Source organism: Sturnus vulgaris, chromosome 9 (assembly GCF_052056855.1).
Source record: "Sturnus vulgaris isolate bStuVul1 chromosome 9, bStuVul1.hap1, whole genome shotgun sequence".
In the NCBI taxonomy this organism is placed as follows: Eukaryota; Metazoa; Chordata; class Aves; order Passeriformes; family Sturnidae; genus Sturnus; species Sturnus vulgaris.
Genome location: NC_142251.1, coordinates 28,473,636 through 28,599,070, shown reverse-complemented (window position 1 = coordinate 28,599,070; position 125,435 = coordinate 28,473,636). Strand labels below are relative to the sequence as shown.

General features: G+C 52.1%; 2 protein-coding genes across 2 annotated transcripts; both read right to left on the bottom strand.

The window, feature by feature from the left end:
• Positions 1-35,651: 35,651 nt before the first annotated feature.
• LMX1A (LIM homeobox transcription factor 1 alpha) lies at positions 35,652-76,698 on the bottom strand. Its single transcript, XM_014874816.2, is given in 9 exon segments — positions 35,652-35,812; positions 36,417-36,590; positions 36,724-36,793; positions 36,904-36,981; positions 37,134-37,303; positions 41,741-41,926; positions 41,929-41,972; positions 75,841-76,027; positions 76,623-76,698. Coding segments are annotated over 9 exon segments (1,146 nt in total).
• Positions 76,699-83,349: 6,651 nt separating this feature from the next.
• Positions 83,350-104,247, bottom strand: RXRG (retinoid X receptor gamma). Its single transcript, XM_088170295.1, has 10 exons — positions 103,879-104,247; positions 94,580-94,839; positions 91,478-91,622; positions 90,720-90,899; positions 87,715-87,875; positions 86,479-86,608; positions 85,734-85,866; positions 84,936-85,027; positions 84,556-84,661; positions 83,350-83,815 (listed from the first exon to the last, which is right to left on the bottom strand). The coding sequence occupies exons 1-10, from the start codon at positions 103,925-103,927 to the stop codon at positions 83,668-83,670; spliced, it is 1,404 nt and encodes a 467-aa protein (XP_088026421.1). The 5' UTR covers positions 103,928-104,247; the 3' UTR covers positions 83,350-83,667.
• Positions 104,248-125,435: the final 21,188 nt, after the last annotated feature.

Genomic DNA, 125,435 nt, shown 5'->3' with positions numbered 1-125,435 from the left:
AAAAAAAGCTAGAAAGGAGATTTTTTTTTTTATCACACCAACGTCTGGGGAGTGGGGGAAGGCTTGATAGCCTCTCTTGTTTTCCTGGGGTGGGGAGGTCAGTTTAAAAAAAAAGGGGGGGAAAAAAACCCGAAAACGTTTCTGGGAAGAAAAAAAAGTAATTTTAAATTTAAAAATAATTTGCAATTTAAAAAAGAGCCCGTGCGTAGGACGAAAACCAGGACAGCTCTGCCCGGTCCCTCGAGATTTTAGATGGAATAAGGGGTGGCTGGAGGGGGTGGCCGTGATTCCCAGACTTCCAGGCTGGAGAAAAGCTGGATCTGTGTCTCAGACACCTCTGACACCCCACGGGCGCCCGGATCGGACGGGAAGAATCCCCTGGGGAAGAATCCCCGGGGAAAGGCAGCGCGGGGATGCTGGAGCTGCCGCGCTTCTCCCGCATGGATTTCTTGTCAATGATTATTCCATCTCCAGCCTGACCTTTCTCTTCTAAATAACACGGCAATATCAGCTCGGGCCAGCCTGCAGCTCCGGCTGCAAATTAACTGTATCGCTCTCCGGCAGAGCCCCCCGGAGCTCCCCGGCGCCCGCCCCAGGAATTATCTCCCTCCGCCGCCGCTCTCCTAATTCCAGTTTAAATATCAGCCTGCTCCCAGCTGTTCCCTTCTCATAAACGCTCATCCCGGCTCCAAACACACAAATGTTAAGTCTCCCGCTAAGGGGATGGCCCCAGCCAGGAGGGAGGGGATGCGCCGATGCTTTTGGGGCTGGGGGGGTTCTGTCATAAATCCTTTCGGGGCCGTCAGCACCCGGCTGCTCTCCCAGCTCCTGTGTTTGCCAAAAACGGGCGGATTTAAGGTGGGAAACCTGGAGCCAGGTTGGGTCCCTCTATTCCCCCTCCCTGGCTGCTTGCGGATGAAAGGGCAACCCACAAATACCAAAATTCGCCTCTTCCTTGCCAATTTGCCTCATCAGATGCCATCTCCATCCCCTCTCTGCATCCTCATCTTTTCCCTTCTCCCCCCTGCCACTCATCCGTAGGATTTTATTGTTTTTTCCCCTCTGTTTCCCTCGTTTCGGGCAACCAAGTTCAGCAAACCCCCGAGGTGCAACTCCTGCACTTTTCCATTTCGCACTGCAATATTTTAGACCCAAAATTGCGGGGGGGGGGGGGGGGGGGGGGGGGGGGAAAAAAAAAAAAGGCACGGCACACACCGAGCCGCACGAAATTGGCACAGAAGGAGCTTGAAGAGGCTCCCGGCCAGCAGGCACCGATGGTTTGGTGACAAACAGAGCGGGCTGGCGACCCACACCCACATTATTGATAATCCTTCCCTCCTCACCGAGGGGCTGGAGGTGTTAAAGTTACAGTTCGCAGTAAAGCCCCGTCCGCTGGCAGGAGAATTTAATATACGGCAGAAGTTTCGCCTATAAAAGGCCAGGGTTATGTTTTCCTCCAGTTCACAGGGAGTCTATAACTTACGACCTCCATAAATGTGAGTGGGTCTCACAAGTCAGCCCATCAGTCTTTGGAGTAATTCTGCTTTGTAGTAAAATATTTTATTGTGCCTTGAATGCGGGCAGCCCTCCCTACCCTGCTCGTCCCCACGTCCCTCCTCTGCCAGCGCCGTGGGGATGGGGTGGAGGGCCTGAAAAATAAAATTAAATTTTAAAAGTTTAATAAAATAAAATTAAATTACAGCGCAGTAAAAGAAAAGGATAAAAGATATGATAAGATTAAAAAAATACAGGTAAAAGGAAATGAATATAAGTTTAAATGATAAAATTAGAATAGGATAGAATAAAATAGAATAAAATAAAATAGAATAAAATAAAATAGAAATGAAATAGAAATAGAAATAAAATAGAAATAGAAATAAAATAGAAATAGAAATAAAATAGAAATAGAAAATAGAAATAAAATAAAATAGAAATAAAATAAAATAAAATAGAAATAAAATAAATCCCGCCCCCCGGGCATGAGGTATTGAGAATGTGCGCTGCACCTTTTAATTATTGTTAATGAGGTAGAGTTTTAACAGCTTTACAGGGGAATTGTGCTGGCAGTGCGGAGGGTTGCGTGGGAAGAGGGAAACCAGGGATAGGGGTGTGGGGGGTGTGCTCGATGATGGGAGAGGAGGAGAACGGCGAGGAAGAAACCCAGAGGAGGGGCACAGATGGATGGCACAAAGGCAGGGCTGGACCGAGCTGAAGCAGAAGAAAAATAGATCAAAAAACGGGAAGGAAAGGAGGGAAAAAAAAAAAAAAAAAAAAAAAGAAGAATATCATCACTGCCTTCTCAGCTCTGCCATCCTCTGGGCCACCAAAACCCTTCGCTCAGCCCCAATCCCGTCGCCTGCAGGCACCGCTGACCCCGGGCAGGGCAGCTGAGGGGCGCAGGGAGAGCCCAGCTAATTAAAAATGCAAATGAAGGCTGGGGCTCCTTCCGAAGGTGCAAATTACAAGCGGGGTTTATTGGCTCACTCGGAGCCGAGTCGAGTCCCCGTCCCCCCGTGTGCCCCTGGTCTTTCCTCTGCTTCCAGGAACCTCCAGAGCCGGGAAAAAGCGGCAAGAAAAGAAAAGAAAAGAAAAGAAAAGAAAAGAAAAGAAAAGAAAAGAAAAGAAAAGAAAAGAAAAGAAAAGAAAAGAAAAGAAAAGAAAAGAAAAGAAAAGAAAAGAAAAGAAAAGAAAAGAAAAGAAAAGAAAAGAAAAGAAAAGAAAAAAGAAAAGAAAATTCCCTGATTTTTGTTGTGCTGGTTTTTGGGGGTTTTTTTGTTTTGTTTTTTCCCTTTGTTTTCTTCCCAGCGTTTTGTGGGGGAAATGACTCTTTAGAATGCAAAAGAAAGAGACATAGTCAGAAGCAAATAGTCCCTAAAATAAATTCCACAGGGGCTAAGGCAGCCCAGCCCCCTGGCACAGACCCCTCAGTCCTGCTCCATCCCGGCTCGGTGGCGCTGCCCCCAAATATTCAATGTATGCTTGGAAACACCGCGAAACCCCAGCTGCAAAGCAGAATAAAGCCAGGACGGTGGTTTTGGGGTGACCCACGCGGGTCGTGTCCAAACAAGACCCCAAACTGAAGCTGATCTCCCCCGACCCTCCCAAAACCACGCGGGTTTTGCCAAAATTCTCGTGGTTTTGGGGGCGATTCGGCAAGGACCGCGCCAGCGATTCTCGCACTCGCTGACTCAGCTCCAGCACAGCTCCCTTGTCCTGCTGCTAATTAGGCTCCAGCCTCTCATCTCGTTAATAAGCTTCCAGTTCATTTGCATACAAAAAAAAAAAAAAAAAAAAAAAAGGTGAGGGGGAAGAATGAAAGCAAGCAGCTCCTTTTGCCTTCAACATGTGGCTAATGCTTATTAAAATATTTAACCTTTTATTATGGTGCAGAAGCATCTGTTCCAGCAGATCCCGGGGCTTTTCCTGCCTGCCGGCCTCTCCCGGCGAGCCCCGCTGTAAGGGACACCTTGGGGACCGTCCCCAGCCCTGCAAGCCCCCGGAGCCATGGGGAACTGCGGCAAAACACCGGGAATTTCAGCTCCTCAGGTCGGTGTCCGTGGTTTGCAGCGTTTGCAGAGCCTGGTTGGGGCGTTCAGTGGGTAAATCCCATGGAACAGCCCCAAATCTCATCCTTGGCAGCTGTTTCATGGAACACCTTTCCCAGGTGAACAGGAAGGGCCCCGCTAGTGAGACCCTGCTCCTGCCCAGACCCCTTTCCTATCGAGACCCCCTCTCCAAACCACCTTTCTTATCCAGAATCCCTCTCTGAGATGCCCCCACTGAGATTTTCCTCTCTTCCCGAGACCCTCTCTCCTATCAACACCCACATCTATCAAGACTCTTCCCCTCTTACGGAGACCCCTCTCCTGCTGACCCCTCTTTCCTATTAAACCCCCCCTTCTATCAAGATCTCCCTCTCTCACTGAGATCTCCTCCTTTCCTATAAAGACCCCCCTCCCTCTCCTAGTGAGATCCCCCAGGGCTGGATTTGGGAGCCTGGCACCGCAGGGATGGATGAGCCAGGCTGAAGGTGAAGCTGCTGGCCCAGCTGTGGCCACGCAGATTATTTGATAACAATTAATTAACCCGAGACTGAGATGTTTGTGAGGGCAGCCTGGGCTTGGTGTGGGCTTCCAGCTGCCCAGAGAGGGGGCTCTGATCAATCAACCCCTCTTCCAAAATCTTGCTGTGCTGAAGGGCTGGCAGCTGCACAGCTGTGAGCCCTGGATCCAACAGGAGGCATAAACAGACCCGTCCCTGTGCTGTGTTCACACACATCCCTATGGATCGGGGCAGAGCTGGAACGATGAGCCCGTGGGGATCTCTACTGGTGAGGCCAAGGGATGAGTTTTGTGCTTGGAAATACGGGAGGGAAAACACTGCCACCCTGGATGCTGAGTGTGGCCAGTCCCAGTGTCACCCTCGGGGGCCACACTCCCCCTCGTGCCTGTCACGACAGCCCCGGTGCAGGCTGGGGTGGGACAAGCCCTGCTGCAGCCTCCAGAGGACACGTTTGATGGAAGGGACATAAAGGGCTTGGGAAGGCTGTGGCTGAGCCATTTTGGTCGCACACAGGGGGAAATGAGGGGGGACAGGCACGGTCTGCAGCCTCCTTCACCTCTGGTTCCTCCATCCCTCTCTGCACAGGCAGTGAGAGATGTCCCCAGGAGTCCCAGGGCGGCATCTGACACCTCCCTCTGGATGTCACACCAGAGCCTGGGCTCCACACAGTGCTTCTGCAGCTCCTCCCCACCAGACCAGCAGTGGCAGCCTCTGGGGTCACCCTCAGCTTGGTGGCACTTTCCTGCATGGGACAATCCAGCCATCCTGTCCCTCCCCACGCTCCCACGTTTGTACCCGTGTCTCAAGACACATTTTCCTCCCAGCTGGAGGAAAAGGCATTTAAGGGGCCACCCTGGCTAGATGAAAAACAAAATAATTAAGCTTTTTTTTTTTTTGCTTATTAGTGGAGACAGCCTTATTAGAGATATTTGGCGCTAATGACATGCATGTACTCTGCTCCCATGGAAAACTGCCTTGAAATAAATGGATATACAGCTCAGCTGCTGCCATGCCTTTAACCAGCACTTCCCTCACATTATACAAACTTAATTGGCTCTAAAGTCCTGCTTGTTTTTTGCTTTCTGACATTTACTGACACAAACAGCCCCTCCCCTTCATTTAGTCCTGGCCACTTACTCCTCTCCAACGCTCTGTAGGGAGCTGAGCATGGGGGTGGATGAGGCTTCCCCTGCCCTTGCTGACACCCCCCAACACGTCCCCAAGGTGAGTTTGGGCCAGTTTAAACACAGAGAGTGGAAGTCAAGCTACGAGGTCATTTCTGCTTGTCTGCAGGTGGTTTCTCATGGGGATTCCCTCAAAAAACTTCACTCCCAGGACAAGGCAGCACAAGGACATCACCCTTGGGTCCTGGTGTTCCAGGGCTGCTGCTGCTGCTGGTGCTTCAGGCTCCAGGGATAGCTCTTATCCTTAGTGATAGGAGGCTTTAAACTGACAGAAGGTTTTGATTAGATACGAGGAAAAAATTCTTCCCTGTGATGGTGGTGAGGCCCTGGCACAGGGTGCCCAGAGAAGCTGTGGCTGCCCCTGGATCCCTGGAAGTGTTCAAGGTCAGGCTGGGTGGGAGCTGGAGCCACCTGGTCTAGTGGAAAGTGTCCCTGCTCGTGGCAGGGGTATTGGAGCCAGGTGATCTTTAAGGCCCCTTCCATCCCAAGCCATTCCATGATTCTGTGACACAGCCAGCAGATCCTGAGCCATGGCCTCAGGGTGAGACCCCCAGCTCAGCCCCCTGTGTCTTTAGAGCCATCGCCCCAATCTCCATCCCTAGTTCTTAGAAGCGGGTTCCTTGCTGAGCTCTGGTGGCCAGGCAGGGCCGGGAAAGCGATGCTTTGCAGGGATATATCCAAACTCCAACACCAGCCTGGGCACTGGCACCTCACAGCAGCTCAGCGCCGGCAGCAGCAGCGCCTTTGTCTCCTTTCACAGACCTGAAAGCTTGACACGTGCTGGGAGGATAAAAAACCCACCCGGGCCAGGGGCTGCCGAGGAGACTTTGAAGCTGATAGCGGCTGAAGGCTTGTGGGGAGCATCCCGGGAGGCTCCTGCTGTGCTGGGCCAGGTGCAGGGGCGCCTGCAGGCGCACCTGTCTGGGGAGATCAGGGCTCTGGCCTGTCTGCTGCACGTCCTGTGAAGGTCAGCAGGGCTGTCCCTGTCCTCGGGCTCTCTCCCGGCTGTGCAGACGCTGCCTTTTGTTGGGAGGTAATAGCTGCTGTGTGACTGCAGCAATAACTCTTCCTCCCCTCGCCGTGCTTCCCGGCGGGATGGCTGCGGCCGGCTGTGCTGATCCCTGTGCTCCAGCAGCCTGACCACCTCACTCGGCCTTCTCCACCCTTCCTGATGCTGGAGGGCAGGGGGGTGATGCCCCATCCCGCCGGGAAAGTTGCTGTGCCCAGCAGCAATGCGCTGGGAAGCAGCTGGAAATTGGAGCACGAAGCCAAACGCAAACCAGGACCAGGCTGGCACTGCTGCAAAGCAGAGGAACAGCCTGTGTCCTGCTGTGGCCCCTGGGGACAGGAGCAGCAGGAAAGGGCACCTTGCACTGTGCCACTCTTGGTGTGGTGCAGTCAGCAAAGCACCCCGCTGGGGCCTGAGCTGTTGGCAGCACCCAAAAATCAACCCCACCGTGCCAAACCACTTCACTTCTTGGACTGGTGAGGTTGGGGTCTCATTCCGGTCTTCCTTTCCCTTTCCCTTTCCCTTTCCCTTTCCCTTTCCCTTTCCCTTTCCCTTTCCCTTTCCCTTTCCCTTTCCTTTCCCTTTCTCTTTCCACCCAGCAGCATCCTGGCCAGGGCACAGGATGATACAGACACACAAAGGGACAGGTTGGTACCCCCATGGCTGCCAAGATCCAAGATCACCCTCACATCCTGGTTTGTCACACCTGGCTGCCTCCCTTTGGCACAGGGGACTGCAGAGCTGGCACCGCTCTGATGACACCCAACCCATGCCAGAGCAAAGCTTCAGAGCCAAAGAAAATCCTCTCCAGGGCTTCTGAGATGGACCAGCACCCTCAGCTCAGCCGTGCCTGTGCTGCCCCTTCTGTGGCAGGACGATTTGGTGGCCACAAAGCCCCAGGAGCGCTGCCACCACCCCTGTGCCGGGCACCTGCCTCTCCAACCCTCGGCCGCTCCCCCTGCCCTTTGATCCTCGCCATCAGTGACAGCTTCCCCGAGGATGTTTTGTTGGTGGTGTCACCCTTGACCATTAGCTCTTCACGCATGACTATAACGTGACATCTCTGCTGCGGTGCCGCCAGCAGCCCGCGACTTCAGGGAGCAATTAAAGCCGAATGAGTCACTGCGGGCGGGAGCAGCTTTGACCACACATCTCCATCGCCCTGCCAGCCCCAGCCCCACACCACCCCCTCCGCCCAAACCCCCCCGGAATGCCCTCTGCCCACCTCTTGGGTCGAGGTAGCCAGAGGGAAGGGCTGTAGGATGGGCCAGATGGATTCGGGAGCCGAGTCCAGCAGCAGCAGGAGGTGACCCATCCCTGGCTGCGGGGTTTTCAGGGGCATCCCGAATGCTCTGTCCTTGGGAGCATCCCATCCTGGTGGGCTCCATCAAGATATTCCCTGCTCCTGTGCCGTTATTATTTTAAGACCAGGGAGGCCCAGGCAGTGGGGCTTTTATGCGATTAGCTGCTGAGATGAACGTTAATTAGTTTTCAATTTCCATAAAGTACCCCACTGACAGAAAGATTAGTTAAACCTGCTCACGACTGCAGAGGATCACTCAGAAATTGGGAAGGGGTGGAGGAGGGGAGAGGGGGCAGGTAGAGGGGGGGAGGATGGAAAAGAGGATGTGAGCTGCATCACTGAGCCTTGCAGGGGTCGAGAAGGCAGCTGGACTCTGCTGGCTGCCCACGAGAAATATGAGGGATATAGATACGTGGTAAAGAAAAATAAAATCCGGGGATATTTCCAGGGCCAGACCCCACAGGAAAGGTGTGTTCCTCTGCCAGGTCTCTGCTGAGCCACCTCACCTGGCCATAGCACCCATGGCAAACACAGCCCCCGAGCTCTGGGGAAGGGCCAGTGGTGTTTTGATGTTTTCTGTGCGTGTCCCCCCTTCCCAAAACCCCCTCCAAAGCAGCACCCCCCTGTGTGAGCCGGTGCAACCCGGGGGTGCTGCAGATCCGCCACGTGACAGCGATGGAAGCGAATTGCAAATGACATTTCATTAACGGCTCGAATAAAGCTGTTTTCCCTCTTTTCTGCTATGCCCAAAAGCGACCGTGTAATCTTTTGCACAAAGTGCTCTTCAAACCCCAGCCCGAGCCAGCCAAGATGGGGGCTCTTACGGGAGGGGGTTTGTCCCTCCTTCGGTTTCCAGCTTTTGGGATGGAGCGATGCAAAAGGAGAGGCAAACAGTGGCTGCAGAGGCGCGGATGCCCCGGGCTGTGCTCTGGAGCGAGGCAGGAGGATGCCTAAGTGCTTTTGGGGCAGGTTTGGGCTCCTAAAAGAGAGGGAGAGAAGGTGTTTAAACACCTGGGAGAAGGTGCTTAGTGCTTGGGGCAGGTCGGCAAAGCAGCCATGTGCTGCCGGGGCCGCTCAGCACGTGGAGCGGGGACAGTGCGGGGACAGTGCGGGGACACCGAGCCCGGCGGGACCGCAGCATCCCGCTGCCCGCCGCTGCAGAGGAGGGGACGGAGCGGGTCCCAGGCTGCGTGGCCCTTCGCGGGGCCGTGCCCAGCTGCCGGGGGTGGCCGGGGGTGGCCGGGGGTGGCCGGGGCCGCGGTGCCCTTGGAGAGCGCAGCTGTGCCCCTTCCCACGCCAGCTGAGACCGCGGGCTCGGCGCTCCGCGGCGGGGGGAGCATCCCAGAGCTGAGCTGCCCGGCCCGCATCCCACCCAAAACACGCCACAAACAGCCGCGGTGGGGCCCCTCCGGCCACCAGCGAGGCTTTTCCCCCGCGCAGGGACCCCAGCCCGAGCCCCACCCTGCCGGGCCGAGCGGCTCCCGGTCCCCGCTGCCGCCTTTGATGTTATTCGGCTGGACAGAGCGATGTCTGCGCGAATCATTTTCAACGCTCTTCCATATTCATAATGGGCTAAATATAGGGGAGCAAAGTGGGACCTGGCGGGCAAAGCCCTCCCCGTGGTCAGAGCCGATGACTTCTCCGCCGAGATGAAATGCTGGCGTCAGCCCCGCCGCGGCCCCGGGGCCAGGGGAGCCGCGCCCCGCCAGCCCCCCGACCACGGCGCAGTTGTTCAGGTTTTTTTGGTTGGTTTGTTGGGGTTTTTTTGTTGGTTTTTTTTTTCTTTCTTTCTTTTAGCTCCCGGTGGCTAAAATTCAAAATCACGCTTTTTGAGTCGGCCGAGGGAGTCGGAGGAGCAGCCCGGGAGGGGGTCTGGCAGCCCTGGCACCCCCGGTCCTCCCCTTCATTAAGCGAGAAGGTTAATGATTTCAATTAGGGAGGAGGCAAGCAGCTAAATGAGTATAAATAAAGCTTTTTCTGAGCCGTAGCAGGGAATGTGGTGGGGGGAAGAGAGGCTTATGGGGCCAGAGTGGGGCTCCCACAGGAAAATACCCGCAGCAGGAGAAAGTGCTGCCTATCCCACTGTGCTGGGCACAAAAATATCAACAGGGTGGTGACTCTTGCCTCCCCTCCTCACATTCCCCAAGGAATAAAGTCTCCATGGGTGGAAATCCTGGCTTTCCTTCAGCCCCACTTGCTCGCTGGCTCCAGCAGTCCTCAGCCATGCCTGTGGCCAAAGCTGTCCTCAGCTTGGTTTGCACCAGGAAAAAAAAAAACAACGTGTAGAAAGTTAGAACTAGCCCCATATTATGGGAAAAGGTACAGGTCTCCTGAAGTTTCACAGGGCCTTGGTAGCTGTAGTGAAACTGGCACTCACTGTACACAGAAAAGACCGTGGATGTCATCAAGTCTGGCAAACAGAATTTGCAATATTATGGGTAACTTCTAATAAAGTTTATTCCAGAGAAAAGCTGCTGGTGAGGGCTGGGAGGTTGAGCCCGGGCAGAGCATCCCAGGGAACACCCATAGAAGGAACGTGGGGGGCTGCCCCTCCCTGTTCCCACCACGCTGAACACTGCCAGGTTTCCTGGTTCAGCTCCCAGGATGGGTTTTTTCGGCAGGTGCCTGTGACATCTGCTGGGTGTGATGGCTCCTGGGGACAGTGGGAAAGCCCAGGCTGCAGCAGAGGTGTGTGGCTAAGTCCTGGGTAAAGTCACATTCAGGGGTATGACCATGGGAAGCAGGTTCAATCTCCTCCCCTGCTGTGAGTTTGCAATTCAGTGTGAGACAAGGCGAGAAAAGGAATGGAGGGGGTTGGTGTTCTGGGGCTTGAATTAACATATTTTGGGGCACCTGGTGTTCAAACAGCAGAGTGTGTCCCTTCCAGCACAAACAGATCAGCTGCTGCATTGATCAGGGCTGGTCTAGCAAAAACTCGGAGTTTGTGCTTAATGAGAGCAGTTCCACTGAATGCAAAGCAGGAAAGGTGCAGGAGGTTGTGTGTGTGTGTCTCCCATGTGCCACAGCACACAAACACAGGCACAGATGTCCAAACCTAGAACCAGCCCATCAGCCCACGCAGAGATGTGGTGCAGACACATCTGTTGATGTCTCGGGGACCCCAGAGCGTCTCCACCTTCTCTAACCCAACCTGAGCTCACCAGCAGTGGGTGACTCCTGGTCTAGGGGTGAGGAAAACCCTGGGTTCATCTCAGCAGCAGGGATGGGAGTGGTCCATGAGGCTGGGGGATACCAGTGTCAGGAGGATGATGCTCAGTGCTGCAATGACAAGTCGTGCCCTTGGCATCCTCCAGGACATTTTCCCTTTGTGAGAAGCTCAGCAGTATCTTTTCCCTGAAAAAAAAATAAAATTATTCCGTGACTCATGGAAAAGGTAAGATAAAGTACAGCCCCCGCACTTGAATAGATATGTGGCTATTTTAATAGATGAGGCAATAAATAAAACCTGGTAGAGATTTTTCAAGTTTTCATTCATTTTTGATAGAAAGAAATTACTCCTTTTCCTCCATAAATATATAAAAAAAGTTCTCACTGGGGAGTTGGGAGCTCCCAGCACAATTTTCAGGTTGCCCAGTTTCACCCTAGGGCACCTGAAATGCCTTTTAAATCCCCAGCTCTGGGAACTGAGAGCTTAGGTGTCAGATAGCAACCACGACAAAGTTTCCAGGTGCCTTGGAGGGAAGCCAAGCACCCTAAAAGCCCCAGCCCTGGGAGGATTTATTTTAATTAGCTCGATTCACTTATGCCGTGCAGTGTTTAAAAATAAGCATTTTAGGCTGATCCCCTGATCTCAGAAAGGCTGAGCTCGGCAGCACGGGGTGGCCGTGCCTGTCTCCTCTGTTAAGTGTCAAACACGGGGACATCTCCAGAGGCTCAGGCAAGGCAGCTTCTCCTCTCTGCCAGCAAGAACCTTCTCAGGGCCAGCCACAGCACGGCAGAGTCCCAAAAGCCAGCCCTGGACCTCCCAAACGCCTTTGAGTTCACCTCTGAGACACATTTAGTAACTCGCCTTAATATTGATGCCCTCCACACACACGGAAGGACTCTCGGCCTTGGCCAGCATAATTATGTGTTCAATATTAACAGTCTCCATCTGTCAAAGCTCCCTGGCGCCTGCCCGTCCTCCAGCGCTCCCACACGGTGCCCGCCTGCCCCTGGAGAAGGAGCCAAGGTGGGTTTGGAGACCATCTCTGTTGGATCCCAGAAATCTGGGAGTTTTTCTGTGCTTTCTGGCACTGACCCCCTGGAGAACACTGCTTTTGACTTGAGGCCTTGGAGAAGGCTTCCAAAATTTGAGTGATGGAGTTAAAGTCACGAATGTGTAATAAAATAGAAGTGTGTGATTTCACATGGTGAAGGGGTTTGAATTTTGGGTTTTTATAATGTAGTAATAGGTATAGGATAAGATGGAGGATTTTGGGTGTTGTCTCTTTCTTCTTCCTTCTTCATGATTTCTGGCTGGACACTTAGTGCTGCACTGCGGGTCACAGGGGTTTGGTTATTGGGTCAAAAGTATAAATAATATAGGTGTTAGTTCTCTATTGGACTGTTTAGCTTTAAAAGACCTTGTAACTAGCTAGGTCCACCTCCATTTTGCTCACTTTTAGCTGGTAGCTAGAAGTGTTGCAGAACTCTCTGTACTTTAGATAAGATTTAATAAACAACCAAGCCCAAACATGAGAAAATTCGTCTCCTTCGTGTTTTTATTCCTGACTCTGAGTGCAGACAGAAGAAAATGAAGACAAGTCACTAATTAGGTGGTGCAGTTAACCCTTTTGCACATCTCCAAGCAGTTTAGGGGTTGGGCTGGAACACCAGGAGGTGCCAGTCCTCACCCAGTCCCCCTCGATTCATGAGTCTCCTCCTGCCTGGAGCACCACGGTGGCTTTGGCCAGGCCAAGTGAGGGTGACACTTGGTGGCCAGAAGACCTGGCCAAAGAGGATGAAGCAGCAAAGGACCTGCAGCCGTATCTCACATGGCATCAGGGAAATATCATCAGGAGCTCCTTGATGGGGTGTGCTGCAGGCTTGGGATGCCTTTGTGGGGCTGCAGATGCCCCCAGCCCTGCACCCCAAATTTATTCCTCCCCAATGCCATGGGGAACTCATTTGTTTGGACACACACAGGCCCACATGCACGGACTGGGCGATGCGGTGGCCACAGAGAGGGGCTCAAGGGCTCTCTCTCCATCCCATGCACGAACCTCTGGTGTCACACAGAGCTGTGCACCTTGTCCAGGGACATCACACCATCACCATCAGCAAACCACAGCCGGGCTGGTGACAGGAATGTTCCCTTTGCCAGCCCCACTCATTGCAGAGCGTCCACGCAGCCCCTGGAACAACAGAGGATGGCAAAGCAAGATAAAAGGGCTTTTCCTAGTTGATCCTTTCTGCTATTAGGGCCTTTTCCTCTGGGTAAGCATGAAGTCTGCCTCTTTCCTGGCTGTTATTAAAAGTCAGGGCTAAAATCCCTTTGGGAATGGGGAAGGCAGATAATCCTCACTCCTTCTGACCTTCTTTCCCTTCTCGCTTTGCAGGCTTATTGCAACTCCCCGGGAGTACCTGCTCTGTTTGTTATACTCCTTCTCCTGCAAAAAAAGACCCTCAAAAAAGACATTTGCACCAGAGATCAGCCAGAAGGGTCCCAGCACCCCCAAGCGTCCCAGCACCTACCCGGGCTGGATGGGTGATGCCTTCCATAAAGAGTCAGCCGACAATATACATCTTAAACCTATTAGAAGGGCAAAAAAGGAGGGGGGAAAAAGAAAAAAAAAAATAAAAAGGGAAAAAAAGGGCCTTAAACCACCAAACTCCTCTGCTATTCCTCCTCTGCAGAATAAACAGCTCCGAGCAGTTTTCTCTTCCCTTGCACAGAGTCGCAGACATCTGTCCCCAGGGCTGCGGAGCCGCGTGATGAACTGCAGCAGTGGGAGGGGGGGTGTGTCTGCCTCTGCTTTTCCAAAAGCCCCCAAACTCCGGGATTTTACACCGGGAAAGGGCTGACAGAGCTCGGGAGGTGCAGGGCATGGCAGAGGAGCCCCGCCGGGGAGGGAGAGCCGCGGGGCGAGCCCCTCCTGCGCTGGGATGTGCGCCTTTAATGGCAGGTTAATCACCGCTACCGCTGCCGATTTGGGGCTGGGAATGTGCAAATGTGCAAATCCCAGCTCTGCCGGGCGGGATGTGCGTGGCTCCAGCTACCTCTAGTGGAAAGCAGCAGAAGCGGCCGCTCCAAGGGGGCTCCGCATGCCCCTGCCTCCTCCGCATCCCTACCGCAACATTTAGCGGCCAAAAAAACCCCCACTTCACCCCGTTATCCTCAGCCCAGACACAGCTTATGTGACTGGATGTTGTGGGTTTGGGTGGCTTTCCTCTTCCAGAAAGACCCAGGAGCTGCTCATCCCACCAGGCTCCAGAAGCTCCGCGGCACCCAAGAGCTCAGCGAGCTGCTCCCAGCAGGGATTTGGCAGGACCACGAGCAGGATCAGAGACCCGTTTTTGGGGGTGACTGGCTTGGCAGGGCTCTGTGACCTCCCTGTGAGGACAGCCAGCCAGGCGGGGAGCAGAAGGATGGGCATCCTTCTCCCGGTGTCCCCAGCCGCCGAGACACGTCCTCAGTTAGCACTGAAACCTGGATACAAATTAGGAAAAGCAGGAACTTTTCACTGCCAGCACTGCAATAAGCAGAAGCTCACTGCAGATGAGTGGCAAGGAGCTGCCAAAAACGCTAGGGATGAGAAGGACAAGCTTTCCTCTGCTTTTGGCAGAGGCCAAAATGATGGCATGTCTGTGCCCAGGAAAAAGACCCTTCCCCTGAATTTTCTAGCTGTAGCCCCATGGAGACCAAATTCACTTAGTTTCCTTCTAACCTCAAAGCCTATTGCACTTTCCACAAGCACTAAAGTGATTTTATTTCAAAAAAAGGAATGTACTTACTTATCCCCAGGAATCCAGGAGCTGACATTTTCCAAAAGGTCCCCACACTGATTGCCCTTGACCGACAGCAGAGCAGCAAGAGGGGGCAGCAGCTACAGGCCCCCAGTTCCACAGCCCAGGAACAACTGCTCTACACATGGCCTTCAAAATTATATACACAGATAGAATTATAAACGGGAATATTTCACCAGCAGTAAGCTCTGGCTTTGCCTGGAAGATGCTTTTTTAAAAAAAAAAAAGGTGGGGCAGGCAGCTGGGAAGAGTGGCTGCCAGTGGCACCCAGAAGAGAAACCACTTTTCCATGCTGTTGTTTGCACTGTCACCTGGAGGCAAGGAGAGGAGGCTGTGCCATTCCCCCCTGCCCCCAGGTCCAGAAGTCCCTGAAAACCATTGCAGAAAATGGTTAACAAGCTCCAAGTGTCAGGGACAAGTGGGGCTGATGGGAAGGATTAGACATTAATGAGAACCATCTTCCAAAGCATCCATCACTCCACTTTCATGGGTTTCTTAATGCGGTGGGAACTCTGCCATAGCTGGATTCCTTTTTATTTAAAGCAGAGATAAAAAGCTGGAGAGGTATTAATATTAATTAAGAGACAGACATTCGCAGAAACTTTCTTTACCCCGCATCACACCCAGCTCTCAGTCCCACTTCAGGGAACAACCAGATTTTTTCCAGAAAGAACTAAATTGTTCTGCAGAATTTATGAGTCTTTGTCACTTCTGCTGGGACTTTTATCCCACAGGGCAGGAAGCAAAGGCTGTACCAGATGAAAGCTGCTCCCAACCCAATTCTCTGTCCCGGGGTGTCTTGCAAATATTTCCATTTTTCTTGAAATCCCCTGTGGAATTTCTGAAATGGGGGGGGAGGGGGGGGGGAATCTTGTTCTGATGCTGAAATAAGATCTTAATTTTTGAAAAGTGGGAAGAAAGAAGTCGGAGGGGGAATGCTGTCAGTCAGTTTGCACATTTCCCTCATTAGGGAAGTGAGCTGAGGGTTTTAGGTGACAAAGCTGCTGGATGCTGTGAGGCAGAGCTGGTCCCTGTGTCGATCTAAGGGAGGGGAACGAGGGCCAGGCTGGGAGAGAAGCAAAGGCAGAAGAATCTCAATTGAAATAGGGAAACTGAGGCACACAGGCTCTCCTCACCCTGGGATGAGCATCCCTCCATGTGTAAGGGATGAGAGAGCAGGAATGTTACAGGACACCAGGCTGGTGAACATGATGGAAAAATCCTGCCCAGGCACGGCCCTGCTCCTGAAGGAGCCAGCAGAGCCCAAGGGGATGGAAAACCAGGGCTGGGGGAGGTTTCCCCTCTCTCATCCCTCAGCCATGGACCAGCACCCCAAGGATGCCCCAGTGCCTAATTTTACCCTGCTGCCTCCTTGGTTGCCTTGACCCCAGCTTCAGAAATAAAAATTGTGAGAAAAAAAAATCTTAAATAAAGCCTTGTAACCTTCTGGAAAACTTTTGACTGCTGAAATAATGCACGCAGAGAAGAGATCAAGAGCGATAAATAAAAATATCCAGCTCAGTTCTGGGCGCCCCCATGAATTTGCAGTGGGGGAAAGGTAATTCTGTGGTCAGTGATGAATAACAGGGCTGTGGGTTGGGGGATGCTTCTCCTGTGTCCCGCAGGTGAGGACACGGCCCCTGATCCTTCCTTGTCCCCAGTCTGTCGTTCGGGACTCGGCCACGAGATGGAGGCTTCTGCCTGCAGAGAGGAGCAGGGCAGCCCTGCAGAAGCCCCTGAGATGTCCCCAGCCAGTTGTGGGGTCCCCAGCTGCTGTCCCCAGCCCTTGGGGACACGCTGGGGCTGCCCAGGCACGGTGGTGCTTTGGGGATGGATGGTGATCCGGCCCAAGGCATTCCCGAAGGTGGTGGCTGCACCCTGATCCTCCCCTCCTGCAGCCAGGTCACCAGCGGGGTTTGCTGCAAATCCTCGGTGGAAAGCTGGAGTGGGCAGGAGGGGGATCCTTCACCCCTTCTCAGTACCACTGCCCCCTCGGGAGCCCGGGAACAGGCTGGGAAGGTAAAACGGGGCTGGAGTGACCCCACAAGGTACTCCTGGTTACGGGAAAATTGTCAGGAATTTCGGTCAGACATTCCCAGCAAAAAAACTTCATGTTTCAGCAGAATTGTGACACTCTCCACTTGGGATTTTTTTTTCATCTGGCTAGCAGGGAAACTGGGAAAAAGCAGTCTGGGTGGGTGCTTGAGGTTCTGTTTGGCGAGCTGGATTGGAGCAGCAGAACGTGGCTGTGCCAGAGCAAATAGGACAACACCCCTCCCAAAAAATAAGCCCCGTTCCCTGTGTAATTTAGAAGGTGCAGATCTTTCCAGAGGGGAAGGAATTCCCCTTTCCAGCCTGTCTGAACCCCTCACAGCAGCAGGCACAGACGCTGTGTGTCCCTGTCCCCCGGAGTGTCCCCAAGGTGCCCGATTTCCCCTGGGTCCCCAAGCCGTGGTGATGCCAAGGGGTGACCCCACAGATTTATAGGGCGGCTGTGGCTGTGTGAGCGGTAAGAACGAAGCTTTCCCAGCCTCTTTCTTGCAGCAGCCCCAACCTGAGCGCACTGAGTCGTGCTGGCAGAGTGGCCCAGGTGGCAGTGGGTGTTTGTCCCCGGTGTGGCTCGAAGGGACACCCGGGCAGTGCCACCCCGGCGGGGCAGGGCGCTGCGGCGGAGGTGATTAATTAGCGGCCGTGAACATGTGTCGGCCTCCACATCTGCCCCTCGCCAGCGGGGCACCGTCAGCGAGGTGTCACCGCGGTGTCACCGCCTTGCCGCTCGCCTCCTTCCCCGACGTGATCGGCTGCGACATCCGCGCCAGCTGCTCCGAGCGGGCAAGCGCCGGCCGCTCCCTGCTCGCCAGCCCGGCCACCGCCAGCTCCTGCCAAGCCTCCCTGGATGCCCGGGACTGTGTCCCCCACGGCCCCTGCGGGGTCAGGGACACTGAGCAGCGGCACCTGCGTGTCCCTCCCAGCCGGTCCCTGATGCTGAGGCAGGAGGTGAGCCGGTCCACAGCCTGCCTCGCAAACCTTTGGATGGCTGGTGGCGCACACACAGGGCTCCTCGTGCTGCATTAGTAATTAATACAATCATTAATAGCGTGCTGGGGGTGATTGGCTCAGCAAAGCCGCTTGCAGCTGCTCTTGGTTGAGGTGGGACGAAGACAAGCGCTTGGAGGCTCTGAACCTGTGCTCTGCAGGCGGAGAGACACAACTGGCACGCACCATGCTGCCCTGGTAGCTGGCACAAACACAGATGGGCTTTTTATCCTTCAGGAATTTTTAAAGAGCTCGTGTGCCTTCGTTGTCCACGAGCTCCTTTTTGGGATCTCGCTGTTTCTGGGTGTACTGTCTAAAGTCCCATCCTTTCCCCCGGCAGACCCCGCTCTGGGAAACCCCTGTTCAGCATCACGGCTGATTTCCCAATCCAGGTCCCAGGCAGAGCTTCCCACAAACAAGGCAGCCGCCGTTTCCTGCCTCAGCCTGCAGAAGAAGCCTGCATCACATCCCTTTCCTTCGCCTGCCTGTTTCCACAGAACTTATAGGAACTTAATTATCTCTGAGACTTCTCCCCCTGTCAAACCAGGCTGCAACGGGCCAGCAGCCTTCAAGAGATAATAACAGGGACGGACAGGCGGCGAGCATCCTCTGCGAGCAAGGTCAAAACCATCCCTCCCTGCCTCCCACTGAATCCCGGGCCAAACCCAAGCGTCGGGGCAGGGCCATCCATCCCTTCCTCGCCGCTCCCGCAGCCACAAGTGGGAATTGGGAGGACGAGGAGGCGAGAGATGCTGGTGCCGGCCGTCAAGCAGCGGGCCCGTAATGACCTCATTATGAGGCTGGAGATGGCGGGCAGGGGGGGCAGGTGCCGTCCTTCTGCTGCCCACGCTGCACCGGCAGCTTGCGGAGCCGCAGACTTGTCAGGCTGTCTCCTGCCTCTCACCTTGCTTCTCATTAGCTCCCCGCCGTGCTGCCGTGCGGGCAGATGGGGCAGAGCCCCACCGCCGAGCCCGGAGCGCTGCACAGATCCCAAACACATCCCCTCCATCTCCCCCGCAGGGGAGGGATGCTCGCCCCAGGGCTGGCTGTGGGCACGGCCGGTCCACAGGGCGAGGATGGGTGGCTGTGCTCGCCAGCTGCCCGGCCGAGGCCATTCCTGGGTATCCCGTGTGTCTGCCAGGACGGTGAGGTGGAAGGAGGAAAGCTCTCCTGGCTCTGTGAAACACCTCGGTGGTGCTGGCCTAGGACAAGGGGACGGCCTGGTGCTGTGCCTGAGTGTCCAGAGGGCTGAGTTCAGCAAGTCACCCCAGGGACCCAGGGTGATTTGGGCAGTCCCAGGATGCATTCCCTGCCAAAGCAAGGCATGCATCTTCCAGCAAGAGCAGCCAGATCTCTGGGATGCTGCCTGGGCAGCCTCCAAAGCTGGAGAGGGAACAGGAGAAATGTAAGTCACCAGAAAGGACAAGCACAGGCAGAGGGAAAGGGATGGGACTGGTTGGTCAATTCCTTCTAGATGCCATCTCCAGGAAAGGGGCTCCTACACGCTTCTCCCATATCCCACTCCTCTGCTATGTTTCCAGGGCAAGAGATAGATCTGGAAACACAACCCAGGGTTTTTCACAAGAACAAAGCAATGCACAAGCCCCTGCATTTGTCCAGAATAAGCAGCACTTCCAGGATGGACAGATATTCCCAGCCAGAGCTAAGTTATCCAACAGTACAGCAGGAGCTGAGCCTGCTATGGAGAGCAAGGGCTCCGTGCCATTTATTGCCTAAGGACCACATTGGTTAAGCATCTCCAGCAAGCCAGATCCAGCAGGAGCATCACCAGGTGTGGGGGAGTCACTGTTGGAGGCCACAGGCTCCCAACACCACAGGGGGACACACACTGCAGTTCTGCCAAGGGGGCTGTGTAAGACCCCCAGAAATGCCATGGGAATGAGAACCTGGAGAATGCACGGATGCCCTCCCAGGCTGAAGCACCCTGTGATGCTTTTTCAGCACCTCTGGGGATTCTCTCTGGTCATCTGTCACTGTGCAGCCCTGGGTGGGCAGGAGGGAGCTGCAGGAGGGCAGTGGTGGTGCCATGTCAGCATGGGAGGAGATGAGCCAGGGTATTCCTCTTCTCCAAGAGCTTGAGCAATTTTGTCATGATCAGGATATCCAGCCACCCTGACTCCATCTTTGGTCTTGGCTAGCCAGCAACACCTGGATCAGAAACACCAAAGCATTAAATCAAGGGAGGGTGTGCAGGGGAAACTCTGCCAGCCTTTGTACTTTCTGCAGTGCCCAGGTTTTCCCACCAGTCCTCACCAGAAATGTTGAGCTGTCTTCCTAACCACAACGATTTCCCCCTCTCCCTGGGGGAATCTGTGTGCTGCTCCCACTGCAGTGACCCACACAGCCCAGAGCAGCTTCCCTGGGCTCCTGGCCATGCCTTGCTCTTGCTGCAACCATGGTGATGGTCACACCACCGGGAGTCACGGCCCCAAACAGGCCTCCTCAAGCTAATATTTGCCTAAAGCAGCATTCAGGATCACCATGGATGAGCCCTCTCAGTTGTCCTGAAACAAACCAGGACACCTCTGCACTGAAACCCACAGAGGCACCAACAGCAGCCATCTGCCAAGCCGTGGCTGTTCACATCAGGGGAGAGCCTGGCCGTGGAAATTGGATTTTTTTTTTTTTTCTGGATGTTACCCTGCACTTGAATAAAGCCTATTTTGGAGGAGTGACACAAATGCCCCCTCAGTGCCCTCCAATTCCCCCACATCCAGGCCAGGAGGCTGGCTCACCTCCCACAGGCCACCACAGGGATGCCCCAGGCACCAGCAGAGCTGAGGAAACACCTCTGCCCCAGAACCACCGCGATTATTGAGCTCCTCAACCCCACAGAGGAGACAGGGAATGGGGGGCTCCGGATTCAGTCCAAGGGTCACAGCCTCAAACAAGCAGCTCTGGCTGGGGCAGGATGAGGCCCTTTTTGCTCCTTTTGTGCAGTGCCAGGGAAGGAGCTTTAAAGGCACGCGGTACCTGTGCGGAGCGGAGGGGGCGGGGGGTGTGCCAGCGTACAGAGCTATTAATTAAAATTGCTCAGTCAGATGCTATAGAGAGATTAGTTGTCACATTGTGTTAATGGCAAGCTTGGCAACGCCGCGAGAAGGGGCAGGACTGCCCGCCGTCCCCTCAGCTGTTCAAGTGCCACGTTTATACCCAGCCAGAATGACTAATTGGCAGGTTTTGTCGAACAGAAGCCCCCTTGTTATTGGGAAGAGATCAGTGCCTTAATGAAGGAGAGGGAGGAAGGGGACGTGTGGGTACAGAGAAGCTGCAGCCACCTCTGTGGCACAGGTCCCCGGGGAGGCAGAGCTGCTGTCCTGTCCTTGTGAAACAGCGGGGCTGGAAAAGCCCAGAGCCATGGAATGGCACAACGCTGGGTTCTTCAACACTGCACCAAACCCACAGCCAGCCCCAGAGCTGGGTGCCTATGAAGAGATGGAAATATCTTCTTGGGCCCTCCCAGCTCAGGGGGTGATCACAGGGCAGGACTCTGCACTTCATCCTCCTCCTCAGGTGTCAGATTCTCTCTCCTCCTTTGTGCTCCTCGCCTTCTTTTTCTTGCTACAGGCAGAAAGGGAGCACAGAAAAAGGCTTGGGGAAGCTCCCAAATGGCAGCTCCAGGGGATCATGACAGCCTTGGCCACTGGAGGATACTCAGTGCAGGCTGGGCAAGCACAGAGCCCACCCAGCCTTACCTCAGGGTATGGGGTAGGAGGCCCCTGCTGTCTATTCTAGCTCTAATTTCTCCCCTTCTTTCCCCTGACGTGCCCTTCCAAATTTCTACACCCAAATTACCTCCTTTTTGATGTGGAAAGAGCTCTTGATCCGGGCCCTTTGTCCTCACCAGCTGGGACAGAGATGTGCTGAGTTCAGTCTGGGCACAGAAAAGCTTTTGGTGGACACAGATAAGCACAGAGTCGTTTGGTATTAGCCCTGCAATCTTCGAAAGGATTGGTGGCAATGGGCAATGTTTCAGCCCTCCAGTGGATCACCATACCCTGAAGGAGGAGGAATCAGGGGGAAATGCTCTTCTCCCCATTTTACAGGAGGAAATTCAGACATGAAGTCACAAAGCTCTACAGGTGTCCAGCACGCCCAGAGCCTGCACAATTTATGCACCTTGAATCTTGTCCTGGTTGGTTTGACAAGGTGCCCCTTGGAAAAGTGATGGGTGTGAAACTGAGGTACAGCATGGCTGTGCCACCCACTCCAGGAACTTGCCTGGATATCCCCATGCAGGTGTTTTCCTGAGGTTTTCAAACTGATCAGCCTGTTTAGCCTAACCAACACAGATCCCACAGGCCTGGTTCTGCCTGGAATAGCTGGTTCTCCCCCACACCAAATTCATCCTTATTTTGTGGATTCTGGCCATGCTGGAGGGCAGCAGGGAGCACAGAGGGATGCTGATGTAGAGCAGCAAGGCTTTTCTTCTCCCCCAGGCACTAGTTTGAGAAACTAGTTGAAACTCCTTGAAAATGAGCCTTCTATGAGGGGTATCAGCAAGTTTCCAAGCTGCCCTGCTGCCCCAAGATGTAACCCTCTGATTGCCATGGAGCAGACAGGTGAATCCCCAGTGCTGCTGAACAACACCCAGCACATCCAGTGGGTGTGCAGTGGGAAGGTGACTTCCTTCCCAAGGAGGGGTGGAGGGGCTGTCAGGGCTCTGCCACCTCCAGGTAGCCCCAGGCCAACAGCAAGTTGCCCCAAGGGACTTGGGGGTGCCAAGAGTTCAGCAGTAACCTCGGGTGGGAAACAGCTTTTTTTACTTGGATTAAACTGCACAGCTCTGGGGTGGGATGGAAAGCTGTTCAGGCATGTTGTGTGCACAGCAAAGCTGGAATTTCTTCACAGGAGCTAGTCTGCAGCTAATCTGGATGTGAATTGAACTTAAAGCCATGCCCAGTGGAGTCATTTCAGCCCAAATCCAAGCTCTGTGCTTCCATACCCGTTCCTGGCTACCCAGCTGGGCTCTCTTGAAGTCAGCTCAATCACATCTCCCCTCCTGCCATCAGGCACCTCAGCTGTTTCACAGCCAGGGCAGCGACCTGCTGCCCCAAGCTGCCTGTGGATGGAGGTGAGGCAGACAGGTCACCATCAACACCTCGAGGCCAGATCTGGGGAAGGGTGATGTGACAGCTGGACACACAGAAATTCCCACAGCACTGGTGTCGTTCACACCTTCAAACAGCCTGTCCCTAAACAGTTTTTTGGAAGGTCACTGAATAATACCTTAAACAAGTCTCCCCTTGGCTCTGGGGCGTCCCTGGAAATGACCAATCAACCTGGTGTGTTCCTTAGCACTGCTCTGAGACAGCCCAGAACAGAATGCCAGCCTTCTCCATGTTCTTCCCCCTACTGATGGTTTCCTGTGGTTTTACTTTTTTCCAACTTTTCAATTTCACAAGTCCTTACTAAGCAAATTTCTGCAAGCTCCTCATTGCCCATCAGGAGGGACAAGACGGGATTGTGTCCTGGAGACTTCTTCCTTTGCAACCCCAACTCCTGCAAACTTTACTTTTTTTGTACTTAATCCTTTGTTCACAAGATGTGACACTGGGCAAACTAGACCCAAGCAAGGAAAGTGCTGCAGTGCACTGAAAAAAAAAAACCAAAACCAACACAAACAGTGCTGGACCCAAACTTTTCCTTTGTTCTCTGCTTTTGGCCACTCTGAGCCACTCACTGCCATCCCCCATGCAGCAGTTACCTGTCACAGAAGACACTTTGTTCATGTGTTTGAGGCCAAGTTCTAATCACTGAATGTAATAGGGCAAGATGAGTGATAGATTGACACAATTAATTTCCATGTTCCCACTAGTAACATTGATTTTAGGGCACTCAGTCTTTACAAGTCACTGAATGCAAGGGAAAACTTGGCTCTGATCTGCCCAGTAAAGGTCAAAAGGGTGCCCAGATCTTCGTTTGGGAGCTCAGCTGCTCAAATGCCCTTCAGGGTTTTGACGTCTGCCCCACTCCTGAAGCCAGGAATTGCCTCTGGCTGCATTTTCTGAGGAAGGGCCCCCTGAGAAGGTTCTGTGGACACATCTGTGATACTGCTTGGACACTCAAGGCTTCCCTGAGCTTGTCCCTCTACTAATAGCTATAACAGTAAAGCCAAGAGAGAAAAATTTTCTCATAGAGAATTCTTCATAACATAACGAAAAAGACTCCTCTCCCTAAACAAACTAAAAAAACCCTATTTTAAAGATAGTAAACTGACTGAATTGTCTCTATACGTAGTCAATAAGAAAAAGAAAGTGTAAGAAGAAAGAAAAGTGCTCTAAATATTTTTTCTAATTTTCATTATTTCTCTTTTGGTTCTATTAATAAAGTTTTCTTTATACCCTTCAAGGTTTGAGCCTACTTTGCCTTCATCCTAATCCTATCTCACAACAAAAGAATAAGTAAATATTTCTAGTAAGTGCACCAACGATTTAGCCAACACTAAACCCACTACATTAGCCAAAAAAAATCTCAAATTAGTGAACCAAAACCACTACACCTTCCCATCCTAACCCAGCTGGGAGGACACAGGTCCCATGAGAGCAGTCATGGACAACCAGTCCATGTGGTTGAGAGACGAGGGTGAGAGAGATCCCATAGAGGCCTTACACTGCTGGGGGACACTCAGGAATGAGCCAGTCAGGAGTCTGCTTTATCCTATTTTAGTTTATTCTAGCCTTACACTGGCTGTGTCCTGGTCTGTGGTCTGGGGACTCCAGGGTGGGATCTGGCCTGATCCTTCTCCTTGCAGGGAACTCCACAGTACCGTGGGTGCTGCTGGTAAAGCAGCCTATGGAGTGAGTGGGAGGGTGTTAAAGCAGCCTGTCAAGCCTGGTTTTATGGCCCATTTTAGGGGGAACCAGAGTTCTTTAGCAGATTGTAACAAACACAGAAGGAGATTGTTTTCAAACCCAGCCTGGATCCTTTCTGGGAGCATCCAATGCGAGACCTGCACTCACCAAATCCTCCTGCCAAAGATGCTCCGTGACTCTGTATCCCCCCAGGCTGCCCCATCCCGTGCTCTGCCCCCCTCCTCCATGCCCTGCCGTGGAACAAAGCCCATCCTAAGGCAGCCACCCCGGAGCAGGTGAGCAGCCGTGCTATGCACGGCATCCCCGCGGCCGAGCCAAGCCGGGAGATTCACCTGTGCCGCCCAGACAGTGAAGAATTGTTTGGAGCAAAACACTGTGCAATCAAGTGGAGATAGCAGAGGCAATGGGGTCAGGCAGGCTGCCTGGGGCATCTTTCATCTCCAGCTTCGGGAGGTGGGGTGTAAAGCGCGTGCTGGCCGGGCCCAAGGCGGGCTCAAAGGCAGCCTTGTTCTGCCAGCTATCTGCCATCTCTCTGATGTCACACGTTTCATTTGGGCAGCTCACTTCAAAGGCCCCCTTCTCGTGCTCCCTCCCTCCCTTTCTCCCTTCTGGTTTGGATTTTGCTGTTGGAGGGATAATAGCCCAGCTTTCCAAAAACGCATATTGTTGTGCAATTAAAAGAAAAAAAAAAAAAATCAAAGATTCTTAAAGAGCAGCTGCTCAAGTTAACCCAGTTCAAGCAGGGCACGGCTGGGACAGTCACCAGGAAACCAAAGTCTCTCATTCTCCTTCCCATCAGCAAATCTAAACTTATCCTGTCTCTCCAGCACCCCAAATCCTCTTTCATCAACAAGAGGCTCCTCTTGATGTCTGCACCCACCATACATTTGGTGCAGCTCCCTTTGAGTCCTGGCTCCTGCCGGCCACACGTCCAACCCCTATCAGAGCTCCAGTTTTGGCCAGAGCATCGAACAACCCCTGCTTGAGCCACACCAAGCAGCGCCTCAGCAGAGCCATGGCATCAGGACACATCCAGCATCCAGCTCCACAGCCCTTGCTGGGTGCCTTGAGGCACGTCCTGCAGGCGGGAGGCCAAAATTCCAGCCGGAATAGCAGCCACGACGTGTTGGCCATGCCAAGACAAGACATCTTGCTCAGCTGCAGCCTCTTGTTGAACAACTGTCTCTCTGCCAAGCTGCACAAACTTGTCCAACGCTGCACAAGAGAAAGATGGCATTTCAAAGGGCTAATAAGGCTCTGGATGCAAACTGCCTACTGGGAAAATGTGCATCTCAGTAAGTGAAGCCTAAAGAGCAGAACACATCCAAACACATCCTGGCCAAAATAAGTATTAGGTGACTTCTGGTTCTTGAGTTTGGAGAGTTTGGCAAGGGCAATTTCAAGCTTTTTCCCCCCCCCAACTAGAAGCTATCCAGTATAGCCAATATTTTCCTGCACATGCCATGTTTCCAGAAGCTGGGGATTTAGTAGGTGGGGAAACAAAGCTGTGGGAGGAAAGGAGTGGAGGGTGTACTGGCCCCCAGCAGAGGCCCAGAGATCCTGGACAGAAGCTGTTTGAGCTGGACCACGCCAGCACACCCACTGCCACCTTCACATGGCAGCCACTTCACCACATGGACATCTGGCAGCTGTTCCTTGGCTCACCTCTACGCTGAGGCCACCTCAGCTTCGGTCACAGCAGTGGGAAAAGGTGCATCAATATTCAAGTAAAAAGATGGGAAATTCAGTAGAGGGAAGAAAAAAATCACATCGACTGCAGACCCATCAGGCTGCTGACCTGCACAAGGGTGCCTGGGCCACAGGCCATAACTTTTCTAGATGAAGCCAAGCCTGCCTGAAGGGCAGCTGGCAGCTTGTCTCAGGGGTGCTCTGATCCCTAGCTGGCAGATGCAGCCCCTGAGGGTCCCCCAAATCTCCCTGGCTTCTGCTCACACGGCAGCACCCTGCCCTGGACAGGCAGGAGTTGAGATGGGCTGCTGCCCCTCCTCTGCCTGCAGCCTGCTGGGGCACCTCCAGCCCCACCCTGAGCATCACCTCGCCCCACAAGGACAGGGGATACGTACAGTTTGCACCCAGGAAGCCATTCTGAGGCCTTGGGGAAGCAGAAATCCCTCGAGGCCATTCCTCAATGCTGACAGCTGGGAGAGGGGCAGAGGTACCCTGAATGTGCGAGCAGCAGCCCTTGCTCCCCAGCCCGAGCATCCACAGGAGGATTTAAAGGACTCACAGAACTTACTGGCAGGTATTAAAAGTTCACTGGGGCTGTAATAGCAATCTGTCAGCCTGCTGCTAATCCGTCTTGACAGAAACTTTATAAGAAACTGAAGCGTGTTAAATAGTCCTGGAGTTTAAGCAGAGCAAACTCAAGGAGGGTGGTTTACAGCAAAGGGTGTTTTCCGTGGACCTCTGACCAAAAGCCCTTGGACCAGCTCAGGGTTTGACTCCTTAAATGTCTTCTCTGGAGGAGAAAGAGAGACATTTTTAGAAGACACCCAGACACAGCACCCTGAGCAGCTGAGGGCTGTCCCACGGGCAGCTGGGGCAGGGGCACAATAGCGGCTCTGTGCGGGGACAGCACACGGAGGGGTGCTCAGGGCCACCATCTGATGCACCTGCGCTCACCTCCGAGTCAAGAATGCAAATAATTCACATCTGCAAATCCTGGGAAAGCCATTAGCGCTGAAACTGGATCCGCTCAGCCCACGAGGGAAGTTTGCCCTCGAATCGCTGCGGTTTCGGGGAGCGTTGTGTCAGCTGGGCATGGCAGAGCCCTCAGTCTGGGCTGTGCCATCCCGGTGGCCTGTGGAGAGCTGTGCTTTGTGCCCTCCAATCCAGGGATGTTAACAGATGGGACAAGCAGGTGCAGCCTCCTGGAAAAGCAGCTCGGGGGGTGTCTCCTGGGACAGCCAGCCCGCTGCAGGGGTGTCACACCAGGTACCCACCAGTGCAAACCACACCGAAAGCACAGCTCAGAGGAACAGGGCTGCACTGAAGGGCAGCTTCCCATGGCTCTCCAGCAGAAAGGTGAGGATTCCAGGTGCACTGAAGATTTCATTAGGGACCAGCAGCTGAGATGCCACCCCCAGTGGGTTCCTGCACCAGCAGGACTGCAAACATTGCTGGGGCAAGTTTGTGTGTGTTGGAACTGCTCTTAACATTCCCTGCAGTAGGTTTGCTACGGAGCAGATGGCAAAGTTTCATCACCATCTCTGTCTTTCGCTGCTCTGTTTCCCAGGGACCTCCTAAGACTTTTGCCTTTTAGCTGAGAGTCCTGGCCCCTCACTGAAATATCCCACACCTCACCAGGAACAGTTATTATTAGGGCAACTCAAGACTTGCTCACACGAAGAGTTTTGCACACTGTTAAACTCTCAGTGAGACCCCCCAGAGGTTTTCTCAGTCTCACATTCACTACGGCTTGCTGCTGAAAGAGAGTTGGAGAGCAAGACTTTTAGCTAAAAAGAAAACTAAAGGACTTTTAGCACCTGGATCAGAGGCAAATAGATCCAATAAGTATAATAGCATACTCAGTATGGAGCCAGTAGAAAGAGTGAGCAGTAGCAGTAACACATCTCCTCCGTGCTCCAGCACACCACATGTACTTGTGGGTCTCAAATGAGCTGAGCAAAACTCCTGGGGCTCCTCCAACAGAGAAACCTGTTGGCCAGAAGGGCTCAGTAGCAGCCCAGCTCCTGGGAAGCCTGGTCTGCCATGGCTTTGTGATTCCCTCTGGTGGGCAGCCACAACCCTTTCCTCACACCTCACCTGCAGGTGTGACAACACAATTCCAGCAGTCCAGCAAGGGATGTGCTCCCACTGAAAACTCCCCATAGAGCAGGAGGGAACTAGAGGACAGATTTATAAATCTCTTCAGCATCCCTTTATGCAAGACCCAGAGAAACTTAACCCTCAAATTATTTTGGCAAGGAGCTGATGTTGCATAAGCCTTGCCTGAGCAGAAAAGCAAGGTGGAAACATTTGCTGGGAAAGAAAAGAAAATAGAAACACTGCTTGCCTTGCAAAGTGGGACCTGTAAACAGCAGCTAGAAACGGAACGTGTGTGCTTGGGTGAAAGTTTGAGTAAACTCAAACGTCATGACAGATGTCAGCAGGGAGATGCAGCCCAGGTAATCTGCTATAAAGTCCTGAACGCTCACTGACTTCTTACTAAGGAAGCACCTTGAAACAATCCCAGAGGAATCCACAAGTTAGTGTCTTTTTTTTTTCCCCCTTTCTTTTCCCAAGCCTCAGCACGTTGTCATCGTCTTCCCCAGGAGCAGGGTTGCTCCCAAGAAACCAGATCCCCGCGGGCACAAAGCCCCTACTGTGCTGGCCCCGATGCTATCGGGAGGGGCTGGCGGGTGCACACGGTCAGGCAGCACCTAAGCTCGGGTGGCCCAGGCTTTTGGGATGAAACAAGAGTCCTCCTCCTCCCCCAGCACGCCACAGCTCTGAGGCCATGGTGGGGAGGGCTGAAAACGCAGCATCTCCTTTGCTTATTCGTATTTCACGGGGAAGCTCCAGGCCTGGCTGATACACAACTCTCCACCAGGCGCTTCTGTCAATCCCTTCACGAGAGCCAGCACTGCCATAAACATTTGTGAGCTCCTCACGAGCTCCTGGCTGGAGGTGAGCTGGTCACATCAACAGCAGATTTTTATTTCGAGGCAAGGAAAAAGTAAGCAAGTCAAGGAAACAGCTGTTGAGCTGCAGGAATAATCAATTAGGAGGCAATTTCATCATTTTGAATAAGCTTGCTCGTAATTAAAAGCCTTCTGAAGGAAGTGATTATGCTCTAATTGATGGGAACTGTAAAGCCCAGGAAAGAGGCAGAGCAATGATTTGTACAGCCATTGCTGGGGCACGGAATGGGCTGCAGGTCCCACCACTGCTGCCCAGCACACTGCAGTGCTTTTGAGGATGGCACCTGCCTTCGGGCTTCTTCGTGGCTACAGCTCCTTGCCAAAAACTCACTGATGTTTTTCTCTGGATTCATTGCTCTTTCCCCATCCCACACTCCCAGGTAGCCCAGCCTGACACGGGAAAGCCACTGGTCAAGCACCAGCCACGCTGCTCTCCTTCCTTGCCACTGTTTGCAGGTGGCTGGCCAGGCTCAGCCAGCTGGTGCTCAGAATTGGCCCCATTTTTCACAGCCTTAATCCGAGGATCCAAACAGGCTTTCAGGTGGTTCAGGTGGCCTGCTTAGACCTCCTAGTCAGCCTTGGTGGGGCTGCTCCTTTTGTCTTACAGGCAAGTGACCACCTCATCTTCCCCAGCCACCCCGCTCCCAGCTAACACCCCCTTTTTTATTTCTGCCACATTTGTCGCTGCCCTGTAACCACCATGTCCTGCCTGAGCTTCCCATCCTGTCTCCAGCTCTGACACCCCAGCCTTTGTTGAAAAAGCAGTTTTGGCCCCACGGGATGAGGCTCCATGTGCCCCAGCCCCCAGGTTTTCTGCAGGGATGTCACCGCTCCTTCCTCACCCCTCCGCCTACTCCAGGAGGAGACAGAGCAGCCAACAGTCAGTTATAGCTTCTGGCAGGCTCCAGCTAATCCTTTTGGAAGAGTTTCACCAGCCTCCTCTCCCCAAACTCCTCAGGGGCTCTCTAGTTACTTCCCGAATACCTCCACGCACTCGGCTGCAGAGCCAAACCCTCCAAGCCTGGGACACCAGTGTGAGGTTGTCAGGACAACAAAACCAGGCACCCAAGGCACAGGTGTTACACTGCATCTCCAGTTCCATGATCTCATGCTGCATTTTCCAGGCAGTCCCAGCCTCTTTGAGCAGAGCTGCTCACTGTTTCCCCTCTCCTCCTCGCTCTCTCTTGCTCAGCCTCAGGGCTCTCCATGTTTGCATATTATTTCGAGCTCGTGTTGAGCACAGACTTGTTTGCTCGCAGATGCTCTTGGGAACGTGCAGAAAAAGCCTAAGGCTTGGTGGATACCTCCCTGCACAGCCCCTCCTCTCCCAAGCAGATATTACTGCATCTGGACTGCGAGGAACAGAGGCAAGAGAGCCAGAACTGCTGGGGGCCAGCCAGTTTCAGAGCCCTGAGCTGAGATGCCAAAGCTCAGCTCTCCAGAGCACCAGTCTGGGCTCTCAGAATAGGATTGGGTAGGAGCATTTGGTTGGGGTTCTTCACCCCACTCAAGGCCACCAGATCGATGGGGCTGTAGGGTTCACCACCAGCTCCCCATCCCTGTGCCACAGGGATTTGCCTCCTGCCACGGATTCACCCTGCCCCAAGACCGTGATCCAAGCCACCAGGCATCCATCCCTCTGAATGAGCCCCCTGTTCTCGGGGTCATCAGAGGAGAAACCTGATCTCCCCTGTGAAGCAGCAGCTCCCAGAGCCCGGGGCAGTGGGAATCTGCTGCTCCTCACCCAAAGTGCTGTCGGTATTTGATCACTCCCAGTGTTTTGACATGGTCTGCAGTTGGACACGCCCGTCCTCAGCCTGTGAACTCAGATGTGTCAATCAGGCAGGCACATGTCAGCCTCCCCATCGGTGTCTAGGAGGTCTACAGCTGACAAGATAACCTTTTCATGACCAACACTTAGAGGAGAGGAGAATTTGGCCTGATCTCCAACAAGATAAGAAGCTGTTCTTCACCTTTTTACACCTGAGAAGTTTCTAACCCTTTTCTTGCCTTTCATCGCAAGACTTCACTATTTTATAAAGAGGGGTTTTGTTCCTTTTTCAAATAAATTTTCCATGCAGATGACCAGTAGTGGAAGAAAAGACTTAGCAAATGCAAGTAACAGCTTTGGACAGCTGGTGTTACCTGGGACCTGGGATCTTGCTCACAGACCTGCCATAAAGCCAAGGCACTGGTCCTCAGTGGTTTGAGCCCTATCATGTGTCACAAGACAAGTGTTTTCTAATGATGGGTGACATTTAGTGCCTAGAAGAGTGTCAATGTAGTTATCAAACATCTGGCAAATTATTTCACTCTGGAAAGGTGATAGGAACAACCAAAGCTTTGTCATTTTCCCACAAAACAACAACAACAAAAACAAAAACACCACCAAAAAAACCAACCCAACCAAACCCAGAGTTTGTTGCCTCTCATGTCCAGTTCCAGGAAAGGACCCTGCCTATGAGTTCCTTGGGATTTGGGCCCTCTCCAGCTCCTGGCAGAAGCCAGCACACTCTGCTGACTGCAGTTACATGCTGAGCCAGGCCACTCAGAGCAAGGCAAGGCTCCAGCCCTTCACCTGGAGGTGGTTTTAGGAGACAGCAAGGTCACACCCTTCCAGGAAGTCTGCTTGCTCCAGCTCCTATGTCTGTGCACCATAACTCTCCAACAAATACCTAAAAACACCACCAAGACTCAAATACCCAGCTGCAAACCCAGCCAGCATTGGCCAATGCCATTTTGATTTTCACTCCGGGCTGCATCTGCCACAAGCTCCTGAGCCGTCCATTCACAAAGAGCAAGTTAATTAACATAATATCACTCAGAGCTGGCTGCCTATCAGTATCATCTAATCAGTGTCCTCAACTGACAAGTAATCTCTGGCTTGATCTCTCCTTGGCCACCGAGCAGTGCCTGAACAGAAGCAGCTTTGTTTGGAGTCACTGGAGACACAAAGGTCAGCTCCCAGCCCGTTCCTGGCATTGCCCTTGCCTTGGAGAGCAAGGTGGAACCTGTTTTAATGTCAGACCTGGCTCTTTTCTTCCTGCCTTTGACAAGAAGGTATCATCTGTCCCAGGGAGCCACTCCCCAGCTGAGAGTGGGCTCGGGCATGGAGGAGAGCATGGCAAAGCAGCCCCACAGAAGGACATCCCAGGGGGACAAACCAAGGGACACCTGACAAGAGTCACCTGCCATGCAGTGACTCCATCACCTGCAGAAGATAAGGCCCAGCCAGTTCTGCTTTGGCAGCATCCATCCACACCCTGAAATAAGGAACGGGAGGATATGAAATCCAGATGACAGGAGGACCCACATCTGCTACTCCATGGCAAGATTGCAAACTGGGCTCATGTTCGGCCTGTGTCGAGCACGGGGCCAACTGGCAGAAGAACAGGTTTAAAACCATGAATTCTCCTGATTTTGCTGGAAAAAATCTGCCCTCATCCATAATTCTCATCGTTTCCCAAAATTACATACTCTATATAATAATTTTATACTTATACCCACATCTGCATCAAGACACTGTTATTACAGGGTGTCATTATGGTTTTGCAAGATTTTAAAAGTAGGCAACCAGTCTGTATGACATGAGGGTTTTTATTTGAGGGAAGCAATTTAGAAAGTGTAAATTGGCAGTTGGGCTGATGAAAAACCAGACTGATGCACCTGAGCATTTTTCAAACAGGAAACAGCTGTGGGTGGGGAAGACAAACCTTTTATCTTTAAAATATTAATAACAAACCCCCACAAATTTAAACATGACATTTTAAGAAGTATCCAAGTGAGAGGAATTTCTGAGGCAGTTCTAATAACCATCAAGGGAAACCTATTTTTACATTGCAAGCCTGGGTGGTGTTAACCCAGCCATTGCCTAGAGCTGATCCTACAAATCCTGCTGGTTTCGTGGGCCACAGCAGCTCCTGCCCTCTTTTCCACACAGCACCAGCCAAGTGTTTCTCCAAGACCACCAAGCCCGGTGTTTGAGAAACCTCAAGCCATAATTTCCCCAACCTGTCCACCACAAGACAAGTCCAACCCTTTTTACTCTGCTGCTGCCTTGAAACAGAGCAAAACCTCAAACCAACCCAGGCAATCCAGGCTGCTCTTGGACTGCTCTTTATTTTACAACTTGGAAATAAAAATGACTAATTTTCTTCTCACAGTCACTCCATTTTAGAATTTTTTTTTGGCAGGGTGGACTTAGAAAACATTTTCTAGCACAGGAGCTGCAGAGCAGGGACTGATGATGGGCAGGAAGGAGCACACCTTGTTTTGAACAACTCAGAAAATGAGCTGTGGATCCCCATTTGCTGGCATATTTGTGGAACCTCTCTGTGTCTGGAAGATGTGATAGGAGCAATTCCTTTTGGGAAACACCCACCCATACCTTTAAGGCAGTCCTAACATGGAGTTGCTCATGGTCCCAACACGGAGGGCTGGGGTCCATGAAATGCTAGTCCAGGTGAAATTTGGTGAAGACCCCCAGCCAGCCCCTCTCTGCCACCTTGGGTGGGAGCCAGGGACAGCTGTCCCACCTTCCAGACCCTCCAGTCTCTGCCTGTTGGCCACACAGGACTCTCCAAGGGCCAGTTTAGTCCCAGACCACAGAATATGATGAGGCCCTAGCACAGGTTGCCCAAAGAGGCTGTGGATGCCCCACCCCTGGAAGGTCTGCCTGGATGGGGCTTGGAGCAACCTGGGATAGTGGAAGGTGTCCCTGCCCAAGACAGGGGGCTGGAGCTGGATGATTTTTAAAGTCCCTTCCAACCCTCACTGTGATGGGGTCTGTGATTCTGTGAATATTTGATATCGAAAACCCATTAATTTAAAATTAACCCATTAATTTGAAATTAACCCATTAAGCAAAAACTTCTCATTACACCCTACCCAAGACCTTGCTGCCTTTGGAGATGACTCAAACCCTTTTCTCTCCCAGTCAAGAAAACACAACCACACAAGAAAAGACCACGCCTTTTTTTTTTTTCCTTTTTTTTTCTTTAACAGAGTTTGTTTGTTTGTTTGTTTTGTCTTTTAAATTTCATCTCGGTGCGTGATTTCTGACAGTGCTGCCAGCATCTCCTGCCGGGTCAGCCACCCCCAGACCCTGCTACATTCAGTGTCACACCGGACAGGGGTGACCAGCCAGTGTTTGGAGCCTCACAGTCACCTGCACGTCTTTAGGGGCTGTCGCTTACACCGCTTGTGAACAGCAGCACAAAAGGACACAACGCATGGAAAACGAGAGTGGGGGTGTGAGGTGAGGGCCAGCTGAAGGCTCGACCCCAAGGAGAACTTTCCCCAGGTTTTCCCAGGGGGCTGGCAGGGATGAAGCCGAAGCAGGCAGGGCTGTCCCTGCTTCCCCTGAGGGGTGGGGACGTGGGCTGCAGTGTTTCCCAGTGCCAGGACACCAGCTCACACCGGCCTAGCACCCAGATTTGAGGATTTTATGGGATGGGGTCACTGGTGGAGGCAGGCTGGGCCCTGCTGAGGAAGGAAAAGTGATGTGGGGAAGCATGGCTGAGCCCTGGTGGGCTGGGATGTCCACCAGCTCCAGCGTGTCCAGCCCACACCGAGCTCCAGGACACGTCCAGCAGTGGGGACAGGAGCTGGCCACCACGCTGCCCCCATCCATCTGCTGGCAAAAAGCAGATTTCTGCACCCAGCTCTGCTTTGTGTTTCAACTGCACCTCGAAACCAGTGGGGCAACCTGAGAACACCGAAAATAACCAACCCCAAAACTCAAACCTATCGCCTGAAATGAACCGATGTTCCTTCCCTGCCACTGGGCTTTTGCAACCGAAACATAACGTTTATAAAAAGTAAAATTATTTCCTCTTATAACTTAAGTGCATTGAGTATTTCCTTAAATATGGTTCACACTGAAAATAAAGTTACTTTTGCTGTACAGTAAATTTCTGATAGACTTAGAAATAAACTTTTTTTTTGTTGATACAATCTGGCAGGCGTGGCCGTGCAGCACTCCCAGCCACACGGCTCTGCCCACACACACACACATCCACACACACAGCCCCGTCCTCGGGGACAGGGACAATGTTAGGGGTTTCTAGCTTTCTATATTCGCATGGGAACATCTATCTTAAAAGTCCCTACGTTTAAGCAGCGGGCACTCAAACCAGTTGAGGGAACAGAGGGGGAAAAAATCCAAACTCTGCAGCGACGTTTTCCCCTCCCGTTTCCTTCCCCAGAGCGTTGTCAGCTTTTCAAATTTCAAAGCCCAGCTGGTGCTGCAGGCTTTCCCCATGAAGACGGGCAGTTTGCTCTTTCTAGAGGTGGGACATAGCTCTGGGATGCTCCTACAGGAGAACCCCCCTCCCCCTGCCGAACGGAGAAACTCGTGTCCCCGTTTTGAAATTTGAAAATCCACCAGCCAGCTGCAAAAACCTCTCCTGTCCTTAATCCTAGGCTCCTAAGAGAAACATGAAACTATGCAACCCATAACTTAACTCGCTCCTTGGGAATCCCAAGCTACAACATTATTTGACGGCATCCCGGCAGCGTCGCTCCCCTCCCTCCCTCCCTCCCAGCCCTGGGAGCTCCGCAGCCCCTCCTGGGGGGACCACGCTGCGCTCAGGAGGTGAAGTAGGAGTTCTGCATGGAGTACAGGTGGTCGATGGGGTTTCCCACTCGTGCCTGGAGCGGCCCTGCGTCTGCTGTGCCGAGGAAGCAGTCCCCCAGGTTGCTCAGTGAGGTATCGTCGCTGTCCAGGTCGTGGAAGAGGGGCTCAGCACCTTGGGAAGCAAGGAAGGCACAGAAGGGGTTCAGCATTTTGACAGTGCCTGGTACCCCAGTTTTTGTAGTGATGCCTTAGGATTCCAGCTTTCCTGTTTTTCAAATCCTGTACATCATTAGCGTGTAACTCCAAACTCCATGTAGAGTCTCAGTTAACTCTCTTCACATTTTATTCAGACAAAACGATCTCTCTAGCCCTGAAACTCAAGGACATCCTACTGCCTCAGGCCCTGAAAAGTATCAACAAAAGTGAATTGGGGGTAGCAAACTGGGGGTAAATGACTTCATTACCAGAAACTCTAATTGGATGATTAACCCCTGATATGTAAACGGACCAAACTTTTATCTGAAAAACTCGTGACCATTGTCCATTTTGCGTGTAGCCCCTTGGGGAGGCTTCGTCTTCCCTTAATGTACCTGAAGACCCTTCATTAAATATACCCACTTTTAACTTTTTTATCCATCCTTTTGTCTGTCCTCCGTTTCTAGCTAAGCCCAAAAAAGGCATCAGTAGCATGAGGGATTTAGGGGTGAGAGGACCCCACCACAACCCAGCATTTCTTGGAAGGGGAGAAAGCAGAGGGAGCATCCCCAGAGCCCTACCGTAGGGGTGCATGTGGTCTCCGGGCATCTGGGGCGGGGTGAGCCCTTGCCGGAAAGGGTCGGAGCCGTAGACACTTTGCTCCATGCCCAGCAGCTGCTGGGGCGGGGGCAGGGCGGTGTAAGGGTTCAGCATCCCCTCCAGCCCCGCGCTGCCCCCGCCTCCGTTTGTCTGGGCTGCAAGAGAAGGTCGAGATAAGATCAAGTCCTTGCTGCTGCTTTTCTTTTTTTTTTTTTTGGGTGGTGGAGCTCCGCTGGGAAGCCTGGAGAGGGTTGGGAAATGGGGAAAGCCGAATGGGGAGGGGGGTACCTGAGCTCAGGCGCTGTGTGTTCTGCTGGTCCTGCTGCTGCTGCTGCTGCCTCCTGGCGAGCTTCTTCATCTGGGAGAGAAGAAAGGGGGAAAAACAGAAAAACCAGAATGAAATCATCCCCTGGCCAAAGCCAGGCGGGAGGGAGCCCCAGCAGTGGATGCTGGCACCATTGAACCCACCTTGGCTCGCTGGTTCTGGAACCAGACCTGCACCACACGGACACTCAGCCCCGTCTCTGCCGCCAGCGTCTCCCGCACCTGGGAGAGAAGGGTGACAGCGGCGTCCCTCAGCCCACTCAGCTCGTCAGGGGCACTTTAGAAGGCTCAGATCAGCCAGGCCACGTCCGTGCTCAGCACCCAGGACACCCCCAAGAGCTGGAGGCAGCTGGGCATGGGCCCTTCTCCCATACCTTCCTGCAGGGCTTGGAGGAGACCTCAAACGATGCCTTGAACGCCCTCCGCTGCTGCGTGGTCAGGATGGTCCGGGGCCTCTTGGGCCGCTTGTGATCCTTCCCATCCTCAGCGCCCTTCCCCGAGGCCTGGCCCAACTTGCAGATGCTGTCCTCATCATCGCTTTTGCCTGAGGACGAAAAAAAAAAGCAAGTGCTTTACAGACAACAGGCAGCACACACCATGGTCAAAATAACCGGAGAGATTTAAAACAAGCTGGTGTTGGTGAGGATCTTGTTCTGAGTATGTGTGGGAAGATGAGGTTTGGGACTGCCTGCCCCATGACAGCTCAGAGATACTGCCACTTGAAGTCTGTGACTGCTCAGCCAGCAGATGTACTTTTGGTTCTTCTTTTCCCCCACAGTCTGAGCAGCTGCAATGTGAAACCCTGGGACAGCTGATTTTCCCTCCACCAGAGCCAGATCTCTGCCTGCCTCACAGCAATTTCCAGCCAGGCCACAGCTGGGGACACATCTGGACAGAGACACACATGAGGGGCCAGCAGTCATCAAGGACCACTGTGCCCTGGGGCTGTCCCCCAGCCCGGGTGGGGACAGAGATTGGGTCCTTCTGCCCAGGCAGACCAGGCTGGGGAGGTCAGGGTGATGGCTGAGCAGAGATGTTCAGAGAGGGCAACGTTAGCCAAGAACCCCTCACAAACACCTCCTGATCTGCTCTGCCATGGAGGACAACTCCCTCTAGAGCACAGACTTTTATTCATACAGATAAGGGGCACCTTTCTGCCTGTTATTTCCTTATTTTTGTGGCGTTTTAAACTAAAGCGTCCTTCAGCCTTCACCCCTGTGGTACTCACTGTGATGTGCTGCTCCACTGCATTCCCAGGCACTGGGGTGCATCTCCCTGCTGCTCTCCACCACTCAGGGCATGGAGCCTTTGGGCAGGAACTGCTCCGGGAAAGTGGACACTGCCTTTTCCCAGCTCTCCCCATTTACTGCATCTCCACTGCTGATGGCCTTGCCTGCCCAGCCCCTGTGGGTTTGACAGCACCTTCCCTCTGGCCAGCTACAAAATCACTTACAGCCTTTCCCAGAAAGTTCCTGCACTGTTCATCTGGGAATGGATAATGGAGAGGAGGTGCTGGTTTGATACGGATGCGGGCTCTGCAAGGCTGAGCTTGGCCCAAAGCCATCCCAGGGCTGCCGTGGCTCTGGGAGATGGGGATGCACCAGGGAGTATGAGCCTGGCTCACGGTAATTCACGGTGAAAACAGGCCAGGTCAAACCCCATAGCAAGAGATAATGATGGATCAAACACACCGGAAAAGTTTCAAAATGCCAGCCCAGGGGAGAATGAGGAAAGACGAGAGCAGATCTCCAGGGCAAGGGAGGCAGAGATCCCAGTGGAGCAGCAAGAATGTTCTCAGGCACCACTTACCTCTCCTCTCCACACTACTGAGCTCTCTCCTGGGTTCCAGCCAACACAGAGACCTTCCCTGTTAGCAGGCTGGGAGGGATGGGACAGGGAGAGCTCTTCAAAACAGCCAGGAGCTGGGTCTGGCTCCCAGGAATCAGAGCCTTGCTGCTCCTCAAGCTCCTTTCTTATGGTACATCCATGGCATTCCCACACCAGCAGGCAAGACAAACTGCTGTTTCCTTGCAAGTTCCAGCCCAAGGGAAGCCACAAGGGGGTAGGTGTGAGGAGAACTCCAGCGAGGGCAGTCACTCCCAAGCTGTGGAGCCTCTGATGGCTGACGGGGCTGAGCAGTGGCTGCTGCTGCCTCCTTCTCAGTGCCAGGTCCCTGCTCTGCCAAGCTCCCGGCTTTCTGAATGCTGGAAGAGTTTCATTTTGATGGAGAGGTAGAGACTTTGACAAATCGTGGGAGAAGGAATGTCAACTGGTGCCTGAACCCAAGCATGAGGTCAGCACCCCGCTCCCCTCCAGCCCAGGAAGGGCAGAGCCCAGCACGGCAGAGCCACAGGCTCTTGGGCTCCATCAAGTCCATGATGCTCAAAACCCACTTTCCAAGGGGGAAAACCCGCTCGGAGCAGCCTCTCCAAGCCCTCCCCCCGCCAACACCTGCTCCCCAAATCCCTCCCAGTGTCAAAGGGAAAGAAGGAAAAGTGAAGCCGGATTTGGCGGGGTATTACTTTTAATTAACTCTCCCTTTCAAGCCTTTCCCCACTTGAGGAGGGGGGAGAAATTAATGAGTGTCTGGGGCTGCCCCTGACGTCACCTGGGAAGGATGGATATTGTGCGGCGTGCCCTCGGTCCGACCTGCCGAGCCCACATCCCGCCGCCGGGGCCAGGACATTCCTCGCTCAGGAGGATTTAGGGAGAGGAGAAACGTTAGGACGCTTTTAATTGGAAAGCAGGGTCCTCTTTCAGAGGGGCTTGTTTACTTAGGCTGGGCGGCGGAGGCTCGGGGGAGGCAGTAATTGAAGCGAGGGTTTGGGAGATTACAGACAACATATGGCTCGCTTTTTATCTGCGCTTTCTCATAAAGTGGCCCTTGGTGTGCGGCCGGGGGGAGGGAGGGAGAGAGGGTGGGGGGCTTCAAAGCAGCCAGGGGGGGACAGGGGAGAGGCTGGAGGAGCTCATCACATGCTGCTGGTGAAGGGCATCCGGGCGTGGTGGGGACAGGGGACACCACTCTGCACCTCCCGGCATGGCAGCGGGGTCTGGGGGGATGCAGCAGGAGGGGGAGAAGCCACCACGCACCGAGGGATGTGTACCTGGGCTGGTCCCTGCTGTGTCACTGTCCCTAGGCAAAGCTGGTCGCCACCAAAAGCAGACAGGGATGGTGGTGGGGCCAAGCTCTGGGGTCTGCGGGGAGATGGGAAGGGCAGGGACCCCCCGGTCAGAGGCTGCCAGGCCAAGTCAGGGGCTTTGGGTTAGGTTTCTCTTCAGCCAAGGGGTTGCCTTGCCCTTTTGACTCCCACACTGGCCCTTCACATCCCTCAGGTCTCAGCTGGAGTTTCCACCAAAATAAGTCTTTCCCCTGGAGGTTTTTGCTAAGCTGAAACTCTTGGTTTGGCCGGGGCTGCTGGCAGCAGGGCTGGACCACAGGCTGATGAGCCACTGGGGAGGAAAAGCTCCCCAGCCTTTCCCCAACTGCCCTTTTCCCCCACTAGGAACAAACCCAAACCATTGTGGCTGATTTGCTTTCTCTTCTGCATGACATCTCCTCATTGGCTCCTATTTTAACTGAAAAGGGTTTGTATATCCCAGAGGAAAAAATAGTAATTCTTCAATCAGTTAAGGACTTTCCCAGGGCTAAGGGAAGAGCCAGTGCCAATGTGCTGGATCCCCCTGCACTCCTGCCCCTCCAGCACTGCACCATCACTCACCAGCTCCCCCCAGCCACCTCCTCCCATGGATTCACTCTGATTTTCAAACATTACCACCGTTAATTGCAAGGACTTTTTGTCCTGAGCAAGCAGGGTTGCAGAGCTCACACAGAACCCACACAGGCAGTGCTGCAAGACTAGATGGGATTTCGCTGCAGAGGAGCACAATGTTAAAGAGAAACACAAGTTCAGGGCAATTTTTCCTTCACATCTACAAAAACCATCCCCATCCCTTCACGAATCTTCTCCCAGCTACAGCGCTCAAGTGACAGGGAGCACCAGGCTTTGTTGTGCCCATGATTCACACCTTAACAACACACTCCTAATCTTGATTTCTACTTCTGCTCCAGCAGGGAAAAGACAGCCCCACAGCTGCTGACAGCCCTTTCCAGAGCAGAGAATTTCAAAGGTAAATCCTTTCCCTCCACAAAGCACACTTTCCCCAGGGAGGGATTTCAAGGGGAACTGAGAGACTGGTGAGGAGCAGGGCTCTGTGAGGTTGGTGTAATCACGAGGATTTCGGCTAGCAGATCATCAGATTATTTCCACTTTCCCAGTCCCCAGTGCTGGGCTTTCTTACTAAATTTGACTTCCTGGGAAACATTTGGGTTTAATTTGCACTGACTGTAGATAACATATTTGAATGCTGGTCTGATGCTCCGGGCTACCTAACCTCTGCCACCTCTCCTGCAGCCCCTCTCAGCTCTGCAGTGCCCCAGCAGTGTCACCAGGCTGGTTCTGGCCATCACCTGCCTCAGAAGCTGCTGGGGACATAAGGTTTGCAGACTCCCTGCTGCCAACTCGTGCTTCAGCTCCGTGCCTCAGTTTCCCCTTGTTATTAAAAGGGGTGACTACAGCAGAAGCAGCTCACCTTTTGTTCTCAGCTCTTCCAGAGTCCCAGGCAGGGATAGTGAGGCACAGGGGAGGGACAAAGGTTTAGCCCAAGGTAGTCAGTGGCCAGCTCTCCCTCCCACATCTGGGGAAGCTGCACGGGCCAGGAGCACAAACCCCTACATTAGTGAGCCTTACGGGGTGAGATGGTCCACAGAGCATCCTCCAGCCCTGCAGCCCCTCACTCAAGCCCTCACCACTGAGCTGGCACAGACCTGCTGGAGGACCCAATGGTGCTTACAGAGCTTGTCCCCTCAGACCAAAGGGCAGAAGTTCAGGACAGCGAGCCCAAACCTCACCTCCAGACCCCCCCAGGGGCCTCGGAGCGGGACCAGCCAGGGAGACGCCGGGCGCGGGCGGCCCCTTACCAGAATCCGACAGAGCCGGGCTCACCAAGCTCAGCAGCTCCCGCTCCTTCTCGTAGTCGCCCTTACAGAGGAGCTGGCCCTCCTTGAGCACGAACTCGTCGCCCTTCTGCAGGCGCCGCTCGCAGACGCAGCAGCAGAAGCAGTGCAGGTGGTAGACGCTCTTCTGGGCGCGCATCACCAGCTCGCTGGCGCGATGGCCTCCAGGCAGCCCGCGCACTTCACTGCGAACAGCCTGCAGGACAAGCGACAGGACAGCCTGCTGTGACATCCACAGCTGGCGGGACAAGGGACCCGTGCTGGGGACACGGGCCACCAGCACGGAGTCGCTCTGTCACCTCCTTGGCGCGTGGGTTGAGGGGCTGGGGACAACGGCGCTGGCAGCCCACAGCGACAGGGGACGGGCACACTTGTGGAGAGGCTTACTGTTGAGCTGTGTGTTAATGAGGGTTAATGAATAAGGGTTATTTCTGAAAGGAATCTTATCAAGGCCATTGGCCTGGAAACGGGAAGTGAAGAGAAGAGAAGAGAAGAGAAGAGAAGAGAAGAGAAGAGAAGAGAAGAGAAGAGAAGAGAAGAGAAGAGAAGAGAAGAGAAGAGAAGAGAAGAGAAGAGAAGAGAAGAGAAGAGAAGAGAAGAGAAGAGAAGAGAAGAGAAGAGATCAGTGGGAAAGAAAAAACCTACAGCTGGGAAAAGTATTTACAGAAAAGTTTTGTGAAAAAGAGAGGTGTAGATGGTTTTACACCAATCAACGTTATGTTGATTTACTGTAACCAATGAATAAAGTGTAAACTGTAGAGGGTATAAAGGACAGCCAGCTGTTGTAATAAATGAGATATTTGCCTTCTGAAACGTAGTGTGTCTATTCCTATGTCGTGCCTGGCCTCAACAGTGACACAAACTCACTCAGTGCCAGTGGGGAGATGTTGCTTTTGGGTGGACTTTAGAAGTTTTGGGGCTTACATGAATGTGGTCAACTGAAGAAGACCCCAACATGCAGATGCTCCAGGTGAAAAAAAAAAGGTATCAAACCCAACAGCCCAGGTACCACTGCCACAAGACAGCACCACTTCACATGGGTTTTATCAAACCAACTCCACGTGTCACCTCCCTCCAGCTCATGCCTCGACCCAAGGAGATGCTGGAGACAGCAGTGGGGTCCTCTGTGCCTCTCCACAACCACCTGCAGAAAGCACCCCCACCCTCCCTCACCCACAAACCACCCCATCCCACTTGCAAACACATCAGGAATGTCTAATATATCACAAAATTCTCCAAGACAGCAGATTTAGGGTTAAGGCCAGTGCCAGACTGAAGACTTGATGTGTCAAAAGGAAAAGAAAAAGCTCAGCTTGTTCCTTGACATTGACGTGACAGCGTTTGAGGCATCCCTAATTAAACCGTTCCCAGGTTTCCAGACTCTGGCTTTAGACTTAAAAGCCAATAATAATAACAGCAGCAATAACACTTTAGGTTGGAACAGAGCTTTTCTCTCTCTGACTTTAAATGTCCTTACTGAGAATGATCAATGATTTACAGCTGGGGGGAACTGAGGTGAGAAGAGCAGAGGTGGCAGCATCAGAGGACTTGGAGGCACCTGGAATTAACCTTAGGGCCAGATATTTTCAGTAACTGGGATGACCAACAGAGATGTTTGAAGGTATCAAACCAGAACCTCTTTGCCACACCCAGATATTTGAGTTCTTGGCTTGGACATCATATAGAAAAAAAAAACACTGTTTACCCAGTTGTGTCTGAAATATCTGTGGGAACTGGACATTATTATTCCCCTGTCTTGGTGACTTTGGCCCAAAAAGAGAAGTCAAAAGTCAGCACACATCCTGCAGAGGTTACCTCCGAGCTTTCAATCCTTTATTTTATTTTATTTTATTTTTGTTACAAAATCCCACATAGGAAATGTGCTGAATCAGCCCCGTTCTGACAAGCAGAGGACCAGATATATGCAAAACCCTCAGGGGAAAACCATCAGAAAATGGGAATCAGTTGAAAAAGGGCCTGCTCCCTCCCAGGTTTTCCCCACACAGTGCTGGCAAGCACGAGGGTCTGGTACAACACTCTCCCCATGCCAGCCAAATCCTGGGCACACTCAGCAAAAGGTGTCATTCCCAAAGAAGTAGGAAAAGGATGCTATAAAGCTTTCATAAAACACTGTCATCACCACAGGAAGTGGGAAATCATCAAATAAAATGTAGAGGTTAGGGAGCTTATAATTCTACATATTGCCATTAGTAGCTTTTATTTTTCTACATTCAGCTTTAATTCCCCAAGTTTACCTACAACTGCCTGTCCCCTAAGATGTATTTCCAACAGCCCTATGACTGCCCTGGGAAGAGAGGGATGTGTATTCCCTTGAAAGGGTCATTATTTTTCTTGTTCCAGCTCACACATACACTGTTAATATTTCTGTAGTCACTTCATCTTTAATTATGTCTCTTTTATGTCAAAGTGGAGGCTATTTGTATTCATCTGGCAACACATTCTCATACCGTTTAAATGATGTTTAAGCCCTACCTGTTGGGATTACCAACTGCTCTCAGTAATAAAATATTGATAAAATATTCCATTGCTGCCATCTAATCTCCAGGAATAAATGTGCCCAAAATTTGTTTCCAAGGCACTTATTAGAGAGCCACAAACCTTTGCCAACCAGGCACAGCAGCACCAACCCAGCAGTGGATGTTTCCAAGCCCAAAGCGTGCTGTACAGCAGCAAGGTGTAAGATTTAGGTAAGTGGCTGCCTGATATCAGACACTTAAAGCTACTTTTAGGTCGCTGAATAAATGAGTTTATTCCCAAAGCAGCTCCCACTGAGGGATGTCGTTCAGTCCAGGTGTCCTTCACTGCCCAGTGCAGAACTCCCCCATCCCTGGGCAACGTGAGCTGCAGAGAAATCCCCATAAAACCTCTTCCACAGTGTGAAACCACAAAGAGCTTCTTATAAACACACAATAAACGGGGACCTCAGGCACTAAAAGGTCACAGGCAGAAAAACCACAATCTGCCACAGGTAGTAATGGACAGAGACCAAAGAGTCTTGGTGTCACAACTCCCTTGAGACCCAGACTGTGCCAGCTACTCTACAGGGACTGGAAAATAAGAGCTTGCATGGATAATTCCACACATGGATAACCCCACATATGGATGCTGCCCTTCGGGGATAACCCCACAAAGGGTACAACCTGCACAGATAACCCAGCTGGAACTCCCCTGCTCAGCCTGAAATGGGGCTGAAGGAAGATTCTCTTGCAGCACCAGCTCTAACAATTTAACATTTTAGCCTGAGTGAGACACTCCAGCCTGGATCCAGAGAGGTTTTCCTCCATCTCCAGGACCTTCAGCTCTCTCCTGCTTCACTTATGGCATCTTAGGGATTCTTTAGGTCACAGTGGGGCTTTTTTTCTCTCTCCATAACCTGTGGTACCAAAGCTAAGTCAAGCCTGACTGGCAGCACTGGGTTTGTTTAGGCAGATGAGAAGCTGGCCAGGGCACCAGACAGGGAGACCTGCTCAGCATTGGGACGCTTGATGGAAAACCAGGCTGTCACCAGCAGCTCAGTAAACACCTCACTGATGCACTGACAGTGGGTATTTCTAAATAAAACCAACACACTCAAGTTAGGAGGAACAAAAAGATAGTGATTGAGCAATTTTTATCAATACATGCAGCCTTTCCTGTCTGATCTTAAAAATATTCCTGTTCTTGATTAATTTCCCCCCTCTTTTTTTTTTTTTTTTAAGTTTAGATCTCTCTTGAAATGACAATCTGCAGTTTTGAAGCCGAAAGGGACTGGTGGTGGCTTTCACGAAAATCTTGAAGCAAAATCTTTGGGCACTTCCAAAAGCACAACATTTCTGGCGGCACGAGGCATATCCCCAGGATGCAGCCCCGCTTCTCCATGCCATTCCTCCTTCCCAACAAACATCCCAGATCTCTCCTTCGGCATTTCCCATCACCAAAACCTAAAAATATCGACACAGGGCCAGAGCCACCTTTGGGATGCTGCGCCCCGTGTCCCTTCCCGATGGCCGGGGTGCAGCCGTGGATTCCCAGCGGAGCCACCAGGGCCCGTTTCCCCCTTTTCCTCCGGAGGGGTCAGGCTGAAAGGGGCCGTGATTGACGGGCGCTTCCCGGCTGCTGTCTGTCTGTCTGCGTGCGCCGCATACAAAGGCGGCCCCGCCGAGCCTCCCGCGGCAGGCACGCCGATATTAAATCGTGACGGACAAACCTCAACCGCTGCTTCGGGCTGGGGAAGGTGAGGCAGCTCTGCTCCCCTCCCTGCCTGCACCAGGGATGTGGTGAGAGGGGCAGGGGCAGCCCCTGAGTGGCCCCCATTGGGATGCTGCAACACACCTGTGCCCAACTCATCCCATGTTCTTCCTCATCACGGCTCAGGAGGAGCCTGAGCACAGCCTGACCAACCCATCTAGCAGCTCCAGTCTGGCCACTCAGAGCCATCTCCAAATGATGAATCCCACCAAGGCCATGACCCTGGTGTGGGGATGAGCCAAGGGCCACACACAGCCCAAGGGGCTGGCAGTGAGTGCCAGCAATGAGCCACAGGGAGTGAGGACACCGGATTGAGTTGTCTTGGCACTTGGTCATCTTCTCACTCACTGCCACTCGCTGCAAGGGGGGACATCATCACCGGGTCCTTGAGAGGCTGGCAGTGGAAAAATGCCACTTGCACCCATGGCTTGGGAATGAGCCACTGCCCTGGGTTCATGTCACCCTGTCCCTGCTCCAGCCCTCGTGGAGCTAAAGGAGGAGGCAGAGGGCATGGACCATGGCCAAGCAGGAAGGAGGGTGGTGACAGTGAGGGTATCCCCCAGCTGCAGCCATGGGGCACCACGTGGATCCTTGGCCCTGGCAGGAGGGGTGCTGAGACCCTGGGAACGGTTTGGAAAGAGCTGAGTCCATCTCAGAGCTGTGGAGAGCAGGCTGGCACATCCTGGGGATGGGAAGCACAGAGGGAAGCAGAGGGAAACTCCAGACCAAGGATCCTGGGCACCTCCAAACCCACTCTGCGTCTCCAGGCTCCCAAGCTGATGGAGGAAACTTCCCTCGCTTCCCTCCCTCCCTGTGCACCCCAAGCCCTCAGGGAGCTCTCCAGTGGGACAGAGGAGGGATGTTTTCCCCGGGGCTCTTCTCCTGACCCTTCCCCGTCTCCCAGCTCCCTCCCCCCCGAGGCGGGCAAGTGTTCGCTTTACTGCCTGGCAACGGGGCCGGGGCTAAGCTTGCTAAAATATGAGTGTTTTTTGGCTGGAGTACCAGAAGGCTGCAGTCCTACAGAGAGAAAAAAATTGAGCACTCCATGCCATGGCTCCAGAAAGGGGGAGAATTAGGTTTCACACCGAGCAGGCTGGACCATGGCATTCTTTAGTTAATGCTTAACAAACGCCCAAACAAAAGCAGCCAACTTCGCTGCATGTTTGTAAAATGTATTCTCAGCAGATTCAGGTTTATTGGAGAATTCACTCGCTCTGCAGCAAGTGGCGTTTTCAATTTTTTTTTTCTCCTTTAATTTCCCTTCTCCTCCCTCCCCCCCAGCTCAAGCCCTTCTCATTCCTGCTGCCTGAATGCGTCTTCCAACACTTTGAGGGGACATGGCAACCGGGCTGAAATGGGCTTATTTTCCCCTAGGGACTGAGGTGAGCTCGCCTCCATGGCCCTGGGGTGCAAGTTCTCCCCGGGGTTCAGCTGAGCTGCTGCTGCAGGGGACAGGGAGTCCAAAAAGCCAAGCTTTGGCCTCTGACAGATTCAGCCCTGAGCACTTGGCTGGTGGCTGTATACTCCGAGAGGCCAGGAGAGCGAGGAAGGGAGGTGAAGGCTGAGAGTCCTATTTTTGGCCTCTCTTCACCTCACCCAGCTCTCTCAGGGCTCTAACCCAATGATCCTACCCAATCCAGCATCCCACTGTGCCATGCATTCTCGGAGAGCCCATCATGGCAGAGGATGCCACTAAGCACAGCTTGCTCTCGAAGGCACAGCCAGTATCGGGGATGGCTGAGGTGTGGAGGAGGGGGCAGCCCCATCCAGGGACCCAGAGGCTTTGAAGAGGTTAAATTATGGGGTCCATGCATGGGTGTTCTGCAGCAGCATCCCTGAAGGAGCTCCTGCTCTGATGCAAGTGCCTGGGCAGGTCCCATGTCCCCCCTCTAGGACCTGGTCCCACGGCAGAGGACACCGGTGATGAGAGACACGTTGGTGAGGAAAAGGGGGGCAACAGAGGAGAGGGGGTTGGTGCTGGGCTGTTCAACCCTCCTTCTGCTACATGGGAACCATCTGAGCTTTCCCAGGAAAGGGCACCTTCGCCCCTGACTCCTGGATGGGGTCCAAAAGTGGTCACTTAACACCTCCTGGACCCTCCAGAGACCACGGCGTGACACGCAGGGGCACTGCTACAATGATGGGGTTAAGTAAACAGACAAACGAAGCCTTCCCAGTGAGCAGCCGCTGCCAAAACACACCAGAGCAGCCCTCGAGCCTTCCCTGTGTCCAAGTAAAAGGTCAAGCAAGGCTGTATCTTCCAAGGCTGTTTTGTGCTGCTCCGTTTCTGATCAAGGACGCACTATTAAGACTTTCACCAACAAGGTCCTACAGCAGCTGATGGCTCTGTCTCCCCATCCAGGAGCCTGATAAAAATCCTCTCCTTGATTGCAGGAGCGGCCAGAAAGTGATCTCCTGTGCAAGGCCAGAAGGCCAAGAACAAAATGCTGATTTTCCTCCCCATTCCCCTAAAGGCCGGTTCTTTTTGTGTCCCCCCACCCTCAATAACAGCGACATCAGACAGGAGTTGGTCCCATCCCAGCACTGATGAAGCAGCAGGTTTTAGAGGCAGGAGGGACACATGTAGGAGGGGGAGAGGCACACACAACACCACATCCAAGCCCAAATACCATCCCAGTGTATCCCAAGGATCAATCCCACCCAGCAGTTCTGCATCCAAGCGATGCATCTCCCACCAAGCTGAATTTTGAGCAGCGGCGACCCCCCTCATCAGCCCCCCCATGCCCCCAAGAAAACAAGGATAATTGAAAAACCACAATATCACTAGTCAAATTTAATATTGAGAGTGAGTGAGCGGGAGCCAGAGGTCAGAATTAATTACACCCCACCATATTTCAGCACGCTGCCGCAGCTCCGTGTCCTTTCCTTGGGGAGCAGTGCTTCCACAGAGAGGTCGACAGACATTATTAGAAAGGACTGATTTAAACGTACCCCCAGGAGCTTTTCAGCTTGTCTCTTCAGAGCCTTTGTTTGTACTGAGATTAATGGAGAGGCAAATGATGGAAAAGCAAAGTCACCAGGAGCAAGAGGATGTGCCATTGCTGCCGCACCACCCCGATTTGGCTGGCTTTGTGAGCAGGGCAGGAACGACCAGGAGAGAAGGAAATGCTGCTCATGTCATTCATTTTGTGGATAAAAATGTAAAGATCTTGAAAACTATTCCTTTTTTTTGTTTGTTTGTTTTCCAAGAAAAAGATATCCTGGCTGAAACCTCCTGCAGGCTGGCTTTCCTATCCCCTTGGGGATTTTACACACACACTGTTTTTTTGACGTGCTGTACCACCGTGGGGGAAGGAGCTATTTTCATTCTGCTTCAGATTAATATACTCCTCTAGCAAGTCATTATATTTCTTTCTGATTTTTTTTTTTAAAACCTCCTGTGATGGAAAATTAATACAGACACAAACCAAAATTAAACCTATTTTCCATTCAGATTTTCAAAAGGGGAGTTATGAAAAAAAAACAAAAATCAAACCAAAGGAAAGGAAAGACAGAGCACTCAGATCAAACAGAGAAATCTCCTTCCTTGGGCACAGCCAATACTTTACTGCTTCCAGCCCTGAACAACCTGACCCACATCCAGGTGAGCCCTGCTCCAAACAGAAAGACGGAGAAGATTTCCAGTCCTTTCAAATTCCCTTGTAACCCCACAAATTCACCTCCACCTCGTACCAACAGGTCCAAAAAGGGATCAGGCAAATCCAGGGGACTGAGCTCAACATCTGCCTGGACTCACAAGTCCAACCTCACCTTCAGGACGCCCCAGATCCCTGACTGCCCATTGCAGCAGGGGCTCCCCTGGCCTTGTGCGGCTTTCCTGCCACCCACCACCCAGGCCAGAGCGGGTGATGCTCCAGCCGGGAGCCTCGACTGCTCTCCAGTCTCCTAGGCTACAATCAAGGCTTGCCTTTTCCTTTATTAAACAGAAAACCCACGTTGCCCCCAGGGACTCTGGGAGCATCCAGGGATGGGGGGCTGCAGGAGCTGCCGTTTCCCAGGCGTTTAAAATTCACGGGGTGTTTGCGCCGACGTGCCGACGCGGCAAATTCTCATTAGGAGGCGGCCAATATCCTGTGGAGCTTCCCGGCGCTCCTGTGGCCATAAAAATCGCTCGGCTGTATAAAAGCTAAACAGAGTAAACCCAGTCGGACACAGGGAGCAGCTGCTTCGGAGCAGCTCGGCAAACAGAGATCGGCGGGAGCGCGCCGGGCGCTGCCGGCGCAGAGATAGCGCTCTCCTGCCCACGTTATTTCTTGCCTTATCTCTTATTTCCCTCACCCAGGATTTTGCATAAATATCATCTGCGTGTGTTGCCAAGTTGTTGGGATGGGGCTGGGGGTTTGTTTCTTTTTTTCCCTCAACAGCATTTCCACAATGGGAAGCAGCTGTTGCGGCTAACAGGCTGCTCCGGAGCAAAAGCTGTGCTCGCATCGAGATATCTCAGAAGAGGCATCCTTCATACATAGCTCCGTGCACTAGAGAGCACTATAACATGTGTTTCCATGAAGTTTGGTAGCTACCCAGTTAAACAGGCATGCTGGAAATGCCAGAGGAATATGCTCTGGAATGAATGGAAATACTCATCTAAAAAGACATTAAATTTAAGCCATCTTTTTCCCCCCCTCCTCCTCGCTCTGCTGAGCTCCCGTTGCTGCTCTCTCCTGTTGTGTGCTCTCAGGATGGGGTTTCAGGAGAAACAAATGTTTGGGGTGTGTTTTTCAGGCTCGTGGCACTTGTGACAGGGATGAGATAACAGATGATGGTACATGGGGGGGATTTCATGCTGTCAGTGGTCTGGGGATGCAGAGGCAGAGCCAGTCCAGCCATGGGCAGCAGCTCATCCTCCATGATCCCTGCTCCCAAAATGACATCTCACACGTGGAAAACCAGAGCTCTGCCTTTCGTGGGACTGAGCATCAGCTCCTGGGAGGTACCGAGCATCCTACAGGGGCTCAGTATTGCAATAAAAGGGATAAAACCACAGGAAAATTTGACTATCGAGAGTTCAAAATTTGCTTGAGATTCTCTAGAGCTTTTACCTCTTCAGTCTGAGGAAGTTCACATTTTTAGCCAATGTTCTCTTGAAAATTCAGTAATACGCCAATGCAAATGCAAACCTCTCTTTGATTTCTGTGTAGTGAATGCACTCCAAGGCGATTCCAGCAGTCCCCAGAAAAGGCTCTAACTGATTCCAGTAAATGACAAGAGGTCTCAGATCCTGACACCAATCAGAGACGATATCCATCACACAAGGGAAGATGCTCAAAAGGCTCCACAGGCCTAAAGATGCTCAGCACTGGAAACTGGTCAAGAGCTTCCCCATAAAATTATTTTTCTTTGTTCTACTTGCTCTATTTTATACATATATATGTGTGTATACCTATATATATATATACATGCACACACACACAGGTGCATGAGGTATTTCTTTCTGAAAAATCTTGGCTTTACACAGAGATGTTTAAATTCAGCCACGAGCCTAAGTTCAAGTCACACTGTGGGGCTGTGCCCAGGGATGCTGAGCCATCTGGCAAAGAGGGACTCGGGCACTTTGCTCCATCCAGCCAAAGCCCTGGCTGGATGCCATCTCACCACTCCCTACCCAAAACGTTCTTCTGGAGCTTTTTGATCTAAAAACATTTTTTTTCCCCCTTAACCATTTGGATTTTCACACCAAGGAGTGCTAAGGCACAGGAATGTCCTTGAGGCAGGAACTACTGATGTTCTTTCCCACACACCCCTCACACCCCACAGCACCCACAACCCTCCCCAGTGCATCCTCATCACTAAGGCACCGAAAAGGCTGAGCAGGGATGCGGCAGCAAAGAGCAGAGACCCCTACAAGAGGCGACAAAGGTGCAGGGACACCCCTGTCCCCTGTGCCACCCCTGGGTTTATGCCACAGTCATGGCTGAAGGGGTACAGGGACAGTGCCAAGCTTGCCCGGCTACCTGAGACAGGTCCCAGTGCTGTCAAGGCAGCAGGATGAGCTTTTGATGAATTAGATGGCAAAAGCAAACATGCTTTCTCTAGGAAACAGGTTCCTGCCACTCGTCTGCTCAGGGTTATCTCAGCATCAGGGGCAGCAGCCCTTCCCGGCAGCCTCCGGCGGCCATGGAGGCAGGATATTACTTTGTTGCTTATTCATTTTATTGCTTCTCCTTTCTAAATATTTGCTTGGCAGGGGAAGGATTCCCTTTACACCGTATCTGTTTTTACAGGTCAATTGAATTTCTGGTGCTCTCAATCCCTCTTTCCCTCCAATTGCATTTGCAAAACAAATATTGATTGTACCAATTAGCTGCGAACCCCTCGCAGAAGATATCCCAGTGCCTTCATTTGGGAGAAGGCTCTCCCACCAAGTGGATGTGCCAGTGGGATCAGAGTTCCAAATTCCACCCACAGCAATCAGAAATGTGTCCAGGTAGGAGGTCACATCTGACCAACTGATGGGTTCTTGGCAAATCACATCCTTTAAATAAAAAAAAATTAAAAAGAAAGGTTTTCCCTCAAAACATCTTTAGGGTTTGCCTGTGCAGTGCTGGGCTTTTCTGAGCTGCCCCACCAAAAGCAGCAGGCACATCCAACCCAAGCACCTCGTCACACTCCATCACACTGACCTCACTGCTCCGGGTTTTATCTGTGACTTCCTTCAAAAGTTTTGCAAAAATCCGCAACTGCCATGGGGAGAAAGGAAAGACACCTCGGTGGATAAAACAGCGTTAAAAACTCGCTGGGTTTCGCTCTGATGAAATCTAAACAAATGCAAAGAGAACAAGTGAGGTGACTGAATTGCACGGCGGGGATCCTTCACCCCTTGGTGACTGTCACCTTCTGCCAGCTGCCACTGGGACAGGGCTGGGATGGCGATGCCAGCCCCGGTGTCACTCCAGCAGGAGCTGTGACACCGCCCCACGGCTCCCAGCCCACCGGTGGCCACTCGCAAAGCGTTCAGAGCACACTGTTAAATGTGTCCTGCCTGTGTCAAAAGTCACAGCCCACGGCAAAGGCGCAGGGGGTGCAGGTGGGGTGGCAAGGGGGAGCTGATGGGCGAGCCAGCCTGTCTGCAGGAGAGGCGATCACCCTGCTGCAGCAGAGCAGCAGAGATGCTGGGATGGAGAAATCCATCCCAGTGAGGATTCCCAGGCCGCCGGGGACGCCCAGCCTCTAAAAAGTCTCTTTTCCCAGGTCCCACCCCCAAAACAATGCTGCGAATCCCAGAAAGCAGGGAAAGTTCCATCCTCCTCCAGATCCCCTGCAGCCCAGGGAAGGCAGATTGCCCAGCCAGCCCCGGAGTGCAAGACTGGCCCAGCACCAGGGAGAAGTGCTTTCCCTCCCCAAAAACGGGGATACTTTTTTCTCCACATTTCTCTGAGTCACAGCTGGGTGAATTCAGGTTCCCACTGCAGTGCTGGGGTAAAATGAGACAAGAACACAGAGTGGAGAGCGGCCCTCCCAAAGCCAGACCAGAGTGCAGAGCCTGATACCCACGGGGGGCCAGGTCACCCCAGCAAGCTGGGCCAAGGCCAGGACAGAGCTGTGGATGTGTAAGATGCTGACACACAAATACGAGCCAGTCCATCTGATGACAGCATGCACACATCCAGCGTCCCGGGGTGGAGGGCGGGAAGCAGATGCCTGCTTAGAGAAAGGAGGGACCAGCCACAAACCACTCATGCTCCTCTGCAGCTTGGACAAGGATGAGGCAGTTTGGCTCCGTGTTTTGGGGCCAGGCCCATCTCTCCAGTTTAAAGCAGCTGAATTGAGCCCAGAGTCTCATTGAGTCAGCCTGCCTGGAGCTGGCTCTGCCACCCCGCTGTTTCATCTCAACGTGAAGCCAATGGTCCCATTTGTGGCTACAAGGAACTCAAGGTGAGAGAGAGGAAGCAGCACCTTGAAATGGGTAACAGCAGATGCTGGAGGCCCTGTGTCCACAGCTTGGAATTGAGTGAGAATCCCACCTTTTCACTTTTCCCCTCCCATTTTAAACTGATCTCCCTGGGCTGCACTGGGAATGGGAGCTCTCAGGCTGGCAAGTCTCACGAGCTTGGAAACAACAAAGCAAAGGCAAAAAGCTTGGTATTCACCCTCAATCCATGTCAAATGACACGATGGGAAAGCCAAGGTCAGGAGCAGTAATTTGTTTTGCCAGCCTGTCTCCTGGACACACAGAGCAGAGGCAGCCTGAATCCCCCTCCCTCGTGCGCCCCATTCCCTCCCGGTGGCATCCCTAAGAAGATGTCACCGTGCCACCTCCCAGCCTTGCTGAACCCCCTAAAGGTCAGCACCAAAGGCATGTCCACCACATATGGTTATCAGTTCTCCGTGGGTCCATCCATCCCTCCACTGCAGCTGGGTGAACAATTCACAGCGCATAAATTTATCTAGCAGATCTCAGCCCACGTGCTGTTTGCTAACAGTCTGTGGAGAGGCTATATTTTATCCCTTTGGGTTTCTTGGCCAGCATTCAAGCTCCTGACCCTGATTTATTCGCAATCGGTCAAGAGCCACATTTCATCTCCATGGGCCACGTCTGCACAGAGCTATTCGGAGCACGTGGCTCCGTGTCCCACAGCAGAGCCAGGACACCTCGGCACAAGGCAGCCCCAGCTCTCTGCAGCACCTCCAAGAGGCGAGCAGGGGCTTTTGTGTTCAAAAATAGGCCCTGCGGGGGCAAACCTCGCCCGCTGAGAACAGCGTGGCCGGAACAGACCGCGCCTCTCGTGCGCACGAAGGCGATGAGAGCTCCAGATGCCGGCCCGGGCTGGCTCCCCGCCTGCCCTCATCCCTTCTCCCCATCTCTTTGCCCACCTCTCTGCCTATTTATAGCCATGGAAGACCTTTGCACAGCGCCCGAGCAGCCAGAGGGTTGAGTGTATAGGCGGGATGGCAAATGTCACCCTTCAACTTTCCAAAATCCTTTCCCTTCTGCCTCCCAAGGGAATCACCACGGAGCGTCACGACCCTGCCTTTGGGACAAAACCTTGGGAACAACTAGAAAGTGTCTCTCAGAGCTGCACCCATCACCAGCCTGGCCGTGTGGGGTTTATAAAACACCTTAAGCCGGGTCTCAGCAAGTCCTCCCTAGGGGAACAATGATGGGAGACCGATGGGAGATGATGGGAGAGGTACAGAGGAATCTGCAGGATTCAGGGAAAACCAGTGAAGCATCAGGGTTAATACTGTGCAGGATCAGGGTTAGCATCAGCCCTATCTGACATCTTCATTGGCAATTGCAATTAGGGACTAATTAGCATGTTAATAACATTCATAGAAGATAATAAACTGGAGAGGATGGAAGGGAGCAAAGCAATCTGAAGGGGACCCCGGAGAGATTAAAAAAAAAAAAAAAAAAAAGCAGCTTCTGCAGTTCAGGGAAAAAACATCCGGAGCAGATGCTGCGGGAGGAGGAAGGCGGGAGCAGGGAAGCAGAAAGAGGCTCGGTGTGGGAGCACAAGGGGAGGCAGCCCCCTGCTTCCCTGTGAGCCAGGTCCTGGGGCTGGAGCAGGGCAGCGGGCACGGCTTCACCAGGCAGTGGGAGAAGGAGCAGCACCTGATGGTGGCAGAGCATCCTGCTGGGGTGGGCTTTTCTTGCAGGAAAAAACAATATCCCGAGTAGAACCACTCAATGGAACTTGACTTCACCTGGAGCTGTTTCCCCTCACACACCCTGCAAGCCCCACTGCACAAACATCTCCCCTCCTGGCTCCCAGGTGGATTGGCCACACATGGGAAGGTGAGAGGTGGCAGAGCTGTCACCTTCCCCCAGCCGGGCAAGGCAGGGGGACACAGTGCAGAGCTGATGGCTGTGTTCATGCTACAAAAGGAGACCCCCACCCACACCCCAGCTGGACATGGGAGCAATTCCTCTCCTCCTCTGCAGAGCCTCACAGTGCCTCCAGCTCTCAGTGCACTGCCTCTCCTGACCAGCATCATGTGCCAGGTGCCCCTGTTGTCTGTCAGGCTGAAGCCCTCCTTGTCTCCTCCATCACAAAACTCCCCAGATCCAGTGAAAACCGCCCCATAACTGACGGGACATGGGATGCAGGGCGGACCCTGAGGGTGGGACACCTTGGTGATTCCAGTCCTGGCATCACTGACAGCCTACACTTAACAGTGAAATGGATAGAGCTGTTTTCTTGTAAGAAAATCTTGTAATTACTCAAAAGACCAAAGTGAGGTAAGCAGAGTGCCTTTCTTACAGGGATCCTCGTGGACCTGCACCTCCTGGCACAAACCACGTGGCTGCAAAACCAGGCAGGATGCAAGCACTCACAGTGGGGAGGATGGTGGGCTGGCAGCCTCTCTCACAGTGCTCTGGGTGTCCCGGGAGACACAAAACAAGCTGCACAAAGCATCCCTCCAGCAGCAATCCCAACCTCTCCATCCCCATAGCAGGAGGGACTTTGCCCATCCCTGAGAGGCAGAGGGTGAAGAGGAGAGCTCAGACAGGCTCACCTGATTTTTGCAGCTCTGCTGCACCAAGAGCTCCTTGTGCCAAACAAAAAGCAGCAGCCAGCAGGACTGCAGGAAAGGGCTGGGCCCATTAAAAACACAACTGCTCCTTTGCCTCCCAGCTGAAGCCCTACAGCACCAAACTCCCCAGCCGGGCATCCTTGGGAGTCTCTGTCTCCTCTCCCAGTGCCTGATAATCCAGGCAGCCCGAGCAGGACCTGAGTCACTGTCACTTGTCCCCACCACCTGGCGACAAGGAAGGTCACACCAGTCATGTCACGGTGTCCCCTCTGAACAGCTGCTGTCACCCCGGATGTCTGAGCACTCCAGCCCTTCCTTGGAGCATTTGGAGGGTTTAAAAGTACAACCAGCTCAAAGGAAAGCCCGAATTCTAACCCACTAGGACTGGTGCTTCAGCATGCAAGAGCTCTGGGCTGTGCAGCTGCCCCACATCGGGAAGGGGCAAGAGTTTTATTGCCCAAAGGGGAACTGAAGTGGTTCCTGATGCTTGAGTACTTGGAGGCAGGCAGGGAGGAGGGGAGAAGCTTTTCCATGATTTGTGGGCTGTTCTCAGGCTGTCCCTGCTGCCAGGTCTTGGGCAATTTGATGACTTTTGTTGCAAACTGGAAGAACAGGAGACATATGTGAAGGAGGAAACTTGCATTCCTCTCGCCTAAGAAATCCCTTCTCACTTTCCCCCAAATCACACATACACCCAATCCCAGCCTCTCTGGGCTGGCTTGGACACCAGCTCCCCTCCCACACCCAGATGACCTACTCGTCCAGAAATGGCCAGGGCCGGCGGCTGGGGCGTTATCCTCTCCTCCTTCCCTTCCCATGTCCTGCCTGCACAGCCCTGCTGACAGCCAGGGCAGGCAGGGGAACCCTTCACCTTCCACTGCTGAGCCAAGCAATGGAAAACACCAGATAAAGACAGCCTCTCCCAGCAGCATCAGTGCAAAGGGGACCCCAAGCCCCCCAAAACTCACCCCAGCCCCTCCACAAGCTGCATGCCAAGCACCTCCACACCTCCTCCTCCAGAGATGTCTCCAGTGGCTTGCAAACATGGATGTCGTATTTCTCTGTGCCTATTCCCAGAAAAAAATCCACAATGGTGATCCCCAAAGCCAGGCAGGGATGTGACTCGCTGGGTGGTTGGACACAGTGGCGGACGTGGCACATCATGCCTGGATTTCTACAGCATGTCCCCTCCTCAGTGACTCCTCTGTCCCTGGAAGTCCTCTGTGGGATGCAGAGGTGGGAAAGGACTCACACAAAGCTGAAACACAGCAGTGACATCACCACCTCAGGCCACAAGGCTGTGTATGGGCAGGCAGAGAGCCAAAGCCAGCCTCAGTCCCAGTGAAAACCTGCAGGGAAGGAAGGCACCGGGAGGAAAACCATCTGAGCACGGACAGAGCCCAAATCAAAGCCACACAGAGCCCTTGGGTAGGGAACCAACTGCTGACAGATCCTCCCTGCTCATTTCCACAGCGTTTCCACTGAAGCTTAAGGCTGTCACCTGCTGAACACCTGGTGGGCTGATGTCTCCTGGGGTGGCCAATATCAAGAGTGACCTGTGTGCTGCCAGCATGGAAAGGTCCCTCCAAACCACCTCCTGAGAGGGAGAAAGGAAGGGACTGCTTTCAACACAGCCTTGTGACCAGCACGAGGTAATTCCCACCTCTCACTGTCCATCACAGAAAGCATCAATGAGGCTGATTGAAACCTGCCTCCAAAGGAAAACCCAGTCCCCCAGGGCCAGTCCTGGGGAACTTCTCACTGGTGAAAAGGTGAAGCTGGGACCTCACAGGAAAACTGTGGGGAGAAGCCCAGCAGAGCTGGGTTAAGCAAGACCCTGCAATCTGGCCACGGGGCGTTCGCCTCTGCAATCTTGGCTTTGCAACGGGTTCGCAGGTCCATTTAACAAAGTGAGACAGAAAATTGGACGCCAACGCCTGCTCAGTGCAGGGAGAGCCACCCTGCTCCAAGCCCATCTCACCGGCGCCTCCTGAATTTCTTCCCTCTCCCCCCACTTTTAAATGGAAAATAAAGACAAACCCCAAGCTCAGACCCAGATCAAACACAACCTCACACGTGCCCAGGAAGAAAGACCAGCAGCAGAAGTGGAGCAGGGTCCTCACATAGAGTCCTCCATCCCCATTTCCACACCCAGATGAACACAGGGCTTCCCGGCTGGGGTGGGACTCTTCTGGGCAAGAGGAGAAAAAGCTCCGGGGTGGATCTCGCCATTTCCTATTCCAGGAAGGCCAGAGTCCCTTTGAACTCTGTCCTGCTGGAGAGAGTGAAATGCAGAAACACACACCCCAATGCTAATTTAGACTTCCACCTTCCCCAGTGTCAAGCGCTGGCATCCTGAAAACATCACCGAGCCGTGCGTGTGCCAGGCAATTCCACAACAGAGGGACAAGTGGGACGGGATCTGCTGCAGCAACATTACCAGGCAGACGAATATCAGCCACTAGATTTGCTCTTTCAAGCCCCAGTGCCTTGCCCCAGGCAGCCAGCAAGACTATTATTAGGACTCGAGGCAGCCTGGCCTCTGACTGCTCTCCCTGCAAGCGCTGCCCCATGGAAGGATGTGTAATTCCCACCACGGTACCCTCATTGCATAGATATTGGATTTGGGAAACACTTTTTTTTTTTTTTTTGTGCTGCAGGCGAAACAGCTCCTTTCCCACACCTGCCCTTTCAAATGAGAGCGGTTTAACATTGTTTGCAGAGCTAAAAAAAAAAAGACAAAAAAAACCCAACAAAAAACAAACCATCGGCATCCCTAAAGCTGGCCCGGCCCCATCCCTCTGGAGCGGGGAGAGCTGAGGAAGAGCAAAGCAGAGGAGGCAGAGAGCAAATGAAAGGCGTTGCTGGAGGGGGGAGGCAGCAAACAGCCCCACACGCCAGCCTCTCCCTGTGGAACAGCTCAGCAGCCCCTTCCCCAAGCTGGGGAGCTGGCAAGGAGGGGCTGCCCCCCCCCAAAACCTGCAAACAGCTTCAGGACTGCTCATGGCAGGAGAGAAGAGATGGATTGTACACCAGGGCAGGTTGTGAAAGCCAGATGAGCACTGCCTCCCTTGCTCTAACAGTTAAAATATCTTTGTGAAGCACCTCCCTGAGCTGGGGTGAGCCCAGCAGAGGCACAGGACCACCCAAGACACTCCCACAAAAGGGTGAAGGCACCCCAGTGCTGCTGCAGTGGGTGCTGGCAGCCTTAGGCATCCTCCACCCAGCACCACCAGCCCCATCCCAGGCTGCTCCTCCAGGAACCCCTGTGGCTTTATAACGCCCTTTTGGACCTAACAGGACCCCATTTTTCTCCCCAGTGTCACATGTGAAACAAACCCTGCGATAATCTCATTTTCCAGGTTGTAAACTCACTCATCAGTGGATGAGGACACGTGGGGGCCTCCTCTCACCACGCTGCTCTGATGATCTCAAGGCCCTCGATGAGGAATCGTGCCCGGTTTCTGCAAACTATGATCTAACCTAATTCCCTCCATCCCATTACTTCAGGATTTACAACACACAACCTCCCTTGAAATGGTTTCTGGTAAATTCTTTGAAAGCTCTTCTGGTCCTCACATCATCGTCAGGGTCAGCCAGGCATTAATGGCAAAGCATTTATGCGCCAGGTAACTCGTTCCCCAGCAAGAGAGTTTGCTTATGCTTTTTAAATTCAGGAAGCAATTAATAGTTGCCACAAAAGCAACCAGTGCTTGTCTTGGGTGAGGGCCATGAAGGCTTGACTTGCCCTGGGGAATTCTGATGCCTTCATCCCAGCAGGAACCTTCCACGAGCACGGTGGGTGCAAAGGTAAATCCTTAACAGTGGGTACCTGGTGATGGGAAATCTTCAGGCTCCCTCTCACCTGAAGAGTTGTGACTGCAGCTCCCTGAGCCAGCTCGAGGTGACCATTTCAGAGAACAGCACTGCCAGCATCAGTCAAACAAACACAAGACCTCAGCATCTTCTGGCTTTTTCCCTCTCTAGGCAAGGACTTCATTGAACTCCCTGACTTTGGGATGTGCAGCTTCAAAAGCCAAAAGGTCACAGATAATGATGTGGATGAAGCCAGAATCCCAGCAGAATCCGTGGCTCTGATAGAAAGGTGGAAAACTTTGGTCCTTGGAGCTCAGCATCCTCTGCTCACACTCTGCTCACCCAGACCCTGGAGTCCAACAAAGTCTATTCACGCCAAAAAAAACCTGCTCCCCAGAGCCCAGCATTCTCTGATCACACCGAAAACCCAGTCCCTGGAGCCCAGCATCTTCCACTTACATCAAAAACCCTGCTCCCCAGATCCCAGCAAGCTCCACTCACACACAAAAAACCCCCAAACTCTGCTCCCCAGCATGTTCCACTGACACCAAAAAAAACATCCCTCGAGCTCAGCATCCTCCACTCATGCTGAACAACTGCAACACCTGGAAAGCAGAGACAGAGGCATCCACAGCACAGTGCTTCCTCCCTCCTGCCCAGCACAGATGTCTCTCAGGGAGAGAAGATCCACTCACTGCCTCCCACTAAAATCATCAGCCGGCTGTGGAGATCCCCAGGTTTTAGGAGACATCCCCTTCCATGCTGGCCCCCTCACAGCCATCAGAAAACAATGATTTCCAGGCTCACCCCCTCTGCACTAGACTTCAACCAGCTGCAGACAGGCCCGTGCATATCCTCTTCCTAATCCTTCATGCACAATCCCTAGACAGTCCCTGGCTTTTATTATTTTCTGGCAGGAGAGAGCACCACGTTAACCCCCGTGTGCAGGCTGCAGCCTGAGCATCTCTCAGCACATCCCAGCTTGGGTCCAAATTATAAATGAAACGTTTGTGTAACAAGAGAACTGGTGAGGGCCATTTGCCCATTAATACCTGAAACCTTTAATTCTTATTTAACAGCCTGCCAGAACAGTCCCTTCTAATTCCTTGATACAATGATGGGCCTAAAACATTTATTTATTGATAAAGACCATGGGAGGCTCTTCCCATTGGGATGGATATGCTATCCTGTGGGGGGCTGGAAGCCATGGGACAGAGCAGGCAGCAGCATCACTGGTTATTCAGACCCTGCACTCCCCACCTCTGCCAGACCCTTCTCTACTCAGCAGCTCCCTCTGCTTCAGGGATACAAGATAAATTCCTTACTGGGACATGTTTTAAGACAAGGAGAACGAGGGAATTGTCTGTAAGTATCCCGGAATGTCCTGTCCTTGGCAGGATGCTGCAAAACTCTCAGGGAACGGAGCTGCACCTGCCCAAGTTCTGGCTGAGGGCAGTGGCTTGCAGGTGTGGAGACAAAGTGTTGGGGCAGGGTTTGTATCCCAGGAGCACATCCTGCGAGGAGACATCCTGAGATGTGGGCTGCAGCCTCTCCAATGGGAGAAAACAGCCTGAGCCCCCAAGGTGCTGGAGGTTTTGCCCCAGAAGAGAGCAGAGCCCGGTGAGAGGCACAGGAAGGGCTGCAGCCTCAGCAGATGGGGGTAAACAGAATCCAGCTCCAAGCCTGAGCTCCTGAGGGGACAGAGGCTGTGCCCCAGCAGGGAGCAGAGCCCACGAGAGGCACAGAAGGGCTGCAGGCAGGAGCTGCCCCTGCGGCCCCAAGCTCAGCACTGACCTTGACGCGCGGGGCAGGCGGCCGCCATGGCCGGCATCGTATGACCTGTTACAAAACACGGCGGGCTCTGCTCAGAGGTTACACTCTGCACGACAAATTTAACACCCCAGAGCGTTCCCAATCCCACTGGAAGAATTCCTGGCAGGGGCTCAGGAATCGCCCACTACTGTAAGTGGCCAAGTGCCACCGCACTGGTTTGGCTCCAGACACACGAGGAGGACCTTGCTCCTTCTGGAGGGAGAGATGCTTCAGCTGCTGGAGGACACCAGGCAAGAGGATGAAACCCCCAGGGGCAGGTGGGCCTTGAACCAGAGAGCAAAGGGAATGTGGAAAAAATGCTGCTCCCGAATGCTTTGAGAAAGGGCTTGTTTGAGAAAGGGTTGCAATCAAAAATTTGCATTGAAGCCAGCGTGACCGTGCAGCTCTGCCATGAAGGGATCCTTGGGGTGAATGATGAGAGCATCATCACTCAGAAGAACAAGCAGATGGAATGAAGGCACCCTCAAAGGATGCCCAGTCCAGAATCCAATACCAGGGGACTTCGTGGCTCAGTCATAAGAAAGAGAGGCTCAACAGGAGGAGAACTTGTCCCTGCTGCCATCCTCCCAGTCATACCCAGAGCCACGCCGGCTGTTTTTGGAGATGGAGCGGATGGATGCTGCTCCAAAGCAGCAGAGCTGGGGAGGGTGCAGACCAGGCAGGGCGAGAGAGCCTCTCCCAGCAGCAGATCTGGTCCCTCCTCCTCCTCCTCTCCTTCCCTCTCCTTTTGCCTGGCCCCAGCCCGCATTTCTGGAGCAGCAAGAGTCAGCTCTGCCGATGCTGCTGAAGGGCCCCGAGCCAACCCCGGCTGTAACCTCAGGATAAAAACATCAGCTCGGAAACACAGCAACGGGAAAAACAGACAGGCGGCCACGTGTGCTCACATGAGGGCTCCTCCACCAGGACAGCTCCCACTCCAGCACTGGGGTTTGCACTAACGAGCAATTTGGACTCTTGATTCCAGGGGAAGAGGGTTTGGTGTTTCCTTCCAGCCCCTGGGAACACAATTCCAGGACCTGCTGCTCCTATCCAGTGCCCACCCCTGTCCTGGCCAGGTGTTGCTGGTGAGGCAGGTAAGGATGCTCAGGTTGAGTGGGGTTTTGGGTGCCCCCAGCAGCTGATGATGAGAAAAGCCCAGGGTGGGAGCACCAGCGTGGAGGCGATGGAGCAGTGACAAGATGTCATAAAATGTCGTTGGGCCAGTGGCTATTTTTATCTGCAAGGACCAACACTTAATACTCTCCTATCTCCCACAAAATGTCACTTGAGCTCCAGCAGAAAGTCTACACCACTTGCAGACAAGGACTGAAACCCGAGCATGTAATCCCTGCTCCAGTCAAAAGTTTTAGTGGGATTCGCAGCGTCTGGACAGGGGAAGCTGAGAAAAAAAAACAAAAATCCTTCCCCTGAGAAATGATGGCTGAGGCAGCAGAGATTCAGGACAGGCAGGTCCCCTTCTGGCACCAAGTATTCCCCTGCAGAGTCACCTGCCACATCCGCAGGGCACAAGGCACTTTGTGAGCCCTGCAGCAACCCTGTGGCCTCCTCACTAGCTCAACCAGAATTTCAGTACCCTAAAAAGGGTCTTCAGTAGAAGGGGGAACAGGGGAAGCAAGGCATTCACCACCCAGCTCTCTAAACACCATAGCCCCAAGGGAGATTGAAAGGAGGAGTCAGGCAGAGCCCACAGGGGGGTTTTGCAGAGGGTCCTTATCAAAATATCACCCATCTTGGCAATTCCCCACTCTGTACCAAGCATCTCTAATTACTTCAAACACTCCCCCCTCTCCACTCCCACCTCCTTCCCTCTCACCCTCAAGGCCAGACCCCGGCGTGCCTGGGGTGTAAGGAAAGGAGGCTTCCCTCACTTAATAAAGCCAAGGTAGAGCAATGCTGTTATTAACTGCAGCCTGCCCACGGCTGGAATATTGCAGCAGCAATCCCAGGGGAGCACCCCAGCACTGCCCTGACAGCAGATGCAATAAGGCAGCCCCAGCACTGCCCTGTGATATTGCAGGGAGTGCAAACGCCAGTGGATCCCCCCCCTTGCATCATAAACAGAGTATTAGGGATGAATGGATACCTGGTCAGGCATGGAATAGCTGAGATTTGGGACAGCACCCTCCAGAGGGCTCTTCCAAGAGGGACAAAAGAACAGGGGTAAAAAGAGCTCTAGGCATGGTAAAACATGGTGCAGCACAGAGGTGCTCAGAAAATCAGGGTACCACGCTAAGGGCTTCCATGGAAACTCACAGGAGGTGAATTTTTCCAGGGATAAAAGGCACCACAAGCTCACGTGTGTCTTGGAGCTGCCCCCAAGAGGGTTTTTTTTCACATCAGGCTGTTTTTTAAATTAAAAAGACTGGGCAAAGCATTCAGGATGGAGGTACAGGCAAGGAGAGGAGCCAGCAGAGGATAGGGCTGGGTGAACCCTGCTGGGCTCTGCAGCCCCTGGAAATGCTGCAGGATGCTGAGGAAAGGGGGATGGCCATGGCTTCCCAGAGGGACGTACAGCACCTTGGAGGAATCAAATAATAGACATTGACAAGGAAAACCCGCTCCATTAGCCCCAGAAATCTTCTCTTACAGCAAGGAGTGGGGTAAAAAACCCCGGGGAATATACTGGAGAGGCAAAACTCACATTCCTGAGATGGCCAAGAAGTGATCACATCTATCTCCCTCCATCTCCAATTCCTAAGATCCATTTCTGAAGAGCCACCAGCCAAGAAACTCTGGTTGATTGGACGTGGTTAAAGCGAAAAACGCACGCAGAAAACCTTATAGCTGAAACTTAAATGGTCTCCACAAACATCTTGCATATTTTCAAGGACACTAAGGAAATTCACATTTTTTCCCCCCATATTTTAGACTTAAAAAAATGCCTCGAGGGAGAAAGTTATTTAGAACTACTTAGGAAATACAAAGGATAAAAAAGCCTGTAATTATTTCTCTGCCAAGGGCTTGTCAGTTTGAAAATCCCCGCTCTTGAACCACTAATCCTCATGGAAAAAAAAATGCAGCTTCGGCAAGATGCATCGTTGGTTGACTTTTGCTGCACTTTTCTGGCACGAGGGAACTAAAGGGAAAGGCGTAGGTTTGGGTGTTGTTTCATCAGCACCTTTCACCCACAGTGTGCCTGATACACGTCCTTGGCTGACAAAGGAGACCTGCAAAGCATCACCCCAAAATGAGGCTGATCTGCCTGAGAATGGTGCTCTGCAGGCATCAGGCCGGGGAGGGAAGGAGCACGGCTGATGCTTGGAGACAGAAGTGCCAAAACAGGCAAAAATAAATCAGTTCAAGGTGGGGGTATACTTACTTTAAAAGCCAAGGATTCAGGGAGTTCCTGGGATGTTTTGTTATGTGGTTGGAAATAGCATAAAGACATTATTGGCAGGGAAACTGCACTTCCTCTGGAGGGTGGGGATGGGCCATCCCAGCAGAGCTGGGATTTGGGCCTCTGGTTCAGCAGCCAGATTCACCACTTCACATCCTCCCGCCTGGATAAGGATGGGTGGCATCACCTCTGAACCTGGCTGGCCATGGAAATTGTTGTGTCCCACACAGCAGCATCCCAACAACTCTCCCAGCCTGGAGCATCTCCCACAGCAGCTGGGTGAGCCACCTCCTGTATGCCAGCACCCACCCACCTGGGTTTGGGGCTGCACAGGGCATCTGGCACAGCAGGGGTCAGAAAAACTCTGTCCCTAGAAGAAGAGGAGGCAGATTCTGAAAGGAGACAACACCCAAAATCCTCCATCTTGTCCCACACCTATTACAGTACTATAAAACCCTCAAATTTAAAACCCTTCACCATGTGAAATCACACACTTCTATTTAACTACACACCCGTGACTTTAACTCTATCACTCAAATTTGGAAGCCTTCTCCAAGGCCTCAAGTCAAAAGCAGTGTTCTCCTGGGGGTCAGTGCCAGTAAGCACAAAAAGCTCAAAAATCCCAGGTTTCTGGGCTCCAACAGTCCCTGTCATGGGCAGCTTTCGCACTGCTAAGGTTAAACATCTCACCCGGAGCAGGATAAACATCTCACCAAGCAGGGCCCCTCACCCATCTTCACCCATCTCTTCTTTCATTACTTTCTCCTAAGCCACCTCCATAACAGCTCCTCCCATCAACGTGGGGGTTAAAATCCTTGAGGTAATGCATGCAGGAAGCCTCTCCTCCTTCCTGCTTATCCCTCCTTCCCAGATCCAGAGGTGAAACAAGCTCAGACTCAAGAGCCCGACCTACAAGACTTGAAGCTTCATTAAACTTTTATGCCAGTCCACTGAGGTTGCTCTCTCAGCCTCTCATAATTACAGAGGGTGCAGAGGGAAGGAGCAGCATCCACCTGAGCAGGCATCAAGAAGTTTCAGGCACTTAATGATTCCATAACCAAGCTCCCACATCCAAAGCACCGTTTAAAAGGATCTGCTCGATACCACTCCTGCGAGCTGCTGGGCCGAGGAGATGCCAAGACATCAATAATTCAGGATTTCAGTTCTCCATCACCAATCCAGCACAGGTGAGACTTCAGACACAAAATCCTGAGCCATCCCACCACTCCAGAGTCCACAAACATCTAAGCCAAGAGGATGGCTGGGTTCAAGGATGATGTTCAGGTGAGCAACATCTTGCTCTCCCTGCAGCCAAAACCTGGAGTTCAGCATTTCCACAGGGAAATTTAGACCCTGGCTTGGCTGAATCCTGTGTGAGCCTCTTCCTCCCCTTCAGCCCTTGCAGGAGCCTACAGAAAGTGGCTGGTAAGGGGAAAGGAGGCTGTCACCCCTCCTCAGCACCCAGCCCAGCTGGGGTCCTACACACCTGACAACAGAGCACAGCTGACACTCCCTCCTCTCCTGCTGACTCTCCAAGATCAGAAATGGAAAAGATGCCCAGAAAAGGTGCCCCAGAAGCATGTCAGAGGGCAGTTCCAGTGTAGGCTTAACACAGAAATCATCAGGCAGGAGTTTTGGGGTTATTCCTCAAACATCCACCTCGACTAGCAGCACCCATTAATTTATTCATCTCAATCACCCCCGTGGAGGCCACTGCAAACATGTGGCATTGCCCTCCTCCCATTTAAATAAACCACTGCAGGGGTTAATAACCCTTTTTATAGCCAAGATGCAGTTTTCCAGAATTAAAAGCTTAGCAGGGCCAGCAAATTCCAAGCAGAAATTTTGCCAACAAAAGCATCCCTATGATTTTACAATGGCAAGGGTTGGAAGCAAGTCAGTGACAACACTGACTCTTTCAAATAAAAAAAAGCTGCTGCAGCTGAAAACTGCCTTCAGATCCTTTAACCTGTTTCTCTCTCCTTTCCAAATGTTTCCAGCCAAAAGCTTCCCAGTAGCAAAGAGAAAATTCTCACCTTCCTCTTCCTGCTCAGCCACCTTGGGCGATGCTATGCAGCAAAAAATCAACTTACAGCGTGGCCCCACTGGCCCCAGGCGGGAAGGAAGGAGTCCTTGGACACACAGGCTCCAGGTCCATGCAAGGATCTCTGAAGCACAACATCAGAGGAGAGGATGCACCTCCCAAAGAGATCAATTGCATCCAAACAATGGATTCTCCAGGAATCGCCCTCGCCTCTTATGCTTTTAAGACCCCACTTTGCTCCCTTACAGGGCAGGGAACCTTGCCCAGAGGGATTTCAGGGGCTCTCCACCCCACTGAGATGGTGGTTGTCATTCCAGAGGAAGAGGGGAGGGGGATTTTGCACGGTGGCGGCGGGGGCGGGGGACAATGGGCCGGGGAACGATGGTCCCGTGAAAAGGGATTTGTTCCGCTGTCAAGGACGGCCTTAGGAAATGAAGCCACGAGGGAAAGAGAGGGGTAGGGAGCAGAGAGAGACAATGTAGGGACAGCAGTGACAGGGAGACAGCTGGGGAGGATCAGTGCTGAGCCCTGATGGGCTCGCAAAGCACAAGGAATGGCCGAGGAAGAGTCCTCCAGCATCCTCTGCCCTTCCAGGCACCCGCCCCAAGGAAGAGCAGAACCTAAGATAAACCTTCAGGAAACTTCAGGAAACTTAGTTCAGTAATAATGTGCTTCTCCTGACTGCAAATTAAAATAGGTCCCTTGCAGCAACCCCAAGATTAGCCCAGCTGGTCAGAGCATGGTGCCAATAACAACAAGGTTGTGGGTTTGATCCCTGTGTGGGCCATCCACCTGAGTTGGACTTGATGATCCTTCTGGGTCCCTTCCACCTCAGACAATCCTGTGAAATATTAGCATCCTGTCTCCATGCAGGGAGAACCATTCATCTGCAGCCATGGAGCCACAGGGACCCTCAGACATCGCTGCCTGCTGGGATGTGCTGGGATGCACAGGAGAGAGGGGCTCTCCTACTGATTCGTGCCTTCTCCTACCAACCTGTACCTTTATCGTGCCAATTTGTGCCTGGGAGGAGCTGCAACACAAACTCTGGCTCCCTTTTGGTCAAAGATAGCCCAAGATGGAAAACACGAAGGCGAGCATGACATAAAAATTAGGCAGATCAGGAGAGACACAGAGGATTCATATCCAGCATTCAAACTCACCCAGCAAGATGCTGTAAGCACTTACGATGATGAAAGAAGCATTTTTAAGCTAGATTTGTATTTCCAGCTCCATTTCATGGGTGACAGAGCCAACTCTCAGTTCTTTCTCTTTCATGCAAGCATGGTCCAGGCACAAGTGCAGAAGACCTGACCCCAAAAAACAGGATCATATTCATGGGCACTTGAAACACTCTACTGAAAACAGGTAAATGCATGCAAGTACGGTGCAACAGGAGAAAATAAATTATTTGTACTGAACACGACATGATTTCACCCCTGTACTCAGAAACCCACACGTCATCCTCCTGAAAGCTCCAACTTTGGTGGGAGAAACTCCCATTTTCAGCCAGCCAGCCTACGTAACGTGCAACATCTGAAGGATCCCTGATGAACCGAAGAAAGTGGTCTTTTGCTAATAAGACCCCAGAAAAAACCCAGATAAGCAAGAAGACAGAGCCACCAGCCAGAAAACCCCCCCAGATAAAGGGAACTGGGTGCCATGAGCCCAACACTGTGCCCTGCACAGTCCCAGCACGGCACAGCTCAGCCCGCCCCACGCCTTTTGCAAGAGCTTTGGCATCTGGCTGTCCGTAAATATTTGAGGTGGGAAGCCAGGAATTACAGAACCCCTCTCCTGGGCAACCAAGGTTTGGTCATCTTAAAAAAAGAAAAAACAACCCTACAAAAACAAACAGCAAACCTCAAACAGAGCTGCAATGAGATGCCTGCTGGTTTCGCAGAGACACGTAAGAAAACACGGGTGCATCCTTTGCCCCTGAGGGCCAACAGCCCCAGGAGAAGATAACCACGGAACAGCTGGATTCTTTCTGCCAGGAAGCAGGATTGAAAGTATTGAGGAACAAAATTATGGGTTGTCATAGGGTTCGCCATGACAGAGAGTGTCGCTAGCCCCCCTCACCTCTCCCCTTCCAAAATCTCAAACAAATACACAGAAATTCAAATTTCTTATGAAAACATATTTATACTATTAAAAAAAAATTAAGCTGGGTTGACTCCAGTATTTTTCCCTAGTAAAATCCAAATATTTTCTCCCTGCTTTAAATATCTTCCTCACTCCTGCTATGGAGGAGGTGCTTGATCAAATCACAGGTAAAGGCAAAGTTCTCCAGCCCAGGCCTCATCCCTGCTTCGTGTTTGCATCTGCAGAGGGCATGAGGCAGAGACAAGAGAACACAAAGAGACAAAGAACATCCTGAGAAGAAAAATACCCAGGACAATTCTCATTCCCACCTCCATCCACCTTGGCTGCAGCCTCCTCTTCCTCAAACATACTCCAGCAGTGAGGACCAAGTACCCCCCTTGGCTGCACACCACGAGGCTCACCAGAAATGGGGAACTGTGAGTCCAGATCCAAACTGCTGGGTTTTCCCCCTTCTCAGCCAGAAGCAGGACCTGCACCCCTGTGAGCAGAAGATCAGCCCTAGACCCCAAATTCCCTTTTCTCCTGCTCCAGCACAGAGGAGGCTTTGGGATCCCCCCTGCCACACCCCGTGCAGCATCAGAATCAGCAACTGCTGTGGGTTTGGGCACGTTGAGGCCATCCCACTGCTGCCAGTGGGGATGGGGACAGCCAGCAGAGATCAGTCTCGCCGGTAGCACATGCAGCCACCAGCAAATCCTGCCCGCCCGCTGGGCAGCCGCCAGCACAGCTCACACCCAGCACCGCCATCCACTCCCAAATCAGCTGGCAGCGGCCACGCCATCAGGCTCAGACCCTGCTGGAAGGCTCCCCGAGGAAGCACCGAGCAAGAAACAGAAATGGGGGCTCCCTGAAATCCCCAGCTCAGTAAATCCCTCCCTGCACCCGGCGGCTGCGAGCAGGTGAAGAACCGGCGGGGCGAGGGCTGGCGAGCTGGGGCAGGAGAGGACCCCAGCTGTCTCTCCAGCTGGTGGAGACAAAATTCTCATCGAAACGAAACAAACCCCTCTTTCTTCCCCAGTCGGTTTCCTTTTGGTGCCTTTGTCAGGACTGCAAAAACCTGAAACAATTCCCACGGCTTTAAGAGCTCCATCAGGGGCTGATCAGGGAGAACCAGCTTGTAGAGTGGGGAAAAAAAGGTAAAAAAAAAAGCATGTGTCCAAAATAAGACGGCAGAAACCATGAGGAGTCCCAAGGATGCTGATGACCTGCAGTCTCCAGGATCCCACTGCCAAAGGGGTGACCCCAAAGCCACCCCTGTCCCCACCACAGAGGGAAAGATGACAAGTCTATTCGACTGCCTCGCTCCCAATCTGCCAAATCTCACTGCCTTCCAGGCCTTTCTATGAAACATTAATTGTAAGACAAACCTAATTAAGGGCCGAAAGGAGGGGCAAGATGCCAAATCTCTCCTTTGCTCCCTTTGGAAAGGGGGAGTCCCACGAGTGAGAGGACAAGGCTTGGTGGAGATGGAGGCAATGCTTGCCTGGCATTTCCAGCATGGATCCCACAGAGGCCTCCAGAACGCCCCTCTCACTGCATCCCGCTGCTTCCCTGCCTTCCCACCCGCTGCCAGCACAGAAAGTTGGCTTAATAACAAGAAAACCAGAAGAGGTGTGCCTGGTCCCAGCCCTGCAGTACCAACCTTGGCATCCCTGGTGGGGATGAGGCCAGATTCGGCTGCCCCACAGCCACAGTCCTCCCAGCCCACAGGGAGTCAGCACTACTCCTCCAGGAGCTGTGGGTGAGGACAGAGAGGTGTTTGCTACAGGAGATGAGGTGCTGGGTAAGGATGGAGAGCAGATGAGAATCACTAAAGGGAAAGACTGAAAGATGGGAAAAGAGAGACCACCAAGAGGAATATTGTGCCACTGGCATATGCTCTGCTACCCCATCCAGGCCAGCCTGACTGCTGGAGAAACCCAAGTCAGCACCATCCTGTCCCCACGATGCCCTACAAGAAAGGAAACAGGCCTCCAGAGAACATGCTGAACTGCAGCTGGGCTGACCTGTGGCTCTCTGTGGCTGTCAGCTCTCTCCCACCAGCCACAAAAAGCACAGAAAATCCCACTTCTCCAAGTGAGAGAAGGCAAACCACCAGGACAAACCCAGCACACCACAGAACTCTCCAGCTGGTGGGACCAGGCTGTGCTGAAGTGTCCAGCATCACCTCCAATCCACCCGTCTGGGATGACTCCCCTCGCAGCCCTTCCGGGCCCGGGAAGCAGTGCCAGGCCTCGCAGCTGATTGTGCAATTACATTCATTACCCACGTTCAGCAGGATAAACTGCCACCATGCTCCAAACCTCTTCCCCCTGTCTCCTCTACAGCAGCAGCTGCCAGAGGAGCCTCCAGTGGGTGAGAGGAGCCTACCCCGAGCCCACAGATCCATCCATGGCCTGGCAGGACCATGCTGATGAGGATTCAAAGATGCCGGGTGTGATTTTAAAACTCAACACGAGTTCTTTTCGCACGTGTCCTCTTTTCCGCGCACGCCAGGAAGGCGGAAGGATTTTTATTTCTTTCCTTTGCAACTGGATGCAACCTCACATCTTAACTCACGAAGGAGGAGGCGGAAGCACCCGCACAAGCCTATGACTCCGGGAGCACGGGATTCTGGAGGCAGGCAAGGAGAGCCCCGTGGAAGCTGGCACGAGCACAGAGCCATCAAGCCGTGCGAAGACAGGGCGAGCATCACACAACTGCCTGCCTCGGCCGGGGAGCCCGGCACGGCGGTGGCGGCTCGGGGGCTGCAGCCGCCCCTCCACTGCCGGCGCCCACATGCCAGGCCTGCTCCGAGATGTGCTGGCCATCTGCTCCTGCCAGCCGGGGCTGGGGCCGGGGCTCTGCGCCGTGGCTGGGGACGTGCCAAGCCGTCCCGCCGTCGCCACGCTCCCCAGCTGCGCCCCCCGTCATGACCACACCGCTGTCAGCGCTCCCGGCCCCCAGAACCTGCAGTGGGGATCTTCCTCTGCCTCCAGGTCCTCCCTACATCCCCGGCTCTGCTTGGCCTGTGCAAACCTACTGTGAAACACCACTAGGCAAAAGGGGGCCCAACGATTCCCATCCTCGTGCAGATTTTAAGGCTCCAGAGCAGCCCGACTCTTCCCATCACTTCTAGCACTCCTCCCTGTTTATGGCCAGGTTCGGTGCAGCCCCCCCAGATCCACCACCACAAAAGCCCTGACCACCTCCACAGGGGCCCCACAGCCAGGGCATGTCCCCAGGGCCACTTTGCAGTTGGGGAGCCGGCCAGGGCGAAGACTGAACCTTGTCATAGTTGAGACTTATCAGGTTTGGACAAGCGCCGGGGGCTGCCGCGGGATTCGGGATGTTCTGTAACAAACGTCCTCTGCTCCAAATAGACGCCGTCCCAGGGGCACAGGCCTGAGCCGTCCCTCCCCAGGAGCCCTCCCTGTCAGAGCTGGGGAAACTGCTCCAAGAGTGACCCCCAACTCCCCAAGTTCCCAGGCAGCATCACTATCCGAAACACCCGTGGGCCCTGAGCCGTGGCACCCCAAAGAGATGCCAAGACCTGACCTGGCACCCTCAGCCTTAAATCCATCTCTTTCCAAGTCGTCTCTCAAGTCCTTCCTCTTTGTGAAAGACAAAGAAATGTAAAACATGTGTTTTAACAAATTATTCCTCGATTTCCAGAGTCCAGCGAGTCAGACGCTCGCTTAAATCCGCCCGTAACACTTTCCATGGGTGTATTTATAACTGAAGGCATTGCTGCCGTCTCGCGCTCCCTCATTAACCCTCTGCGGCCTTGTTACAAACAGAGCTCAAACACAGAGACGTGCTGGAAAATTCTGCACCTACTCGTCCCTGGGAAAACACCGCAAAGCTCGTCATCCAGAAGAGAAATCCCTTCTTTCAATTTCAAAAAAACCAAACCAAACAAACCAAAACCGAACACAACCGCGGAACATCGACGCCGTGACAGCGGCAGGCTGGATCCCGATCGCTTCCCTGACACCCCCAGCATTCCAGAGGCAGACACCCCAGCCCTCCCACCCGGAGAGGCCTCCGGAGCCCGGCTACGCCGCTGCCACCGGGAGGATCGGCCGCTTTCCACCGAGAGGAGTGTCAGTCACTTGTGATAATTAACCAGCTCGAGATAATGAGCTCAGTCTGAGAGCGGCGGCTCTTCCTCCACGCGTTTCGCTCTCAAATCCCTGCTATCGGCATCGGCACCGCCAAGGCAGGCACGGTGCTCCTGCACTCAAGAAAATGATCAGTCCAAAGGCAGGATGGGCATTTGGGAAAAGAAAGAAGGATTTTGGTAAATAAAGAGTATTATATAAAGCTCAGCAGAGCTCTTTGGGACTCTGCTCTGCATCCCTGCCATCACCAGGTAAGGAGTCACACCACCGGCACAGCAGAGTCCTGCAGGGTGGTTGGAAGGACACAAACCTGCAGCCCTGTCCTAAAATAATTACTCTTAAATGCAAGGGGACAATGGCAGGATGGCAAGAGGCAGGCAGGGCAGGAGGGGAAGAGGCCAGCAGTGAGTTAGGGTTAAAACCATCATACCTCGGGAAACCACCCGTCGCAGAGCCTGAGCTTCCCGGCTCGGGCAAAAGTCACCAACCCACACACAGCCGGGCAATAACCAGGAAAAACGGTGCTGTCACTGGACCCTAGGAAAAATTTGTGACATTTTTTCCCGCAATCATTCTTGTCCATCCCAACAGTGAGAGAGATGGGCACAGCAAGAAGCCAACTGCAGCACTGATTTCTTTCGCGGCCAACAGACATCAGAGGAAGGTTTCAGGTTGGAGCCACTTCAAGAGCTCGCAAAGCTGCAGTCAAGAGTAAAATCCACATGTGCTGCAAGCTGGAAAGGCATTTCTGGGTGACCATCACCCCACTTTCCCCTCGATGTTCCAAACAAAAATACCAATAAAGCAGAAAATGAGAATCAATTGTGTTGGAAATGTAGGGGAACCAGTAGCCAAATTTCTACAGACAAACAAGCAGCGCATCCAATCCCAACAAATTTTTTGCCTACAAAAACCCACCCTGTGGCGCAGCTCTCTCCACTCTCACAGCAGCTAATTCTTCCGCTCTTTCGTAAACATTTGAAAACAAGGTCACGCGCACAAATTCTGCTTTCAATTTGCCTTGTATCCATAGTGATTAAACTCAGACCCACAATACCGGATTTAAAAGAGGGGGAAAAAAACCGAAAACCCAAAAAACCCCAAATCCCAACTTTAAAAAGGCCTGGAGCCGGGCTAGACCTCGGCACGCTCGCGAACTCGCCGAAGGCCAGGGATGAGAGCATCAACGATCACCGTTTTATGCTGTAAAAAAGGGAATTTAATGGCAGGGCTTCGACAGCCGTGCTATCGCCATAGCGAGGGATCCGGCCTCCCACCTACACCCTCCTCAAGAAACAACCAGCCCAGAGGCAACAAAAATTTAACGGCTCCGAAACTCGGCCAGGCAGTGGGGTCCGGAAAGGACAGCAAGAGCAGGATGAGCCAGGGAAAAACGAAAGCAGCTGCAGGGGAGGAAAGACTCAGCAGCCTTCTCCCCATTCCCACTGCAATGGTTTTTCTTTTAAACAAGAAAAATAATTTTCTCATTGTCTTTCCCCCCAACTCCACCACCCGAATTTCTTCACCATCACAGACCCAGATGCAGGAAAACCCTCTGCGTGACAGTCAACACTGAATTCAGCAGGGCCTTCCCTGGTTCCTGCCGAGTGCCTCAGTTTCCCCACCAACCAGGGGGGATAGCAATAGCATTTCCCTGCCTGTGAGGTTATAAGGATAATAGCCTCGTCCAGGACCAGGTCAGGGAGGATATAACTTTCCTGCTGCAGATGCTCCAATAGGAAAATAAAACCAGGGGAAAATGCTTGGCCCCGTCCCTGCACAGACCTGGGGTTACCGTGGGTCTCCCAGGCTCCCAACAAAACATCCTCAATTGCCAGGGCACATCCTGAGCACAACGAAACACCTCTAAAAAGGGGAGAACCGGGGTGCAAAGAGACCGCGGGGCAGAAGCACAACTCGCCGTGCAGCACAGCAAGGGCTGACAGTTCCTGGGACACACAGGGCACGGGAAGCGGCGGCAGGACACCAGTCCCCCGCACAAGCTTTTGCAGGGCACCGCGGCTTTGTGGGCGGTGAGAACAGAGCGAGGAGAGCTCCCCGAGGGGCGAGCGACACTTACTTCTCATAGTCCAGCTTGCAGTAGAGCTTCTTGTCGCGGTAGAAGCAGGTGGTCTGCAGGGGCTCCTTGCAGGACGCGCACTGGACGCACTGCTCATGCCACAGGCTGTCGTTCAGGCGCAGCAAGAACCGGTCCAAAATCACTCGCTGGCACCCTTCGCACACCGACTTGGGGGTCGCGGCTCTGCCTGCGGAGAAGGAGCCGGGGGCTGGGATGAGCGGAGGGAAAGGCGGCCGGGGACACGGGCCGGGTGAGGGACGGACAGACGGACGGAGGGTCCCGCGGTTGTCGCTTCCCCCGCACAGGCTCGTGGGTCGCGGGGGGACTGGGGTATGCGGGGAGCTGCTGCGGAATCCAGGAGGGACCTGTGCCTTAGGGCAGCTCCGGGGGGGGCACATCGCCCCCAATTTCGTTCCTCTCGGAAAGGCGGCGGCGGAGCCGCGGCTCAGAGAGAGGGTGACCGTTCGAAAGCGGTATTAAAACGAAGATAAAAAGAAAAAGTGAATTATTTATTGCTCGATACGAAGGGGAGCCCTTCGTTACAAGCGGGGGTTAGGGGGACACGCAATTTAATGCAATCGCAGAACGAAGCGGCAGCAGCGAAGGCGGGCGCCGGGGGCACACCCCGGGCGGAGGCAGCGGCGCGGCGCCGGGCAGGAACGAGCCGGGAAAAGCTTCCCCGGGCCTCCCGAACCCCCCGTGTCCATCCATCGCTCGGGCCCGCCCGGCCGTGCCCCGCCCTGTGGGGTCCCCAGGAGGGCAAGCGGGGTGCCCGGACTTACCCAGCAAGGAGGAGAAGGGGGTCGCGGGGTCCAGGGCGCTCTGCAAACTCTCCTCCATCTTCAGCCCGTCCAGCATGGTGGGGAGCCGGGCCGGGCGAGGGGCCGCGCCGCCCGCCTGCCAACACAGCCTGGACACAGCGCGCTCAGCCCGGCCGCCGGCCCCGCCGCCCCCGGCCGGGGCTTCCCCGCCCGGCTCCCCGCCCGCTCCCCGGCGCCGCGCTCCCTCCTCCCTCCCGACGGGAGAACCCCTCGGGCCCCCCGTTCCGGCTGCGCAGCCGCTGCCCCGGTCGGGCTCGCAGCAACCCCCCAGCCCCGCGGCCCCGACGTGGGGAGGCGACAGGACCGGGGCACCCCGCGGCCGCGGACGGGAGGATGCGGGACGGGAGGATGCGGGGCTGCCGTCGGCGGGGCTCGGCCGCTTACCTGGGGCGGCCCGGGCGGTGCCTTCCTGCGAGGAGCCGGCGGGATAGTCGTCCGCAGCCACCGCTCCTGGGGGGTCTTGCGGCGGCTCCTGCCTCCCCGGCTGTGTCGCACCCCCCGCTTCCCCGCCGCCGGCGCTGCCAGGGGTGCGGAGCGAGCCGCGGCTCCCTGGACGGCTCCGGAGAGGAGCGCACCAACCTGCGAGGAAGCGCCCGTCCGACTGCTGCCAAGGCACATTTCCTGGAGCTGATACCTCCCTGCCCGACCCCCACCCCCTGCCCTCCCCTCTCCACCCCACTCGAAATAAGTTTCCTCCCCGCTCTCCTGCCTGGCTGCAGGCACCGGCCCCGCCACGCCTCGAGGGGCCGGCGGCCCTTCCCGGCTCCGGGGTGCGCGGCTCGGCCTGGCCGCCCCGGCTCCGCTCCCTGGCTTTTTTCCCTTCTTTTCTTAGAAAGCCAAAAAGAAAAAAAAAAAAAAAAAAAAAAAAAAAGGTAGAGGGTGGTTCCCCACCACAGCGCCGCTCCCAGTAATGAAACCGGCTGGAAATCAAGTCCCCCTTCCAGGAGAAGCCCAGGCCGGCAGTTTTTGGGGGAAGCCGATCCCCTGCCCGGGTCCCCGGCGGGGATGCGCTCCCCTGCGCTGCGCATCGCCCCGGGCTCCTCACTCCCGCTGCTCCGGGAGTTGCTGTTTAAGGAAAATGAGTGCTGGGAGGAGGAAAACAAAAAAAGAAATAAAAACAACAACAACAAAAAAGAATCCCAACACCAAAGCCGCAGAGCTGCCCCGGAGGGCTCGTCGCCAGTGATCCCTGGCGCCGAGCGGGGCTCGGTCCGCTCCGGGCTTCGGTTCCGCGGGGCCGCAGGAGGAGGTGGCCCCGGGGAAGCGGAGCTCCGGCTCCGCCAAACCGCATCGGTTTCGGGGAGGGGAAACCCGCGGAGAAACGATCCCGCCCGGCCGGGGAAGATGAAACTTGGAGCCTTCCCGCAGCCCCGGCGCTTTCCCGTCCTGCACGGCTCTCCCTTCCCTCCTGCCTGGGGGGTTTCGCTGTTTTTTTCTGGGAGTTTCAAGGCCCCGCATGTCCGAGCGGTCCGAGCGAGGCTGGGGCCGCGTACCTGCCGCTGCCGGAGCAGCCCGGACGGGGATCCGCGGCTTCCCCGGCACGGAGGAGGGCTGGGACCCCGGCTCCGGCCGGCGAGCAAGGGAACGGCCGCGGAGCTGCGAGGGACCCGCTATAGGATCGCGGAGAATGGGAGGCTTTTAGGGGCCTCACCTCCTGTGTTCGCCGCTGACCTTGGCACCAGGGGCAGATGCGCTCCCAGCCTCTCTGTGGGGCATCCTCGTCACCAAGCGCTCCCCACACCCAGATGACGTGGGTGATGCAGGGACGGAGGTCGTGTCCTCTGGGAATTCGTAGGAAGGAGAGAGGCCACAGGTTAGCACAGGCAGCTCACCGCCCTGCCAAAATCTCGTGGGAGAGAGAAACACGGTCCTGGGACAGCCCTACTGTATCCCAGTATAACTCCACCGGGAGTTCGGGTATGAAAGCCTTGGTATTATCACACGGGTCAGTGTGCAACAGCTCTGACCACTCACATCCAGGAAGGCTGGGCTGCAGCAGGGAGGCACCGGGCTCTGACACCTTTGTCTTTGGCTCTCCCGAAGGTCTCCGAGCAGCTACAGCCAAGTGTCTGAGTAGTCAGATTCGCTGGAGCCACCTTGCCAAGCCACCAGCCCAGCAAGGACTGCAGCGTGACCAGGGGCTCCAAGCGCTGCACGCTGCTCTTCCCGCCTGTGCAAACCATCCCCACCCTGTCCATCCCACCCACAGAGCTGTGCGGGGCAGATTTTCCTGACACAGCCAGGGAGTGGCAGTCCCGTGGGGTGGGAATACCATCCACTAGCGCTGCTAAAAACTGTGTCCCTGTGCAGAGCACTTCGCTGGCAGACTCAGACCGCCCACCTGATTTGCTCTGCCCAGAGATGCAGGAGCAGCTGGGAGGGAAGTCATTCCTTCCTGGATGTTGCCACCCCATGGTTTTCCTCCTCCTCCTCTTCTCCATAGGAGGAGAGTCTGGAGACTGTCTCACCTTGTGGCTCTCGTGTACAATTCCCAGCTTGGCCTCTGAAGATCAGGTTTGGGGGCTGAGGCAAGTGTGTAACACCAGGGAGGCTGCAGCAGGGTGTTGCTGCTCGTGATTTATACATCCACCAGCTCCCACACAGGTCAGAGGGACTGGAGCTCACCTGGCCTCATGCAAAAGGTGATCACCAGGTGAACCAGTAAAATATGCAAGAAATACACTCCAAAAACCCCTCTCCCAAAGCACACCTTCAGCACGGGGGGAGTATTTCAGGCAGCTCACTACAGCCTCTGAGGACCAGTTTCCATTATTAGCTCACTCAGAGCTGAACTAGGGACAGAGGCCCACAACATCAACAGCCGAAGAGAATTAAACCTGAGGAAAAGCAGGTCTTGCCTTTCTCCTTCTAGCTGTAGGGTCTGCAGGCAGCCAGGTGTTGCAGAAAGTGGGTGGTGCTGGAGAACTGCATTAAACAGAAGCTGCCAAGCGAATTAACAAGGCCACAACATTGGCAGAGGGGCTTCACATCTTCCCCAGCCGTCTCCCCGCTGGGGCTGCCCAGCTGTCATGTTTTGTGCAGGTCCCCACTGCTCACTGCTGGAAGGGGATCAGCAGCACTCAGCTCCCAGGTAGCCACAGCCACAGCAACTGTCCTGGCTCCAGACATCCTCCAGCATCACCTTAACTCTGCCCAGCCAAGCAGATGCAAGAAACACCCGGGAGCAGGCAGGGCTGGCGTCAGAGAGACCAAGGAAGAAGATGGCCATGAGCCACCTCCTCTGGAGTCACATCATCCAGGTGCCTCGAATGCCTGAAGCCAACCTGACACAGAAGAAAAAGCCTTGCCCAGCACCAGAGACATCCATTGACACCACTCGGCCCTGCAAGGACCACAACTCCCTCTCCTTCTGCCACACTCACAGCCCTTCAGAGGCATCAGCAGCTGCACAGCCAGCTGGGCTGGCCAGCCTGGCAGAGAGGCAAGCCAGGGGCCAGCCCACAGCCACGATGCTGTCAGATAGCCTTGGGGTGAAAAAATCCTCTCCTTTTACCACTGAAATCCTCCAGACCAAGCCTGTCTCAGGTAGAGTTGGTTACACAGAGGGCACAGGAAAAGAGGAGAGAAAACGGAGTGGCAGACACTGGCCTTGCTTAGATAGAGGTTGGTCTTTGTCCACTCATGCTGATAAACACCTGGGCATTTATCAGGGCTTCCCTATCACGCTTTCCACCACAATGTACCTTGCCATCATCCCCTGAAAGAGGATACACACTCTACTTCCCATCAGCAGCAGCTCTGGGGAGCCTCCTCTTCATTTCCCTCCTCTCTGTGCCCTCTGGTGCTCCAAGAGCGAGCACAGCCTCCCCAGCCTCCCAGCTGGGCTTTTGATGGCACAGCTGAGAGCTGGGAGGGACATAGAGGGGAGGAGCAGAGGAATCAGGCAGCAAGGAGAATATCTCAGGGAAGCACGGGTGACATGGTGAAGGGCCCACTCCAGAGCCCATTCCAGAGAAAAAGTTCTTGAGAAAAGGTCAGTGTTGGTGGCACTCAGTTGGATTCACACTGTTGTTGTCTGAGGGTCCTGTCAGGTCTACAGGATGTGCCCCTGAATCACTCAATCCATCAGGGAGTCAAACTGAACATAAACCAGCTCAAACTTTTATAGTTTGAGATGTATTGTTTTTCATTCTCAATCCGGAAGTGCTGTTGTTAGACTCAGTAGAAACTGAAGCAGCTGTTACAGAACCCAAAACTTCACTATTTTTGGAAATCCCCTCCACAGAGCACTGCAGAGGGAGCAGCTCAGAATTAATGAATGCTTTGACACATTTGACCACGTGTGCCACATTTGGCACATTTGTACACCAGAACAAAGCTTGTCCGTGGTGGGGGGGACCTGCTGCTAACTCATGAAGCTCATGAGATGTGATTCATGGTGGCAAAGAGAAAATGGCCTTGCACCAGTCATTCCCAGAGCCTGGCTTGTTTATTAATCCCAGAGCAAAGGAAAAATGTCTGAGCTTAATGTGAGGCCATGAGGAACTTCATGGGGTAAGCAATGACTGCATGAAGTTTTCTTTGGTTTATCAATGACTGTGATTTCTGTTTTATGAAAATGAGGTTTTTCCAGGGCTGAAGATGGGGAAGCTCCAGCCATGCCAAGCTGCTGTTCTTCTGCAGCAACTCCCACAAGGATAACCACACCAGTGAGTTATTACCAGCTGCTGTGGGATTTGTTTCTCAGCATGTCCAAAGACTCACTCCTACACTTTGCAAGGCTTGGGGGAAGCACAGCTCATGGACAACACCCCTGTAGAGAGGTCTGCAACATGAATGAGGAATCCAAGAGTTGGGACCAAATCCAGGAGATTGCATCAACCCTCAGTGACTGCAGATAGAGCTGGGTTGCTCCATGACTTGTTTCCTCTGCAGAGGACATTGGTTTGCTAGTGACACTTTTAGATGAGCAAGTGGTGTTTTATTCAGAGGCCACATGGAGAGTCATGGTCTCTCTGCCCTGCCAGACACAGGGTGGAGGAGTTTGTGGTGGGCTGTGTGTTAAATTTTTCCAAAAACCCAGCAGTCATCTGGAGAAACAGGACAAAGCCCTGCTCAGACTGCAGCCTGGAAACCTTGTGGCACAGAACTCAGAGATTATCCTTCCAAGGTAAGAGTGAGGGTGTCCAGCAGGCACCTCAAGCCTTCCTGCCCCATTTTGGTTACCATACCCTATCACTTCCAACATCAAAATATCACGGGCAGTGGTCTGGATTTGTTTACAAACAGTGGGTTGAGGTCAGCATCAATCAGAAGAGAAACCCGACCCAGCCAGCTGGGGAGGAGTTCTTAGAAGTTTATATCCCTTAGAGGGAGAGGGGAAGCCTGAGCAGCCCAGGCTGGAGGTCACCTCTTGCTTCATCTAACCAGCAATGTGGTGTGGTACCATCCCAGCAACAGTTCTACAACGAGCAGGTTGTGTATTTTCTGTATTTAAACACTTCTCTTCTAATGGAAAATTGCCTTTTCAATTAAAAATAGCTTCTTGGTCAGTGTTTTTCACATTTTTAAAAATTCTCTCTGGGTTTTTCTCAGGAGGAAAAGAGAAAGTGTTTTCATAACGTTGGGGTTTTCCCTCTTTTTTCTCCTCTCTTTTAAATTCTCCTTTTCCTTCTCTCAGCGAAATACTGGAAAATGAATCATGTCCCCGTGTGGGAGCTTTAACAAAATGTTTCATTTTCATCCTCCTTCCTTTTCTGTTGTCAGCCCTCCTTCTCCCTCGACCTTCCCCGAGCCGGCAGCGTCGCAATCTGTCACACGGACAGACAAAGCTGCATCTCACCCCACTGTCTGCTGAGAGGGTCAGGAGGGCCAGATCACTTAACACTACACCTGTTTTATGAATAATAATACAGACAGTTTCGCTGGGTTCCTGGGAGGACATTTTCCCACCAGGATAAGCGCTGCATATTGAACAAATTAATGTCTTTAACTCGTTTGACTCTGGTTAGCTCGGTTGCAATGGGGAGCTCCAGCCGTGCTGTTGGTGCAGGGGAAACACCAGGCAGGCCTTTGAGGACGATTTTTTTAAGAGTGTCTTGTTCTTCCCTTCCCTGCAAGTTTCACTCGTGGAAGTGTGAGGTAATAAATTTGGGGTTCGTGAATCTGTTTCCAGAGGAAACATATTAAAAAATGTGGAGGGTAACAAACAAACAAACAAAAAAAAAGAACGGGATGCATGAAGCTTCAGGAAAATGGAAAGTTATCCATGAGCACATAAGGTCTGTGTGACTCCAAAATATTCCACCTGGACCAAAATGAAACCAAAATGAAACACTTTGGTTCTTTTGTCAGTAGCTAGACTAGTTCAGAAAAGAAAAACAAACAAACAAAAAAAAAAAACCAAACCAACCAACCAGTCCCTCACACATTAAAAAATTACTTTAATATTACTTTAAAACTTCCAAGAATTCAAAGAGTTTCTATTTAAGATGGTGGAACGACATCTTTTCATTCACAGCAGCAAGTTCCTCTAGGTCTTTTCTTAGCAGAAACAAGAAGAAGCAATAGCTGCCTTCTCTTGGCCAGAGAACTGTGTCCATCAGCACAAGCAGCAACATCCCAGGTGACATTCCTGCCCTGATTTGGGCTGCCCAAGAGTGCCAGGAGGGACCCTCAGCCCCATCCCAAGCTGGACCCGTGACCACAGCAAAAAAGGACACTGCTCTTCCAATTCCAATCAGTGCCTCACTCGTATTATTTTATTTGTTTTTGTTGACTTTTATTGAGAATGAAAAAATAATTTAAAGCAATTATCTGTACAGGGGGGGCAGGGGGATGGTTAGCTGGGTAGAGGATCTGTGACCCCCCCCGACAGGCCAGGGAGGGTTTGAGGGGTGATTTACAGCTGTACAAAACCACAACAATCCCACCGAGGAGGAGTGGAGGGCCAAGGACATCTCGGGAGCTCTCTCAGGCTCAGAGCAGAGGGGCAGGAGCTGTGCAGGGGCACGGGGGGGGGCCAAGGGTGTGGCCAGGCAGACCCTCAGGTGACCTGCAGGGGTGTCTCCAGCATCTCCATGAGGAAGGTGTCGATGGGGGTGTCTCCAATCAGCTTGAAGAAGAAGAGGTGCTCCAGGCACTTCAGCCCGATGGAGCGCAGCGCCGGCAGGCGCAGGAGGAGTTTGGCAAACCTGGGAAAGACCAGAGTCAGAGCCACAAGGGAGCCACTGGATGCCCTCTCCTACCTGTTTCCAAGCCCAAATTCTCACAAAAAAAAAAACAAACAAAAAAACAAAACAAAACAAAAAAACTTCTTAGCATCCTCAGACTTAGGTTCCCTTAAGCTTTCAAGATGAACATTCGTTACCTCGTGTGGAGGGAATATGGACCTTTCCAAAATAGAATTTGGCATTTTTAAAACTTAAGAGAAGAAAAACAAAAATAAAAAGGAAAAAAAAAAAAGGAAAAGGAAAAAAAAAATCCAGATTCTCCCTCCAAGATTTGAAGATCTTAACACCTTACAAGACCTAGATCTCCACGGTACTGTTTGAATCTGTCTTCAAAAATTCCCCAGGCTCTGAGAGGGTGTGCAGCCCCTCAGCTCCCTGGAGGCACAGCTGGAAGGAGGTGCAGCCTGTTCCCTGCTCCCCCTGCCCACCGTGCCTGTGGTGACAGCGAGAGCCAAAACCAGCAGGAGAAGCTGCGGGCAGCGGTGGGGAGCGAGCCAGCTGCCGGCGCTTCGAGAGCTCGGCCAGCAGAGGGTAGGATAGGACTGGATTGGAAAGCAACAAAATTCCATCTCAAGGGCACCCTAAAGGCTGGGGGTTTGGGCACTGTGGCTCAGGCAGGGCCAGCACAGACTCCGTGTGTGCCCAGTGTCCTCTCTCCAGGCTGGGTTTGGTGCTGCCTTGCCCGTGCTGGTGGCACTCACCGCCCTGGTTGCTCGGGGTATTTCTGCTTCGTGTAGGCTTCCAGCGTGGCATAGACCTTCTCCCTCAGTGACTCCACTTCTGAGGGGCTGGACAAACCCTTGGCATCTGGTCAGGGGAGAAAATACAGGTGGGGAAAGGATGTCTGCAGAGAGGGGACTCAAGCCCTCTTTAATCCTGCATCCAGGGACTGGGACAAATTTTGGTCTACTGGGAGGTGTCCCTGCCCATTGCAGGGGGGTTGGAGTGACGTGATCCTCGAGGAACCTTCCAACCCAAAGCATGAAATCCGTCTGCAGCCCTGATGCTCGCTGTCACAGTGACCTGCTGTGGCCCAGACAGAGCATTTGTCACCTGGGATTGTCACCAGTCTTGGACTTACCTGGGTTAAACAGGACAATGGCTCGCAGGCACCCCAGCTCCGACTTATCCATCTGCATGTCTTTCATTTTGGACACGAGCTCTGTCAAAACCCTGTGTGTGGGAGACATGGGTGAGCAGACAACCAGAGACCAGTCTCTCCACTGAAAAGCATCTGGGAATACCCTCAATTCTTCTCTGCAGGAAGAGAGGCATCTTTGAGGCACAGCCATGCCCCACACCATTGTTCTACAGGTGCATCAGCACCATCCAGGGACCCGAGCATCCAATTTGCTCCTGTTCTCACTTTGATCAGAACACAGTACTCACAATTTGCACTCACTCAAGGAAAACCACATGGATTTTCTCCACTTTTTACTGTGTAGTGCAAAACATGGGCACTATCCTTACATGTGCCAGGTGTGTGGAATGGTGAGGCAGTGTCCTGCCAGGCAGGGAGCAGGCATGCCAAGGGACAATGAGTGCAGTTGTTACAAAAGCAAATTGGGGTTTAAGGCTTTCTTTGCCATCAAAAGCTCTTGGTGAGCAATATCAGGCCTAGATACAGCAAACTCGACAGACAGGAGCATTCCTCCCCCTGCACACCCAACCCAACATCTGCTTCTGCAGCTGCAAATCCCTTCCCACTGTGCTTTCACCCCATTCTCGTTTTTCAAGTCAGTCAAGCGTCCCCTGCCCATTCCAAACCATAAAGGGCTTGCTCCAGTTCCCCTTTGGGAACATGTTTCCCGTTCAGAGGGGAGGGCAGAGCCAGCCTGGCCAGCCCTGTGGGGGGGATGACAGTGACAGGGCCAGGTACCTGTCGAAGATGGAGCCCACGCCAGCGCTGTGGGCGCTGCTGCGGTGCACGTGCAGGCCCGTGGCCAGCAGGATCCCGTCCTGGACCGACACGGAGCGATGGGAGAAGGAGGCAATGAGCAGCTCATTCCAGCCTGCAAGCACAGGAGTGCAGGACACGTGAGGCCAAAAATCAGTCCCACATGGAGCAGCAGGGCTGGTTTCTCCCTGCTGGCTTTACACTAAACTCAGAGGAGAGTTGGCACCCCAGGTACCAGCTGTACCCCGTGCCCACACTGCAAGAGGTGGCTCATCTCTTGGAAATATTTGGAAAATGCTCTCAGGCACATGGTGTGATTTTTGGGGTTGTTCTGGGCAGGCCCAGGAGTTGGACTTTGATGATTCTCGCAGGTTTCTTCCAACTCGGGATATTCTATGCTTCTACGACCCTGACCAGCAGCAAGCAAGGAGCAGAAATTGGCTCAAAGGGGAAAAAAAAATTAAAATTACAAAAAAAGAAATGGGGAAAATATTCTGTGTTTTCTTCCTAAAAACCACATTCCTAGCAACTTCAATCCTTTCACAAACAACAGGTTCTATTGCTGATTCTATTCAACAGGTTCTATTCCACCCACAACCTCTGCCGACCCCTCATCGTGTCTCAGAACGGGAGATGCAGGGATGGACTGGCTCAGGATTGCACAGGCAGCACCCAGAGAAGGGACAGGGGCAGCAGGGACAGCCAGGTCCCAGGTGGGGGACACTACCTGCCCGGAGGAGGATGACTTGGTCTTCCAGAGTCAGCTCAGAGAAGTGGGGGATGCGCTTGGCCCACTCGACGAGTGTGAAGAGCTGCTTGTCAGCAGCATGGCAGATGTTGGTGACAGGGTCGTTTGTCTAACAAAGAGGGGCAAAAAAGGGAAAGAGCAGAGGAAAAGAGGAGAATTCGTCAATGAAAAAGCTTTGATAGCCACAATCATAATCAATACTGCACGCAGCAGGCCACAAGTACCACACTCAAATAATCTCAGCCAATAATCTCAGCTGGGTGCTGTTGGGGAAGAGCAGGTATTTGTTACCACTATCCCCCCTGCAGCCAGCCAAGCCAGTTTGATGCCTTGGAATGGCCACCTAGAACAGAGGCTAGACAAGATCAAGAGAGTAAAATAGGATATTTATTAAAGGCTTTCAATAGACACACCTTGGGCAGTCAAAAGCCTCTGAGAGGGGCTACACCCAAGAGGGATGATGGTCAGGACTTGTTCATACAATTTTAAGTTTGGTCCATTTACATATCAGGGGTTAATTCTCCAATTACAGCTTCAGGTAATGAAGTCATATACCCCCAGTTTGCTTCCCCCCGATACACTTTTTTTTTCATATTTTTGGGGCCTGAAACAACAAGGTGTCCTTGAGTTTCAGGCCTAGAGAGGGATTGTTTTGTCTGAATAAAATGTGAAGACAGTAGCTATCACTCTATATGGAGTTTTAGAGTTATACACTAAAGCAGTACAGGATCTAAAAAAATACAAAAGCTAAAATCCTAAGGCATCAAGCTGGTTGCTGGACTTTCTGTTTCTTGTTGTCCTTTGCAAAGCGAGTCCCTCGTGGCTGGGCTGCAGTCCTGCTCCCCAGGGCATATCTAAAAGCCAGGGAGCAGCCCCTGAACAGGCATGAGCAGCAGTTTTATCCAAACCAGTAAAACCACAGCAGTGGTCTTGGTCACAGGGGCAGACAAGAAGTGTCTGTGTGAAAGCCAGCACAGGGCTCAGACTCTCCAGCATTTATTTCCCTATGAACTCATTGAAACTAAAGGAGACTTGGGAAAAAAATGCTTGGAAAATAACATATAGGCTGTTTTCTAGTTGTTATGCAGAGTAGCTCCAAAAGAAAAGCTGTTGGTGATTTTTAGGTGTTGTGGAGCAAAATCTTCTTGTTAGTCTGCTCAAAAGCCAGCTCACAGCCCCTCATCTCTGGCTGCAGGTGATGCCAGTGGCTCTTACCGAGCTCTCCGTGCCCACGTCACTGTATGCCTCTGTTTTGGGCTCCACGGCCAGCTCAGCCTCCAGGATCCTCTCCACGGGCATGTCCTCACTGCCACTGCTGGTGGACTCCGCCTCGTTCTCACTGCGCTCCCTGCTCCTCTGCCTCTCCTCCTGCACAGCTGTGGGACACACACACGGCTCTAACACTCCCCTGCTCACAGGGGGTCCCCAGAGAAACCCCCTCAGCAGGGGGAGAACAGAAAATAATTATTTTTTTTTTACTTAAAAAATATTTCAGGGGATGCACAGCCATTAAACTGGCCGCTCCCACATCAAGTACTCCGAGGTTGCTGCAGACCAGCAGCCTCCAAATTTGACAAATTGGATATCAAAGTTTACAATTCGACAAATTGATTTCCAAAATATGACGCTCCAGAACAGAGGGAAGAGGAGCTGGTACCTCCAGGTGGCAGCCTGGACTCGGCTGTCACCAGGTGCAGAAGGAGGCAGGAGGGACCCAGCACTCACACACAGGGGTTTTTTTGTGCTCTCAGTGTGCTTCCAATGGTCCCAGCATGCTTTCAACAATCCCACAGCAGTCAGAGCATCCAGCAGCAGGGCCAGACAGTCCCAAACCCCAGCTGGATTCACACATGCTGCTTGTCTCATTCCTGAGCAAAATCCTATCCAGTCTGGTGTCACCTCCCCCTCTAGCACCTCTCTTCCTAATCCTCCCCACCAGAAAGTTCCTTCTGCATCAATACCCCAACCCTTCACTCCCTTCTCCCCTCTCTGTATGTTTTCCAAAATAACTACTGGCTGAAGGCACAGAATCATGACATTCTCTCCAAAGATCAGTTTTTAACTCCCAGGGCTGCTGTGTGTAAGGTAGGTCGGTGTAGGACCTGTGTATATTTTGTGCAACAGAAGTCCTGGGCACATCTTTTTTTTTCTGGAGAATCCCAAAGGGAAATATGACAATCCTGCTTAAAAAAAGAAGTGACCAGCACTCGTAACATTTTTAAATATAATTATAAACAAGTATAATATTGTTATATTAAATACAATATTATATACAATATATATATACATAAATAATATATAAAATATGTTGTTTATATATTATTTTATTATTATAGATTATTATATTGTTTAGCTCACTGCTGGGGAGAAATGGCAGCACCCAAGGAGATGGATCAGTGAGGCATCCCTGGTGCTTGTGAGGGAGGACAACACAGGACACAGGTATATGCCAGCCAGCTGGGAGGAACATTTCTCCTCTTTAGAGTAATGGACAGGAAAAGCCATGCAAGTGTTTCTGAAGTCACCAAAATCTTACTGGAAGAAAGAACATGGCAAGGAAATACCAGTGCCATCACACAGCCCCTGAACTCAAGCTGCACTCTGTCCCCAGTTTCTGCAGCTCTCAAAAATCTCAAAAAGTTTGGCTGATTGCTGCAGCCAAACTCCCACAGGATCTCCCAGGATCCTGGGGTTTAAATTTTCACTCTCTGCAAAATGAAGTTGCTTTAACACCCTGGTCCTCTGAACCACTTTGCACCTGGCTGGAAGAGGGAGCTATGCCTGGGATTAAGTTTTTGATTCCAGCCTGGCATTTTGCAGTCCCCTGCTGCCCTAGGAGCTTGAGGCAGCACAGCTTTGGTGATGCTGCAGGACGAGGATCAGCTCGTGCCTGTTGGATCCTAGAAATTTGGGGTTTTTCAGCTTTTTGACACTGACTTTTTGGAGAACTCTGTTTTTGACTTGGGGCTTTGGAGAGGGTTTCTAAATTTGAGTGATGAAGTCACGGGTGTGCAGTGAAATAGAAGTGTGTGCTTTCACATGGTGAAGGGTTTTAAATTTGGGGTTTTTATTGTAATGGGTATGGGACAAGATGGATGATTTGGGGTGGTGGCTTTTTTGGTGTTCATCTTGTTTTTCTTCTTCTTTATGGGTTTTAGATAGTAGTTTTTGGTTGGTCAGTCAGTGTCACACTGAGGATTATGAGAGTTTGGTTATTGGGTTAAAAGGATAAATAATATAGGTGTTAATTTTCTAATTTTCTATCTGGTGATGCTGCAGGACGAGGATCAGCTCATACCCTGTGTTACAGCTGCTTCCCCAGGCTCTGCCCTGCACAGGGAGCAGTTTACAAGTTCCACAGGGGAACAGCATGGCCTCCAAAGGGACAGCTACACTTCCTGCCAGCATTCAACCCTCAGGGCAGCTCCCTTACTTTATCTTAGAAAAAACGAACTTAAATGCTGTGTTGGTTGTCACTTCCTGACCTTGCATCTGTTAGTATAATTTGGGAGACAATCCAGCTCAGCAGGTGAGGCTAACAGTGGATATGACAGAGAACTATAAAATAAGAGAAATAAATCATTCACCCTTAATCTCCAGTACAAGAATTAGGTGGTGACAAATGAAGCCAGCAAATCAAAAACTAAAATGGGAAGGTGCTCTTGACAAAGGGGACAAGAAGGCTGCAGGGCCCCTCAGTGCTGGGTGCTGTCCCCAGCAGAGGTTTACAGATTTCCAAGGGGTCCAAGCCATTAAAAGTCACTCACTAGAGGCACGGTCGGGCCAAAATCACTTAAAAGCTTCAATGCTCACCAGGGTGTGTGTTTAGCTGAGAAGAAAAATACACTGTAACAGGTTCCCCATCATCCCCTTCCCTTATCAGCCTCTCTCCTTATGAGGGAAACATTCTCCACATAAAGTGTTGTCAAACATGGCAACAGGCTGCTCAGGAAGGTGGCTGAGTCACTAGCTAAAGGACAGGTAGATGTGGCACTTAGGGACAGGCTTTAGTGCTGGAATCCACATTGCTGGGCCAATGGATCCACTCGATCCTAAAAGTCTTTTCCAACTTAAACCATGATTCTCATTTCCTTTACGTAACGAGGTCCACAACGCCCTGAGGCTCCCGGCGTGGGGTTTTGTCAGCAAGAGCCTGACTTATCCTCAAGAAGGAAGGAAAATTTGTCCAATCCCACTGCTTCCAGCAGCCCCAGTCCTACCTTCCCTCTTCATGCCCATGGCCAGGCACTTCTGGTAGCGGCAGTACTGGCAGCGGTTGCGTTGGCGCTTGTCGATCAGGCAATCCTTGTTATCCCGGCACGTGTAGATCAGATCCTTCCGGATCGTCCTCTTGAAGAAGCCTTTGCAGCCCTCACAGCTGTACACCCCATAGTGCTTCCCTGGGGAGGCAAGGGAATGGGTGGGCAGGCAGGTGCTTGCCCTTCCTTCCAGCGTGGGGGAGCTCAAAGCAAACCCAAAGGTGAAAACCTGCAGGGTATCACCTCAGCAGCAATAGTGACCAGCAGCAGTCAAAGCACAGGAGCACTGCTTTCCTGGGATAAGCAGGGGCTGCATGCCAGTGGAGTGATCTTAGCTGCAGAGCAGGCAGCAGATGGAGATATCTCCATGTCATGGATATGGAGAGGGTTTGCAAGGCTCGTGGGGTACGACAGAAAACCCAGGCACAGCCAGGACCCAGCTAGCACACAGGTAAATGGGAACACAGAGATTTTGATAGATTTACCTTTGGTAAACAGGGACAGAAGGTAAAATGAGACTATACACACAAGGGGGAAAGGCACAGTGTTTAGGTTTGCTCACTTTTGGGCATTAATCTGCAATACAAACAGCCAGATCCAGACATGATCCTGCAATTCCAGCAAGCCCCCACGCTGTTCAGTGCTGCACAAGCCTTGCTTCAGAGCACCAGGAGAGTTCCCACTGCACAAAGCCCTCCTCAAGAAAGAAAACCTCCTACCTGAGGACCTGTCCCCACAGATGGCACAGATGTGTTTGGCTAGGGAACCTGGACTTGTGGATGGATAATTCATGTTCCCCATCCCCGGGAGACCCGGCAAGGGCTTGACATCCTCTGAGCTGCTGACATTGTTCAGGACATTGAGCTGCAGGAGCAGAAGCCACAAGACAGGTTAGAGGAGAGAGACTCACATCTCACTGGAACCATCCCCAAATGGAGCTGACCCTTCCCTTGCTGCTCCTGCCAGCCTTGTCCCACAGGTTTATCCCCAGCAAGTCCATGGGGCTGCCATGGGCAGGCAGGCATCCTCTGCTGAATGAGCAGGCACTAAAGCAGACATTGCCTGATGTTCTAACCAAAGCCAGGACTAAGCAGAGCTGGAAAAGGACAGGCAGTAACCTCAGCTGCTCACTTACAGCCTCCAAGCCATGAGGCTGGTGGGATCCTGCCTGCTTCATTAGAGGATGCTGATTGCTGGCTGCTGGCAGCCACAAGCACTAACAGCTTAGCAAAGAGGAGCTTTGCAGCCAGGTGATTTCTAACAACCCAACCTGCATTGCTGCATGGCTAGGGAAGCTGTAACAGTGTTCAAAAAACCAAAATTTAGTGGGTTAGCTTCCCTGACTCATGATATCTGCATGTAACATGGCCATTTGTTGACTCTCTGGGACGTTGGTTCCCAAATGCTATCACAGGTGGCAGATTTGGGTTTACCTGATTATTAAAAAAATAAAAATAAAGGGTTGAGCATCTAAAAACCGGAAGCTGTGAGATGCAGGCAAACAACACAGAGCCCCCCAGCTGAGATCCCCAGGAGCTGCTCGTGGCTGCTGAAGTTAAAGGTTACAAACCCACATTGATTAGAGACCAAAGCCTGATGTTACCCAGGGCTTCATTTTATTGCTGTTTGCTTTGGAGCCACGGGCAGGGCAGGGAGGATTAAGGGCCATTGAGCAGGTCTTGTCAAAAACTGTCTGCACAGACCAATGTCTATCCAAGCTTTCCATCAAATCACCTTCCCCACTGTCGTGGGTTGAGGGCTGGGGATGGCTGCTCCATCCCTGAGTTTGTTTGGAACAGTCATGCCAGTTTATCAGCTCAAATTCTTCTTCCCAGCAAGAAGGCAGAAGCAGGGATAGAAAAAACAAAGGTTTGGATGAAGACCCAGCTCGAGCCTACATTCCAGTCTCTGTACCATTTAAAACAGTAGATTTCATGCATGTTGCTGAAAGTTCTCCATTTGCTCCAAGAAACTGCACAAAAAAGTGGCAATTTCCACAGTAAATTTCAGTAAAGAACAAGGGGTCATCCCATTGGAATTTCTGGACCTGTTATTAGAAAACTAAAAAGGGGAAGCCTGTTCTTAGCCTCCCTCATTGCTGTCCCTTCATTTTCAAAGCTTCAAAGGTTTTAATAACATGGAAAATAAAAATTATCCAGCAAAAATCAGGAGCCAAATTGAATTTTCTAGTGGAGCAAAACAAGTGTATTGGGAAAAATTGCCCAGAGGAAGAGAGGTTCGATATCCCCAGCAGAGACTCAAACCAGGCACTGGCAACTGTAAAACCTTATGCTTCAAAATCCAGGCCACAAAAAGGAGAAATAAACCCCTTCCCTCCACGACTGTCCATCATCTTGGCAAAATGCTGAGCCAGGAGGAACTTTCTTGTGGTTTAAAATGTCACTCAGAACTCAGGTACCACCTTTTCTTCCTCCCTGTCTGCACTTTGAAACAATAAAAGGGAGAGAAGGTGCATGGGAGGGGGACACACTGGGCAGTTTTAGCCATCAGTGTCCTTAGAGCTTGACTCCTGCAGGTTAAGTGCAATCATGTATGATATCTGGGACAACTGCTTGAACCCAAATCCATTAGCTGGCTCCCTGCTGAATCCCCAGGGCCCAGCTGTCTCCTTGCATTAGAGGTAACACAAATGGAACCCTCTCCTAGGATCTGGGAACCTGGCATGGTGCCCAGGCTGGGGAAACCACTTCCCAGAGCATCCCCAATCCCAAAGGAAAGGCTCCCAACCAGCCAATACTGCCAAAATTTCCTGTCCAACCATCCTGCCCTCGATGTCACGGGCACAAATACTGTCAGTTCCATGGGGAACAGCTGGCTGGTGCAAGGGGAAGAGGGATGCTCCAGCATTGCCACTGCCCACAGCAGGGGCCCACACAGGAGTTGGGCATGCTGGGGAAAGGTAAGCCAAACCTCATCCCCTTTCAGAGCTCTTCAGGGGCCTCCCCATGCCATCCTCCCCCAGCCTGCCAGGTGCTAAGAAGAGCTTCAGGCATTCCAAGGAGCAGCAGCAGGGAATGGGGCAGAGAGGGTTCGGGGACCATCTCCTTGCTTTTTCCTCAGCAGGAGCCACGAGGCTTCTGAGCACTTCCTACCTTCGGATCCCACTAACAAACCACAAAATCTTGCTTACGAGAGGCAGAAATTTCACTTAGCTCTGGACACCCAGAACATTTCAGCTCTGTGTCAAAATGCCACACGGCCACCAGAAATGCAGGAGGTGGTGCCAGGCTTTTGGAGCAGCACGTCTCCATCCCACAGAGCCACCCTGGGAGCCGCATCCATGGCTCTGGGGAGGTGCCAGCCCTAACACCTGGGTCTGGAAGGGAAACCTCAGCACCCACGTGAGCACAGGCAATTAAGGATGGGAGAGCTTCATTTCGCTTCAGGCCAGGTTTGTACACAACACAGTAGGTGGCTGGCATTTAGCATTAACATTTGTCTCTCCCTAGAAAGTCTGCCTCCTTTCCAGATAATGAAACGAAGCAGATATGCTTTTGCAGGAGGAAGGGCAATGTTTCACATGCTGCAGCCCCTGGCTATCCTGTCTGTTTCCATGTACAGCAGAGCTGGACTGCACCCACAGTGAGAACAAAGCTGGAAATTAGCTCTCTTCCTTTATCCTGTAGGGTATTTTAAAACTGCTGTGGTCTCTGTGATTCATGCAGATTCACGTGCTGGTGAATCTTTACAGCTGAGCTCCCTGAGTGGCCAAACTCCCCACCAGCCAACCCAACCCAACCCTCTCGCTCAACTTTTGGGATTTCACCCATCCTGAGCGAAGAAAGCGCCCTCATCCCCACCTGTGGGCTGGCGTGGGTCACGAAATTCATGCCTGGAGCAGAGGACAGAGCCACGGGGTGCGAGCCCAGGGACGAGGTGATGACCCTGTAGGGCGAGCCCAGGGCGTTCACGGGGGAGCCCAGGGCGTTCATGGGCGACGGCAGCGCCCGCGCGGCGCTGGGGGGCTCGAGGTAGCTGTGGGGCCCCTCCACGCAGGAATTCCCTGTGGAAAGGCCCGAGGACAGGCTCACCGACGTGGAGCTGGCGTGCACGGGGGAATCTGCAGGAAAAAGCAGAGAGATGGAGCACACTGAGTGTTACAGCCACCAGCTGCCCAGCCACGGCTGTGTCAGCTTCGAACGCCAGCCCAGCCTCAAAATCAACATCAAAACCAACCTCAAAACCAACCAGCAAATCGTGCTATAAAGGGAAAAGAACAAAATGTTGGTTATAGTACAGGAAAGTCATTTACATACAGCAACAAAACTTATTGGGAGGATGATGCCAAATAACAAAATATTCCTTCTCTGCTCCGGTGTCTCAGCAGACTTGGAGGAAGGCACCACTGCCTCAGGCTGGTTTTCTCTGAACTCCTCCCTGAGGTCCCACTTCTTTCTTTCCAAGCCACCTCGAGAGACAGCACACCCTGAAATCCTCACCAGCCAGCCTGGCAACTCTGAATGTTCCACATGCTTTATGAAGCACCTCTGCTCCTTGAGATGGCTCTAGCCTCATGCTCCCATGGCTTAATTTCTCCCCTTCTCACCTAGGTGTGTCCCCACTGTTCCATTTCACATGTTCACTCTCAAAGCTGGATGCCAGCACCTTCCACAGGAGCTGGAACAACACAAGAATGGCTTATGACACGTCAGCAATGCAAGTTTCAGAACGAGGCAACCCCAAAACAATTTATCCTTTATTTTTCCTCATTTGTACAAATCAGAGCAGAGCTTTGGCCACACAGATGTGCCAGGGCACAGCTCCAGGGACAGAGGGTTTCCTCCCTCCACGCTGAAGAGCTGCAGTGCACATCACCAAGCTGAGCCCCATGAGATCAGTCTGGCCCTGAATCCTGCTGGGGAAGAAGTGATGTAGAAAAACAATATAACCCTGATCATTGCCACTTCAGGGCAGACTCTAAGGCTGAACAGCTCAACCAAGGCCTCAACACTGTCTTCTGCAAGACCACAAATATTCAGAGGGCATCTAGGCATCAAATGCCCACTAGTCCCAATGGGTTGTGTATTTAGGTGCATTTTAAGGATACACATGACCTTTTCTCCCTCCCTTTGAATTTTCCAGCACTAGTTAGCATTGGCTGTCATTAACATTTCTGTGAACCATTATTTCTCTGCTGGTTTTTCAACACAGGAGATCATTCCCTGGAGTAGCAAGGCAAAGATGTTTTGTGGGAAGGTCACACAGCTGGTTTTTCATGGCTGGCACAGAGGATGCATTCTCCCCTTGCATTTGCAAGTAAGGCAGCGCTTTGGTGTTTTGTTTGTGTTTTTTTCCCCCTCCTTTTAACATTATTGCAAAGTTATTTACGTGACAGTGTTTGTTATTCTACCTGAAGTAACAATCAAATCTGATTCAAAGGGAAGATGCACAATAAAGACGGGAAAAGGTCAGCTTGCTGAATAACATTAAAGACATTTGTCAGAGTCAAGGAGGACTCGATCCTCCGTTATCAACCCACTTCAGACTTAATTCTGCAGAGGGAGGGGGAGAAAAGGTCTTTGTCAATTCTTGCTCTGGCTTTTTGGATCAATTCTCCCAGTGGGAGAGCGATGTGCAGCAAGAGGAAGCCGGCTCAATGACAACAGCAGAAGCCTCGGAGGCAGCGAGGCGGTCTGGAGGCAGGGCCAGGGCTCCTGCCTGCTGCCACAGAGTCACCCCACGTCCCCCTGCCACCATCAGGGAGACACACAGCCTGCTTTCAGCAAAATCCCTACCTTGGAATGGAGTCCAAGTGCTCAAGTCCTCCGTCCCAGGGACAGAGTGTCTTTGGCACTGGGCAGAAGATGGGCTGTTTGCCCGGACCCCTCCCTTACCTGAGCAAGCACTCAGCTCACACAGGCACCTCAGATGGTTCTTAAAAGGACCATCCTGACCCGGGCCATTATCAGCTTCAGAGAAAAACAAATGCATTTTTCATCACCTGTGGTACCATAATGCACACCAGACCTCCCCAGCATCTGTAGCACAGGCCTAGAAAGAATTTGCTTTTACGCCTCTTTAAGTAACTAGGTAAACAACATTGCCTTTGAGGATTCCTCAGCTTGGAAAATAAGTCATTGCAGGGGATATTGGGCAGAGATCTATCACACCAGGACAGCTGAGCAGAATGATTCTTCATCCTTTTCCATTAACACAGAAAAGGGCATATTTTGAAAGTATCATGCAGAAGATTTAAACCAATAAGGAAAGACACCCAGGAGAGTTGACTGTTTGCTTTTATGCCAGACCTTACAGAATCGCTGTCACTGCTAAGTTTCTCCATTAGAGAGGCTCCAGGCTTCACATTTTCATGGGAAAGCTTCCAGGCTTTCACACAAGGAGGCTGCTGGCCAGTGCAAGCCCCACCGTGGGCTCAAGCCCCTGCCAAGGGGCAAATATTTTGGGGTTGTGCCCAGGGGAATCCCCTAGACCCCAGGATGGGATCAAAGGTCAAATCCAGGAAACCTAGAGGGTTTGTATCTCTGCTGTCCCAGCGATGAAGAGGAAGCGTGAATGCACAGAGTGTTTGCTGGTGGAGATGGGTGGATAAATGAAAATATCTACTGGAGAGCACAGAGGTGTAAAGCCAGGCTTTGCCAGGGCCTGCTGACACAAATCAGAGTTAACATGCTTGTTTCTACAGTGCCTGGCCACACTGTCCTGCCAAGGCTCTGACAAACCCCTTGGTCAAATCCAGCAGTGTTAACTTTCCACTTACCAAACCACAACTTTATCCATCTGCTACAAACTGGAATAAAGCCCCCATTTAGAAAAGCACAACGATGACCACAAAAAGCCCACAAACAACAAAAAAACCTTTGACTTCCAGTCCCTTTCTGGGATAAGTGTGCTAAGCCATTCCCCAGGGGAGCAGAAATGCATTCTCCTGCACCTGGGGAAAATCCTCCTCTCAGCTTCTCATTTTCAGGCTAGAGTGCTCCGAGAGGGATATAAGAAATGACTGTTAGCAGACTATCAGCTTGTGAGAGGAAACAATTTTCATGGCTGAAAGGTGTGCAGGAAGAGCCATGCCAAAGCATCCTTGACCCTGGGGTTAATTATTCACTCAGCTGAACACACTCAAACGTGTTTCAGTTCAAAGAAGCCACGGAGGTTTGGACTGTGCAAACAGCCATGTTATGAAAGAAAACAATTAAGTAATTAATTAAATATTAAATAATTAAATTACTTGTAAGAAAATACTGACGGTCTGTGTCCCACATCTCCCAGCAGAACCCAGAAAGCTCTTGGGTTCACCGGGATGGAATGGCTTTACTCGAGGTGTTTTCTCCCATCGTTTGGGGCACAGACAAACGGCAGTGGAGCAGGGCTAGAGAGGAGCTGCTCTGCGGCAGGGAAGCAGCTCCGGGATGGAGCAGGGTGGGCTGGGGGGACAGGGCTCAGTCCTGCACGCCAGGCACAGCCGGCCGCCCCCGCAGCGGCGCTGGGCACAGGTGACATTTGCACAGGGCTGCAGCGTGTCCAGCAGGTAATGCGAGGTGACAGCGGGGCTGGGCACGCCCCGGGGAGCACAGGGCACCACCACACTGGCCATGTCCCCACTCCAGCTGGGACCTGCATCGAGCACCGGCACTCGCTGCTGCTTTTCACCACCCACCCCACATTCATCATTGGCTTATTTCTGATCCACAAATGGGGCTGTTTGGCTTTCTTCCTTGTTTCCCTTCTCCACATTAATGCATGGACAGGTAGTTTCCTGTCCAAGTTCAGGGAAGCTCGATTTTGTATTTATTTCTTTCCTGGAGAAGCAAGGGAAAAGAGGACAGGAGGATTGTGTGGATTTTCTCTCTGCTGCAAACATGCACTGACCAGAAAACCCTCCATCAACTCTCCACATTCCTTAAACAGAAACACACTCCAGCCTTCTCTTGGAAGGATGCAAAGCTTAAGAAGAAAGAACTTGCTGCTGGGTGCTTCACTGTTTCAAAGTAGCTCTGCAAATTGGGGCGTTGTTTGTGGCAGGGAGCAGCTGGAAGTGCACACACACACAGATACAGTGGCCACGCTGTTGCTTCAGCATTCAGAATAATATCCAATGTCAGCTTAGGCACCTCTGCTGACATTAGGAAAAATAATGAAGAAAGACCCCAAGAAACACTCACTTCTCTGCCTTTTGAAAATACTGCCCTTGAGGACATAAGCAACAGCATCACCTTCACCCACCAGATACAGAAGCTGAGCAAGCACACAAAGCTCTGATACACAACTTCCAACTGTGTTTCATCTTCACTTTAGCAAAATCCTGATCCAGGGATAGGAAACGTGCATGAATAGCCCCATAAAAGAGGAGCAGAAGAGCACCATCCACAGCACAGCAGATGTGTGGGTGTCCAACAGATGCACCTGCAGAGCACAGAAGCTCCAGGTCCACCACAGCAATGCTTAACAGCCAGGTGTGGACTAACACAGACAAACTGAACCAATGTGAGCTTGATGAAGGCACTTTGGATGCACCTCTGTGCTCCAAGCACTCCACCACAGGTGAAGCTGAGGAAGGCATGGAAACAAAGAATTCTCTTTTGCAAGAGTGCACAAACACCTTGATGAAGGCAGTAGGAAGAGAATGAACCAGGCTGCAATCAATAAAACTGTCTTGATTTTCACACAAATAATGGCAGCAAACACCAGCTTCAGCAGTTACACCTGAGTAGAAAGAAGAATCAAAATGCAGAGACCAGAAACATTCAAGCACTACACACATTGTCTGTGTAGTCACCACAGGCTGCAAGTTTGTTTTTTGGCTAGTGCCCCTTCAACTCCAACACCCAGCAAAGCCTTGAGAGAAATACTCATGTTCAACTCAACTAAGGCCTAAAACAATCCTTGAAGATCCCTGGCAAGCCTAGAGATGATGATGCTCTCAACATTCACAGTTTCCTTTTTGATATCAGAGAGAATCAAAAGCTGGAAGTCATCAAATAATGAAAAACACTTATGCTCCCAAGGCTTCAGAGAAAAGGTTCATTTCATTGGCACAAACATTGAAAGGTGTGAGCTGCTTTGCCTGACACATGACTTTGCAGATACTCCATCCTCTGCAGATCAGAAAGAGAAGTGGGAAGAGACAGGCAGAGAAGGGCTGACTTCAGGAGAGGAACACGAGTGTGCGTGGGAAGCACAGCCTGGCAAACAGCTCATCCTTGGGGATGACCTTGAAAGGGAAATACCTGTGAGAAACACTCCAGAACCTGGCTGCATTATGTGGCAGGATAACTGGAATCAAGCAAAATCTTGCTGCTATGACTGCAGAAGCTGTTTTTATTTAATACACAGAAGATGAACCAAAAAACTCTTTCCTTTCTGGGGATATTTTTAACTGTCCAAGCAGATTCCCACAGACAGTACAAACTGCCATGCTAATATCCCACAGGAAGGTTAGTGGGTTTGCCTTGCTTTTAAAGTCCAGTAACCTCTGTGTTTCCATCTTCCTGCTCAGCTCCAAGTCAATAAATAATGCAGCCTTCCCTGACCACTAAAAACAAGGAGCAAAACTTTCAGGAGCTGTAGTGGCACATATGGGAGCAGGGGTTTCTCCAACAGGCCAGCAGAAAGTTTCCCTCAGCTCTCCAGGTGGTGGGAAGAGCTGCTTCCTCTCTTCTCTGGTAATGCTCCTGTGCCTCCCTTGCAAACAGGGGCCATCCAAAACCTGGCCACAAGAAACTGTGTCGTGTCCAAATGTCCTTGGACATACTAAGCTATTGACCCACTGTCCAATTCCAGCCTAACCAGGCCAAGACCTCAAAATAGCATCTGCTGCTGAGCCTGCACCAGGGAAAGACTCCTTTAGCAACTACACTTCAAGTAATTTAAAAAGAACTGCAAACCAAATTTGCTCAACAAAGTATCACATCTCCCTAGTGATCACAGGAACACACAAGAGGTGGATAAAGCTCCTCATCTCCAAAAAAAAAAAAAGAGAAAAAATAGTTGAATTTGAGGCCTGAATGGCTTTTTCATGATTGTTTGATTAGATTTCCCACTTGGCCAGCAGCTACCAGGAAAAAACATGCACAAATTCCTACAGTTGTCTTTGAACTTGTGGAGAGGCTACAGGTCCCCAGGAGAATGGACCCCACTGACTGCAGGGCCCGTGGCTACCCCAGACAACTGAAGGCAAGTGTCTCCTGCTTGAAAAGAACAACTTTTACCAAATTTAAAGTTAAATTTAGTTGCCCAGTCACTGGAACTTCTCACACCTTTGCTGGGTCAAAGGGCTCTTTTCCATCCTCACATCCACAATTCCAGGAAAGGGCACAGCAAGCCATGACATCCAGGGGAAAAAACATCCCACAGGTCACAAACCTGGGACCACCACATGTGCCAGGCAGGCAGGCAGGCAGGCACAATCTGGGTTTTCCTCTCCCTATCCCCCAAACGACCTGGCCTAACCCTGCTTTGCCTGGGAGAGCTGACAAGATTGCAGCCGGAGGTGGCGTGGCCACAGGCCAAGTTACATGGCTACTAATAAAAGAGACTTTGTGGAGGAGCCAAGTTAGTTCTTGTCCCCAACAAACTGTGCCAGAGAGTGCTCACATAGAGAGGACAGCCAGCACAGCATCTTTCCTTGCCCTGGGAGCTGGGCTTTGGGTGAAATGCATCCTTCTGGAGAATAAAAACACATTTTTAAGCCCTTTCTTTGCTCCTTAGTGCAATCTTCTGTTTTAGATGTCTAAGGGTGCCTCATCTGAACGATTTGCCTGCTATTCTACAAACTCATCTGTGACACCTTGGAGTCTGATTGTCCTTTTCTCGTCACAAATCATGTGCTTATGGCCACATTGTGGATGTGCTTTCTCAGACAAATTTGTGGTGCTTATTCAGGTGTTTAAGATCAAAGTGAGTGTTACACACACCATCAAAAACACATACCTTATTTCTAACCTGAATGCAGATAAAAATCAAGGTAAAGCAGAGGTAACAGATATCTGAAAGCAAAGGAAAAGACAGCAAGTAGACTCCTTTTTTTTGTTTGGTTTTTTTTTTTTTTTTGCCATTATACTGAAATTGAAGCCCAGAATTTCAGAGCTAAAGGAAATCTGAATACAAGAAGATCTAGACAGGCTGAACAGCAGGAACCTGCATCACCTCAACTTTGCCCTCCAGCAACAAAGTGCAATGAATGCTGCAAGCTGACAGCTTAGTGTGGACACTACCCTGGCATCCTGATGTTCCCCAGAAAGAATTTCACGGATTTCCCAAAGCATAGGGGAGCAGTAAACTCCACAAACACATCGTGGACCTGCAGGCTGCCTGCAGGGCTTCATGGTGAGGACCCAAGGCACTGGAAGATCCCTTCCCTCCGTGGTCACCACCAGCTCTCCTCCTCCAAAGCCTGGCTGCCCTCTCACACAGCCCCTAAAGCTGTCTGACCAAAACAGCCACTGCTCCCTCGGGCAGGCAGAAATCCCCCTGGGCAGACCCAGCCACCCAAGGAGAGGGAGCTGCCACATCCCTGAGCAGCCTCAGGGACATGGGAGCTCCCTGGCTTTGAGGGGAATGTGGGTGGGAGTGGTAAACTCACCCGGGGAGCACAGCACAGGACAGAGGGACTGGGTGAAAGCATCCCAAACAAAACTTGGCCAATGCTTTTGCATCTCTGTCAGGCGTTCACATACAGAAAACAGCTCTGTTTCTAATACCAAGTTGGAAGCAGGTTAAAACACCAGTTTAATACTTTAAATGGAAGTTAAACTCCCAATACACTGAACTGCTGGAGAACAGTCCCTTCGCCTTTATTGGTGGAACAGAAATCCCTCTGCTCCTATCACCAATTTCCTCTCCTAGAAATGTTCCAAAGGCTCTGCTGAGTGTTGTGACCCTTGTCCTTACAGGGATCTCTGCCTGGTTACTGTGAAGATCAGCTTGAATGTCAGTTTTCTTTTGGTTCATTGCAAATTTGTAATAGAAATAAATTAAATTAAACACAAATAACACTTTCATTGTTTCGTTCTTATTGCAGCAATAGGAGAGAGTTCAGCTTGTGTTTGCTGAGTCCTTAAAAACACCAGTGAGTAATAGATTCTCCCAACGAGTCATCCCCTTCCTGCAGAAACAGCCTAAAAAGGTATTTTGGAAAGTCGAGCGCTTGTGAAACTTGAGGATAACTTGATGCAATACCAATGACTTTTCTGGAGCTGGAGAATTACCAGAGGTGAGCATCTGGCGATAAAAAAAAAAAAAATAAATAAAAAATACACATAGTGAGAACATCCCATGTGCAATCTGATGTCTGCACGAACTGCTTCTCCAGCAGAGGAAGAACAGGCTGGTGTACACAGCCCCGGGGCCTCCAGAGCGAATCCTGGAGGCATTTACCCACCCTGAAGGGCTGGGAACAACTCAAAGAGATTTCCAGAGGTAATAAGACTTTGCACATGCATTCACTTTAAAGTTCCATCAGTACTTTTGTCAGCAGCCCATAGGTGGGTGCTCGCAGCCCCTGGCAGCCAAGCACCCCAACCTACAGCTCCTCAACCCATTCCCCTTGCACATCCCCCGTGGCTGAGCAGCGGGAATAACTTCAGCTCAAAACAAATATGATCGCAAAGCCCATTTCCCGAGAGCAGCTGTGGTTCCTGCAGCCAGGGCTGGCTCACGGCGGTGGGCACAGCCCCAGCCCCGTGGGCTAATCTGACACAGCTTCACACGATTATGGTGGGATCTGTGTCACAAGGGCAGGAGCTAGCCCCACAACGCAAGGAAATACTGTTTTACGTTTGAAAAGTAATTTTTTGCCCCCAACACCTTAATAAAAACTAAATTGGAATGATGCTTACTTGGTTTGATCCTGTTCTTACAATGAAGAGAGTCAAGCCACCACACACAGACACAAACATGCATCTCCCGAACCATCCACTAAACTTCAAAGCAGAGCGGTTTGACTCAAGCCTGCAAAATCTCAGGCAGCCCTGTTTGGCCGTGCAGAAGTTCACGGCACATAAAACCACAGGACAGCTTCAATCACAGCCACATCCGAGCTAGGTTAAAAAATTCCCTTTCCACCCCCCGTGCCGCTGTGGGATCAGTTCCTCCACCTAACCCAGAAGGCACAGACTGCAAACGCAAGTAAAACACTTACTGCCAAAGCCCGCAGGAAACTTAATGAAGTGAGGATAATTCCCATACATGTTTAATCTTCAGTTCATCGCTCGCCTTTCCCAACACAAGCGCCCGCTCTAAACTTCGGAGCCGCCCGGAGCGCGGCGCATCCCGCGGGGTCGGGGCATGGCTCTGCAGGAGCGGGGGCTCTCGGAGGGTGCCAGGGCAGCCGCCTCCTGCCGTGGGCTCATCCTCGCTTCAGGCTGGCAGCAGCTGAGCCATCCTGCTGTTCCCAGCCTCAGAGCCCGCTGCCCGGCTCCGCTCCCTGCGAATTCCCGGCGCACCGGAGCATAATCGCCCGGCGGAGACGGCAGCCGAGGCACGGCGGCTCCGCTATGGATCGGGAATTGGGAGGAGGGGGAGAGGTTAAGTTGTTTAGGGGAGGAGCATCCTGGGGAAGGAGGGGGGTGCTCGGCTTTTCCACCAGTGAAGGCTCGGCTCGGTAACTAACACAGCCGCTCCGGCCATGTGCGGGGATTCTCCGGTCAGCCCTCGCCCGCAGGAGATGCGCATCCACCCTCGCATCCCGGCCCGAATCGTGTCTCGGCTGTGGTGCCGGACTGCGGTCACCCCAAGGGAACGCCAGGCTGAGGAGGACCGGGACCTTCCCGGGGCTGGCAGAGCTGGAGGCTCAACTCGCATCCCCAGCCCCACCCAAAGGAGCGGGGCTTATTTTCAAAAGACGCGCAAACCACACCAAAAGCATCGTGAAGCAGTTGCTGAAGCTGAGGTGGGACACAGGACAGACACAATCCGTGCTGCACACAGTCAGTAAAGTGCACGGCCAGGGCAGCAGAGTGCATTAGGCTTGAGACAGCCCGAGATGTACATGCACAACTCCAGTCTAACGTCCAGCCCTCTCGACAGTGAAGTTGTGCAGGAAATGTGTAGAAATAAGCAGAAACAAGCAGCCAGGCTGGGGCAGAGGCACATGCAGTCCCCTGCACTGCCCCCTCCAGTGACTGGTGCTCCGAATCAGGAACAGCCCCAGTTCCCTGACGGGCAAGCCCCCAGCCAAACAAACTCATGCAGTTCTGGGGAGAGGCGAGGATACAGCACAGCCCACTGTTTCTGGTGTCTGGTCTGGGAAGCCTCAAACCAAGCCACCTTAAAGGAATGGAGGAGGGAGGAATTCTGCTGGAGGTCTGCACTTACATGTGTGCTGGAGGAGAAGGTGGATGGAAGGAAGGTCACTGGCACCAGCAGAGAAAGGGGGCCCGGGGCTAGCAAGGGGCTTTGCTTTCCCAGGGAGACCACGGGGAGCATGGCATGCAAGCAGCAAGGCAAAAAGAGGGAAGAGCAGATTAGGGTGTGTGGCATCCTAGGAGGGCCTTCTTGGCTCCCTCCAGGTCACCCCAGGACTGATTTTGGCCTTTGGCACAAAGCGTGGTGGAGGGGGAAGGCATGGACTGTGCCAGCCCAGAGCTGCTCTGGTGCCAGCCAGAGCACCCAGCAGCAGCTCAGGCAGATGCTGACTGAGGTGCAGCCAGCCCTGAGGTAACGAGTCTGCAGGAGAAGGAAAGGTTACTCTTGTTAGCTCTGTTTCTTCCTTTGCTCTCAGACATTGCCACATCCATTTATCTCCAGCTAGAGTTTAAGCTAGAAAGGGTTTTTCCTCTCCCTTTTATTAACAACCTTTAAATTCTTTTTAAAAGGTTCTTATTGTAATAAATTCTTTTTATTTCCTCCAATTTCTGCTCTGCATCTGTGTGTGAGGACTTGGTAATGTGCAGTATTGGGAGGGCACCATGACATGGATGCACTTTTTGGGCAGCAGGTACATCAGATCAGCTCCAGGACTTCGAGTTTACCTGGGAATGGGAACCTAACATTTGGGAGTGCATCTCCACACAGCAGCACAAATGGATAAGCTGCCTGCTGCCAGGAGCAAGGAGGTTTGCAGGCAGTAGTATCAGCATTCTGTATAGCCCATTAACTGCGGCCTAGGTTTGCACACACCTTTTTTTTCCCCTCACAGTTAAAAAAAAGAAAACAAGAGATCAGTATTCACAGTAGGTTCTACTGAGGCAAAAAAACCCAACAAGCAACTGCAGTCTCACAGTGGGAATACAAACAGAATACAAACAGCAGAGATCACTCTTGTATTTTCTATCTGGCCACCTTTCACATCTCATTTGTTTTATTGCACAAACATTAATGGCACTGCAGAACTGTTTTTAGAGGAGGAGAGGCAGCTGAGCACCAGTGCTTACACATCCCTCTCACTGGCCACAAGTTTTGAGCTCTGGGGAAGGGAGACCAAAGGGTTTGATAATCATCCAAACCCCTGTGTGGTGCTGTGTCCCATCCCTCTCCTGCTTGTCCTGCCCTGCCACCTCCCCAGCATACAACAAAGCCACCCCAGTGAATGTCCTCGGCTCAGGACAGTCCTTCAGGTGTTCCCAGCTACATCCAGGTGCAGGAGATGTGGGCACAGCTCCTGTTTCAGTGGAGGCTGCCCCACACTCTGCCCTGACTAATCCAAGTGGTGTCAATGCCAGCAACCACAAGGATTTCTAAGCTGTCTGCAAAGTTTGCTGTTTGAGGATAACACTGGCTCTGCCTGCAGTGCTGTCCTTTAACAGCCACGCTGGGGATCCTTGTTAGGAGCAGGAAGCAAAAGCCAGGCACAAGGCAGGGATACCTCAATACCCTGCAGGCAGAAACCCAGGGCACTGCTGAGCAAGAGGCTGCAAGGAGATTGTTTCAATCTCCTGATAGAAAATTGGATTTCTCAGCAGGGCAAGCTTTTTTTTATCTCCGTCACAAGACTGAAAGAAACATTTTTCAATCAAAAAAGCCTAGCAAACAGTCTGCTTTCAAGAGAAGTGATTTTTCACACACACACACAAACATACACACACACACAAACATACACACACATGTTGGATCCCAGAAACCTGGGAATTTTTCTGTGCTTTCTGTCACTGACCCCCAGGAGAACACTGCTTTTGACCTGAGGCCTTGGAGAAGGCTCCAAATTTGAGTGATGGAGTTAAAATCACTGGTGTGTAGTTAAAATAGAAATGTGTGATTTCACATGGTGAAGGGTTTTGAATTTTAAGGTTTTAGAATATAGTAATAGGTATGGGACAAGATGGAGGATTTTGGGTGTTGTCTCTTCTCTGTCTTCTTCCTTCTTCTTCAGGTAGTAGTTTCTGGTTAGACAGTGCTGCACTGTGGGTCATGGGTTTGGTTATTGGGTCAGAAGTATAAATAATATAGGTGTTAGCTCTTTATTGGACTGTTTAGCTTTAAAAGACCTTGTAACCAGCGAGATTCAGCTCCATTTTGCTCACTTTTAGCTGGTAGCTAGAAGTGTTGCAGAACTCTGTACTTTAGATAAGGTTTAATAAACAACCAAACCCAAATGAGAAAATTCGTCTCCTTCAGATTTTAATCCTGACTCTGAGTAAAGACAGAAGAAAATGAAGACAAGCCACTAATTAAGTGGTGCAGTTACTACATTTACACACCCACACACTCAATAAGATCCAAAACTTCCACACAAGAGAGGGCCTTTGTGCAGCCCCACACATGACCTGCCAGAGGGATGTTTCTGGGGAAGCTCTGCCTGCCCAGCAGCCCTGCAGAGATGCAGTGTGGCTTTGTAGCCCTGGTGCCCAGGTGCCCACCAGCACTCAGAGCCGAGGTTTTGTGACAAACCCACTCTTGCACAGCGGTTTTGCCTCCACCTGCTCGAGTCACACACCTCCCTGTGCCAGCCTGGCTTGTCCCTTGCCCCCAGGCTGAGCAGGAGGGTTTGTGCCCTTGCCAAGCTGCGTGCTCAGTGCAGCCCTGGCAGCTCTGGGAACGGGGAGGTGTGAGCAGTGAAGCAGCTTTGTGTTCTAAGCACCAGCCGTGCCGAGGTTTAGCAGCACCATTAATTCCTACCCACCACGCGGGATCTCAGCGGCTCTAATTCCATGCTAATGAAGTTTTAGTAGGGAATTATTTTTATTGATCTGCCCAGAGCAAAGAGCCTGATTTTAGACCGGCTCTGTCAGCACCCCCTTTCCTCACAGCTCTTTTCTTTCTTTGGGAGAGGAAAGAAGACAAAACAGCTCTGAGCTCCTTAAAAAGGTTGGCAGTCCCAAGCAGTAAGTGGATTACTTTATTGATTTTTAGCAGATCTGGGTTAGTGAGTGCTTAGCACTGCAGAACACATGCACACACTGAGCAACTTCAAGGAAACCCCTCCAGGCCCTTTCCTCAGGCAAATCAAGCGGCAGGCAATTAATTTAGGAGACCTCCATGGATTTTGGAGTGTGGAGAAGTTCCAGTCCCTGCACCCAAGTCAGCCTGTGACAGACAGACTCTAGGAGCCAGCCCAGCCTCTCTTAAGCAGTACTGCAGGACCTTACAGAGGCAGCCCCTCAGTTTCTTGTAGAATTACACAATTCCCAGCTTCAGAGTATCAAATGCTTTTTGTTCTCCTGCCCATCCTCGTTGTTGTGTAAAAGGAGAAGACACCATGACTGCCACTGTTAATTTAGGAAGGAAAACCATTGCCATGCTGCACCCAGATGGGATTCAGTGCTGCCAGGGGCATCCAGCAGCCACATCTGGGGCATCAGCCAGAGCAGGACTCCTGACAATGCAGAACTGTCCAAGCCAACCAAGATGCTAACATGGGATCTCAAGCTCACTCACCTCCCAGTTAACTTTCCAAGGCCACTGTACTGCAGAATCTCAAAGAGCTCCTCCACCAGTGCTGCTCCACCAACCCTTCTAGGATGCTGGTCTCTGGAGCCTGACTGCATAAAGGCCTACAGGGGACTAATTTTAACCCACTCTGTGCCAGACCCAGGAAAGCTAGAAAGTAAATATGGTTTCTTTTCCTTGAACTAGGAAAACCCCAAATATGTTCAAGAATTCCATCAAGCCCCACCCCATCTTGTTTAAAGGCAAAGGCAGTCTATGTGTATACTGATAGACAGGACCAAATAAAAAGATTGTAGCTCCTATAATCCCACAGCTGTGCATTCATCTTCCTCCTGCCACACTGCTCCAGAGTGACAAAATTCCAGGGAAAACCCACTTCCCATGGGGTGCTGGTGTTAGAGCTGGGCATCCCTTCACATGGCTAATGAGGTGCAATAAGGGCTGAGTGCCCCAGAAGCCAAAATGCCCATTCTCCTCCCTGCTGGCCTCTGAGGGTGACACAGACACCAGGTGACCTGCTCAGGGCCAAACAGGAAGTCAGTGCCAGAGCAGGGACTTGAAACTGGATTTCTCCAGGCCAACAAGTGGATTGAACCAACCTCATCCATCTGCTGCACTAGTCCATGGCATTGGCCTGGGACAGGCAAAAGTCACCAAAGGCAAGTTGCCTCCGTGGAGATGGAGAGGAAGGGAGCTGCTGCATCAGCTCTACCCCTCCTAGGCTGCCTTAGTGCTAGTCCCTGACTCTGAGCTGCATGGCACCAGCTCCTGATGTTCCAGGAGAAGGTACAGACCTCTTCTCTTCTCTTCTCTTCTCTTCTCTTCTCTTCTCTTCTCTTCTCTTCTCTTCTCTTCTCTTCTCTTCTCTTCTCTTCTCTTCTCTTCTCTTCTCTTCTCTTCTCACATAGTACATCCATGGAGACCATCCTTTGTTCTACCCCTATGTTGATAGTGGAACTTTGGGGAATGCCAGAAATTTTGTTCTTCCTCCTTCTGGGTGCACCTCAGAGAGTGTTTTTCCCAAGGGAGGAGGAGCACACTAAATACAGGCAGCATTCAGAACAGCTGAGAGGGAAAAAATCAGAATAGAGGAGATGCCCTGGAAGCTGCAGGGACAGTGGGGATGTGCCAGCCCTGCCCTGCTGACCACGGACCTGGGACAGCCAAAAGTCACCAAAAGCAAGTTGCCTCCCTGGAGATGGAGAGGAAGGGAGCTGCTGCATCAGCCCTTCCCCATCCATCCCTGCCCTTCCTCATGTCCAGCAATAACCACAGACACCAAGCTAATGAAATTAGTCCCAGAGCCCCACCGGGCTAATGCAATTACGGACGGCAGCACATTCAAACAGCAGCACCACAAACACACCTGCAGAAACACAGCCTGCCCTCTCCTTCTCCCCAGGCCTTCCCTCCCTCTCCCTGAGCCCCACAGCTGCCACCCAGGGTAAATCCCACCCCCAAGGTGCCAGGGCCACCATCCCCAGTGCCAGGCTGCTCCAGGGAGGGCACTGCCTACCTTGCAGGGAGCACCGTCCCATGCAGCCAGGTGCAGCCTCCGAGGGCAGATTTAAACAAGCCTGTCTAAACCTTGGGAGACCTGCAATTATCAGCACCCTAATGAGGCCCTCAACACTAATCAGCGGTGTCACCCAATCCTCTTAGGCCTGCCTAAGCACCTCCAGCAGCTTTGCTGGTTACAGAGCCCAGATGCCCAGTCCTGCAGGGAATGACCTCCTCAGACGGGCACCAGTGGTGGCACTTAGATATTTTGACACAGATGAAGGTAAAGCACTCCCAGGCATTTGTGCAAGATGACAGAGATACCTGTCAAGGCTCCTGGGCCAAGCCCATACTGGAGATGCTCTGGAGTTGATGCCTTAGGAATGCAGCTTTTATATATTTTTCAGATCCTATACTGCTTTAGTGTATAACTCTAAAACTCCATAGCCCATCAGCTGCTGTTCTCTCATTTTATTCAAACAAAAAAATATTTCTTCTCTAGGCCTGAAACTCAAGGACACCTTATTGTCTCAGGCCTCAAGAGATGTAAAAAACAGTGAAATGGGGGGGAAATCTTGGAGTGAATGACTTCATTACCTGAAGCTGTAATTGGAGGATTAACCCCTGATTTGTAAATGGACCAAAGTTATAATTATCCGAAAAACTCATGACTGTTGTCCATTCTGGGTGTAGCCCCTCTTGGAGGCTTTTGACTGCCCAAGATGTATCTATTGAAGGCTTTTAATAAATCCCTGCTTTTATTCTCTTAATTTTGTCTAGCCTGTTTTAGGTAGCCACTCCAAAGCATCAGAGTGAGCAAACATTGCTAAACCAGCAGAGATATTTTCACGCTAACCCTCCCTGAGTTACAAAGGGCAGATTTACGCCTGCCAGCCGTACCCATCAAGCCAAGCTCACGCTCTGGGATGCTCCAGGAGGGTTTGGAGCCCCCGAGGGAGGCTGGCAGGTGACCCTGTCGTGCTGGCAGCGACTGACGGGGCGACAGGCGGCTCCGCTGCGCGCATCCGCTCTGACTCAACGCTTTTCTGCTCCAACAATGCACTTTTGAGCATCGTGCAGGCAGCAAAAACAACAGGTCCACTATAAGGCCGAGATATCCTGAGGCAGAAAATCCATTCGGAGCCCAGCTAGAGAGAGTCGAGTCAATTAGACACTTTCTGGGGCGTCAAGCTGCCAACAATCCCAGCCTTTGTGCCAGTGAAGAATCACTGCCTATGTGCTTCCCAGAGGCTCCCGCTTGCCAGAGCAGAAAGGTCAGCAGCAGCAGCAGCATCATGGAAAAGCATGCAGCAAAGTATTCCTGGGGAGGTGCATCCAAAAAAAGTGGCCATTTGGATCCTCTGGAAAAGAAAAGCATTGATTGCTTTGGGTTGGGCTTGCAAGGGAATGAGCGAGGAGATTTTTGCATCTCTGTGATGCAGGAGGTTTGTGCTGCACCACTAAGAGGTTTGGGCATGCACTGTATCCTGAAGCAGTGGTTGGGTCAAAGAGAGTGGAAGCTCAGAGTTTGGGAGTTCAGAGCTCCCTGCCTGCTTTCAGACAGGTCACTCCACCTTTTTTACCTTGCCTGCAATAAAGATCAGAGGGACAAAAAAGGAGCCACGGTGTTCCAGCTGGGAGAGCCCCCCATCCCTCACACTTCAAGGTAAGCACCTTATTTCTCTTCTGCACGGTACAAGACAGCAAACTGTGCTGTAAAACCAGGATTCCAGGCTGGATGAGCACTGAATGAAGTGAAGATTTCCGTGTGCAAGTGCTGAAGTCGCTCAGATCTAAAAGCAGGTCTCTGACAAAACAGCCTTGTGCCCAGAAGAGATTTTGTTGGGAAAAGAACACTCAGCTCTTAAGTTCACCCTGACAAGACATTTGGTGTTCAGCAAGGAGTGTTCAAAGGACAGGTGAAGAAAAGTGCATTTGATACCTCCTTGATACCACCATGCAAGCAAACTTTCCTCCCAGAACACCTGGGAACACACAGGCTGTCATTTCAACACAAGCCCATCCTTAACCCTGCTGTTCACATCAAGTGAAGCTGAGATTTCTGCAAAATGCCTGAAAACAATTAGTGAAAGAAAACTACACCCTGACCAGGATTTCCTCATTGCCTGAAAAATAAAATTTAAAAAAATAGAGTTCTCAGAGAAATCTTGAAAGACACAGCCCATGCAAGTTCCTAGTTTTCCCACAACAACCAGTTTTCAGATGAAACATCTAAACAGAAGATGTTCCTTGTCCAGGTTAATCCTCCATTATTGCTTCTAGGGACAAGTACTTTAAAAAAATTTAAAAGACAATCCTCAATCACAAATAAATACTGATTTAGAGGCTTCTTTGACCACAAAGAAACAAACTAAGTGAAACTTGGTCCCCATACCTATCTTTACAGAACTTCTGGAAAACTTCCAACTCTTTTTTTTTTTTTTTTTTTTTCCTTGATCCTGCTCCATTCTTCACTCTCTTTTTGCTGGGAAACCTTGATTTGTTAGCTAGAGGCTGGGCTGGGTGACACACAAGGCATCTGCTGGACCTGGCACAGCTCAGCACAGGCTGGGGAAGGTCTTGTCACAGCAGTGTCCTGCTCAGGGCCACCAAGAGCCCCACCTGCATCCTCCCTGGCAGGTGGCACAGCCTGCTGTGCAGCTGGGGGGCTTTGCTTGCTGCTCTCATGCTGTGCATCCCCACGTTGATGCTTTTACATTTCCTCCTGCTCCAGCAAGTGCAAAACTCGGGAGACAAGCTGTCAATCTCCATCACGTCCAAATGGTCTATTTATACCAGACAGGCAAACGTGGCTGTCCTGGAGTTCAAGGTAACAGGGGTTATTTCTGCTTGGAGTAGCTCCTTTCTCAGGGGAGGAAGGCTGGGGGCATCCAAGAGGAACAGCTTCACATCAAGGGCTAGCACCAGTACCTTCATGGCTGAGGGCACAGCCACAGGTCCCCAGGGTCCCAGCCACAGCAGCCAGGTCCCAAAAGCCCAGAAGGTTGAGATCTATCATAAGACATCTAATCCCAGGTCCCTCTGTGTCCTGCCATGGCAGAGGGGAGCTCAGCAGGTGCTTTTGGATTTCTGATTTGTGTTCCCTCCAAGAAAGGAGAGATTGGGTTTCTGCACTGAGCTCTGCCTGGATCAGGTGTGACATGTCACATTAATGCCACAGTGAGGGCTCCAGCCTTCTCTGAATCACTCCTGTCTCTCCTTACAGAGCCTGCTCTCTGGCAGCCAGCAGATCTGGCCCACGATAAAGCCTGCCTTATCAAATTGGCCTCGTTACAATAATTTGGAAAGATCTGAGGAAGGAGAGGGCATTTATGCCAGACTAGCACTGTGGGTCAGATGGCCACAGAGCTTTAGATCTGGACCAAGGGCCCAAAAGTCACATCCACCACATCACCAAGGCTCAACTCCAGTCAGCACTTCTCAGCCAGCTGCCCTTGGAGTTTTGTCCTTGCTCCAGTCAATGTGGCATTTTCTGTCATTCAGCCACAGTGGGAAGCTGCCCCTGTCACAGGATCCTGGAGCTCCTCAGGAACCAGACAGCTCACCTGGATCCCACCTCCACTTTACTCCTGCAGATGCCATTGGCACATTAACCTCTTTTACAGTAGATTTCTTCCTGTCCATTGGGTCCCTTGAGAGCAGGGAAGGAAATCAAATACCACTAAAACCCAAGTGTGTCCCCAGGAAGGAGGGAGAGACAGGTTTCTCCAGGCTTTGATGTCTCCTCTCATGCACAGAGATCTTCTGTTTCTGTAATGACACAGGATTCCTGGGGATGGCTTCTCCTGATCTCTACTCAGGAATTTCAAGCAAGCCTTGGAACAAGTTTCCATTGCTCCAAATACCCTGGTCCAGCAACCCTGCCCGTGCAAGCCCCCAGCTCACACCTGTGATGCCTCTGAATAAAAGCTCCACACCACACACCCCCAGCCAGTAAACCAGACCCCATCTTTGCCCAGAGATACAGCCATGTCCGTGCTCTGTGCAGACATGCCAAAGCAGCCTCTCCATGAAGACTGGATCTGGATACACAGCTCAGGCGTGGCAGCTGGAAGAAATGAAGCACAGCCCAAGCAGTGAGGCACACAATGATGTATTTAAGACGAGCAAACCCAAAGAATCCCTTCATAAACTGGCAGTAAAAACGAAGGAGAAGGGGGATATAAAGGCCTCAGCCCTCACTGTCTCTGCCTCCACTGGTGGCTCAAACCACTCCACTCTCACAGGTAGTTTGTGTCTGTCCTCTAAGCCATGCAGATATTTCCATTTCACAGAAAAGCAACACGTTCATTCTGAAGTCATCTCTTTACAGGTCCAACCAATTTCAGCAGGCTCTGCCAGCCCAGTGTGTTTGAGATGCAGAGGACCAAGCCACCTCTTTGCCTTGCCCACACAGACACACAGCTCTGCCCTAGCAGTTGTCTTTCCCCCAGGACTCACCTTCCAGTGGCAGCCAAAGGGAGACAAACACAACATGAAACTCAGCCAAGATGTTCTCCCATGAGAAAGGTTCTTCTCAGTGCTTTCCTTCACCTCCCTGTGCAGCCAAGGGGTGGGTAAGGATCCTGCTACAGTGAGCATCCCTTTCCTCATCTATGCTCTGCATTGCCTCTCATGTTCTCCTCTCAAAAGCCACAAGTTCCCCTTTACCGAATGGAAAATCCACGGTATTTAAAGCCATGGGAGCACGACAAAATTCTCCATGCCACAAAGAAAGGAACAGCCCTGGATCAAGGCAGGGACAGACCATACCACACACGACAGCCCAGCAGCAAGGAGCAAGCACGTGAAGATTTTGCAGAGATGTGGAATGACATTTGCTGTCAAATACCTGCCCTTTGCCCCTCAACCCCTCCTCGGTAGAGAGGGAGAGAAAAGAGCACCAGCCCCACATTTTGGCCCTGTCCTTTCGAGTCTCTGAGCAGAAGGAGCAGCCTCTACACAGCAGAAGCAGAGAAATGACCTGGGATGATGTGGGCATACTCAAGTACTGGCCCTGCACTGATGTGCACTGACTTAAGTTCAGCTTATTAAAGCAAGCCCTGAAGATCAGCTTCTCCACAGAGCTGTCTCCTCTGCCAGCCAGCCAGATCCCAGCTGAAAAATCTGGAGCCCTTTTCAGGCCTTAAGTTTTCCACACCAGCAGCACACCCTGAAAGGTTGATAAATTAATAATCAGTCCTAGGGCACAATCCCAGGGTCTGCCCTGATGGTTGCAAAGACTGGCACTTCCCATCAGATAGTTCCCAAGCACAGTCTGGGAGTCAGCACAGGCCAAGGGATGTTCCCACTGGGAACTCTGGGCATTTAAGAGCCAAGCCATATCCAGACAAATTAGTCTCCACGGCTCATTTAAGTAATGAGGCTTTTAAATCACACCTATCTACTAAATCTTGCAGCCCTGGCACCTAAAATCCAGGGCAGCAAGGACCCAACACTTCAAGCATGCCATAAACACCCCTCAGTGCCCCAAGGATTTCCCTAAATCCCTCCAGGCATCTGTGCCCCATGGGAAGCTTTCCAGAAAGGAGAGATCCCACAGGCAGAGCAGACCCAGGAAACACATTTCCATGCTGTGCTTTGGCACACACAACCTCCAGCCCAGGATGACCCAGCAGCAAGGGAAGAGGAGTAGTGATGAACCCGTGGTCAGGTGAAATGGAAGAGCTGGAAGAATCGAGGGCCTCAGCTGACTCCAAGAGACACACCTCTCTGACAGACAAAACAATCCCATTTGGAATGGCCAGGAGCAGTCCTGGTGCCTTTTCCTGGATGGAAACCAAGCAATCTGTGTGGCCTGGCTCCCAGAACTCCAAGCAAGGAGACCCAAAAGCAGAATCTCAGTCCGTGTTCTCCACCTCTCCCACTTCTCTTAGGAATTTGAACCTTTCTGTGCATTCCCATCACCTTCAGGAAAGGATCTCCCAGAACTTCTCCCATCATCTGCAACCCTCCTTGGAGAAGAGCCTTGCTTGTGTCTCTGATGAGCACTGCCTGGGAGCAGCCACATTCCTGGCCTTTGCAACAAGTCAGCAGTAAGAAAAAGGTCATTTACATCCTCACCATCTGTGTGGCAGGGAGTGGGGCCAGGGCTGCCAGAGAACAGCCAGATGTGCTCTGCAGGGGTGTCTGTGCTGATATCATTACAGATTTGGGGGCAGCCTGTCCTGGACCCACAAAGGTATCAGTGATGGGAGATGTTGAGCAGCTCAGGGCTGCTGGTAGGTACCTGCTGCTGCTCCTATCTTCCCTGAATGCATCCATCATTTCCAGGATGGATGGACCTTTGGCCTGGCTCTGGCTGAGTGATTTTTACATCCAGGACAAGCTCTCACCCAGGCCACACATCTCTGACCTACCCCACGTCCAAATCCCAGCCAAGACACAGAGGCCAAACAAACAGACAAATCCACAGACCCAGGTTCAAAGCCCTTGTTCAGCCTGGAGAGGAAGGCAGGGAGGATGCTTGACGGGAGATGTGATGTGACCACTCCCTGCCATCCCACTGGAGCCACCTGCCCCGTCCCCTGCTGAGCAGGCACAGCCAGCCCCGGGGCTCGTGTGGCCCTGTGCGTGCAGATGGTGACGGGTGGCTCCCCAGCCAGCACACCAGCCCTCCCCAGGGGCTGAGGCTCCGCACGACATCCCTGTCAGGGGCAGGGAGCATCGCCCAGCACGGGAACAGGGCTGAGCTCTCCCCAGCAGCGTTCAGACGTGCTGGGATGTGGGGTTAAGTCTAACCGGCATGGGGCAAGGCACTTTGCATCTCAGGTGCAGCCGTGGAGGTGTCTGTGTTGCCCAGGTGGGGATTTGCCAGGGGACAGGTCCCCAAGTGCACCCTCTCCTCCTTCAGCAGCACTCAGTGAGTGCCCTGAGTGTTTCCCCACCCAAAGCGTTATCCAGGGGGAATATTCAAGTGCTCCAGGGTCACTCTTGCCTTCTCTGGTCACACATCCTCAAGGAAACCCACCCTAGAGCACGTGTGAGGCCCAGCCTGCCTGGGAGCTGCCATCCCCCAAACACAACCCCATATGCAGGCGTGCCCTGCTGTCCCCTCCTGGCCCCGTGTATGCCTTTAACAGTTTGCTGGATTACCCATTGCAACTAAAATAACAAAGCTACAAAAGAAGAGGGCGAACAGACGCGATATTCTGCAGCAATTAGGGCTAAAGATGGGAGCAGGGAGCAGGGAATGAATGGACAATGGGGAAGGCAGGGACATGGCAGCCCGGGTTCCGACAGGCTGGGCACGGACTGTCCTCAAGAGGCCGGGTCCAAGCCAGGGAGCAGCGAGCTGTCCGTAAGGAAAGCAGGGAGATGAAAAGGGTCATTTAAACAAGCACGGGGCAGTCCCCACAGGGCCTCCCTGTCCGCTTGGCTTCACCACACAGTGTCCAGGGAAGAGCAGCTCCCTCTTTCCCCCCCTCCAAACCCTTTCAGGTGGCGGGGGGACGCTGGCAAGCTGCGGTGGGCTCTGCTTAGAAAGGAAGGAATCCATTAATCTCTCTGGTAATTACTGCCACATATGGATTTGCACAATTACACTTCGTTAATTGGTTATTACGGGCAAGCCAGACTGATTGGGCAGAACGGCTGAGCTTTAACCCCTTCGCTGCCCCCCCTCCCCGGGCCAGCCAAATTCGAGGCAGCCTTCCTCCCAAAACAGTGCTTTATTCTCCTGTAACCCCGCTGGCTCCACAGCTCCCAGCACCCACACAAGACATCTTTGCTCCCATGCCTTCCTTTCCACTGGGGATCCCAAAGAAATGGACCCAAGGGGAGAGGAGTGAGCCTGCACCCCAGGCAGCTTCATCTGCTCAGGGTTTGCAGCAGACACACCATGAGCTCCCCAGGGTGCTGAGGGATGGCAGGCTCAGATTTTGTTTGTTTTCAGAGGGAGACTGAGATGCCTTGTGCACTTCGGCTTTGTGCCCTCAAGCCCAGCAGGGTCGGTGCCAACGACTGAAGAATCCACCCCTGGGTCTGTCTCAGTCTCTGAACTCAGCTTCTCCTACAGGATTTGCAGTGTAATGCTTTTCTTCCTCCAAACACTGAAAACAGAGGCTTTACTCTAGCCACAAATACATACATAACCAGAGTAATATAAGCTATAACAAAAAAAGCATAGATAAAGCCCTTTTAAAACTCCTGACAGGAGTGGAGGCAGCCTGGCCTCTCCACAATGCAGCCATCACCTCTGCCACCCCTCACAGGACCATCCAAAACCCGGCCCCAAAATGTTCTGTTCAGGATCCAGCAATATTCCTGGCCAATAGGGAGGTCAAGGTGAGAGCAATTTCTGCCAGAGCTGTATCAAAGGCTTCTCGTTAAAAAAAACTGTAACAGGAAAGGAACTAAGAGCTTTGCAAAATCCCCACAGGGCAGAAGAGCTCATCTGATGAGAGAGCTGTGCTCAGCAACCACCAACATCAAGGACAGCAGGCTTTGGCATCCTGGTCCTTCAGAGCTGCTGCACTGCCCCTTGGACACAGGAGAGGGCACAGAGGAACCTGCTCCAGACAGCTCCTGTCTCTCCCAAGGGCAGCAGGATATTGCTTAGCCCAGGCGAGGGGCTCACAGAGCCGGGCATCACAGCAGGCACATGGTGAAGGCTTTCAGCTCAGCTTCTGGATCACCCCTGCAAGCCACTGCAGCAGGAGCAAGGGAAGAAAGCAAGATCACAGCAAGATGAGAGGAATCTACTTCCAAACCAGCCTTTTCCTGTGGGTTAAAAAGTCCTTGGGACCTCAGCTGGAACAGAAAGTATCTGCAACAAACACATTCCCACCCTTTCCTCCACTGCTGTCAGTGCAGTGATGCCTGCTACAACACTCTAGGTTTGGCCTAGGTGTAACCTTCTCATTAGCTAATTAAAGTGCTTTTAATGTTCCATCTCCACTGCCAGGAGTAGCCGAGCAAGAAAAGTCTCCCTGGAGGTCACTGGAGTCACATGAAAAGTTGCAGCAGGAGTTGTTCCTGTTGTTCCAGTCACCTGTGATTTCCCAGCTCCCTGTTTTCACAAGGGCATTTGTTTCTTTCTGATGCAGAAGCCAGCTCCAAGCTGGCTGTCTGAAGGGGACCACGGCAAAGGCAGCATCTCCCAGCTCCCTGCCAGTGTTTTTGGATGTGCGTGAGCTTGTCTCTGAGGCAGGGAAAGGCAGGAAAGCCCAGGAAAGGTTGCAGACCTCTCCCCTAAACCAGCTGCCTCTGCAGCATTCAGAATAAATCTTCAGAGCTGTCAGTGGGAAGATGGGGCAGAACCTGCAACTGAGCTTAAAAAGGTCAGCTGGGAAAAGTCAGGATGGGAAGGATGGGGAAGGATGGGGAAGGATGGGGAAGGATGGGAAGGATGGGGAAGGATGGGGAAGGATGGGGAAGGATGGGAAGGATGGGGAAGGATGGGGAAGGATAGGGAAGGATGGGAAGGATGGGGAAGGATGGGGAAGGATGGGGAAGGATGGGAAGGATGGGGAAGGATGGGGAAGGATAGGGAAGGATGGGAAGGATGGGGAAGGATGGGAAGGATGGGGAAGGATGGGGAAGGATGGGAAGGATGGGAAGGATGGGAAGGATGGGGAAGGATGGGAAGGATGGGGAAGGATGGGGAAGGATGGGAAGGATGGGAAGGATGGGAAGGATGCTGCCTTAACTGACAGATGCAGAGTGGAAGGGGCCAGCCCGTGAATACCTGCAACTGGTTTGGGCAGCACACTATTCCATCCCTGGGCTCTGGTGACAAATCCCTCTGTGGATCACTTCCAGACAAGAGTCTGGGGTCAAAACCTGAAACTGAGACTGGAGCTGAGCACCAAGCAAGGATCCTGTGCAGCCTTCCTTCATCTGGAGTATGCCGACATTTTCTTAGAGCTCAGGGACAAGAAGATAAATTTCTTTTTGTCCTTTACTTACACATCTGCCCAGCACAGGTTGGTTTTGATTCCCAGAGTTCAGAACTGATGCAAAGGTTACTTTGCATGTGACTGGATCAGTTCCACTGATATATAGGAATCAGGCAAATAGTGTGCCTGCTGATGCTAATTAAACTTGATATATCAATATCATATCAATATATTATGTGACATAATAAAGTAGCAAGAGAGGTATCTGATTTATATTTCATGTGACTTGGAAGTATATATAGGCAAGTAAATATATTCCTTTTGATCAGAATATTGATACACACTTATTGCAAAAAAGCCCATATGCAGCAGAGGTGGTGAAATACATTGAAGCAGGTCAAAACCCAAACCAGGTTCAAAGAGATCTGAAATTAATTAGGCCATTAAGAGAGTTTTCCAGTGGAATACTCTCTTTTCTGTACATATACACACATATTTAATACATTTGACAAAATCAATATTTATCTAGGGAGAGGTTCCGTTTTTAGTGAACCATCACTTTGTTAAAAGTATTACAAACCATCACTTTGTTAAAAGTATTATTCTCATGGAAAAACCCTTGACTAGCTCTACGAGTAACTGCCACCTGTTCTTTTTTAAGCTTTATGAGCTGATGGCCAGAACTCCTTTAACACAAGCCATCAATAAACCCAGACTGAAAACTTTTCCACTACTGCAGAAGGAAAACACAGACTCACGGGTCTGGAAGAAACACAGAGGAACAAAAGCTCAGCTTGCCCATCTTCCTGCCCCAAATCAGAGACCTTCAAGGACAGAGCTGCCACCTCCTTGCCGAGCCCATCTGTGCCATCACACCTCCACCATTCCTGTTAAACAGCTTTTCCCAGTGCCTGAACTCCCCTGCAGTGGAGAGTGCAGCTCAGTGGTAGGAGGGGTTCTTCCCAAAATCTGCACCCCAGTTCAAGCCCCGCCAAGGCTCTGCCCAGCTGGCACTGATGGCCAAAGGAGCAGCATGCCCAGGAGGCTGGGCACACCCCACAGCTCCTGGCAGGGCTCACAGTGTGTCCTGTGCAGCCTCCCAGCCCACAGCTGAGCCCGGGCTCAGGGCAGCACTTACAGAAGTGAGGGAAGGATCCCGTCTCCAGGGAATAGGGAGCCTGCGTGCCCGGCTGCATTTCCAACCTGTGTCCTGGCTCTTCAGCAGACTCAACCATGAAGGGAGGTTTGGGATCCACTCCCTCTGCAGCTCTGGGCTGTTGGAGAAAGAAAGGAGTATTTACATATTACAGAGCAGCATCTTCACAATCTGTCCTGAGTTACAAATTTACCTCCCAGACCTTGACCGGGACTGGGGTTTCCTGTGTTTGCTCTTTGGGCTCTGTCTCTTTGGAAAGTGGGAGATGTTGCAATGCCAGGGGGAGGGCTGGGGAGGGCTGGGCTGCCTGGGAAGGGCCCTGCCACGCCAAGCAGTCAGTCCACAGTGGCTCTGCTGACAAAGTGTCTCCTGGAAGCGACTTCTCTTCTAATCCCAGCTCCTAAAGGAACGAAACCGAGCCAACAACTGCCATCCACACGGCCTGAGCATCTGTCTCAGTCCTGCTTCCCTCCTTCTCCCTGCCTGCTGACTGTTTTTCTCACCTGCACCAGCCCTGTCTGGTAACAGGCATCAAGAGGGTGGCAGTGTCAGCCCCATCACCGCTGGACTCCCGTGCTGGAGACCAAGCATGGCTGGTTTTGTCTCCCCAAAGCTGTCTGAGGACAATGGGGGCAGGTGTGAAGGCAGCAGTGCTCTGTACACGTTCCTGGGCAGTGTCCCTGGCTCTTGCAGGTGACCTGGCCAGACCCTTGTCTCCAGGAGGCTTTCAGAAAACAAGCAGCCTGTGCTGTGACCGGTTTTTCTGGTGCTGAAGTTAGAGCCCCTGGCTTTGTTCCTGCGCTCGCTTATCTCTGTTACATTCTCCAACCATGCATAGACATCTTCGTGTTTGGATTTTGCCAGTCCTGATGGAGAAGAGCTACAGGCAAACAACATTCCTCTCCCCTGTCTGAACTGATAATCTTGGTATCTCATCTCCTCTGCGCTCCCCTTGGGCTGTGTCAACACCGCCGGGGTTGTGAAGGGCAGGATTGCTCTGCCTCCACTGCCCCATCCTGTACACTGTGTGCTGCCCAGCCCGGCACAACTCCACCAAGAATTCCTCTGGGGTGCCAGTCAGACCTGCAAGGGGCTTTTAACCACCTCCCCCTGCTAGACTTCTCCACGTTTACAGCAACAAAACACGCGGGTCCCAAAGCGCAGAGCGGTCTCAAGACATCGCCCTCCAGAGACTTGGAGGATCTGGAGCCTCTGCACGGCTGAGATCAGCAGCCAGAGCACTGCCAAAGCCAAGCTGGGCCACACAGCCCCTTCCACATCAGTGCCAAGTGCCAGCACATCTCCTGCAGGAGGAGCAGCCACAGGGAGTCCAGGCATGCAGAGCTAGCGAGGGTGCCAAAGCGCTGGTTTGCTTTTGCTTGCCTTTTCAGGAAATTCTTAACCTGAAACTGCAACAAATTCCTCAAATTCAAGTTCTCATGGAGCTGAAACCCTGCAGGGTAGTCTGGATTGAAGCCAGGAGGTGAGAAAAGACACTCCTCTTTTCTCCACTCCAGCGTGCTCCATCAGCCACGAGCATTGCCCCTCTTGTGTCCTTGCACTGCCGTGGATAAGATGGATCCAAACTCCTTTTCTTTCTTTATTTTGCTTTTACCCAGGAAGGGCTGCCCAGCAGCCAGATCACGACTCAGGGACTCCAGATCCCCTCGAACCTGGCAGTGGCCTTTCAGATCCACTCAGGCTTGCCTCCCCAGTGCCCACAAACAGCGAGATTTTCTGAGCCCTGAGCTGTGGTGCTCACATCCCTCTTGCCATCCCTTTCCCTTTCTCAGACCTAACACATCACAGCAGCTGCCAGAGCATGGAGCTGCCCCAGAAATGAATCTCCAGTGTGACATGGCACAGCTTTAATTACACGACAGGAGCTGTAAGAAAGGCTGCAAAACTCTCAAAACCTTAAATCTCCACTTGAGGCACTTTATGTGGCTGAAGTAGCAGGACATGAACTCTCCAAGCTCACAGAAGAGCTGATTCAATGTCCTGTTGATGCAGTGCAGCCAAACAAACTAATGATGGACAGGACTGTGGGCTTTCGTGTGCAAGGGGAGGATTTACAGTGATAGCAAAGGAATTATTTCAGCCCCATGGTGACAATACCCACCAGCTTCCTTATTATATTTTATTGATCTTGCCCTAAATACATGTGGCTGGAGGAAATGATGCATAAATTACTAACAAGTTAATTTCTTGCTCCGACACAGACTCACAACAGCCCTTTGAAGAGGAACCAGGAAAGACAATGTGTGAAAGGATAAAGGCAATGAGACAAGCTTGGATGTAATAATCCCATGTGAATGATTATTGCTGCAACTAATGTAATCTAATAATGAAGAATTTACACCAGATGTCCCCCAGAATTATGCCAGGCAGACTCAGGATTCAGCAGTGGATCCATTTCTAAGGAAACCTTGTTAGGAGGGGGAAAAAATAATGCTGTTGTCTGTTCATCAAATGAGAGGTTGTAGACCTTTATAGTCAGAGTCGTAACAAAAGCCTGCCTTGCAAAGCTTCCTGGAAGGCTGTTCAGCAGATCTGATTGTCCATTTGTTTTCAGGTGAAATTTGAGGGGTTGGGTTTGGCCCAGAAGGCTTCTAACAGTCTAGGAGCAGCCTGTTTCAGGGCTGACACCAGGATCTCCCCTGTCTCTCCCTGGAACTCAGAGGGAGCTTCTAGGACATCAGTATCCAGGACAGGTGAATAAAGAATGGAGAATCACTTCTTTTTGTTTATTTTGAACTTGAATCCCTTCACCTCTCTCAAGTACATCTTTAAAAGAGTGCTCCATCCCTGTCCTGGACATCCCTGTCAGTGACTAACTAGGCACTGATTTACATGGCATGCCTGGCAATCAGCCAGACCCAACATCCACATGTCTTCTTCATTCAAAAACCACTCTGAGCTAAGTGTAAAGGCAGGCACAAACCACACTTTTTACCCTCCCTCCTTTCCTCTGATGATTATTCATCACCTCTTCGAAGGTATTGTGTACAGGTATTCCAAACACCTCTTCCTGCTGCACTTTGGGGTTTGAACTGCTGTTCATAATTCCTCTTTAGTAGCCACTCTTATTTAAGTAGCTCTGTGGGATGAGGGGGGAAAGGAAGCTTTAGCAAGACCCAGATCCACTAAAACACAAACCACCACATTCAACTTGAAAGATTTGTTTAAGCCCCATTAACTTAATTGGGACTTAACGTCTTGTTCATTGGTTGCTCTTGCAGAAGATCCAGAGATGTCTGCAGTGAGCACGTGTGACACCAGCACTGGGAGTGAGCAGGGTGTGACTGTGTCCAAATTGCATCCCCTGTGATCCTCCTGTGTCAGGTAGCTGGGGAGTGGAGGCTGCCTGTCTGTTGAGATTTATTTCACAGGGGCTCTGTGATCCGAGCCTGCTGCTCTGTCCCAGCAGGCACACAGCTGCTCCAAAGGGCTCTGCAAACAATCACACAAACATAGCTGCACTTAGGACTTGCAAACCCTGATTTTTGCCAGTTTGTGTGTCAGGCATTGCCATGCCTAGAAACGACTTGCAAACAGGACCAAAGATCAGGCCTAATTTTAGTAAGCCCTTAGGCTCTGCATCCCCTGGCTGGGCTTGCTTTGATGAAACGCAATCATAGGATGAAAGAAAGCAAAAACCCAGCTGGCACCTGCTGGGAGGGCGGGGAGAGAGAATCTGGCAGACAGGAGGTTCCTACAGAGATTGCCAACACTACTACACATCTGATTTGCTTTTTTGGGCAGCGTGGTGAATCCAAAGGTGATAAACATTTGGCTTGGCTGGCCAGATGAGATGTGCCCGCATCAGACACTGCCCTCGGATCTCCCCTCTCACTGGCATGTCTGCACCTCTCAAGGCAGCTCCTTCTGCTGTGCTTCACATCTCCAGCCCTTGAGTTTCAGCGAGGATTGGGGCTCTGCTGGAGTGAAACACATCAGTGGGAATAGCTGCTCCCTTACAAAGAGCTGGCTGGCTGGGCTGCTGGCTACCAGACATCTGGACAGCCAATTTCACATTTCACTTCGCAGCACAACACAAGGATTGTTGTTAGAGGCTATCTCTGAACCTCAGGAAATTCAGTTATCTGTAGTATTTTTAGGACAACAGCTTTATTTACAGCTCAGTGCCACAGAAAGACAAATGTTTAACCAAACTGGCAATGACTTTGTTCTCCAAATACTTCCAGTGAGGAAGAGTGACTCTGAAGTGAGAAAAACCTTGCTGTTGTCTGAGCAACAAAAGAGGTTAGTAAAGATTCTTGACTACCCTTTCTCTAGCTCTGAAGTCACAAAGAAAGTGCTACGGCCCAGCTGTGCTCTTTAACCAAAAGAGCA

Excerpts from the sequence above, each read along its gene's own strand:
- RXRG (XM_088170295.1), bottom strand. The coding sequence starts at position 103,927 with ATGTATGGGAATTATCCTCACTTCATTAAGTTTCCTGCGGGCTTTGGC. Across the intron at positions 90,900-91,477 it reads CTGTGGGGACAGGTCCTCAG|GGAAGCACTATGGGGTGTAC; the intron begins GTAGGAGGTTTT and ends TTGCCTCCCCAG. Across the intron at positions 83,816-84,555 it reads TACCCCGAGCAACCAGGGCG|GTTTGCCAAACTCCTCCTGC; the intron begins GTGAGTGCCACC and ends GGTCTTTCCCAG.